Below are 144,179 nucleotides of genomic sequence, written 5' to 3'. Positions count from 1 at the left end.
TATGTTTTATTTACCTAATAATATATATTTACACACCTTATACCATTTGATATTAATGAATTAAAGAACACAATTTATCATTTAGTATTAATTTATTAAAGAATACAATATAATACCAAAATTATGGTAAAAGGTAGAGAAAGGTATTCAGTTACAGAGCTTCTGCGATAATAGTTTGTCTATACACATATAGATAGTCTATATAACATTACATATACAAATAAAAAATATAAAAAATAAAGTACTTTAAAGTAGGTACTTCATTCACATAGAAGAGCATAAATATTTCTTATTAAATTTGTTCGTACTCTGCTTATTATTCCTCTACTCGTAGTACTCTACGCTACATGGATTTATATGGATTCATTTTCTGGATGAAATTGAAATGAAATTAATATTCAGACATAAATAAAAACATATAATTTCAATTACACCGTATTACACCTATCTTTTCGATATATCTCTTACAATGTTATTAGTAAATATAAGGACGAGTACTGCGATAAGTTATATAATAACTGATTAGGTATTTTGAGATTTTAATAGAATATACTACAATTAATATATCAATTCAAAAAATAAGGACAAGTTTAAAATACAAAAGTATATGGCAATATTTCCGCACTATCATTCTAGGGCTGTCAAGAAAACATTCTGAATTCAAGATTGGGGACCACCTTCCTCAATTTATTCGTTCCGACATTTTATCGAACGAACCTACATTATACATAGATACTTTCACATTGAGAGTGATCAGAAAAACCTCCGTAGGTAATCGAAGGCAGCCGGGCAAAAATCGCGACGCTCGCCCCCCGTTGCCATAGCAACGCAGAAAATTCGCCCACTCAGTACAAATTCAAATAGTAACTGTAACTCTTCAAAAATAAAGTTCAATTTGGAATAAAAGGTTTTGGAGTGATTCTGTGGCATCGTCCACGAATGTGGCTTGTAGTTATAAATGTAAAACACCGTTTCACCGTTCCATGTTAGAAAGAGATGGGATGGCGGGAGGAAGAGGGCTGTATTCTTGAGGGATGGGGCATGGGGTGGTATTCTTTCATTTGTTGTGGCTCTGGAAGCGATAAGGTGCGGCTCCTACCTACCTTTTATTTATGGCTCAATTTTAAAGTAGGGGTAAGTATGTTATGCAATTTGGTGGAGTGTGATTTCTTGCCAACGTGTTTGGGATTGTATTCGTCGTGATTTAAGGTGGTACACCGGTGGTGTAACATGACACTGGTTTATAAAGGATTTATTTACCACACATCATGTGTGGGAGTTTTTAAATATCGTTAGTTTCTACCAAATATATACTGATTTATTTTTAATAACAATTGTCAAGTTTCTTGCTCATTCGTCTCTTCTGAAACTACATTTCAGAAGAGTTCCTAGTAGCTTAAATTATTATAAAATTTAAAATTGACTTCCAACTCAAATAAATTGTAGCTATAGCCTTAAAGCATATCGAGCAATTTTCAAACAAATAAACCTGATCATACGCGGTCTACTTGTCTAGACCTACGATGCCACATAGAAACGCAGACACATGTCACTCTAATATCATGATTATACCTATGTATACTACGTGTATTAGTATGTTTTTGTGTCACAGTCTACATATGTAGAAGTATGTATTATGTAGCTCGTACAAAACATTGTATAGAAGACTCTTCTCTGCGGTTTTTCCTATATAATATATCCTACATGACTATTATCTTTGATGGAGTAATTAAAAGGTATTGTCCATAATCAACAATCAATATTATGTTTTGATAATTAATATTTATAAAAGGTATACGATAAAAAGTGGTTTGCATCAGTTCCTTGGTCTCAACTATTTCAAACGCTAAGCAGATTGCTCTGTAAGTGTGTTTCAGTTATAGGATGCGATTACAAAGTGAAATCACAGTATGAAATGCTTGACGTCACAGTTCTCTGAAATGGCAATAAGTCACTTGATATCTGTAGTGCTGTTTATGTAGATATATATGTATATAGGCGTCGGAAATTACTGGAGGCATAATAGTCATGAGTCATAGTTCTCTGGGATGGCAACGCATATTAATAACCCTATAATAACCCTGGACAATTAACACAGGGCCATCTAGTCCCGCTATAACAGAGCTTGTGTTATGGGTGCAAGACAACTGATATAAATATCTATATATACATATAAATTTATATTTTGTAAGTACATACCTAATATACTCGTACATAGAAAACACCCAGACTGATATAAACAATCATGCACATGAATATAAATGTTTGTACCGCCCGAGGACTCACCTTGCTGGAGGCCTTCCCCCGCTGCGTCTTCCGGTCTGCGGTCACCACTCGAGGACTTTACTGCCCCTACGGCCATCTGCCCTAAGAGCTATCACTCTAGGTCTTCTGCGGATCTCCTCATTTCTGATTCGATCACGCAGAAAAACTACCTATAAATATGAGAACAGTTAGTATACGACCAATATAATTGTATAGAATCACAACAGATTTTTATTGCTGTATCTTATGTAGGTAATCCTTAAAAAAATTGCTATTACAATTACTTAAAAATAAATGAAGATCAGTGATTCTAGAAGTTAGTGCAGTCAATAGGTATCTCTCAGCAGGTATATATCGAATCGTCATTGTGGGTCCTGGTTAATCTTATTAGTATTATAAATGAGAAAGTTTGTGACTATGGATGGATGTTTGTTACTCTTTCACGCAAAAACTACTGAACGGATTTTGATTAAACCTTACAGTAACATAGCTTATACATCAGAATAACATGCTATAATTTAAAAAGATACGTGAATTAAGCGAAAGTTATAAATGTCAAGTAAGTATGATGCAGGCGAAATTGCGCGGGTCAGCTAGTATTGAATATATCGGTAGAAATCATAATTTAAATTAATAACTAAATTAACAACACTTTCAAAGTACCTACACTATACTATATTTACAGAAAGTGTACAATTTCGAGGCAGTTGTTGTCTCGACCGTCACTCGCAGCTCACTAAGACTATGTAATATTATCTTATCTGAGATAAAAAGACAACTTTCTGTTAGTCACTCGGACTCCTTACAGCGCCACCTAGTGGCACTATTATTTTATAGTAGTTTCTACTATAGAGGGCACTGTCATATCAAGAAAGTTGCGATATATCTATTTGTTATGTACTAGCTGAGCCTACAGCTTGTACTTATGACACAGCTTACAAATTGCAAGAAGACGGCGGCTGAAATAGTTAACAGGTGAAATACGTATCTTATTTATTTACTTATTCATCCGAAATAATATAAATTATGTAACATAACATACAAGGTCTAAAATATAATAATGATTTAAATAGTAAATTTTGTTATGTCAGCAAGAAGAGTGCAATAAATCATATGAAGTTTTTATGGTCATCATTATAATCACCATCTAATAACAAGCTATGTAGAGTCCGTGATATAGGTATTAGATAACTGCTATAATACTATTTTTGTACATACATACATTATTATGTACATAGAAAACATCCAGACCAATACAATCAATGATACTCATGAATAAAAATGTTTGCAACGTGGGAGCAATCGAACCCACGATGATCAGAAGCAAGGCAATGTACTAAACCACTAAACCATCGACACTTGGCCATTCATGAATTGCGGGCTACCGAATCAGAATCTCGGACAGGAACCATAGTATTTCTAGAATATTCTATTGTTAGAATAGAATAGAAAATTCTTTATTCAAATAAAATTAAATTGAAGCACTTTTGAATAGTCATACTTATGTTTTTTAATCTACCGCTCATTCACATTAACGTGTAAGAAACTTGCGTGTTGCTCCTTTAAACAATTGTTGTAACTTTACATTTTTATATATATTTTATCGAATTAGGTTTTATTTTGCGGAAGTTTATTTCACTACTTAATGGATTTATATTATTTCGCTTAATTCCGCTACAATTAGCATTTGTGAGATCACAAAGATTCAATGCGGAAACTTGACTACCGTTACCTGCGACCTTCTCTAATGATAATCAAATTCCGACTATTATTGAGACAGAAACGCCATCTAGGCGGCTCAGTACCCTCTACTGCCAATAATTTCTCTTGTCGAGCCTGTGGTAGACCACGCCGCTCTCGTATTGGTTTATACAGCCACGAAAAGAGCTGTTCACGGACCATCACGCCATAAATCGTCTATATCAAACATATATATTGAGTCTATACCCATATTGCAATATGGGTGCAATACTTTACATTTTAAAGTTCAAATATGTGAATACAAACTGCCACTATTCCATACAAACTCATCAAAGCCTTTAATCATGATGAAACAAAAGAATCTAATTGGAGCGACGGCGGCCGAAGTCACAAAAAAAATACAGATATAAAAATATCATAAAAACGTGCCTACGCGGCGTTAGCTCACATATAAAAATCTGAGTAATACACTATTGGTATTTACTATTCGACAGACACAGTTCTATGGCCACACACTAAGATTAGAAGGCGTATTCTGGATATAGCGATAAAGCTGCGATAACGCGAGACTGATGAGAAATGATGGGTATAGGTATTAGATTTAACCTTTATAAAATTGTATTAATACGTTTTTGTTGAAACGTGAAATTGTAATTGAAATTGTAAAATCTATTTACAATAAAAGCCATACGTGTAACAAAGTTCTTAGCAGTTGCTGTATAACATAAATAACATTGTAAGTTTACAATGTTATTTATGTTATCATATTATTGAAATTGCTTTGAAAGACTATTTTATATATTTTACAAGTATATAGTACATATCTAAATAGAAAGGAAAGAGAAGAAGAAACTCAATTTTTTTTTATTATATATGGTATTATTTTCATATAGTATTTTTTCTAATAATTATTTTCCAATGTGTAAGTAACACACATAACACGGAAAAAACCATTTTTATTACTAATTTGTAAGTATTATATATTACAGCATATTTAGACCAATAAAATTGACATGCAGGTTTGCTCATAAAGCTGTATGTGTATACTACAGCAATACAAAATGCCTCATATATCATTATGAAAAATCACTCAAGAAGTAAATCTGATGTTCAGTTATAAACGCGAAAGTGAATGAATGAATAATTAAAAAATCTGATTCATAAGAATGAAAAATAAGAAAATAAAGATGAAACATGAAATTATATATTAAATACATATATTACACTAGCTGTTCCCGCGCTTCGACCCCGTGTTATAGTGACCTTGACCAAATAATGAAAAAATATTCAATAATCTAACATAAAAAAGTTTCATCTTCGTAACTTTATTAATGACTATTTTCCATATAATTCTTTTATCGCATTAAAAAGCAGCCTATGTCCTTCCTTAGGGTCTATCTGTGTACTAAATTTCATTTAAATCGGTCCAGTAGTTTCGGCGTGTAAGCAAGACAGACAGACAGAGATACTTTCGCATTTATAATTTTAGTAAGGATTAAATATATTTTGTCAACAGTACAGAATACGCCCGTAGAGTTGGTTGTGAAACAAGTCGATACATTTACACCGGCCGGTGAGTGATTCACGTCCGTTTAGATTTACTGCGTCCGTCCGTCTGTCTGTCCGTCCGTTGATTTATATATTCACCCACATCGCCCACAGATATCTAATTAATTTCGTATTCTTTATTGTCATGCGAGTGTCGCTTTCGAAACGGATTATGAGAATCTATATGACAAATGTAGAATATTGTTGATTTTATTATTATTTTACTAAATATACCTTTACCGATTTCAAAAAGAAATGCGTTGATAGTTCAATTAGGTAGATAAGACAAATCTCTTTATAAATAGATCTTTTATTCTGTTGTAATTATTCTTTTTTATCTATCTTGACTTGAGATTTTATGTCTGCCTTTCCTGTAAGAGATCTGCTCTCGTACGAGTTGACTGAGATAATGCTATATCTAAAATGTCACAATTTGTAATATGTTTCACATCGCCTTACTTCTGATAGTCGCGGATTCGATTCCTCGTAAATTGCAAACATTTGTATGATCATGATTGTTTGTATTTGTGTAAGTGTTTTCTACGTATATTATGTATGTATATATACATGAAATGTGTTTAAGTATTTGTATCAGTTGTATCAGTTGTCTAATACCCATAAAACAAGCTCTGCTTAGCTTGGGACTAAATGGATGAATTGTCCTATATGTCCTATGATATTATTATTATGTAACAAACAATTTATTTGTTGCAACACAACAAACAAATAAACAGTCAAAACTGCAATAAACGTTTAGAATAGCGCAATAAAGACATAGAGTAGAATACTTTCTAACGATTGTGGAGATACCAAAAACAAATAAAACAAATCACAAGAACAAACGCCGTCCACACTTAGTTCTAATGCGTGTTATCTATTTATTGATATACTCGTAAGTATGAAAACGATTATTAATTCTACTCACATGTAAAATTGGAAACTTAAAATTGAAATGGCAAAAAGCTGACAGATCACGTGATAACTAATAACAATCGCCTGTACAAGAACAGTACCATGGACTCACGTGATCATAAGATAACCATGGTAAAACTCCACTTTACCAGTGCCTTAACAAGCAAATATAATTTCCATAAAGGATTTTTACAATTTTTTATTTCTGTATTTAGATGCATATCTCTGACATGAAATTTTCGTATTTTAATAATTAATTACCATTATTACATTATGGAAATCGTAATTTAATTATTTATTCTTTAAGATTATTTTGCTGGATTCACCTTTAAGCAATTTTAAATTCTAAACGAATTGATACGATATAGAATCATTTAAGAAAAGAGCGTAATCTTTCTTAAAAGGCCGGCAATGTATCTGCAATTCCCCTGGTGTTGCGGGTGTTTATGGGCAGTGGTAATCGTTTATAATCAGGTAAGACGCAAGATCGTTTGGCCCCTATGCTATAAAAAAATAGCCCAGTTGATTAACAAATAATTGTCAACTGTCGAATTCTTACTAATAATATTAATGTCAAAATATGTGTGCTTGTGTGTTGTTTCTGGCACTTTAATGACTCTACAATTTTAGAAAATTTGATAACTATTGTATTTATTTCAGGCTATTAGTGGCCTATATTATAAATACCTTATAGACTGACATACATATGTAATAATAATATAAATAAATACAAATCGACCCTGTGGACAAAAGAGCTCATTTAAAAATATTTATATATTTATTTTTCAGTTATAAACTTGTTACTTGTTACTAATAGATATAATCAAACAAGTAACAATAAAGAGCAGATAGGGTTGTCAGCGGAATTATCGATTACCGACATTTACAATCATCGTAACCTTATTGATGTGATGATATGTACCACAGCAGTATATTTGAATCCGAGACGGATTCGAATATATTATTATTAATTGGATTAGGTCTGTGGTTTGCTATGTGTATTTTTTTTAACTATAACGTCGGCAAACAAGCATACTTTTCCTATTGTTTACTTGTAGCCTATGGACGCCTGACACATCAGGGGTGTCACGTGCGCATTGCCGACCTTTAAGAAACATTAATATATGCATCTTGAAAAACCCCCTTCTGATAAAATAATTGATTTCCATTCCATTAACAGCCAGAAGTATAAATTGACGCACAGTTTTGTGTGTGTACCAAATTCAAACTCCATATCACCTTTTAGCATAAATCAAGAAAGCCAACCACTACGTAACAACAATCTTATATAAAAAGAATAAAAGGAAGGAAAGAATAAAAATGTAGGTATCCTTGTGCATTAAATCAAAATAAAAGCAGACATTCAAATACTAAACGATTTATGGTGACAATAAACCAAAGGCATCAACTATCACATTCACTTGATATTCAGTTCATTTAATTAGTGTCCAGTTTTTTTTTATTTCAATCTCCTCATTTACCAACAACACAAAAGAGGTTAATTTAACTCACGTAGTACGAATTAAATTCTCTTTTGTGATGTCATCTGAGTTTTTATTATTTTTTCTAAATTAGATAATATTACATATACAGAAAACTATATATTTATATATTTTGTTTAAAATTTTACGACCACGAAATAAGAGACCATATTATTAGCATGCTACTGAAACTTGGGATTTCGTCTCTTTTTAATATAAAGAAGTTCAATTTAGCTATAAATTTTATGTCACCAAAACATATCGCAGTAAATGAATAAAATTAATTAAAAACTATAATTTAAATAACAAAATATGATAATTCCTTACAACGTTAACGAATAACACATTTGAATAAAAGTCTAATTGTTTAGAAATTTTTGACTCAAATAGGATTCCTAGACAACATAGTAATCAATCAGTTTTATCAAAAAAACATAACAGAGTATTTAGATTAAAACTTATCAGGTATATAAATTTATTGCTATGCAAAATTCCCTAACAATTCCACAATAAAAATATCTCGCTACCTCTAAATTATCGGATCATTAAAAAAACTTGTTTCCCATTTCGCTCGTCAATCAATAAACTGGTATGGTGTTAAGGGCTTTTATTACAGTTATTATTGTAGTTTTATAACAATACAGATTCTCGCTTGACGGGTCATATCTACAAGGTAAATTTTAATGTAATTCTTTTTAGGAAATCTTATTGAAGGTCCTACATAATAAATGGTAGCTGCCATCTATATACATGGATATTAAACAGTTATCACGTAACGCACAGTACACCATTTGTGATGAAGGACTGTGTTTATCTAGTTAATAAATAGACACGTTTTTGTCATATTCATCAGGCGGGAGTTGTCTTCAGTCACTCCCTAAGGCCTTCTGCGGGTTTGGAGTGCCATCAGCACTCGCTTTACCCCTATCGTTCGGTGAATCTGTGAAGGCCAGCTACGGCCTATTTTTTTCAGACTACTCTAATGCTGTTGCATAAGAGTAGTCTGAAAAAACAATTGGTAAGGTACATATATTATGATCACCTTCAAGTGAATGCTTCAATATAAAAAAACGTAATAAGAAAATAACCACTTTTTAAGCAATATAATATTTATAGTGAACATGAAAATATAAAATATAATAAAAATTATATAATATATGAAAAACCTATCAAAAATGCCAATAATGCCTCCATATTGTGTAATTTTAAATGAATTGAAATATTGTATATATTTATATTCATGAATACAATTGTTTGTGTCGATCTGGGTGTTTTCTATTTATATTATTTATGTATGGACAAAACAAAATATCTATGTCACTTGTTTAGTACCCGTAACAAAGTCTCTACTTAGATTGTGGTGACTAGATGGCGCTCCGTGAATTGTACTGACATATAATCATTATTAAAAAAGAATTCAAGATATCTATATTCATGTAGGTCCATTACAGACTCTTATGATATGTCAAATCTATCGTCAGTGGCTTCGAGCTGAGTATTAATACTCAGCTCGAAGCCACTGACGATGTATATAAATATATTACTAATAATACTGAGTATGTATTTGATTTTAATTTCATTTATTCACAAGAAAATATTCAATGCTCTGAATATTCATCGACCACCCTATTTGCTGTAGTCCAGGTCATTACTCGATTAATAAATTAAAAAGATTAAATATATATTGAAATATGGTACATAAAGAAAGCATTAAAGTGTTAAATATTAATTTTAACAGCGTTCATTCTTGAATATCTAGACGGACGGACAGACATTTATATCTTTACCACGCCATAAATGAGAACACGAGTCGTAGCCATTTACTGCTTTTTACAGCGATCGTTATTAATTTTAATATAAATCCCAATATATATATTTATATATAATATACATAATGCTAAATGCACGTTGTTGATATCATAAAGATATGGAATATATGGAATATTAACGTCAATTTAATATCTTATGACAATTCTTACTTATATATGCTTGTCTTATCCTTACTAGACAACTCATATAAATATACATAGATATTGTTTGGTTTTTTTTAATATTATTATACACAGAAAACACCTAAACCGATACAATCACACTCATGATTCTTACAAACATACAAATGTTTGTACCACGCGAGAAATTGAACCTCCGACCATCGAAGGCGGTATGCTGAACCGCTAGACCACCGACGCCATCAACTTATGTTCACTACTATTTCTATATGCATAAGGTCTCTTATCGAGTTAATATTTAAAACATATTTTTAACTAACAATGATTTTAGTAAACAGATTTTTAATTATTTACATTATTTTTATATCCTTTACATTGTAATTTGTATGAGTCCGTGTATCCCAACTGAAAATCTGCGTTGGAAACTATGTTCCCAGCATTACGCTGAATTATAATTCACATTTTTTGTTATGTGTGTAAATTGTTGTTGTTGTTTTTTTATTATTATCAATCAAATTATTGTCAATAAAATTTTATTCTATTCAATTCAAAAGTCATTGTCGTCAAATGACGACAATTAGGTACTAATTTATCTAATACACTCCGGGAATTTCTCGTATGTGTAAAACCGGGCGCTTGGTCTATTTATATTAACGACTGTCATAAAACCAGAGGTAGCTAACTAATATTATAACTAATACTACTTTTACAATTAGCTAGTGCAATTTGAAGTTATCAGCGAATATTCTCTCATAACACTTTTAACTGACTATAGAAAGTAGCTCTACGTAGTCGTTAATATTTGTATATATATATAAGGCATTCATTGATTGACATACTAGACATATATATTCACGACTGTTATCTCAGATGGGGTAGCAACAGACATTTTCAATTACCAACTACGTGGTGACAAATGACAAAAGCTTATATTTCTGATTGTACTGATACAGTGTTTAATGATAAAAAATGAACTCTCAAATGAAATTTTCGTTGTTGAGCCACGTTCCTTGGTAAGGTAAACGTATATATTTACCTTCTTTTATAAATAGTTTTTTATACACATTTATTATGTTTTTTCTCTAGAAAAAAATGTAGTAAGAAGAATAATATTACAAAAACAATCGCTTGGTTGGCGTCGAAAACAATTGTTATATGTATAAATGAGTGGGACTGTGTGTATGGGTCGGTGCAGCCAACGATGGTGATAATTACGCAATAGAAGAATAACAGTATATTACAAAAATATATGTCGTAACAAACTATATATATTGTAGCAGAAGGCAAGAGTACAGTCCGGTCGCTCAGAATTTGCGTTTCATACAAGTCGGAATCGAATGGACTATGTAACTTTGAACTGACGTACAATTTACTGCAAAATTTTAAATATATTTTATTTGTGTTATTAACAAGTGATAACATTAAAAACGTAATAATTATTCCAACTTACAATAAACGTATTAATTTTGGGCTAAAAATGAAAAACACCATGGGGTGTTTTTCATTAAAAGTAAGTTGGAATAATTATTACATTTTTAATGTCATGTTTAGCATTTTTTTTTTATTTTTAATTTCATGTTTAGCATTTTTAATTTCATGTTTAGCATTTTTTTTTAATGGAAACAACAAAATATTCAATGAAAAATATTTAAAAATACGGAATATTAGCGGTCCAAATATAAAGAGTCCTGTACAAAGAAAACAAATTTCCAAAAACAGTGACTTATTTATCTCTATCAAATCAAATATCAGAGAGATATCTCATTGTCTGTACATCGACGTTAATAAAAATATACTTTACGGATCACAATTCAAGTTTTAAATGCGTGTGGACGATAAAGCACCGTTGGTACGCATTAAAACATTTTAAAATGTAATAAATAACAGCGGTTAACGACGGCGACATGAGCTGCCATTAATCACGAATTCACTTTAATACTACTTTTTATTACATGTAAATGAGCGCAGTATGTACTTTACTTGGATCTTTTGAGCGTTTGCGGTTTATATGTTCCGACACGATTTTCATTATTTTTGTAAAAAGTCGTCAGTGTACCTCATTCTCACCTATTTCAGCCACTAAGCTTGCTATGATTTAGTAAAAATATTCTCCTTGATCGTGTCCTTACTGCTGAGAATCGCGACTATACACGATCTTGTCGACCAGCTGTCGCCATCAGTGGCGCTCTGACACCTAGGATAGTGCGCGCTGACAGTTCAGAGGTTGACAGAATAAGAGGCATGATATCTCAATCCTCCGAAATAGTATTACATAAGCAACGTAGTGTAGTAAAATTACTTATCACCAAGTGCCAAGTGGGCCTTCGGCTTGAATGCCTTATGAATTACAAAAAAATGTAACTGAAATGACAATACTTATTAATTTCAGTAAATTGTGAATGATAATGAATTTATTGATCGAACTCGAATAGTATCTAATAATAATTTGTCAATAATCATTGGATTTTTTTACATTTCTTCGATGTAACGTGTTCCAATAACTATAGTTAAGTGTAATGTTTTTTCGCTCTTTGCAAATTTAATAGTTATCGACTGTTTCAATAAAATATAAACTTTTTATTAAAATATAAGTTTGTTGTTGATTTATTTATTAGACTCAAATGGCGTATAATTTTCTTAAGTCCATTAATTAATAATTAAGTGTTATGCTTATTCGCTCTTTGCAAATTTATTTATTATCGATTGTTTCATTTTTTAATATAAACTTTTTATATTAGTTTGTTGTTGTAATCAGACTTAAATGGCGTATAAGACAGTCTATCAATGGATGGAAATTGACGCATACACACAGAAATAATACCACGAATGTTAATGTACATACATGCAAATATTTGCCATTCTGTGGTATATTTTATTACTTAATTATGGAGACAAACAAGTCTCTAATATAATAATTGTTCACAATTTAATCATTTAGTTGTCATTTTTGTCAAATCATATATTTTCTGTTTTTATGTCATTTTTTTAAATAGTTTAAAAATGTTTCGCTATTATAAAAAGGAGCAAATGATAATTCAAATTAATTGGTAAAGTCAAATAAAATAATTAAAAATGAAATCTGTAAATAAAATGAAGTCCTGGAAAAATATATATAAATATACCTATATGGAAAGTTCTATCGGCAGTTTTGAGATCGGAACGTGTAAATTCATAACTTTAAACCCGTCTGTACCGATAGTTGCGTATGAAGTACAGCACGACAAATAATGTGAACACTTGATGGTAAATAAGGCTACATTTTGACCATGTCCTACTTTAGGTATACACTAAAATACTAAGAATGTACCTCCTACCAAGAATCGTATAGGTTCAAATTAACAATTACTTAAATAAATGAATATCGCTGGACAAAACACACAGCGCCATCTGGACCCAAGTTAAGCTAGCTAAAGCTTGTATTATGGGCACTAAATAACTGACACAAGATTTTTTCTCGTAAATACATACATATTACACATAGAAAACATCCAAACCGATACAAATAACCATACTCATGAATACAAATGTTCGTGCCGTGCGAGGAATCGACTCGTGACCATCGGAAGAAAAGGGGTGTCCTTTACCGCTAAATCACCGAAGCCGTCAAGACAATAGACTCTATATATCTGTAAATGATAATAATGATTTGTGTGCTTGTGGTGTCACCGTAAGAATAGCACCACCCCATCTCTTCACGTGGGTGTCGTAAAAGGCAACTGAGGAATTCATAGACCAGAGGACCGGCAGCATCGTTCTACTGAGTAACTACCATCACACTGCAATCCCAACCCAGATGTCAAGCGTGGCGATTATGGCAATATACCCAAATTAATTTACACCCAAGGACCGATCGTTGTGGAGATCTGTGGGAGAGGCCTTTGCGACGGTTATCGTTTACCATCAGGTGGGCTGTCAGCTTATTTATTAGAATTTTTATTAATTTAATTGTTTATCATTCCAATTAAACCATAAAAAAACGAACAAACAAGATTATAACAATGATGACTACACCTAGACCATCGTGACTCAATCTGTATACATAAAAAAACCATAAAGCAAAGTACAGACGGACGAGCAATAAATAAATGAAACATATAAATAAATAAATACACGAATAAATCCCTCGTTATTTATGTCATAGTGTGTGATGGCGATTTAATGATGCTATTCGACGGACGGATGGATTGTTAGTGATATTAGTAATAAAATTTGGGCCGAGCCGTGTACACCGGGGTTTAGAATATGGTTATAATTTTAAGAGACATAAAATTAAAGGATGCATTTCTTTTTTTTTAATAGAAAAGCATAGTTAAACTAATATGACTGGAGCGGAAACACAACAACTTTAATTTAAAAAAAACTGAATAATTGTATAGTTGTGTACAATTAATTCCCAAGAGAGCTCGCAAACAAAGTCAAAAGTGAGATATATAAAACAGATATCAAAATAATACAATATTTATAAAAGGACTGGTGAGCAAGCTGCCAGCAACATCCTTAAGACTATATAAAATGACATTGTATATCATTATTTTTTGTAATCACTAATTAATAATTACCCTCTCTAAGTCTAATCACTTCTCTTCAAGAGAAGAGATCGCTATTTAACGATAAAGTCACTTCTGTGTCTTATTGTAATTATATGTTTTATTTTAGTTTAGTAGTAGTTGTTTTTTTCTGTGAGAGGAAGTTTTTATTCATTAATTCTTCATCTGGTGCTTCAACATTGCCTTAAGATCAGGCAAGGTCATCACTCCGTCATCGTATACTAAAATCTCTATGGATAGAAGAGGAGTATGTATGAGTTTGTCACAGAAAGTAAAACAAATAGTTCCGTTCACACAAGTGTCCCGGTTCAGTAAAAAAGCTCAGAGGAAACCAAACTAATAGAGCTGTCGAGAACCGAAGTATTTTTCTTGATACGGTTTATATTCGAACCTTTTAGACAGTTAGAATGTCAACAGAAATAAAGTACTTGTCGCAGCCTATCAAAACAAAATATTACTTTTTATATATTTATTGATATTTTTTTATTTATTAGTAAACTATGTTCTTTCACTTCTGAGATTATTTATTTGTCGATATTTAGATACTTTTATTATTTTTTCCTTAATTCTTATTCAGTTATACATTTAACTGAAAATCAGCGCACCTTCTTCTCCAGTTCAAGTGCAAATAAATGTTGCTAAGACTTTAGTACATCAATGAAGCTGGGTTGTGGTGCACATTGACTGTGTTTTGTAATGTGTGTAAATTGTTGTTTGTATTCTTTATGTCATTAGGTACTATTGTGTCAAGAAGTCAATAAAATTCAATTTATTCTATTCTATTTACCTATTTAATTTATGAGCTACATTTGTAAGACGTTTTACAATTTTATGGTTGCAGAAAGGTATAGAGATATATGGTAAATACCATATACATACCTCTATAGTTATATGGTATTTGAATAGAGAGATGTGTCGCTGAAAATAAGGCATATAGGATAATAGGAGGCACAACTGCTTATGTAAATACATGATTTCTATTTTCCATTAGATGGATCATATTTAGTACTTTAATTTAAAAAAAAATCAAAATAATGTAGAATAAAAGTTAGTCACTTACATTTATATTTTTAGAAAATATAAATATTTGAGATCGTGAAAATGGGGTATGTTTCATGATACTACAGATTTTTTTGTCTACATTTTGAATCCCTACTATACAGTTGGAATTCTAATTTTTTTTATCTACGAAGATTCAAGATAAAAAATTCTTTATCCACGAAGGCGTGAACATAGATTGTTTGGTATAAAACCTGACCAATATAACAATCCCATATTATTCATACACTAACAACATACAATAATTTCTCAAAAAGATCATTAAGGACTGCGCATCCGGTCACTGCACTATACAAAAAAAAACTTCACACCAATAATAATTTAAGCGACTTGGAAAGACCAATAAATCCTATATTAATAACTCCATTCGTAGAACCTCCATTTGAGAATACCAAATATAATTGTACTATAAACTTGATACTTATTGATATGAGCGTAAAGTTTATATTGTTAGTGTTTAGAACGTATTTTTACATTGGATGCTATAATCTCCCGTAATAAAAAGTCCGGTGTTTATAAACCGGTAGCCGAAAAGGATTACCTATAGGTTTTGTAGTAATGCAGCGTTGACGAGTTGATAGTAGAGATGGACACTTGTAGAAAAATTCATCGATAAATAATAATAATAAATAATAACTAAACTAACTAGATATTAACACAGTAACATCTAATCAACCTACGCAGAGTCGCTACAATCGGAAGTGAGCCGATGGGCTAAATCGCTAGACCACTGACGCCGTCAACATTAAAAATTACCACTTTAGAATAAGTATCCGTATACAGAGAAAATCGTAAATGGTCATTAATACTGAATACTATATACCGAAATCTAGAGATAGAAATACATCTATTTAAATACATACAACTTTCCCTAGGAGGCATAGTGGGAATATGATTTTTTTTTAAATCTTCTTTCTTATTGAGCGATCACTTGATGAAGATGATATATATGTTTTTTGTGTGCTCTGCCTGAATTTTCGCGTGGTATATCGTTTACGAAAATCCCGGTACACTACGCATAAATATTTGCTGTTAATTCATAGAAAACTGAACTTAAAATATATCATATGTACATATACTGAAGCTACTTTAAGATCAGTATATTCTAAAAACAACCTACTCTTGAATACCATGATGAAATAAAATACGGGCGGTATTTTATTTCATCGTAAATAATGAAATTGAATTTGTAGGACATTTTAATTTTTATGAATATAGGAAATATTAAAAGTTTATGATAATACAATAAATACATTTTTAAAAAAGTGTTCAAGCTCATCATTTAAGCCTTCAGTAATAAAACTGCTACGTATCATGGTATCAGATACCTACTGTTAATATTATCATCTTAAATATAAAAATGTATATATTTTAAATATATTTATTTCTATATAATGTATTATATACATTATATAGAATATACAACACAATACATACCCACATGCATGTGTGTTTTGCTTTGCATCCGTGCATTGCTAATAAGACAATTAATAAATAAATATTATCGATAAAAAATATCGATATAATAACTCAAATCCGGTATCCGTAATAATTATAAATGATGCTCGCATCATTAGCGGCTCAGAATGGCCGAGGGTGAGACGGACTGCATAATTTTGTCTCATTCGAATAGCTGTGTTCTTGTCCATTACTATTTGCGTGAGACATTCGATATTGTTGTTGTAACTTGAGAGAGCTAAACGATTTCTAGACAATTTTAGTTCTTGTTATATACAGTGTGTTAACGTTTTATATAACTGAGTTTATATGTTCCTCTTATGGATGATAACGGAATGGAGCACCCGCCTGCGCTAACGCTTTACGCGGGCACCAGTGAAGAATGATAAGATGAGCACGAGGTCAGATCAGTTAGCACATCGTAGTAAAATCATTAGGAATTTATCACGATAATTTCCAGAGGCAAACACATGGAGATCAAACTGATATGGTACATTGTTAGCAATGGGGTTATTAGCCCACATTATTAACAACCCTCTTTCCGAATTATATATTTTGAAGCGTAGGTGCTTGTGTAGACATAAAATGTACATAAAAAAATAGATGACTGTCTTTGTATAATTGAAATAATTAATTGTATAAATTAAAGATATTGTGGTTCGTCCCACATATGTATAGTATAAGTATTCGTAATAATATATTAACTACTAACAAGTCTTCTATCTGGGCACCTCAGTCTCGCTTGTTTCAGCCACCGAACAATGTGTGTTGCAATTTAAGGGTGAGAAATGCTGTGAAATTACTAGATGTGGAGGCATGATAATTTAGTCCTAGGGTATATAATAATAATACCTGTAAAACCACATTGAAACAATAAATTTCATATCATTTCATTTCTCTTCATTTCATTTCATTTCAATGACAATTTACACAGCGCCATCTAGTCTCAGGTTAAGCAGAGCTTTTGTTATGAGTAATAGACTTACTGACTTCATTATTTTTTTACATACATACATAATAAATACACCCAGGCCAATACAATCATACTCATAAATACAAATGTTTGTAACGTGCGAGAAATTGAACTCGTGACTATTGGAAGTGAAGCAATGTGCTTAACCGCTAGACTATCGTGGTCGTCTAAATGCCAACGTATGTAAGATATCACAAGCTTTGTTTGATAACGTGACTTCCAGGATGCTGATTATGTGTATAAGACCGTTCCCACCTATTATCAGGAATGCCCTCAGCTTCGCCATTTCAACTACAAAAATAACCTTAAATAAAAAAAATGTACCTTAATATAAGAAGTAAGTACAGTGAAAACTACATTGTGAGTATTACATAAATTAGCGTATTATTCAATTGTAAAATTTTATAGATTTACGTATATCAGCTTAGTTTGACTTCGTAAATACATAGAAACCAATTACGAACAATAATAAAGCACTACAGAATAAATTATGGTCACCACAAAAACCTCCCGCTATAAAGGGGCTGCGCGCGCGCATTCAATGTATTTTTTCTGCGTATACCTGCCGACTTCCTTCCTACAACGATCCATAATCATGAATGACATTCCTGGGATTTGACAGTTAAATGGATACCATAACACCTCTGCCAAGTTACATTTCAAAACTGCACCACCAATTTGAACTTTCTGCTTTGTAGTTTAAAGTTGAAAGTTATTTGGAAATGTCATTGATAAACGAATGGTTGGTAGAACTTTCGCAACGATGCTGTTGCGCCTCTAATATACGAGTCTGTGTCTTATATGTATAACAATAAGATAGAATGTCACATAAATATTTTATTTTTATAATGTAAACGATATTATTTTTGTAAAGAGTGAGTAAACTTGACGGTGACGTGCGCAGGCGCATTGTGATCGGTGCCACGCTGTCTGCGACAGACAGTTTTTTTTTGCTGTCACCTACGAGTCGGAGTGGATAGTATTCTTAATGATACAACTTCTTAATGACGAACCCATAATGAAAGTGATGACAAACTTATTGAGAATAATATTGGATAATATTTTATATAGTAAATATTTCGTTTTCAGAGTTAGTAATGTGTGATGAAAATGCACACATTAGACACTATATTTAATACTAGCAGTTGGAGAAAGGGGATTTTTAGTAATGTGGACTAATGATCCTATTGCTATCAATGTACCATGTCAGGTTGACCTCTACGCGGTTCCGTCTGGAATATTCGTGATAATGTTTCTTTTTTATTAAAATAAATATAAAATCTACAATAAAAGGAGTCTACGTTGCTCTTTATAACATTAGGTGCTTAGTGAAAGTTTCATTATAATCAGTCCGGCCGTTTCAGAGATTAGCAAGAACATACGAACAGACAAAATGTTATACCTTTTTTTTAATATAAATGCCACATGCTAATTTATAAACAGACACTTCAGTTTTATTTATTAGTGTATAAATACATTACATATTATTGGAAGGCAACAAGAGGAAAATATAATAAATAGAGAAAATATAATATAGGTTTTTTTATAGCATTTAAATGTATAATGTGACGTTTTTAATACTGGGTTGATATAACGGCTTTTGCTATTTCTAAAATAAATTATGAAGTATGTACTTATAATATCAATAGTTTCTACACACTATTTACTACAAAACTTGCAAAAAAATGTACAATAATTTTTCGGGACATTAAAGTTTTTTTTATTAAAGTACTTATTCAAGACCATCAATGGACTGTGTGTATTGTAACTGAGCTGAGTAGAGAAAAAAAATGACTCTTTGATCCATTCACGTTTCATACACCCATATTTCCGGTTCATTGCTTTGTAAACTTTGTATAAAATTAGAGGAAATAGCCATTGTTAATGTCAACTGATACGATGTGTAGGTTCTATTCCCGATATTGGCACTTTGATCTTATTGTAACAATATATTTGTTATTGGATTTTAAGATTAATCTGTGCGCAGCTTGCGTGCTGTAAGTGACTTTCTATGGTCCATTTGTAATGTTAAATGGTTTTATTGGATATTTAAATGGGGAAACTGTACTTTCATACTTAAGGTCTGTTGGTATCAGAAATATATAGGTACGGCTTACATCATCAGACGCTTTCAGTGGTTGATGCTGGTCGCGAGTTCGATTCCTCGTACGCATAAACAATTATTTTCATGAGATTGTTGGTATTGGTCTCAGTGTTTTAATCTTTATTATGATTAAAAAAAATGTATCTAAGTATATCTATTAGTTGACCTATAACACGAGCTCTGCTTAACTTGGGACTAGATGGCGTTATGTGAATTGTCCAAAGATACTATTATTTGCAAGTGTCTTTTGTTGTGCTTCGGTTGAGACAAGGCAGTGAGTTACAAGGTATCTATAATAAATATTGATTAATGCCTAAAAGTTTTTGTGAAATCACCAATTCCGTTTGCAGTTATGTCAAAACTGTTATGCGATACTTGAGAGCAGTATAAAACAAACACGTCACGTCAACTGTCATCAGCTCAGTGTTGTGTTAGGGCGAGGGACCAGCACATCGGATGTTGTTTCTGCATCACTATGTTTCCTTAATGCCCCCACTAATTGACGGTTGCGTATGATATGTTTGTTTTCAAATCATTCACTGTGATATACGAAGTATTAGTTAATTAGCTAAATTATACCTTTAAGCGACGCTCTACATATTTATATTTTATTTATTTATTTAACCTAAATGCACACAATAAAAAATTTTGCGAACTTAATACCTTATATATATTTTCTACCAGTCAACCATAGGTAGTGCAGAGAATAGTTGTTGGCGGTGTAAATATAATAAGTGATAAAAAAAAAGCAACAAAATGTAAACAGAACGACAACTTCAATATTAAAATACATAAATATATACAAATATTATATTATACATATATACAAAGAAATATATACATACATATACATAAAATAACCTTAAATTTATACTAAATAAAATAATATATATGTTGTAATGCGATATTATATTTGTAGATATATATACTTGTGTTTACTACGTGTGCAGGTGGTACATGTAGTAAACACAAATATATATAGAGCTTGACCACTTAACTCTAATATATCTATTTTCCTTTTTTACCTTCTTTCTTTTCATAAAATAAGTTTTAAAACTTATACAATACACTTATTATAGCGTGATACGTACCTAAATATATTTTCTATTCATTAAACTTACTTGAAAGTACGTATCAATTAAAATATAAGATTAAGTACTGGTCCATCATTCATCCGTACATATTCCCGCTTGTCTAATGAGGTGGTAAAAAACTCAACATTGTGCCCGGATGTCAATAAACTCGCTCACCTTCTAACATAATACACCGCCGCACAAAAGGTCCAACACTCTTTTATTTTCAAAGCTTTAGGGTCCAGTTAACTTTGTAAACGATCCTCTAAACCTATAATATATTCAAGATAACCATATTGTTATTTTTAAACGTTTATTTAACAGGTTAGAGCTGTTGCTTAAAGAACGTTTAAATAACAGTGACAAAAATATCATTGTAAATACATATATGTATTTTTTCTATATTATTTTAAATATTTCTTTGTAGAAAATAAAAAAAAATAGATAAGTGACAATCTTGACCTGACCTTCTTAAATTATTATGAGCCATAGACTATATTGTAGAACCTTCGTTAATAAAAACCCTTAAATGATTGTTTAACCCATTTGATAATTATCATGTTCTTGGTCATACTTACTATATATAATATATAATATATCTATATATACTACTTATTACAATTAAGACACCAGTTTCTCACAGCAGTTAATTGTCACTGTAATGTTTGGCTTGTTATCCAAAATTACTACATGTAAGTATTTGTTGCCATATTTGTGTGTAAAAATATAAAAAATAAATTATAATATATTTTACTGTTCAACCGAAATTCAATTAACAAAGACTCATTGGCGGCAGAAATAGATGAGAGAGGTGCCCACGCAAATTACTTTGTACAAAGTTTGAGGAGAGCGGACTGTTAGTAATGCGGAGTAGAGTTACCATTGCTACCCATGTACTACATCTAGTTTACCTCCTAACTATAGGTACTTCATGTTCATCTTCCACTAGTGCCCTGCCAGTGTCTACCGTTGGTGCAGACGGATGCACTATGCCCTTTTAATAAAACGAAAAATACCAAAATTACTTATTATTATTAGACACACACTTATAAATCGTCCGTTCCGTTCATCGGATGCTCGTATAATGCCTTTTTGCCCAAGTCTCTGATCATAGGCCGCCATCTTGCAACAACTCTCGAAAAACCGGAAGTGATAACATTATCATTTTTTAAATTGTACAGGTAATATACGGAACACTCGATATGTATCATATTGATGTAACTTTTGGAGGTAAGACCGGTAGCAACAATGGTTGCTCATTTATCAGACTCGCCTTTGCTTTTTCACTCTCTTTGGGCCGGCACCGAACGCGCTACCTGTTCGTTAGTCGCCTCAATTTAGTCAGTTAATTAATGACAGTTTATATGAATTATGAGTGAGGTTAATATTTTTATATTTGTGGCATTGTGTAGTTTGAACTAGATATATTGCTAATTCTAAATACTAGTATGCGATATTTCCCTAAATGTAATAATATATTTTAATTTGTCATCTATATATTAATACCTGAAGAAAAAACTTTATTCCCTTTTTAAGAAAATTACACGGACGGACAAGTATGAAATTTCGCACACTTATACATACAGATCTGGATTGCACATTCTAATGTATTTTTAATTATATATAAGAGAGATGGACAAAACATTTATTACATAATAAATACATTAAATCAATAAATAAAAAAATATCACTGACTATTACAGTATTTGACATACAAACACATATGTTTTTGTTAAAATTTGTGGTCAAATTGAGAATGGATTAATATTGTTTGTTTGTCTTTAATATTATTTGTCATATATATTAGTTAGTAGTTAAATACAGCACGCTCAATATAAAATATTAATATAAAAAGAAAGTTGTATATATGTATGTGAGGCAATCTGAATTAAAAATATCATATAAGTAAAACAAATATATATATTTGTTATTGTTGGTTCAAAGATCTTTTTGTATTTTCTATTATTGCGGTGGCTACTGAAATATTTTCTCTTCACGATTTCAGTAATTACATGAAAGTTTTTTCTACTTTATTATGCCTCGACATAGAACATTAACGAGTCAGTGCGAAAGACGTATCCAAGTCCATCCATTCATCCGCATACATAACAATCGTAGTAGTAATAATAGTAAAAATAGAATATACATATCTATGTAGTAACATTTACTCTGTGGATTAATCAGAATTAGACTTTCGGCAGTTCGTTAACTGTATTCTTTATAATGCAATTCTTAAGAAAATTTATAATTTTCAAACAAATGTCAGACAAAACCACAGGCAAGGATTAGTAGGTACAATTTTAAAGTTATAAAATAAGCAATAAGTATGTTATAAGTAAGTAAGCGGTGGCGCGTGAGGTGAGTGAGACGCGGGAGGCGAGCTTAACTATATTCTTGGACGATTTTAATCTCTACGGTAGGCTTACATGGATCTAATTTTTATAAAAATATTTTACTTAGTACGAATACAAAGACTGACCATAATAAAAATTGTACGATGAAAGGCCAAGACAAGAAACAGGTCAAGAAAAAACATACTTCAGTCATTATTAATTATCATAATTGAAAATGGAACGGTGGAATAATTAGAAATGAATACATCTTTTTTCTTATGGATGATAATGGAATGGTGCACCCGCCTGCGCTAACGGTTTACGCTGGCTGGGCACCAGTGGAGGATAATAAGATGAGCATGAGATCAGGTCATAATAATCAGAGTTCCGGTATCTACCTTCCGGTTGTTGATTTGGAACTATTAAATGTGTATTTATATTAAGTATGTTTAAGTTATGTTGATTTAAATTCTTACTAAATTAATAACTCTATAAAAATATTCGTCCGATTGAATAATAAATTTCCGAATCAGTTTATAACGTTTTTTATAGGATTTTATAGGATATAAAGAAGATTAAAAAATTACCACCCAATTGATAACGATCAAAAATCGTAATTTCCATATTTCCATTATAATATACAATTATATTCGCATTAGTAGATTTAAAAAGAATATATAATAAGAACAAGAATACGTCATTTATATAGTATGCTTACAGTATACAAATATAAAGAGGAAATGAGTTCATATTTGGCGAACAACAAATAAAAATCGATAAAATTATTTTTTGTGTATAAATTATAAATGAACAACTACAAACAAACACCATGTAACACCCCCTGAACAGTGGCATACAGTTGCCATCACGCCGCGGCGTAAACAAATATATTTATTTAATAACTTTTTATTACTATAATCTGAACATAATTTACGTTGATAAGAAGATCAACATGCGCTAATATATTATCATTTAATATTCTCCGTGTGCATTTTGTTTTCTTTGATTTCTACCTTTATAATCCTGTACTCTGATGGATTGTTTTTTTTATTGTAATTGGAACGGCAAACAAGCTGATGGTCTTACTGAACAGTATTTAAAGTCAAAAATATCAAGATTGCTATTTTTTTTTTAATGGCTGCATTAAAATCAGCGCTACAGTGACATGCTGTAGCACCAGCTGAGTGGAGGCCCTTTTCAGCTCGCGTGTCAGCTTTTAAGTTTTTCTAAATTTTTACTCTTTATTATGCTATGCTGAATAAATTATTATTATTATTTTCTCTTTTTCAATGCGAAACTGGTGATTAGTACCAAGGACGGGACATGACAAGTCTCACGTTACATATTATTATTATTTATTATTTCATACATTTTATATTCTCAAATTGTTTTTTTAGTTAAAGTTTTCACCGGTATTTTTCCTATATACGGGTCTAAGCCTTATTATTATTATTACGGACATTACGTTGTGATGTGACACCCGTGATATCCACTCATGCGTTGCCATTCTCGAGGTCTAAGATATCATGCCTCTTATAACAAAGCTTATAAAGCTGCTTTGCAGTTGAAATAGGTGAGACTGAGGTACTCACGCAGAAGTCTACCACAGAAATAACCCTACATATGAATGAAAACCACATGAAAATCTGTTCAGTACTTTTTGACATTATCGTGAACATACAAACTGACTGCGAATGGCGGTGATTTTGTTTTTATATGTATTGATTATACTAATATGAGCAAAATTTTGAAAATACACACATGCATTATCTTCTTCCATATGGCTATATCCTCAAAAAAATGACATATTGTCCCATTACCGAACTGTCATTCACCGACACGTTACATTAGAAAATGTCAATCTCGCTGTATTTACTAGAAATCGGTTTACTTATATCAATAGCAATTGTGTGGATATTTTACATTATCAATAACAAACTTATACATTCTGGAAACATTTGAAACTAAGCTTTATTGCACAGAAGATTAGGGTCGATATACTGTAAATTTGTAACGTTGTCAGCCCTCGAATATTGAATATTTGGGGACAAATGGTGTGAAAACTGAAGCCGATCTATTACAAATAAGCGGATTAACTATACGTGTCGTATGAATAGGATTAATACAGCCCATGGCCTTAGTTACACGTAAAACTGGCAAAATATAATAGCATCCACGTTACAAATAAAACATATTGTTAATATTACGACAACTTTTAATTATATAACTGAACGAATATCGCTACATAAAAAACATTACAGATACGTATCTGTTGCTGATTATATCATTTTTTTATTTATTTGGATTGGCAAACAATCTGAAGGCACACCTGACGGTACATGGTAACCGTCGCCTATATACATGAACAGCAACTACGAACGTCACGTTATATTGTGACACACGTGACAATCATGCGTTGCCATACCAGCGGACTGAGATATCATACCGCTTCTTCTGTTATTTCAGCACTTTATCCATTCAACACAGCTTATAAAACAAGCTGCTTGGCAGCTGAAATGGCTGATACTGAGGTACGCAGACGACTTTAAAGCGAGCGACGAGCAATCTACTGTATGAAGAGTCGTGACTCATTAAGAGAGAAATTTAAAGAGGCAAATATTCTCACCGTTGGTTCTCAATTTATATATTCAAATATTCTATATGTACATAAAAATCTTGACTTGTTTCCAAAAAACAACAATATTCATAATATTAATACTAGATTTAAAGACAGCTGAAATGCCTAAATTATTTTTAAATTTGAATTTGAAAGGCCTACATCTCCGGTCTAGATTTGTTGTACTTTAAAAAAATGTTAGCATTCTCTAATCTGCATCTCTAATCACTAAATAGTAGATAATAATCTAAAAGAAATGTCTTTGTTTTCTAGTCTGTTTCTACATTTATACGTTCTAAATGGCGCAACGGTTTTTGATACTGTTTTCACTATCATTTGAAGAGTTTTCGTTCAATTTGTATTTTCAATATAATTAGTAATTTCAGATATACAATACTTGTTACCCTAGAAAAAAATATGTTTATTATTATTATTATTATTTTATTATCTTTCTCCAATCCTTTCAACAGGTATTTTTGCTATATATGAGCCTAAACCAAATATTACACATAGCAATTTTATATCAATATCTATCAATATCTTTGAATATCGATCTGATCAGTTTGAAGGAATTTTCTAAGCACGTACTGTTGTTATTCTTTATATATGTATTTTATATCTCCTTTTGATTGCGTGATAGACTTTTATTTGCAGGTGTGAATCACCAAACAACCACAACTACAAAAGGAATGACGTTGATGAAGATTTTTAAACGAAAGACATACATTTTTGTTATTCGTATTATTATTACAATAATTTAACTTTTTTATTTAAACACATTACTTTTTCTAAAATATTACTTCGTAAAAAACATTCTAGGGCATGGCAAAACATAAAAAAAAAAGCACAACACGTAAATTGTTTTATAATATAATTATTAGTAATCAACTTCATTTGATTTTAACCATATAGGTACTATATTATTGTATATCCATTTGAAATAATGTAGTCAAACCTCACCTTTCAGATCTAATGACTAAATAAAGGTAATAAACAAAAGTAACTAAGTACATAATTACCGTTATTTATTATCACTGCATTTATTATTTTAATTGCACATCAAATATGTTATACCTACTTAATGCTAAATCATTGCTATAAACTGTCCTTACGAAAACGAAATCTATTGAACATACAACAATTAACTTAAAATGTCATAAAGTCAACAAGCGTAAATGTTAATACGGTTAGGGAATCAATTTGTCAATGCTCATTTTCACATCTGCCGAGCCACCAGTTCGATTCTCGTATTATGACCGTACCTACGCTACAAATTTGCACCGAATATTAAATGTATCAAATGACACGTGTGATTTAGATACGGCATTAGTTTGTAACGATAACGTTTTGTTGTACCTAATAACGGTTACAGTAACGGTTATCGAGGCAATACCTATGTGCGTTTTAACTAAATAACCGATAAAATTTTGTTGTATTATATCTATACTTACGTAAAAAATAATAGTTGCGGTTAGCTATACTGAAACATAGTTAGTAATTAGCGTATATTTTCAAAAATATAAATTAATATGTATTAGTTATAATATAGTAATTAGTAATAATAAAAAAAAATAGTATATATCTATAGTCCCTCTATACTGTACTTTTCCTGTATTTCTGATGTTTACTTTCCTCATAATAAACTCCGATCTCTCTCTCTCTGTCTTTATAAAATTAATATAGATATAGATTTATAGCTTATCATTTTTACACTAATAAAATGGGCTGTTAGGATCTTATCGAGGTAGGCTATTTTTTATCACGAAAACAAAGTTTTGTAAATAGCTACTTTAAATATAAAGACAAAATATTACGTGTTTAATAAAACATATATAATAATATATTATTTAAATTAATATATTTTGTCTATTCGAAACTAGTATTTCAATAATGTTTTCTGTTATCGTGCTAAACGAGTATTGTGTTATTTAGATACGTTACTTTTCACATTTCTATTTTACTATTATATTGAACATCTGTGATTTGTCGATAGTTTACGATATCGCTATGAATAGCAACTCGATTATTAGGTCAGAAGTAATTAATTCTATTGCTATAGAAGTGAATTATAGCAATAATAAATAGGTAGATCTAATTATTACTACAGCTACTATATGGCAACACTTGTTTGGTGCCGGCATCAGACGCATTATGTCTATGGTGCTTTTCATGTGTATAGGCGACGGTTACAACTTGCCATAAGGTCAGTTAGTTTGGCATTCCAGTTACAATAAAAGAACAACTTACATAAATTATATGTAGGTATACTAAGTATTTAAACAATAAGTTATGTTCGTCTTTGTAATGCTTACATCTTAATATTAAATTTCATTTAAATCCATTCAGCCATTTTGTGTCTTTACCAAACACTACTTTCTCTCTATACGAATGTATATATTTATATATGTATATATACAAAATAATAAACAATGATCCTGGACAATTAAAAAAGCGCCATTTCTCCCCACTTAGACTATTTCTAAGATAAACAATTAGTTATGTTCGTCTTTGTAATGCTTTACTTCTTTCTTAATATTAAACTTCTTAAGAAAAACTTTAAATCTATAGCACTGACAATATTATCTGATTACATTAATAATGAGTGCGTAGCGACTTCTATGTTGATTATCGCATGCCTCTTACTTGTTATACTGTAATTATTTATATAAAAAAAACATCTATTAAAAAGAGCAACACACAAGTTTCTTGCTCATTCTTGTGATGAATCTGCATTCCGAATGAGTGGTAGAATCAAAATATGACTATTCAAAAGTGCTTGTAATGAGTTTATTTGAATAAATATTATTTCTATTTCCATTTCTATTTCTATTTCATTTAAATCCATTCAGCCATTTTGTGTCTTTACCAAACACTACTTTCTCTCTATACGAATGTATATATTTATATATATAAACAAAATAATAAACAATGATCCTGGACAATTAAAAAAGCGCCAGAACTCATTGGATCATATTTGCGCGATAGAATTCATTTATCCAAGGGGTCATTTAAAAAATGGGTGTACCCCAGGGTTCTATACTTGGCCCATTTCTTTTTCTTGTTTATATAAATGACTCACTTATTTTCAAAGTGAAAAGAAATACAAAGGATTTTAATAATATAAATATTGCTCTTGAGTTCTAAACTGGTTTACATCAAATAATCTAGCGCTTAATTCAATGAAAACAAAATGTGTTAAATTCTCTTTACCAAATGTAAAACAAGTAACGACAACTGTTAGTATGAATTACACGGTAAGAAGAGCTTGTGTTATGGGTATCTAGTACCCACCAACTAATATAAATACTTAGATATTTTTGTAAATACATACATAATATACATAGAAAACACCTAGACCGATACAAACAAGCATACTCATGAATACAAATGTTTACACGGAAATATTAACAAACGCAAAATTAAAGCGATGTGCTAAAAGCGTAGCCGCCAAATATATATTTTACCATTTACTATCAGGTGAACTGTCAGTTTGTTTGCCATTCAAATTACATTAAAAATGTATTATTATAAATTCGACAAGATTGCAACACTTGCAATCATGTAACTCCGGGGTTTCAGCGGGCTAGAGACAAAAACGTCAACAGGTAAAAACACTGATTCAAATTTTCGCTGACTATTACATTACTCAAATTATACACACAATTGCAATAATTGGAACATTGCCTAAAGAAACTCCTTTAATAATATATTTTAGTTATCATATTAAGGTTTTTAGTTTTAGTTTCAGTGATCTAGTACGTTTTTTTTTATTTCTGTATAAATAAAGCCTCGATCATAAAAGAAAATAATATTGTCAACTTTTTACTTGATTATACATGTTATAAAATTGTAATAAATGAAATTAATTAGGAATGTATCCAGGAATGTTCGATTTTTATTATCTCAAGTCTACATCTCACAAATAAGCGCAAACACCTAGGTCAAAATCGACAATGCTAAGATTTACAGCGTCCGTGGACACTACAAATTAGTGGCCCGACCTCCGACACCGCCCCCGCTGTTTGTTACCGACTAATCGACGTTTAGGGAGGACAGACGAATATACTGCTGACCGTAGGAGCTATTCGGAAAACAATCGCTCCCAATCAGAATGTGGACGCGATAAATCAGCGATTGGGAAAAACACGTGCGAGTAAAAAGTTATTGAGTTCGAATTTCAAATCGATCATAATATTATAAAAGCGAAAGTGTATCTGTATGTCAGTCTAGTTGTAATCTTCTCCTGCTTAAACTACTAAACAAATTTTGATGAATATTGATATAGAAAAAAATTGGACTTTGATAAAAGTTATGAGATTGTTTTTGCCGCGAAATTAAATCTTGAACTTAGAACTAATAACTAACTAACTAAAGAGATCAGACCACTAATTTGATATCCACAAAGGCTCTAAATCTTACTTCATCAATATTAGATAACCATTTTACCTAACATTATAAAAATGACATGAACAATTTAGTTTTAAACCTACAAAAAACGTAATACAGAAAAAACAAACAGAATAAAAAACAAATCAAATAAATATATAAATATATAGGCTATTATTTAAAAAAAAATATTCAGAACAAAGATTTTTTTTTTATTTTTGATAATAAAACCTAATTTTAATTTAGAATTGTCTTGTCTTTGATAAGACGAACGTCGAGCTATTATCATTTTCTAATTTTAAAAAGATATATTTACAACAATTGCTCTTAAAATCCTTTAAATGTTTATACTTACATACACCTACCTATTATGTATATAATTATGATGATAAATGAGTTTACTATAGCTGCTCAGAAAATGTCGGTACGGGAATAAAAAGAACAGAACTTTTTCGAGTATATACCGACAGCAACATTTTTAAATAACAAAGTTAATTTCGAATTGTGATATATGTACTATACTATATTACACGTTTCTTACATAATAATAATATCTCACAGGATAATTCACACAGCGCCATCTATTCTAAGGCTAATTAGAACTTGTATTATAGGTACTGATATAAATACATAGATACATTTTTTCACAGCTAGCTATTCAAAGACGGAACGCTGCCAGTATCTTCGGAACTTTGCCTAAAGGGACCCCTTTTTTCACATGATGTCGTGATGTCCGTGGCCTTCAGCTCGACGTGTTGAGTAGTCAGCTTCTTTGTGACTCCAGTTACATAAATATTTAAGAGCTTTATTAACACTTTCTGATATAAGTGTTAATATATATGTTTAAAGGATGATAATAGAATGGTGCACCCGACTGCACTAACGGTTTACGCTGGCGGGGTACCAGCGGATAAGATGAGGTCAGGTCAGTTAGCACATGATTACAAATCCAGCAGAAATTAATCATGATGGTTTCCAGGGGGAACCGCTTGGAGGTCAAGCGGACGTGGTACATTCCTAGCAATGGGGTCATCAATCCACATTACTAATAATCCCCTGTTCCCCTGATAGCAATAATAAAAAATTACGTAGGTACGTATATTGCGCTAAAAAAATATACAATTTGCACATGCGAACGGTACAGAAACAGGGACAGATTTTTAAAAATTTAACAGCCTGTCATTCGCGAAGATCCGCCAAGTTGTGCACCACCCCCTCACCCCCAGCCCCTTGCCCCCTCACAGGACGAGAGCACCGGAAACTTGTTAGGGGCAGGTTGTGAAAGTAATCAACAATTTAAAATTGGGGCTAATCTCGCGCCCGTCGTAATCGCGGACGATCACTCTTCAACTCACAATTTTGTAAGGACATCTGTCCACCACAAAATATACTATAGAAACGGACTTCTTAGCATTTCATGGATTCACCGTGCGGGTGCCGGACCATCTTGTAGCAGAGAGGGAAACCAGAGTAGTCAAGAGTGTAAGGTCTAAGTATTCACCGCGTAGCTTGTTTCTCACCCTGCCCAGCCAAATCTGGTAAGAGTTTGCTAGTGCTGATTTATATACAGGTTCTAATATAGAACTTACTGCAGTTCTAGATGGCCCAAGATATTTTAGTAGATTTATGACATGGCACAGAGCCTGTAATCAATGACAAAATGAATTTATCATTTTGGGCGTTTATTATCAACAACTCAGAACTGCGCTAGTTATATGATTTATAAAAATAATTGTTTTTTTTTTGTAATTTTATTAAATTAAAAAAGATTATGTATAAAAGGACGCATACAATTTAGAAAATAAATGGATAAAATGGCGGACTTATCCCAAAAGATCATCAATTGTTAGATGACTAAAATAATATTTAAGGAAAACCACTAAGATGCTTCTTTTGGCTGGCTCTGGGAGAGATTTACATTATTATTGAAATGTGATAAATATTTTATAGTAGTTATTTAAAAATTATATATATTCAACAGATATAACAAATAGGTGTCTTATTTATATTTTAACCGCAAAACGTGCTCGATTTTGAGGATGGATGGATGGATTATTGGATGGATGTTTGTTACTTTTTCACATAAAAACTACTGAATGGATTTCAATGAAAGTTTACAATAAAGTAGCTTACAAATGTACCTAACATCAGAATAACACACAAACTATAAATTTAAATCTAACGCAGATGAAACCTCGGACACAGCAAGTAACAAATATTTTGTAAAGATTAACTAATTAACTACACTATGTATATTTTACTAGTAAGATATATCTAGAATATAAAAGATATTTATCGCTCATTCTTGGACCACTGACCTAAGGTGTTTGTTTTTCCCTGAAACTGTACGACAAATTGACGCGTCAGTCAACTTACGTCCTTGTTGCACACGTGGACGCCGCCGTATAATTTGTATTTCCATTTCACTCAAATAAATAACGAATAACAAACGTAATCCACGGTTAATGGCAATCCCGGCTTTGTATCGCGAATCATTTGTTGCCTCTTCTACGACGCTGTTTGTTTTAATTCTGTTAATTGATAGAAGACGCTACGAGTTTGTTAAAGATATTTTTTTTAATTGTCAAGAAATTAAATGTAATAATTTATAACCCCGGACAATTTAAACATGTCTTCTAGTTACAAGTCAAGTAGAGCTTTTGTATTAGATACTAGACACTGATAAGTATATCGTTTTTTTTTTCTAAATAAATACAAAATATACGTAGTACACACCCAGACCAATACTGTTTATGCAACCAGAGACCATCAGTAGTAAAGGGATGTAATACCAGTAGTCCATCATTATTAATTACTTTATGGTGAATAGATAGCTTCTGGGTAAGCGCGCTACATCCTAGGTCTTGCCATCATTTACCATTAGTAGAGGTAAGACCAAGCGCAATCTCATTATTAATAAAAAAAAACAAAAAAAATTGTAAATATTTGAACGATAAGGATTATCCAAAGCCGTAAAGCTACTTAATAAAAAAAATATTTCTCTTTGCCAAAGAACGTAATGCATACATTCAAATATTATATAGGAATCTATGTATTATATTATGTAGGTAGATCATGGATAGTGAGTTAGATATATTGACAACGGTATGCCATTAGCCATTGCAGCTTGTTTTCTTTCATGTATAGGTACCGGTTACATCTTTACACTTAGGTCAGTTCCATTTCTTTTAGTTTGTGATATAATAAAGCCTGAAAACTATTCTTAATAGTTGTATTTATTATTTAATAAATTATTCCTTATATTTCACGCGGATAATAAATGACTTTTAGTTAGGTAGTTGGATAATTACAAGTTATTACAATTAATATTACAATTAACAATCGCTAAATATCTACCTACTAGAAAATCCTATGTTATTATAAAACCAGTGAAAATTTAAATTCTCTTGTTAAAACCAATAATTAGTAGGCAGTAGATATATTCCTTAGTATACATAAGAAAGAGAAGGAATGAGGCATGATTCCTTAACCTTAGGGCGTAATTTCAATATCGTAGGTTAAGATTTTGATTTCGTAAGTTAAGATTTCCAATCATAATTTTTCATCAAAAGAGTTTTTCTGTCAAATTTTTTGTTAATTATAAGGATATTAAACTAATCAGAATTTCATTTAGTTACTCTCCTAATTATTTGAGAACTTTCTGGAACTTTCCTATGGAGTAACCTTGAACCGTCGTAGTCAAGAGCAACCATCTGAGCTCTGTCAGTCGGATGATTGATCAATCAATTATATTTGAATCAAACTGAGTTTTCAATAAACTCGACTTTTCAAGGACAATGCCGCCGCAATAGGGAATTGTAATTTATATCAACTGTTTAATATTTAAAACTTTGAATTTGTAACTAAACTGAACAAATGTCTGAATACAGTTCTTACAGATAACTCCGACGAGTTTCAAGATCCATTGGCGTTTTAAATGATAATTTAAGAATTTATATCGAATTCCTTTATTGAATTAATATATTAGTAGGGGCAGTATTTATACTCGGATTGATGTGTACCTATGTAGTACAGATAAGATAATATGATATATATAGATAGTATATTAAATTAAAAGTTAATTACAGAGATAAAAGTATATATAGGTAATAGAGTAAAATATGAACAATATAGAACACAACAAATCAGTAAGTCTGCAGAAGAAATGTTTTTTTAGTTTTTTTATCATTTTCCCGCGCAAATCGATTCGATCGATCGCCACAGATACACAATAGATATTGCAAGGCTGCAGTAGAATGACTTGCTCTTTGAATTGAACTTGTTTCGAACCTGATGTTGATTTCTTTGACAAACTGATCTTAATTTTATTTTAGTATAAAATATAACTTAAATTGTTGCTTAGGCAATAAAGCCCTAAAGTGAGCACACATTTCGAAATGAAATTGAAATAAGAAACACGCTAATGGCGCTCCTGATAGTAGGCGGTAACTGTGGCCTATACCTATGCATAAACAGAACTATGGACATCATGTTATCATGTGGCTGCAGAAATAGGTAAGGCTCAAGTAACAACACAGATGATTTTTTACAATTATCTCTTGAAACTATCCCGTACGTAAGTATGTATATGACAGGGGATCAAATATTAATTTGTTATTATACAATTAATAATAATAACTTATAAACAATAGTCAAATTGCTTAATAAATAATTAAATTAAATTAAATTAAGTAAATGTATAAAGAATTTCAAAATCGCGGTGGCGCTATGGAAACTACTTTTTAGTTACTAGTAGCGCCATCTGTCATACAACTTAATCACTAATTATGCAATAAGCAAGCATAGTTTTGTCCCTTAACTGTTTTAAATGTCAGTGCTATGTGGGGTCCTGTATTAATTCGTAGTACATTCGTAACAAGACAGATGGCGCTTTTAGATATAATAAAATAAGTTGTGAATTTCATATTTTTTATATATATTTTTTGACTTTAACAATTGTTTTCTACAATTTAATTTACAATAATATGTTTTGAAATAATAACAACTATGGGGTAGACCTGTCAGTAGATTTTTTTATGTATATGATCTTAACTTCGCAAACGTAGCGACTCGTGGGCAAGATAAGAATGACTTCAGATTAATTGTCCTTTTGGTACTTCATTATGAATTAACCACGTTTTCAGTGTCATATGTGGATACACCTGTCATTGTACATTGTTAATAGCGAGGCAATTACTTCCCATTACTAACGATCCCCTCGACCCTCGGTCCGTCGGCCCGTCGACCGTTGGTGACAGTCGGATCCTCCACGAATTATATCAATCGTAAAAGAGGAGTCTCAAAAAGCGTGAGTAAATCATGAAGTTGTGAAAACTAGGAAATAAAAGGGCACCTTCCTCTCATCCATTCACTTTGGAAGGGTCTTACACATTTCTATTTACACATTAAAAATTAAATTTTAATTATTAATAATCTACTGTAATGGTCTGCTGTATTATTTTTGTAATTGGTGTGAAGAAATTTGTGTACAGATAGCTCTTAATATAAATAAATGTTTACAAATATATATCTTCGAGAAGCGACACTGCACCTACGTAAAACCTCTGGATTCTTTGAAATTATATAGGGATATCTGGAAACTGGAATGGCAACCAATTTAACAGTCCTGATGGAGCACTAACCATCGTAATATAAACAGCACCGCGAACATCACGTCATCATGTAACGACTGTGATACTCATGGTAATCGTGGTATTAAATACTTATTATGTACCTACCCTAAGAACCCTAGTAATGTTATTGCCATATCTCACCCTCGAAACGAAAACACGACTTTCAAATCAAGCTGCGGTAATAATAGGTTAGATTTGATATAATTATCTACATCTATTATTATTGTCTGTCTGTCTACTATGTTGTCAAATAATCATGACTAAATGCCTTAATTGATCATAATGAAATTTGACGTTAATTGTTATAAGTTATTTGGCGTCAACAGTACCTAGGTACTGTTATTTCAGAGTCTCGTCTTGCTATTTAATACAGGTGACAAGACACTAATATTTGTGAAAGAGTAGATATATCTGAAATATTAGAAGAAAGAAAGAAAGGTAATAAGTACAGAAGAGAAGGCGCAGTCGGAGACTGTAAAGAATCGGTCGTATGCCGAATATGCAGTCCCATTCACCTTCCGGTTGCACATTCAAGGGGTAGTTATATGATATGATTAAACAAACTTCTTTCTAAAAAAGCAAGCGGCCAAATCCGCTTGCTTCTATACCAGGTTGTAGAAAATAATAGAAATTTTAATGGAAAACTATTTATTTCTTGTCCAGAACTCACTATTATGCCTAATCTACATCATACAATACACAATGCTCTCCCAAAAACGTCTAAAAACTAATTTTGTAGTTCATTATTACAAATAATAATTTACAATTTGTTTCGACTTTTATATTTTGAAGCGATTATTCTGTTGCGATATTTCTATATTATTTTGTTAATATGCTTTTATAGTTATCATATATTTCAACTGACTATGTAGATAATTATTATTAATTAGGTAGGTACGTCAATATAAGTTCTTATGATGTGATACATTATTGATAATTATTGAATTGGTAAATAAATATAATAAATTGCCTCCATGACAGAGTCAATGATAAAAATGCAACTTAATAAATAATAAATAAATAACTCTGGACAGTTCACACAATACGATTCAATTCAGGACATTCATCTAATACCAAACTAATAGTCCGCGAGCCAGTGGCTTGATTCCTCAATTATTTCCTCCCAGTCGCATTACCATCTTAGAAGTTTTGGACCGGGAGAGTTTTGGTCACATTGACCCGTTCCTCGCTCGCGGGTCATAAGAAACTTGTGTACTAGACAAGTGACAGACTTCACAGACAGTCATCACATTATCATGCCATGCCAATTGTATTACTAACGTGTTATCCTTCCGAAGAACAAATCATGCCTCTGTACCATGTAATTTTAATTATCTCGTAGTTCAACCAAAATAGCTTCCAAAGCAAGCTGCGTGGTGACTTATGTACCCACGCAGACGTCTCTTTACAAGGTCTACTCCGGTAATTTAAATTTGGAAAACAAATAACGGCTTAAATCACATGTTATTGTAGTGTCATGGAATATGATGGTAGGTAGGTACAGGTTGTGTGGCTCAATGCTTGTTCACATGACGCAAACTAAATAAGCAAGTAAATTTCTTAGTATCGCGTGTGAACATCGTATGTAACACGATATACGTTATTATAATGAAGTGATTAATAAACTGAACTATATTAATGCTAATATGCAGGTATTATTTCGACATGATTTAAATCACATTTCAGAACATAATGGTCTAGTGGTTTGCTACCCTGAATTACATCCAAGAGATACTGAGTTCAAATCTGGGTCAACACCCAAAAATATTGTGTAATTTTTTTTCTAAAGGATTCCTCAATTACAAAAATACCGGTCTAATACGAAAAAATAATCCGAGAGACGGCGGTAGGGTCGGCTCCTGCCATGTTGGATTCCAAATATACCCAGCGAAATGTAGGCACATCAAAAGCTGCATTCACCAGTCGACAATGACTGACTATCCCTTCTGGGGAAGTAGTTATGATCTCGTCAACATCATACCTTCACGGCTATAATCACAATTTCGGTTATTAGAGGCAAAGCCTTATTATAATTATAAATGTTTTTATATTGTTTATATCTATTCATTACTTTATGTTACATATAAAGTATATCCTATCTATTTGTCAGTGTCAATATGAACATAACATATAACAGTAATTATAGGCATGATTCTGTATATTTTTACTGATTTTTTTCAATCCAAGGTGGCAAGGCTTTGAACCTACTACAGTTTTTCATACTAAAATTATTGATGTGTCCATGAACTGAATGTTTCCGCTTTAACACCAAATTCCGTAAGTAAAATCTAATCTAAAAACTATATATATGAAACGATAGTATATATATACTTATGTACCTACCCAATTACATTGATAATTATTTAAAAAAGACAAATACAATAATGATATGTGTATAACGAAAGTGTATAACAATTTATTTCTTCATCAAAATGTTTATTTCCAAACAGAATTTCTCGAAAATATTAACACAAGTTTTTTATTTATAATCTTACAACAGATACAATAAAAGAGATTTTCCTGTACTAATTCATAGTAAATATCCACTAAAGCGTATACATGTACCTGTAACGTTTAAAAACACATGCAATATAAATTAAAATACTTACAAGTCACTTATTTTAAATTAATTACGCAGGACTATTTCTTAGGTGTATTTATGAAAATAATATATTTACTGCAGATTACGTTACAATATTATTTTGAGATTATTTATACATCATTCAAATGTACCTATATAATTTATATTTTTATACACGTTGAATATAAATACATATAGCCTAACTTAACTTCGTCTGGGAGAGGTCCAATTCAACCAACAAATATATTGCTTTCTGAGTTTTATATACAACGAAAGGAATAACAAAACTCACAAAGTTTGTAACGTAATGAAAAATACCTACATTCTTCAAGACTGATTTAGACTATAATAATATACTATAATCTAATATTCTAAATTAATTAAATCAGATCAAATTAGACAATATACTATAGTCTAAATTAATCTGATTTAAATTATATATCTTCGAAATGCTACCAATTTTTCAAATCGATGCAGTAGTTCCAAAGCTTACTTTTCCCATAAAAAAAATCTCTCTTTATAATATTGTAACATAATCTACATAATGTAGTACTATTAAGTTTTAAACAGGGAATTAAAATAAGTACTTATGACATATTGTATAAGGTCGATTATTGCACAATTTGTAATACAACACTAACTTAAAACGTTATCATTGCAACACTAGCTTTAAATTTTGACATTTAATTCAATACAGTTAAACAATAATAATATTCGATCTCTTTCTTTAATATTTTTTGTATTAACCTGGGAAAAACTGATCACAAATGGGAAGCCACACATCCTTACTAATATTATAAACTTTAACATAGGTTTTTTGTTGGTTTGTATCAATTTTTATTCCTATTTCTCAAACAAGAAGGAGTTCTCTGGCTCAAATATACTCATACATTGAGAACATGGATTTAACGAATAAGATTGCCTACTTCTTACATCGACCTTCATGAAATTTAGCTTGTTTTAGGTATTACAGTGTTTTTCAAACTTTAGTGGGTCATATGAAACTGAAAGAAATTGTCTTTCGGTTATTAAACCGAGCTTTGACTTTAGTTGGTCATATTATATGACCAACTAAAGTCAAAGCTACTGCTGCAAAACAATTTAGTTGGATAAATGAGTGAATTTAATTGGATAAACAATATGGTAACAATAGAATATAATGAGAATTTTGGTTAATATTTTTATTACAGAAAATAAAATAAAATTTAAATATATTAATATTAAAATAGTTTCTCAACATACATAACCTATAACTCTGTAATACACTTTTCAACAGAAAATATTTTCTTAAGTTGCTGCAGTAGTTCCGAAGTTTTTTCCTCATAATAAAAAACACTCCTACTATTTTATAATATTAGCACAGACGCCCATACGTTAAAAAAAGGTATAGGATTTCTAAATTATACAATTTAGAAATCCTATATAAATCAATCTATATAAGTGAAACAAAGTAAAAAATATTAACGAAGATCAAATGCAATATAACTGTTCTATTACACTATAATGATAACCAAAAGCGTACAAAACATACACACGACTTTACCTTCTATTCTGTATGTACAAAGAGCCTATTACACCATCTTAAACAATTGTACCAAACTGAGTTCTACGATAAGCATACAATATCTATTTTCAGGGTTGATCTATAATTATTTTAGATAATGTAGAAACAAATAAACACAATAACACTGAATGAATTATATAAAAAAAATGTACTTGTCTATTTAGTAGTTCTAGCCGAACAGTACAGTAGGGATAGTGGCTAAATATAAATAAATATATTCTATATTTCTCAAATGAAATTATTTTGGATGAACTAGAACATTTTATATATGATATTTGAAGTATTAAAAAAATGAAAAGAACTTCTTAAAGCACCTATGCATGATAAGGTTTGGCAATCTAGTTGGACGACATGTTGAGTTGATTTTGCTCAGTACACAAAATCAATTACGCGCTAATTTGTAAGAAATATGATACCAAATCTTGCATATACGCATTTAAACGACTAACAAACCTATCCTTCGATATGACTTCTTATTAACTTTTGAGATAAAGAAAAATGTGCTTTATTATATTAAGACAAGGTATAATATTGTTGTCGTTAAATAGCAAGCCATAACATACATTATGAATGTCACTATAATGCCAATATTTAGCTCTTGAGATAGGACGTTGGACTTGTAATGGTATAAAAAAATCGATATTGCCAACCTAAAATCTCTCTCTAATTGTAATTCTAAAATCACGTCACAAGTAACAAAAAGTAAACACTTTAGCACTTTGTCACAGTTAAATTATTTACAGCTCCAAATATTTTAAAACATTACCAATAAGTTGTTATTATGACAAGGTACAAAAATTCTTACATAATTTCATGAACCTACGAGTAATGTTAATAGCTCTGTCTATTGTTTACACATGATATCAAGTTATGTTCTATAGATAATTTAAATAAACCATTTATCATTTAAATTTCTCAGTCAAATCTAAATTAATGTTTATTAACTATTATTATTGCATCTAGACAATGTTTTAGTAATTGCAAAATGGGCTCAAACACTCCTACTTAATCTAAAATAATTTACATTTCAACATCTCTACTGAGACTGTCAAATTTGAGTTCCTTGACTTCTTCAGGACTGAAGCTTTTCACTGATACCTTTCCTACTTCACCTGATAGATCCGTACTTGATAATTTATTAGTTATTTTAGTTATTGAAATCCTACTCTCTATATCGTTAGCATCGCATATTGTTTCTAAAACTACACCTTTTTCGACTTTCCTGGGTTTTGGCGATACATTTTGAGCTACTATTTGTTTTGTATTTCTCAATTTCTCACTTAAAATTTTATTGCAATTCTTCTTAGACATATCTATAGCTAGCGGATCTTCTTTGTTTACTGGCTCTTCAACTTTCTTCTCTTCTGTAACTGGTTTGGTTTGCTGTTTGAATTCAGCTACTTCTGCATTGCTAATGTTATCTTTCTTCTTCCATTTCGTTCTTCTATTCTGGAACCATATTTTTACCTGTAAATGAGAAATTACACTATAAGTGACTTAGTTAAATTAACGTTTAATCTATGGAACATTAATCTAACTCTTTGCGTTTTTACAAGTTCTTTAATCAATATAATTTTTTGACAGAGCGACTGTTTCAAATCACACAGCGCGATTCCGAAACTAAGTAGAGTGAATAGTATGGATACTGGGCTACTGATAGAAATACTTCAATATTTTTTAAATAAAACATCCATACTAATAATAAAACGCAAACAGAACCTGTGTTATACATTTTTTGAAAATACATATGTAAATGAACATAGAAATTAACCAATACAAACTATCATATAATACAAATGTGTGTAAACTGTGAGGAATCAAACCTATTACCATTGGAAGTAAGGCGGTATGCTAAATCGCTACACTACCGAGGCCGTAAATATATATATATAACTACAATTGTTTGAATCAAACTGACAACCATCGGCAGTGTGATAAACCGTTAAAATAAAGTCGAATTTCAAAGTCCAATATATGAATGGATATATAGGAATCCCATGTTAAATGGAGTTCAGATTTAATTATATTAGGGCAAGTAAGGATATCGCGTTACGAGATAGGCTGTTTGTACACGAGTGGGTATAGAGCGAGTCGAACGGTTAACAAACAGTTAATTACTGGCTGATCGATGCCGGCTCGGGGGAGATGAGTAGGGATGGGCGCTCTTTGATAGTTTGTCGATGTATTTGTCAATTTAATGATAACGTTTCCAAAATAAAAGGATTCTTTTTTTAACTATAACAGTTTGATCTAATTTTGAATTTCGAGTCATTGGTAAATGTACTATAACCAATCGGGGGAGATGACTAGGAATGGGCGCCCTTTGATAGTTTATCGATGTATTAGTCAATTTATTGATGATGTTTCCAAAATACACAATTTTTTTTAAACTACAACAGTTTGATCAACAGTTAAAATAATAATAATCTCAGGACAATTCACTCAGCGCCATCTAGATCCAAGTTAAGCTAGCTAAAGCTTGTATTATGGGTACTAGTTAACTGATACAAATACATAGATTTTTTTATTCGTACACACATACATAATATATATTGGAAATACCCAGACCAATACAAACAATCATACTCATGAATACAAATGTTTGTACCTACCTATTGTGCAAGGTATCGAACCCGCGACCATAGGACGTAAGTATGCTAAATGGACCACGGAGGACGTATAATTATCCAGTAAAATTCACATTTAAAATTACAAAACACGATCGATAAATATCGAACAGCTAGCAAGACTATGGACTAGTTTTTGTTTATTTGCGCCTATGATGAGGCGGATATATCTAACGATGCGATCATTAATGTAACTGCCTCGACTAGTGAACGCATTAGAGTTACTATTCGAGATCGTATAATGTAGCTAGCTTCTCTACTGTAAAATGTGTCAATACAGCTTCGCTATTTTTTTATTTTTAATAACAATAATAACCCCTGGATAATTCACACCTCATAGATAAGTGGAGCTTATGTTATGGGTACTAAACGACTGTTATAAATACTTTGATTTTTTGTAAATGTATACATATTATACATAGAAAACACCCAGACCGATGCAAGCAATCATAATTGTGAATACAAATGTTTGCACCGTGCAAGGAATCGTACCCGAGACCATCGGAAGCAAAGTGGTGTGCTAAACCACTAGACCAGCGAGGCCTCTAATTTGTAATAAACGTAATCTGGCTTCGATGAACTGAGTGTATCACGAGTGTGACATAACGTGATATCAATGGAGCTGTTTCTGTAACCTATATAGCCTACCACTTACCATGGGCAGTAAGATCGTTTGCCATTCGAATTACATATAAAAAAACATAAATTTGCTATTTTATATGTAATTCGAATGTTAATCACTGATAATGCAGTAGACAATACGGGTGAATAATATTTTATAAAACCAATATATAAATCTATATCTATGTCCGCATAGTTAATTGAGTAACGTAGGCTGAATTTTATATCCATAAACTTTGTAAATCTCTACAATAACTTCATTAGTACACTTTGAAGGTGCTATTCAATACTCGCCTTATCTTTAGATAGTACAAAATAAAGTCGCCTGCGCTATCTGTTCACTTAGATCTTTTAAACAGGTAGTTTAAAAGATTTTCATGCATTTTTAGCAGTAGAAAGAGTAATTCAAGAGGAAGGTTTATATGTATTATACATGTACACCCGTGCAAAACCGGGGCAGGTAGCTAGTTAATATTATAAATGGAAAATATGTCTGTCTATTGTATCATTCTCGACTATCAAGCTGTCTTTTTTTTTAATTGTATGAAGGTAAATTGTAACACGAAGACGGATAAATAATATATTCTATAAGAATTCCTATGGACAGCGCCGCAGGATGTAACTATCCATAAATGCAAGTAAAAATTAAGTGTATTATATTACGAAATCACCACTTTCCACGTCTCTTAAGTGACGCAATAAAACAAATGTGAGTGCACACAAGCTGAACAGCGGCTAAATGAAGTGCAAGCTATAAAATAAAAGTGGGAGTGACTCGCTTCATCAAACACGAGGGGCTATAAAAAAACAATAAAGTTATGCCGCAGCGAGGGAATTGATACTGTGTGTAATAAGCTTTATATTAATGAAAATATACCGAATATACACGTCACATTTATTTTATTATCGTAACGAGGTTCCTATATGATACAAAAATTGATACACACACACTCATAAAAAAATATTTTTTTATTGCACGTGCATGCGGCTTACTGATGGTAAGTGATTACCGCCCATGAGCACCCGGAACACCAGGAGAATTGCAAGTGCATTGTCAGCCTTTTAAGAAGGAATAAGCTCTTTTCTTATAGGTTTCAATATCGTATCGCTTGGAAATAACATTGCTGGTAGGTGACTCCACATATATTATTGTCTATTATGTACAGTACAGGTTTATTGAATTATATATTAATTACACGTAATGCGATAATGTTAATGATGAAATGAAACAAAGGAGGTAAAATGAATAGTTTCTGTTGGAATTATTCGATGAATATAACATTCATAGTACAACCACAGATAATATAATATTACATAGTACAACTGACCGCCGGCTATCTAATGTTACCGGCCAATACGAAATGAACTAAAATGCTGAATATTGCCCCGATTAATGGTTTGTTTCTGGTCAAAATGATTTGTGTATATTCTAAATATAATGGTAATATATATTCATAATATTCATCTGTAAATCAGTGGATATTTAGCACATATATACAAATAAATAAACTAAAGTGTCAATAATATTTTTTTTCGATTTAATTAACTTCATTACATTGTGTCGAAATTAATACAATTTTTTAAATATAATACATAACTTATTATCACAATTTAAGAACTTGTTCTCAAATGTCACTAGCCCATTATTATGGTTTATCAGTCGAGTGTAAACATCATGTCGTTTGTAATTTCAAATTAGTAGCTTTTCATTAAATGCATATATATGCAAATATATACTACCCTAATTTAAAAAATTTATTAAAAAAAAATGGACTGTTTGTCTGTTTGTTCTTACTAATCTCTGAAACTGCTGGATTTGACGGGATTTTCACTCGCATGTAGCTAATGTTATTAATACTTAGGCTATTTTGATTTTAAAAAATATTCATCTTAATATAATAGTGTTTAAGTTTATTTATTTATGCTTATAAAATGTATGTTTATCTATAAGTGTATAGTAAGTAGGTATAGGATTATAGTGCCTTTCCTCTTTATGTAAAAACTCTCTCTACCAGGTTGTCTGTAAGAAACTGTTCATAGCAATAAGACTGCCTTTTGTACAATACTTTTAATGTAAATTGATGTTCTCGGTATGTCTGTGCTCAATAAAGAGTTATTATTATTATTTCTGTGCCTTTAAAACGTAAATATAGAGTATTGTACATAAATCTATTATAAAAATATGTAATAATATCCAATAGGTTTCCTGTCGTTAGGATATGGGATTCTCTATCGGCTGCATCTAATGGGTTATAATTAAACACAAGCAGAGACTTTAATCCAAGATACAAGCTCATTAAATACCTACTCATACATCATTCGGCACAATGCCGTCACATGGCACTTCCGTGTAATTGCCTCGCAAATTAATCCCAGTAACATGTGACATTTGACCCGACAGTGTACACAGAGCCTATAACTACATTTCATACAAAACATTCCCGCACACCGTGCAACTATTGAGCAATTATTAGTTTTTAATTTGGCAACTTTTGTGTGTTGGTTCGCAATTGTTATCTCTAGTACGATTTACGTTAAGATTACTTCCGTTATCTCTAGTACCTAACTAGAGATAACGGAAGATCACAAAGATAATAAGTTTGTTGACAGGCTGGAATTATCCAAGACTAAGGACTGTGGTGGACAGTGAAGCAATATATAGCATACTTCTAGATACAGAATGTATTATATGGCTGGATAAAACAGTATTGATTGATAAAAAATGGAAAACACACTATCCTATTACTTAACGTTTGACTAATTAGCTATTATATTATAAACTTTGTGTGTTGTGTATATATTATAAATTAAAAACTGTCTTCAAGATTGAGTAAATAAGTAGATCTAAGTCTAATACTGATCCCCAATATTAATAGTAGATAAGTGAGATTACAATTATATATTAGAGCAAGTATATAAGAACATGTTTACAGTTAATGCCTGGGAACCAAGTGAAGTTTAATAGATATGAGCTACTTATAATGTTAATTGTTAGTTGTTATTTAATATAGATATTATAACGTAACAACTATTAACAAAGTAACAGATGGGAGTATAAATACTACGCTAATGATATTGAATTATTATTTATACAATTCCTACCATACATAAACTAACAGTATTTGAGCAATTACTGTTATTATTAAAATAATAAAAAATACAATATAATTATTTACAAACAAACTCTGAGCAACTTTTACAAGCAGCGTAATGTGTGAATAGCCTGTTTATACAATGCAATCCACTTGCTTGCAAACATGAAGATAATTATTATTGATTGCGCATTAGTTCCATGCGGAAACAGGATGGATTATATGTTTGTACAGATTGTGTGATAAAGAGAGATACTGCAGAGATGGTTTGATACGATGCTGTGTATGTGTAACATGTGAAAGCCGCCGCTAATTGCGCGTCCGTATGTCAAATGCTGGCTATAATACTGTCGAATGTTGTTACTATTACGAGTTCTGCGTCGTTGAATATTATGTATGGCGGCAACATTACTTTGATTATCAGTTTCGATCGAATTATAGATCGAATAGATCAATAGAATAATAATAATAATGCACATACACACGTACACCACACCTAAAAAGCGTATACCATACCAGAAACCAGCAAAGGCTGAGAAAATGTAGTGTAAATAATAATAATAATAAAACGATAGCTGAGCTACATTCGAATATATTCGGCAATTAATAATAATAATTCTTTCATTCATATAGTCACCTTTTTCATTTACAAATAAGTTTAACATATGTTTAATATGCGTGGATTGTTTATGTATATTAGAGTAGCAGACTTGAAAATCTGACTTTACCAAAAATTGGTGTAATATTGTCACTAATTTGAATCCATTTTGATGTTAATAGAAAGGGCGGGAAAATTATATATGATACTTTTAATCATAACTAATGTAGGGAAAGTCACTGAATGAGTCAGGCAGACTGGGGCGAGTGCCGTTATTAATTAAAAATAAAGTAAGTTGACTTTTTAAATTTCATAATTAAACGCAAACTTCTCATGATACAATGTAGCAGTGCAGTTGTAGACGTTATACCAGTCATAAGCATCTTCTTTTAAAATCCACGTAATTTTTGTTCACCTAACTAGGTAACCAAAAAAGTCTAGTACTAAACGACATAAACTTTTTCAATAAATAATTTTATTAGAATATAAAAAATTTAAATGCAGAGTTATGTATAAAATATTTACAGATTGATGAATTGTTTGCCACTTCGACCACAATTATCTGTCTCTCTCTTGACAAATGTAGTAGATATGCAAAAAAAGGGATGGGTAATTTTGATCGAGCGGCGGCACCCGCACTCTATAAATCCGGTGAAATAATGATCTATCTAGTATTTCATGTTTCGTGAAAACAATGAATGCCTGGAGCAACGTCATAATAAACAAAAGAATATCAAATTTGTGCAATCCGATATTAGAGTTCGAATTACAATGGATGACTGCACAATATAATTTATTTTCAATGTTCTAAGAATTATCCCTTTTTTAAAGTATGGACAGAATTTATGTATTCATTTAATTATTTCGGATTAATAATTGACAGTATAAATTAGCTGCTTAAATCCATTAGTCTCTCATGTCTAACTGTAATCAAAATGACTGAAATAATAATGTATAGTAGAATTGGTGGTTGGCAGCTGTAAGTAAATACGATTAAACAAACCATCTTTATTTAAAAAAAAAAAATGTGATAGAAATAGCAAAGGATGAAAAATAAAACAAAAACGTTGAATAAATATTTTTGCTGCATTCTCTATACTTAGTCCTTGTAACCACAGTAACAAGTCATTAAGGGTTAACTCGCTCACTTCTTCAACATACAACAATAACGGGAGATTATTATTTGTTTTTAACTACTAAAATCTACATGTGCTTATTTTTTTAAGTAACTAAAATAGCAAAGATGCTGACGACCCACCTGATGGTCTACACCATCAGATGACTTCCCACCTTGGATGCCGTAATGTTACCATGTAATTTAACTGCGGTATTTCCCCCCTTCAACCATCCACAGGCGTCCATAGGCTACGGTAACCATTTACCATCAGATGGACCGTATGCTTGTTTGCCACCATAGTAGTAAAAAAAAACTACAGTTTACAAACTAAGTTGCTTGGAAGTTGAAGTACGTTTTTTCGAGGCAGATGACCGTACTAAATCTAACATAGTAAAGTTACACTTAAAAAATATTATTGTTAAAGATAAAATTTAGAAAATGCTGCACTAATTTTGTCCGCACGTGTACTGTGTAGTGTAGTAGTACATTATTCAGCAGTGTACGCTAACACAACGCTACGTATAAGGCGCATTATAGTCAGTAGTGGAGGCAATCAATATTAGCGCCGTGCGTCGCTTTGTTCACGAGATCAGTGTACACGACCCTATTAGTGCCGGCTTTTTGATAGTGATGTGACACTTGGTATGTCGATGTTTATTTATTCGTCTAGAGCAGGAAAATATGTATCGATGTGTTAATATAATTTAATTAATATTAACACTTTGCAATGAAAAAGATTATATTCAACTAAAGTGGAGCAAAATGTTTATCGATGATATTGATAACATCGATAAACATTTTGCTCGATTTGCATCAAGAAAGGATGATGTAATTAAAACCAAAACTCTGAAGTCAAAAACACTATATATACATCTGATCAGTTGATTGTTTTTATTACTGATTACAATTGTTTTTATAAGTCTGAGAGTTCATTACCGCTGTATTTATTTCGTACTATAATCAAGTATTCAGCCTACATTACTTTGACAATTACGATTATCTCACGATAATAGGAATAGGATCTCACGACGTCCTACTAAAAGCTAGCAAGTTATTTACCTAAAATATTATGTTGAAATTCTGGACGTAAATATAAATCTAACGGATACATAAAATTCTGTCAATATATTAAAAAAGTTTAGCACATTTATAATTAATTGGCATATTTGGTATACGAGTCATCTGTCTATAAGACTCTTATATTCTCTACTATCATCGGGGCTAGAACTTAGAAAATAATGATTACCTTAATTATCCTCATGTTCCGTAAATTCAAATACCAAGTATATTGGTATTCACCAATTTATGTGCTTATAAAATAAGCATATCGATAAATTTATCGACATTTACACATTTCCACACTAGGCTTATCTAAGTTGCCGGCGATCGAGGCCGATGACTAAGCTTCGTTAATCTAACAATTATTCATTGAACTACGAGTACGATTCTCCCTCTGAAACGGTCGAAATGTAGCTACTGTCCCTTTCATCCTTTACTACATGTCCAAAGAAAGAAAAAGATGATAGGTTAGCCACAGGATTTTATGGAATTACCAAACCATTTCTTACTTAATCTTTGTTATTTTTAACAATTTTTTAATGTTAGAGAAGTTTATAAAGATTAAATATAAATGCTTTTTGTTTCGTTCTTATTTATATGCAAATAGTATACAAGTTTCAAAATATAAATGAACTTGTAATGAAAGATACATAATTTTACATGCACTAGAAACTTTTTTTATTTAACCTGCTTATTAGAAAAGCTTAGAAATTTACTTGATTCAAGTAATAAGATAAATAGTTAGTCAAATAAGAAGATAAGTAATGAGTCAAATACTAGATATATTAATTATACTATATATGTTATTATTATAAGGTTTAGTACACAGCTTTACTTCCTATAGTTGCGGGTTTGATTCATCGCACGATACAAACATTTACATATATTCATGATGTTTATATTGTTTTCTATGTATGTGTTTACAAAAAACTATATAAGTATTTTTATATTTTTAATTTATTTGTTCAGTAACAATTTATACTGTTTAAATTATACAAATTTTGCTGTTAACAAAATCCTCAACACTGTAAAAATACTGTTCCAACAGAAAAGAACGCAACTGTACATATCAGTTGGTTAGTACCTATATGTAATATTATGTTATCTGTGTATATATACATATATGTGTATCTGTACCTATAATACAAGCTCAGCTTAGCTTGGGACTACAAAGAAGGCGTTGTGGGAAATGTCCAAGGTTGTCATTTATTATTCTTAACAATTATTTTAAACAATTAAATAAAACATAAATTTCACTTGAAATAATAATAAGAGTGTTTTAAATATACTAGAATACTATAATGTGGAGGAAAGGGGATTGTTAGTAATGTGGATTGTTCATCTTATTGGTAGCAATATACCATGTCAGGTTGACCTCCAAGCGGTTCCACCTGGAAATCATCGTTATAAATTCTTGGTGAATTTGTCACAGTGGGCTAACTGACCTGACCTCATGCTCATGTTATCGTCCTCCACCGGTGCCCCACCAGCGTAAACCGTTAGCGCAGGCGGGTGCACCATTCCATTGTCATCCATAACAAAAATACTATAATGTGATTTGTTAAGTGACGTCACAGAAAATCTATTAAATTAATTGGTGTCAAGAGGTTTAGAGGTTCAAATGACGAATTTAACCTTTCCGACCGCACCGTAATTGCTGAAGCATCCGCTCTTTGCGAAAGTGCAGTGTTGCGTATAACTGTCTTAAGTATTAACAGGATGATAGTCTTTTAATATACTTGTAACCTGAGTATCAACAGGATGATGTTTTTTCAATATATAACTGGAATTGCATATTAAAGTTACAACAATTATTTAAAAAAGCAACACGCATGTTTCTGCTCGTTCTTCTTGTTATGAGACAGGTCTCCGAATGAGCGGTAGATTAAAAAACATATGTAGGACTATTCAAAAGTGCTTAAATGTAAGTTTATTTGAATAAAGAATTTTCTATTTTATTCGAACAATAGGATGGTGGTGCCGGCAAAACACTTTGGGTTCCATTCCGAAATTCTTGTTCGAGAGAGCCCGCAAGTCATAACCTAATGGTAAAATGGTTTTACCATCATACAACACAGCAACAATGCAACATAACATAGGTCGAAAATACATAGACTATATAAGTGTGGTTATCGATAAATTACATGACTCGAATTTAATTATTTTTACCCCTCCTATCCTTGTCATAACTGGTCACATTTCTAAGACTTCCGTTCCATAGTTTGAGATCACGTATGTGAACGAAGGACTGTATATATATTGGGCTGGTAAATATAATTATGCAAACACGGGTTTTAGGAAGCAATAATATAATTTTATGTACATACAAAAGTAAAGTAGTTACCAGAACAAGAATGACAATGACATAATAAAATAATAGACCAAAACATAAATAATTATACAAAGAGGTGCGTCGTGCACAACATATTTTGCAGTACACTGGTCAACAAACAAACATTTTTTTTCTTTATCGAGGATTATTATCTTGCGTGTTGGGTTTTTGCACGGTGGCACGATCTCTTGTTTCGTGTCGCAGCATTTATTTCATCATGTTCTATGTCATTAATATCGAGTTACTATTTAAAGTACCTTAAATTATACTTAAACATCTGAATAACAGACGAGGCAATAATAATGACGATGATCAATAATTATGAAATTAACCGAGCAAAAATTTAAAAAATACTTACTAAGCCGTAACCTACAACAAGTTTAAATAAGTGTAAAAAACAGGAATGTTTATAATTACATATAATTTCTACTAACACTTTCACTTAACCTCCCATTAAAGGTTATATTATATCAATAAGGACTCGAACCGTGATGCGGCAAATATTAGACACATCAGTGAAAGTGCATTAACCAATGTCGACGGCCTTAATTGTTTTAATTTTAGGGATCCGTAAGACAATTGTGGAATTAATTTACAAACAAAATTTATTTTGTATGTTTTCCTTTATAATTGGAACGACAAACAATGATCGCCCACCTAATGGATAAATATCGCCTATATAAGTGCATGAAAAGCACTACGGACGTTACATTATCGACTTCAGATTACTAGGATGTCATGGCCCTTATACTATAATTTCATTGCCTTAACTTACTCTTCAACCGCCACACAGTTTACAAAACAAGTTGCTTGACGGCTAAAATAGTTGAGACTGAAGCAGATGAAGGCACTCAGACGACATTTTACAAAATGCACCTTGGTTTCGTTACGGGATCAATTGCATATGAAAAGTTCAAACATCAATTTTTTCGTAGTAACATCGGATACAAACGAACTTGCTCATCTGATGGTAAGTGTAATCACTTACCATGGGCAGCGGTAATCCGCTGCCCATGAGTACCCGCAACACTAAAGGAAATGCAAGAGCGTTGCCGATCTTTTAAGAAGTATGCAATTTTTTAAAGGTTTCATTGTCGTTATTTGTTGCTGAAAATTCAGTAGAAATTGTGTGTGTAATGAATATAAAATTCTATTGAGTTTCCAAAATAACGTTCAATGTTTTACAAAATCCTCGATTTGTATTTGCTTATTCTTTTGTAATCAGAATCGTTTTTATAACCACGACATGTCGTGATGGAGGGTAAACGTGAACATCGGATCGATTGATCAATTTAATCGATCGTCTATCAAGGTCCGATCAATTACGGCCGACCGACTTGTTTGTCAGCCCGGCAAGGTTCCTATGCCATTGCAGTGAAAATGGACGTGACGACATGAATTCATAGCAAATATGTAAATTGCCTACCTCCTACATCAAACCTAATTAATAATTATGAAATAGGTAGTTTTCTTAGTGATCTCAAGATTTTGTAGGTTATGAAAATTAGTAATTTACCAACATGAAACTAACTCTATTAATTGGAAAAATGGGTGAGATTGCAAAGAAAAGCATTATTGAAACCGCAGAAATGAAAACAAATGATGGAACGAAACAATTTTCAGTTGAATTGACATAGTCAAGGTCACTAGTTACGAGAAGATACCATTATGTCCTGATCATCTTTATTATCTTTTTGACTTCACATATCTTTGTCGCCAAATGTAATAAAATCGTAATATCGCTACGAGACAAAAACTATTTGCATGTTAAGGTTTTATTTCAAAACAACTGGAGTAATTTGGATGAAATTTCGAATACGTATAGTGCTAAATGTGGATCAACATATGGGATAAACAAAGCCGTGAATAAAGGATGAATATAATTATCTTTGTCAATATTTTCCAATACGCCATCTACAATTTTATTAATGGAATCTTTACGTACTACAAAACAAACTACGAAATGGATATTAATGCCATTTTTAGGAATAGATAGAGTTCTTCAAAAGGAAGGGTTATATACAAGTAGGACGAGCAACTGGATAAATATAGTTATATATATATATATATATTTATTACTAGCTGCTCGCCCCGGCTTCGTCGGGGTGTACATGTATTATATATATAAACATTCCTCTTGAATCACTCTATCTATTAAAAAAATCGTTTCAAAATCCGTTGCGTAGTTTTAAAGATTTAAGCTTACATAGGAACGGTGTCAGTCCGTCCCGACAGCGACTTTGTTTTATACTATATATGTAGTGATTGTCATTTTATTATCATGAATAGATGAAACCTACAAATGTATACATGCACGTCGCATAGCTAGTTTAGAATATGATACATCTCAGTGCCATCTATTACAAAGATGAAAAACATAAACATTAATCTCTTAGATGCACTCGACCACCCCATAAAGGACATGACGTAAAGATACGTCGATACTAATCAATATATCTTATTGCAACCTATAAAATGTTGTTACAATATAGCTGCCTCTCAAATAATGCAAGTTGCAGATCGAACGGAGATCAAAGTGGACCGCCGGAGTGCAACACTCAGGAATTGCAGCCGAGTGATACGAATGCACTCCGGATGCACAAGACAAGTGAACGAGATCTCTGTTTCATCTGGATGTGGCACTATATTTTGTTAATGAGAGATTAAATATCACAAATAGAATAGAATCAATCTTAATTGCTATTTTCTTTATTGACTTGTTTGGGCTATTGTCAGGTGCTTGGACCTGTAGCACTGCGACCTACACAAATCTATTGTGCTCGCCTTTTTCAGAGTTCGCTACCTAGACCTATCAGGGACAAGAATTGGATATTCTTAGAAGCGAGGGATCTTTATTGCTAACTGTGTGGGTACATTAATTTGTAGTTGATATAACAGTATATGTATCAACCTATCGGGCATGCATAAAGTAAGGTCACGTAAAGAAAAAATAATATAAAGATGAATAACAACTGCATACATTTATAGCCAATTCACAGTTGGATAACCTGTATCAGCTCATGTTATCCTAGTAATTGGAATATAACCAGATAAATTTTTTTGACTACTTCGCTTGTGTAAGACATTTTTTGAATTTATGGAATCGTAGTAGCACAAACCCAATCTACAGTAAAATATGAATAAACGCTGACATTTCGTTCTTTTTATCATAAAGAAAGGTAGCTTAAAAAGGAACAAAGTCATATTGGTTTATAATTTTATAGTTGGATGACCTTTATCAGTTTATGTTATCCTAGTAATTGGAATATAAACACCAAATGAATATTTTCACAATTATTTTTATGGGATAGGTGAGAAACGATTCTTACGGCTCGCCTGATTGTAAGTGCAACATCAGGGAAATTGCAAGTGCGTTGCCAACCTTTTAAGAAGGAACAGGATCAGGATCAGGTTCCAATATCGTGTCAGTTTGGAAGTACTATTGCTGGAAGGTGATTTCACAATAGGGCTGTGCACAGCAAAAAGTTTCTGGAAAAATGCACGGCAGGCGGAGGCAAAACCAACCTCTAGTATTGGGATTTTAATGGATAACAAACAATAATGAAAGAATTGGTCAAGACTTATCTATTCATTGTATTACTATAGTTAGATTACATTATGGTTGACTAATCCTACAAATTAATTATAATGATGATAATCAACAAATGATTTTCCTTAAGATTTATCAATGAATAATGATGAATGGTGATTGATAAATTTATTCAATGAAATATTAAACTAGAGTAACACATCCGTATTAACTTTATATTTATCACGATATTATTAATTAATTTAAAAATAATGTTATAAGTAATTATAGATTTAATTAAGAGACAAATGGTAAGATAGGTACTAAATAAATAAAACAAAATTATGTGTTCCTCGTGACAGCATTAAGACTAATTTCTACATCTACCTAATTACAATATTTCAGTGGAACTAGCCATGGGAGATATTCTGTTTCTGGATGCACCCGGTTGAATTTATTTATTTCTTGCCTGTAAGTGCTAAATTATAACAGCATTAAAGAAATTATGATAAATGTCCAATATTTAAAAATCATTACAAAATGAAGAGTTACATTGACTTGTCATAAGTATCTGTAATAGATTATTATATAACCGATACTAATAAAGATATTTTGTTTCTTTTATTTATTGTCACAACCGTCATGTTTATAAATACGTGAAACAAAAATTACGAAAATTGCGCGAACGAAGGAGTATGAAAAGTATTTATAGTTTATATAGAGAAAGAGCGCATAATAGCTTTATATGAATATTATTATATATATCGTTAAAATTATGCATAAAAATACATTAATACAATAAAAAAACATTACACCCACCATCATGTATTTGACATTAACACACATATACCTATATTCTTTTATTTATTGTTAGTTTGCGCTCAAATTCAGTATAGATTAATATTGTTTGTTTCTAATATTATTACTATAGTCTTACTGAACGTGAAACATAACAATAATGAATTATCGCTCGCTGAATATACAAATATAAGTTTAATATAAAATCTTATTATGAAAATAATTGGAATTAGAACCTTAATAATTCAAACTTACAATTTAAATTAATATTCGTCGAATTTTGGGCGACAACTACTTAACATAAAATTTTAATATTATAGGTAAGTTATCATAGAAAAATTATATATATAATCGAACATCGAACTAAGAACTTGTTTCTTTTTAAAATGTGAACTTATCTCAAGTCACATCTAGAGATCTTAGAATCTATTCGCTGTACCCATGCTATCGTAATATCTGCAACTATATGCAAGCCAGTGCAGTTTTTGGCACTGCACCGTCTCACGAGTGGCGAACACTTGGCACTACACCAATTTATATGGACTCTATTAAATAAAACGCCACTTTGCTATATTGTCGGCAAATTATTTTGAGTAGTCCGATTAAAACGGCTTCTTCGGAAATTTTACAATTCTAATATTTATTACTAGCTGTGGCTGCAGTTTCACACGAGTAAATTTTATAGCCTATGTGTTAACCTGATATATAAGCTATATTATTGTAAAGTTTTATTAAAATCCATTCAGTTGTTTTTGAATGAAAAAGTAACATACATACATTCAATAATTTAATATGAGAAGTTTCAAGCCATTGACAAATTAAAAAATACTTAAGCAACTTTAAAATGTTTCCTTTATAGAAAATCAGCAAGTATTATTAAACTTAAGAACCTTTTCCATAACTGCATCTGTGTACAATTAATTATGTAACCTTAAAGAGTAGAAACTTCGTTTTTGTTGATTGTTTATAGGCGGAATTATTTTAAGTTAGATAATTAGGGAACGTATCTTTTTAGGAAAAATTAATGTCATAATCCACAGAAAATTAGGCAGATAAATTCCGTATCATGAATGAATCCCACTTGACAAGTTCCAAGCAATGCCAAACCAAATAGCAATTAGTGAGCTCATTGAATTGCAAAGCATATTATTGTGCGCGTGGGCAACTCGCCCCTCCCCCCTGATTGGCCTGTGCTATTTAGGCCGCCAGAATACTGCGCCGTGATTGGTGGACTTAATCTAGGCCGCCACGGTTCTGTTTTCTGATTGGTCAATGATTAATATAAGTAGCAATTTGGCAAAGTTTCAAGCGGGCGTGGTTTAAATGGTGTATATTTTGGAATGAACGAGCTGTCATCTAGGTTTGTGATGACAGCTGTTATTGACAATGTATTTATGGTCAACATGCAACATAGAAGTCAGCGATGTGTAACCCACATGGCCCAGTTATAGTTAGAAACAGCTGGGATATTCATGCTCGTCCTTACTTTGTTTTATTAGAATATATATATTACTAAACCAAAGTAATTGGCATAAAAAAACATAGCCAAACTACCCAAAAATTAAGTAAAGTATAACCAAGAAATATAACTATGCTAAAAAATTTACCAAAGTATTTAGATACTGTTTATTCAAAGTCTCTGTGTCACCTTTATCTCATCTATTTCAGCCGCCAAGCAGCTTGCTGTGTAAGCGCTTTTAATTTCGGGCGAAATTCAGTTTGTTTGCCAAACCAGTTAAAATTAAAAAAAATAGAATCGTGCCTGACAAATCTGATATAATTGGAAATACATTCTATTCGAAAACACGAAAAATTTGTACTCTGCTTAGCTTGAGACTTGATGGCGTCGTGTGAATTATACAGGGCTAATCACTATATTATATTTTTATATTATTATTGTGAAACCTATTATTAGCTGTTACTATTGGATAGTACGATATGTTTACAAAGAAGTTGTAACCGTTACTTAAAAGAGTAACACAAGTCTCTTTCTCGTTCTGCTTGTAGATAATGCTTAGTTTTCCGAATCAGCGGTAAATTAAAAAATATGTGTGACTATTCAAATATACTTCAATTTAAGTTTATTTGAATAAAGAACTTTCTATTCTATTGTTTTTATATATTGTTTTGTACTGTTCGTTTCTAAATAAATAATTATGTCTAACTAAACAGAAGAGGAAAAACTATGTGGTTGTAGCCTACTCATATCTAAATGAAATATCTCCTTTGGAAAGTATACACTATATCCTATATCATGAGAAAAAGTATCGCTCCTAAAAATATCTATAAATTCTTGTCCCTGACGGGTCTAGGTAGAGTATTTTGAAAAAGGGCGATGACAATAGATCTATGCTGGTCGTAGTACTACGGGTCTATGCATGACAATAGCCCAAAATTGAAAAAAAAATATATTTTTCAAAATTCACTAGCGGGTCTAGGGCGAGCACAATAGATCTATATCTACAGGTCGTAGTGCTACAGCTCTTACCATCTGACAATAGCTCAAAACCCTCAATAAAAAAAAAGTGTAACCGAACTGACCTATGCAAGTTCGATTTTAAACTCGATTACAAAGCTCTCTAAACCTACGTCTATAGATATGTAGATATCTCTTCAAATTCTCAAGTCCATATAAGAGTCCGTACACGATGTTTCTGGCGCGATAATTGCGGCACATTCCCATTACTATCCCTAAACGAGAAATAAAAGGTGAGGCGACAATCGACCAGATTTTCGCATTAATCGATGCTTAAAATAACTCGAGATAATCGAACGAGCCGCTAATTAAATCTGAACCGAACCTAATCGGGTATGCGCGGCGGTAGTATACGCTTTGGGTTAGAATCTATTTTTTTTATATGTAATTGAAAAGACAAACTCGAGGTTGTTTGCCGTTTAAGTCGGTGAATCTATTTACTAGTTGAAACCCCCGACTTCATCTGCTCTTTTAGAGCTCATCTTCTTTTCTCTCTTTAGATAAAAGATAGCCTATGTCTGTCTTCATTATATAATCTATCGAATTGTTATTGTAAAGTGCAAAGATTAGATTTTTTGTTTCTAATGAAATAATGCAGATTTAAAAAGTCTTTTACTTAAAGTTATATGAACTTGGAATTTATTTATTAAACAATAATTCTTTCACATAAATACATCATATTCGCTATTCCTACTATAAAGTCGCTGATATTGAATGTCTGTATGTGTCTCTATCTACATTTTCAGTCATATCAGTCTTTCAGTTCATTCAACTCCTACACTAAATGATATATGATTTTTTTTTGTTTTGTTGGTCAAAAACTATGCATGTGGTCATTTGTGACAGTAGCTGTCAAAGCACAGTAGTGTAATTTTATATAGTAGGTACTATTGTAATTTTATAAATGTATGTTATTGGTTGACAATAAAATCATTTTTCATCCTTTCTGTATACTTTACTGCCTATATTTAAAAAATACGAAGTTTTGAATTTTTTTGAAATGTAACATTCGATTTTCCAAAATTTTAAGTTCAGTTAATTTAACATTTTTGTATATAGCAAGTAAAGTATTGCCATACGTATATATATATAATGATGATTGAATGATTGAATGAAATGATTTTCTTTGATTTTTAAAATTTTTCAGTAATATATTCTTTATTGTACACACACAAGGAAAAAGACAGTGTTATGATAAATGGGTTGAATGAAAACGGAAAATAGGATAAATAGGTGATATGACATACAAGGGCGAGCTTATATCTAAAAATAGATTTAATTATATGATACCTCAATCGTGAAGATATAAAAAAAATAGATAGGGACGCTAAAAAAATATATACACATTACATATGTGAAAGAAACTTACTAATTAACCCATCAAATTAAAATGGTTTCAACCCAACAATCGGCCGATACAAAGACTGAATTTCAAATATGTACAGATAAAAAAAACTCGTAGATAAGGTTCAATCGACAATGCACGGAACCCGGGGACCACCGGCGGTGGGCGCTCCGCAGGGTTGCCAACAGTATGAGGATACACGTACAAATACGGCATTTTATCGCCATCATCATCATTTCAACCCGGAAGACGTCCACTGCTGAACAAAGGCCTCCCCCAAAAAAATCTCCATGATGATCGGTTCTGCGCTGCTCGCAATCAACGCTTTCCAGCGATCTTGACCAGATCGTCGGTCCACCTTGTCGGAGGCTGTCCCACGCTGCGTCTTCCGGTCCGCGGTCGCCACTCCAGGACTTTACTCTTTTATATTATGTATTTATAAAACAAATAAAATATTTCAATCTAGTTGATTAATACTCACAACACAAGGCCTGCTAGTTTAGGAGATGGCGCTGTGTAATATATCTTTACAAGGACAGCTAGGCTTTTTACTAGATGGCGCTAGATATTAATATGGTTGCTGTTATTATTATTTAGTTAGGTTTTTGATAGTTATTTTTAAACCTTAATCAACAAAGTTAGAACGTCGAGTTAACGATATAAATAGGTTTTTTATTTCTTCGTACTTCGTACTTCGTAGTGTTTAAGAGTGGCAGCCCTGCAATGCATCATTTGCATAAAAATGCACCGACACGCGCCTTAATTGATTGTAGCCACTCGACGTGTACATTCGCGTACACAATCAGTTTGCGTATGTGTTTCTAATTAAAATTGTTTAATATTCATTTTAGGAAGTGCCTACCATCTTTCGCATGTACCTATTGCCATATTGCACTATGGCCTAAAAGAGATTTTATGTTATAGCTGATTTTAGTTCAAATTTCTCACTCACATTTTAGTATTATGTTTGTTTAATTTAAATAAAACTACATCTCATCATCATTGCCTTGCCTTCGTCATATCAGAGCATACACTCTTATTACTCTCAAATTAAAATTACAAAAAAAAAACAACGAATGTTTTCTACAAAATCTGTATAAGTATTTAGTAAAAGTGCATTTCAATATTGCTTTCAGATATTTAATAATAGGCTAAAAGGTTCTTCATAAATTTTAACGTCACGAAATTATTATATAACAAGGAATTGAGAGAGTCGAATTTCTTAGCATTGGATCACCATAGATTCATCGTGCGTGTGCCGGGTGCATCGTATTGCAGAGAGGGAAACTCAGAGCAGTTCTCGGGACTTGTGACCCGGGTGTAGGTTTAAGGGGCTCCTTCGCCGACATACATCAACAGTCAACACTCATCTTCACCGCTCATGTTTTACTCCGTGTTCAGCAGAATCTGGTAGGACCTGCTAATGTAGCATTAGATACACGTTCTAATACAGAACCCAAGGTAGTTCTATCGCTAAGATATTTTATTTCTGTTCAAGCCAACCGAGACGACCAGACGTGGAATACAGTGGTGCATTTTATGTGAAGTTTAATTCGAAAGAGAAATAAAAATCAAGCATCGACGTATCATCTCCGAAACTTCCCAATAGGAAATAATCATTAGAAGGATGTAGGCTAGGCTATCTTTTGTGGTAAAGAAAAGCAGGCGATATCGCGGGTTTATCTAGTATCTTAAATGTCACATGAGTTGGTGATTACAGAAATGTAGATTATTACAAGGAAGACAATTGGCATCCTGACAAATACTAATATAACTTAGATGCGGTACAAAGAACCTTGATATTAAAGAGCATGAACCCGCTTCGAATCATTAATATTAAACCGTTTAATATCTGTGCCAAGAAACTGCGAACTGTATAGGTATTAGGTATATATAATAGGTACATATCTATATGTATATTCCACGCTTAAATACGTAAAAACTTTAAGAATATAAATTTTAAGTTGATTTCACAAAGTTTTATAGTATTTGAGCTAATAGCAGTTTATCGAATAATACCGCTCAAAAAGTCTAGTTTCATCATATTACATCTAATTTGTAATATTATATTTAAACCTAACGCAATGTTGTACTTTTTTTTTAATTTATGATATGAATGGTGCGACTGCCAATATTGTAACGTTTTACACTGGCGGGGCACCAGTGGAGGACGATAACATGAGCGTGAAGGCTGAACTTAGAACATCTTGCCGAATGGCAATCTACCACGACGGTGTCTAAGGGGACCGCGTGGAGGTCAATCTGCCATGGTACATTGTCATGGGATCATTACTCCACATTATTGACAATTGCAGTATTTATTGGCGACCGACTAAAAACTCTTTTGATATTTTTATTATTTATAAATTTATATTTTTTAGAACAGTCCTTTTATATGTCATATATTTATATAATATCATTTATATTATTGTTACATTGTCTTTACTTTGTTCGCTGCTGCGAATATATTTTATTATTACGATCTACGTGTTTTCATCATTTAGATATCCGTATACGCCACGGATCCGTTACTTTAATAAAAATTGTATTAAGCGTGTTAAATCAATATAGATATCTATTTCCACAGTAAGAATTACATAACATTTAATCTTAGATTATAGTAGAATAGGGTCAATCAATAAAATCCTTTACAGATTCAGATTTGTATATTTTGATCTAATTCCATAAAGGACAAAGAAATAAAAAAGAAATGTTATTAATCATCTTCAACGTCGTGATCCGGTCAATCTCACTGATACGGCAATATTAATTGTAGGCAGTCAACCGACGCGAAGTCTTTTTGTATTATCTGGTACAACATCTAGTACTTTATGTAACGCTGCTCATGTAAAAAACACACTATATCACTCGCTAATTTAATAAAATATCTTTTACTTATTTAGGACATTTAGCCGTTTATAAACTTCAACTTTTTTCTCATTTTCGTCGTCACCGAAAAACGTCAAAAATCTTATCTAAAAAAATTCATCATTTTGCACTTATTCTCTATATAAACTATAAGTGTGCGAAATTTCTCCTTCGCGCTATTTTCTCAAAAAGGGTTACAAATTTCCTTCCCGTATTAATGATTCTGTTAACTGTTTTGATGGCGGATGTACCCAGTTTCAAAGTTTTTGCTCCACGTATTAATATAATGATTTTGTTAAGTCTTTTGAAGGCGGATATACCCAGTACTGGCGGTGTTGTGCAGCTTGGCGACTCTGACAATAGACTCTCGCACTTAATGCTATGCGGTTTAATTGTCGACCATTGCATCTAAGTCTGTTCTGTTTTTTTTTTAATTACAGGATATAACCTCTTCTCTGCAGTGGCAACGCATGAGTGGTATCATGAATGAGTGGTAATAAAAAAATACAATTTAATAATGCTCATATTAAGTTTATATCTATTGAGAGAATGTAAAGTTTGAAATAGATGTGAAATAATTATAATAGAAATTATTATGAATAATAATAAATTTCGCTAAAGCACAATTCTGCAAAATAATATGTATATGACAATTCAGGGAATGTAAACATTTTTATAAGCGAAATTGTTAAAAAAATCTACCCAAACCGAGACAGAAATAAAAGACGTCAATAATCATAAATGTCACAAGAGAAATGCAGTACGAATGCGATTCAGAGAATGTAAACATTGAGACGGAAGGGTTGGGTTGAGTGGAATTGTTGTCTTAGGGGGACTCGTTATGTCCCTTTGTCAGCTTATTTGATTATTTTAATTAATGGCGAATTTCATTGTGTGAGTTATTGACAAGCGGTAGTTTTTTTAATAAATTCATTAAGATATATTATATTAACATATGAATTGGTAGTTGGTTTAATTCGACACTTTATCAGAGGGATACATTGTACAGAGTCAATGGTGTGACTATTATGTAATACAGAACTCGTGTCTTTCTCTCATCTATATGGGCATGTAGAGTTTTCATACTCACTCCCTGACAAGTAAACATACATTTTTTTATACAACCCGCTACATCGTCTGCGTGGAATTAAACAAACAATATTTCTTAAATAAATTTAGCTTAATTTACTCCTTATTACATTGGCTATCTGCGAGTGATAATACAGTCCAGGTCCAGCCGTTTCAGATATTAGCAAGAACAAATAGACAATTTTTTTTGTGCAAGTACCGAATATGCATTTAGTGAAAAACTGTTAATTTGAAATTACAACAAACGCTGAAGCGTTTTTCGCAGTATTTTGTATCATATGTACAACAACAATGTTACAGTATCCGTAATACAAGCTTATCTTAGGACTAGATGGCGCTGTGTAAATTGTTTTAGTTTATTATAGTACCTACATTGCTAATAACAATGTGGTTACTATATGTTGCAGTTTTGTCATGTGTATGTTGATTACAAGAAGATATGTTGAGAAACTCTTTTAATATTATTATATTTAAAGTTTATTTCTTTATAATCAAAATTATATATATACATATACATATGTCACCACACTGTCCCAATAACTACCATTAAAATATTTATTTCATTATAATTTGTTTTCCTACATATTTCAACACTATATCCCATTACTAACAATTCCGTCCCCCCACCATATAGATTACGAGATCAATGAAATATGTGCATAGTTAGCTCAGTGGAGCAATGTAATTATATAATTGGTGCACCAACAAACCGCAAGCATGCTATTGACGTGCAATCTACATGTATGTATATATGAAATCGGTCGATGTTTGTATGTATTCGTCGTGTTTGATGACCCCGGTGGTCTAGTGGTTAAGCACACCGTCTTACTTTGATCGTCGCAGGTTCGATTCCTCGCACAGCACAAATTTGTATTCATGAGTATGATTGATTGTGTCTGTCTGGGTGTTTTCTATATATAATATGTATGTATTTACGAAATAAAATAAATGTATGTATTTGTATCAGTAATCTAGTACCCATAACACAAGCTTAACTTGGGTCTAGATGGCGCTGTGTGAATTGTGTTGAGATTATTATAGGCAATCATGCTAATGTTATAGGTAAAGGGTGCAGCGGAAATGGATATAACTATCCAAGGTATAGAAAGGCAATACTGTAATGGAAAGTGAGGAAGTAAGGAATTATTTAAAATAAAACGAAAAAATGGGCATGGATATGTCTATGGAAAGCAAAAGCGTAAGTAAAAAAATATTTATGCTTTTGCCTTCCATTTACCATTTTTTTTTTTGTTCACAACAAAGAGATATTGTAATTTTTTTTTACATGTTTTATAGATACAAGCTCAACAGAGCTTGTGTTATGGGTACCAAGCAACTGATATAAATATATAGATTTTTTAAACTCCCAAATAATATAAACGTATATACATCTATATCATCACCTACATATAAACATCCAGACCTTTACAAACTATGATACTCATCAATACAGAAGTTTGTACCGTGCGAGGAAACGAAACCGCAACCACTGGGGCAAAGGAGTCAGTTGACCTCCACGCGGTTCCTCCTGGAAACCAGCGTGATAAAATCTTGGTGAATTTGTCACGATGAGCTAACTGATCTGGGCACGATTTCGGAATGAACGTTTTTCATGGTACGAATCACACGAAATATCGAATTGCACCGAAATTTCGGAATTGCACTTCGTGGTAGACCTACTGACCTCATGTTCATCTTATCATCTACTGGTGCCCCGCCAGCATAAACCGTTAGCGCCATTATTACTTACTATCAGGTGGGCCGAAAGCTTGCTATTTTAATTCCTTAAAAGTAGTAAAGCAAAATAATAATTCAAATACAGTAAAAGAAAACGCAGCAATCGAACACAAAGTCATGATTTTGCGAAACTGTACATTTAACGAGCATCAGTCACCCTCGGGCGTGCGTTATCACCGCGCCATCGCGTCGGGGGAGGGCCAGGATCAATTGCATCATTACGATTTAGGGGAGCGCAGTATGAATGAGGGCCATTAAATTTTTAACAGTCCTTGTACGTGGTGAAGGATTCAATTGAATGAATTAAGCTATTCTCCTTTGTTTAGTATTGAATGCTATTAATATTTTATACTAGTTGTGCCTACGGATTCGTGCGCGTGAAGTCGTCTAAGAAGTGTGAAGAACACACTTCTTAGACGACTTTTATTAATAATGTAACATCAATGGACAATTCATCTCCATCTAGTCACAAGCTAAGCAGAGTATGTAATGGGTACTAGACAACTGATATAAATACTTAGATATATATATATATATATAATATACGAAGAAAACCCAGACCGATACTAATAATCATACTCGTACAAACAAATGCTTGTACCGTGCGAGGAACCGAATCCATGAGCATTGGAAGTAAGACTAATAAATGCTAAACCACTAAACCACCAAAGCCGTCATATTAGTAGGATTTACGCATTTGCTTAATTTTTTAAAGCATAAATTAATAATTAGCATACCTATTAACCTATACTTAATTTAAAAAGCAAAAGAGTGTTTGTTTGATTGAAAGCGCTAATCTCAGAAACTACTGCTTCTAATTGAAAAATTCTTTCAGTGTTTGATAGCTCATTTATCGAGGAAGGCTATAATACAGATTACATATATAACAAAACGCTACGCTATAAATAAAAGCAGAGCATCAAATAAAGGCCCAGACAAAGTAGAGCGGGTTAGCTAGGGCAGTACAAAATAAATACCAACAAGAAAAAAAATCTAAATTAACGGGTAATAATCACACTAAATGAACAGGCAATAGCAAACTAATCGTAGCATGGAATATCTGACAATTTATGCGCTATTTAAGTTCGCCGACATAAATATTTCATGTGACACGTTGCAGACCGACATAACTTAATTTTAGCATCATATCAAACGGAATATGTCACACAAATCATGTAAAAAAAAATTAAATGTAATCGTTTAATCGTCTACGACACAAGACATTATATTAATGAAGAAATAATCTTTTTGAAACTAGATGATCTTGCGACTTCGTTCGCTTAAGCCTTCGAAATTATATTAATACGAGAAGAAAACACTTTGTACCCCTTTGTACCGCTTTTTTTATTTCTACGTATCGGACTAAATGTTTTAAAGCTGACAACCCTGTATATGGACGTTTTAGGAAAAGAAAAAACTAATATATAAAAGTTGAACAGTAAAAAAAATTTTATTTTCTGCATATGACCCAAGAAACAACAAATATGTTTTTTAAAAACTGATATAGAAAAAGAAATCTGCATATGAATACGTAAAGCAAAATTTTTGTATAAAAATGGCGCGGACGGTGGAATATGGAATTTAGAACACTTATAGTTTATATAAAGAAGGAGTGCAGAAAGCAACTTTTTTTAAAAATTATGCATAAATAATACATTAAATCAATAAAAAGAACACACAGTGTGTACGATGTACCATGTATACGACGCAATAGAATAGAATTATAGTTTTTGACAATAAAACCTTAACAATGTTTAAACTTATAATTTAAATTAATTTGGCGATTACTAGTATTTATTTATTTATTGATATATTTAGTATTTTTTCTGCTTATTATTTATTTATTGCACTCATAATTATTAACAGCTATGCCAATTTTTTAGGTGTAATGGAAAATAACTCTTCTAGGAATATTTCCAGCGCTGCCCACAATACCTCTAAATTATTTTATTACTGTATTTTCTCAACACAATAAAGAATATAAATAAGAATTAGAATTATAATATTCTGTAAATCAATTGGAATAATTGTTTAGTCCTAATCAGTATGCAAAAAAAAAAAGATTCGAAACGCTACATTTCAATAATTCATTAGTGAAAACCTCACCTAAACCGGTTAATTTGCTTCTGAGAGCGCAAGTATAGACACAGAAACAAACAGATAAAAATTCTAAAAATCATTATCTTGGATGCTGTTACATTGCTAACGAAATAATAATAGTTTTTATCATATATCTTCCATGTACAGACGGCGAACAGTTACATTTTTGTTATATATATGTAGATGAAAGTGTCGGGTGTTGAAAGTAGAGACAAATCCCCTACAAACGTTCGGACATTTCATTAGAAAAACATTTGGTTGATATTACGCGGAAAGTCATCTATTAGTGCATGCTGTGTGTCAAATAAACTGCTGATAGAATTTAGATGGAGACAGTTCTGTGGGCCAATTCACAAGCGGTAGCGACTACAAATTATTATTTTTGATTGTTCATTTACTAACTAAATAAACTTAATATTTATTGTAATATAAGTATAAGTTTATGTAATTCTATTTGTCTGTGAGAGTTTGCTTTTCATTATTACTCTTTAAATCTTTTAATTATTTACAATTTTCTAAAATTGAGAGAAACACTTATTTAATTTGATATTAAAACTATTTGCTATATATAATTTAAAACAATATTATCAATTCTTAGAAGTTTTTAGTTATTTATCATTTAACTATTATACGAAATAATTGTACTTTTCGTCTTTGATACATTTTATATAACCTCATAATTAAATTATAGTTAATGGATATTAGGAAAGTAGTTTAAGCAAGAGTTTAAATAATGTGCTTATAGACCACAAAGTTTTATGCAGATTAATGAATTTTATATTACATAAAAATTTAAATTGATAAATAAATATTAAGTTATAAAATGTATCTCCAAATCCTGATATTGACTCCATAATATACAAATTTTGTCATGTTTTAAGTTAAGGCTCTACGGATAAATCTACTCGTATGAATTTTGTGAATTATCATAATATATCCGCTTACATCTCCACTGCAGCTTATATCTTGGGCCATACACATATATATGTCAAATAATGTCTGCTCGGGGTGCCGTGGAAATTCTTGTAAAGTTATTTTTCAGCGTGTAACATCGACAGATAGCCGAGTGTCATCGTGAGCTCAATTAAGAAGAGTTCATCGAATTCAGATGTTTTGATCTCCGTCAGTATTAGAGATCATTAATTTTATTTATTCATGTTTTGTATCTATTTTGATCTGTCGCCTTAACATAAGTCGTTTTCAGTAATTTTATAAATATTTTAGAAGTTTAAGAGGATGACAGGACATAGAATTAATTAGCTACAGTTTTAATACTATATTTGTTTTGGAATTTGTTTCGTGTTTTTGCTAAATAGTATATTTTAAGCGTAAGCTCAGATATGACATCTGATAGTGACCAGAGGAAGAAGAGGACATAAAGCATCGACAAGTAAACAATGTAAAAAAGCTGTTTTTTTTTTAAATAAGGAATTCAACGTGAATTGAAAGGAGGTTTTTGCCAGTTCTACTTAATTGAACTATATGAACTGCCAGTTCTTCTCAATTGAACTGTATACTGAACTGGATGGAAGGGAAAAATTATAATGCAAAAAAAATACATTCATAAGCGGCTAAAATGTCCTAAAATAAATTATTTTTGAATTTGAATTTGACGACATATAATTTCTAATTTTGATGATGATAATGGAATGGTGAACCCGCCTGCGCTAACGGTTTACGCTGGCGGGGCACCATAAGATGAGCATGAGATCAGGTCAGTTAGCCCATTGTGACAAATTCACCAGGAATTTAACACGATGGTTTCCAGGGAGAACCGCATGGAGGTCGACCTGACATGGTACAGTGCTAGATATGGGGTTATCAATCCACATTACTAACAATTCCCTTCCCCCCGCCATATAATTAGAAATGGCAAGGCGTGATGAGCATATTTCAGGTGGACTATACGGTGATTTTCGAGAACTAGATCTTTATTTTGTATACGGAATTAACAAATAAGCTGAAGGCCCATCTGATGGTAAGTGGTAACCATCTCCTATATACGAGTACATAAACATTATCACTTACATCATATTACATTGTATAAACGCATATCTGTATTGTATTATTTTGTTGACGGACCAATGTAATTTTATATCTACTTTTTTATTTTTGCTGTCAATATTACAATGCCTTGTGTGTACGCCTTTAGTGTAAATAAAATTTTTATCTATCTACACAATCTTTCTTAGTATATAAAATGTAAGTACTTAATTATAAATACTATGATCTCATTATGTTACTGGAGATTACCTTGAAAATCTTCATGAATTATATGAACAAATAGCATACAAATGGTCATGCACACATAGGGTTGTCAACCTTAAAAAATTTAGCCAAACAGTATATTTTGAAGTCAACGTGGGAAGACGCGCGTTAGGTACCTACCTAACCTCCAGGATTTATTGTTTTGATACCGGTGTTTCATTGACCGGAGAGTAAGAACATAAGTGGAGACGCAGTTTTTTTTTGCTCCATCCATCCATACTCAAAAATTTTCGCGTTTATACTATATATACATACATATATACTACCTGTGCCTGTGATTTCACCCCTGTCATATTTATAACCCATGTATTATTAGAATGTATAAGTTTTATTGTAAAATTTCATTAAAATCCATTAAGTAGATTTTGCGTGAAAGAGTAACTAACAAACATTCCTCCAGCGGAAGTTTGTGAGTATCATAAACTTCCGCGTTTATAACATTAGTGAAATACATTATAAATATAAATAAACTAAAATAATGTACAATTAAAAAAAAATCATCAAACTGAAGTTTTTTTTTGGACTACTCTAACGGTTTCATCCGTTACAACTTCACCGGAAGATAAGCGGTGAGTGCAGATGGCACTCCAAACTCGCGGAAGGATTCATAGAGCGGCTGACGGCCAACTCCCGCCTTACGAATACGACTATAGTACGACTTTTAGTAGTAGGCACGTCTAGAGGTTCGAACCTTGGCTCAGGCTCGTAATTTCGAATCCCTGTTTGAGTTGTACGGGGACTGATCGTTCCCCGTCCAATTCAAACAGGGACCTCTAGCCGTATACCAAAAATCTCGTACTTTTTTTTTCTTTAATTTATATGAGGATCTTCGTTTGGTTGGCATCCCTGTGCGAACATTAATTGCTGCTTTCCTGGGATCGTGTTACAACGATTGATCTGCGCGCGCGCCGCATACGTCACGTGGCGTTGATGTTGCACATTTGGACATGTCTAGATCAGCAAGGTTAAAATAGTCACTTTATATACAACATATTATGATTCATTTTATATAGCTGGTAGAATTTGATAGCAAAACGTGGGCATCTGTACAGAAAATTTTTAAGAGATATAGGCTAAAATTTAACGGAAGAAGTCGTTTGCGTACTTCAGTGTCTCCTATTTTAGCCGATGAACAGTATTGCGTTTGTAAATCTTGTTTTGATTGAAAATTGAAATTCTACCTACTCTTAGATGGGCATTTACTCTCAGGTGGACCGTCAGCTTGTTTGCAATTCCACTTACAAAAAAATATGGATTAATACTAATTTGACAGCTTCGGTGGTCTAACGGTACCTATAGCACACCGCTTTACTTCCAATGGTCGCGAATTTGATTCCTAGCACGGTGCAAACATTCATATTCATGAATATGACTGTTTATATAGGTCTAGGTATTTTCTATGTATATTCACAGGCTCATAAAAAAAATTAGTCTTAGACACTTTAATCAAAAGTAATTTTGGCAATTTGAGGTTTGGATATCTTAAAAACCTGACGTGATAGGCAAAATCGGACAACGGATTCTTTTTTTGCGGCCAAAATCTATAGGATCCACTACTTCCGATTAAAGTGATCTCCCAACAATATTATTGTGGTACTGTGTTATGTATTTACAAAAAAATGTGTATAAGTATTTGTGTATTTTTCTAGTTGTCTAGTACCCATAACACAAACTCTACTTAACTTGGGATTTTATGGCGCTGTGTGATTGTTCTAGAACCTTATTATTAATACTTAATTAGAATATTATTACATTAATATCCTTTAATTATATTATTCAAGTTTACACAATTGTACACTAATTCGCCATTACAATGACTGTTTCCACTGGAGACATGTGTAGTGTTACCATAATGTTGTACATTATAGGACTAATCCCATGTCATTTATATGTTTTGGAATGGCAAACTAGCAGGCTCACCTTAATAATGAAGATTGATAATTACTATTTCCAGCTCTGCCCGCGACTTCGTCGCGTGTTATACTTTGACCAACTAATGAAAAATATTCAATAATCCAAATAACATAAGAAAAATATTATATAGTTCTGGCTTCAAAAATGACGATTTTCTATACCAACTTTCTTTCTCTATTTTTTTTTACTGCCTTAAGGCATTGTTTTTACAAGCTTTGAATGTCATATTTATTCATATCTCTTGTACTATAAAACGTTATCAGCAAGAATGTTCTAATAAATAATTTAAAATTATAAGGATTTTTGTTATATATTTTTACAAAAATAATAGTAAAAATGCATGCTGGTGATAATACAACAATATTTAATGAACAAGCTAAAAAATAAGTAAGCACCTAGCATTAAAGAAAACGATACTTTCAAATAAACTTGCATTCCTCTTTCAATTCCATAATAAAAGTAGCCCTTCTCAGCTAGACTATCTGTGTACCAAATATCATTTAAATCGGTCCAGTAGTTTGATAAAATTATGAAATAAGCATGAAGTGAGGTCAGTTAGCCCCTCTTGATGACTCTTGGCCCAAATGACAATTTACCACGATGATTTCTAGGAGGAACCGCGTGGACGTCATCAGTTCACGTTACTAAAACTCCCCTGTCCCTCCTGTAAGTATTGTTAGGTCATAGAATAGTGTAATGTTCATGATGCCTGTGATATATATAGACAATGACTATCTCGGTGATCTAGCAGCATAGCACTTTTTTTTTTGCTTTTTGCTAAATGATGGTTCGCTTCCTTGAACGATGCAAACATTATTCATGATGTATAATTATATATGTATATACTTACAAACAATTACACCTAGTCTAGTACCCATAACAGAAAAGTTCTGCTTAGCTTGAGACTTACCTGAGAAAAAATATTGACTATATTATAATATATTATCTTATATGTATGTATTTACATTAAAATATCTTAATATTTATATCAGTTGTCTAGTACCCATCATAAGCTCTACTTACCGTGGAATAGATGACGCTGTGTTAATTGTTCAAGGTTATTGATTGATTTATTTGATTTGACAATATGAAGAACAAATTTTAAAATACAGATATTACGTAGTATATATGTATATATTTACAATATAAAGCGCATTGACTTTTACAACGGATGCACGTGTTAAGACAGGCAGGTTTCCGTACTTACGGGTCTGTAAGCTTTACATAAAAATATAAGAGATAGCCTTTGACTTTATAATAATTTACGCCGCGTTGCCCCGATGACAACCTTATATACCCAAATAGGTGAACCCTAAGTAATGTACCCTAAATATATTGTCGTATATAACTTTTAATGTTATACCAAGACGGTACGGAATAAACAACAACGGGGTTCCGTGTGTAATTTTCAGTTTTCACTGTACATATGAATATGTTTTTGATACAAATTTAATTAAAAATGATATTATTTACTGATAAGTAAAAGAAAGAAAAATATATCTTCTACCACTATGAGATATGCAACACTATGTAATAAAGGATTTGAGTTTTCACTGTTTATATATTGATTAAGTTTTTAATACAAAGTGGAAAGAATTTTTTTTCAAATGTGATATTATTTACTGATAAGTAAATGAATGAAAAATATATCTTATGCCTATTACGTATGCATGAGGGATCGGGTATGATCACTATGTAATAACGGGTTTAAGTTTTCACTGTTAATATATTGATTAAGTTTTTGATACAAAGTGGAAGAAATTTTATTAAAAATTATATTATTTTACTTATCAGTATATAAGTAAAAGAAAGAAAAAAATTTTCTTATAACAATATTAGATATGCTTATTATATATTTTGCGTTTTTATTGTATAGTTCAAAAACTTGAATATCCATGTCTATGAAGAGTATTCTATGTATTTATTACGTATCTTTTAATTACGTGATCAAAACAGAACGATATATGTATGTTTTAAGTTTAATGCGGTCGTTATATATACGTATAATTAAGAAAAATCACGGGATCTTATTTACCAATAAAACGTGGTAACTCCCGTGATTTTTCCAGAAGCATATACAATTGATTCCTTAAAGAGCTAGTATCTCATATATTTTTTTTTATTATAAAAAGAAGAGAAAACGAAAAAATTGCAATAACAATCACTGTAACATATAATTGTTCCTTGCTATTAAAGTGAATAAGTACTTAATACATTCACAAATAGTACATTAGATAAACATTCCTCTCTATTTTTAATTCAAATTATTCAAATAAAGAACTAAAAATATATATTTATTTAAATAATTTGATACAACACTACATCCACAAACATTTTATGCAATAATCATAAAATGTTTCCCCACTGAAACTTGAGCACTGATTTAAAAACAGATCGCACAAGTTACAAAGGGTAAACGACCTTTCGTATCGGGACGTCCCGCAAATTTCGGTACACCTGGTAACATTAGGGCGAGGGTCGGACTAATTAACCTTTGTCGGCAGTATTACATCTCAATACGCCTACACAACGAAGTACATTACAGATTACATGTTATCGAGAATGATCTAGTTAATTTCCACTATCAATAATAATATTAATATCTATAAAATAAATAAACTCGATTCTAACTACATCTAAATCGAGTCTATACTTAAATAAGAACTCGATTCAAATAGATGTTCACGACCTACAGTCTATTCCAAATATAAAATTCCATTTGATATTGAAGCTCCACTTAATGGGATTGATAAATGTTCCAAGTTCAAACGTCAACACATTTATTGGCAACACATTTAAATATCGAGCTCTGCGAATTTTGTGTCCTGTCCTATTGAATTTTAAACGACAAATCTTTGTATTTGGAATACATCTATACCTATAATAATTAATATTTTACTATAGAGACTAAGAATTCAGAGCTGATTTAAGAAAATAATCACTTAAAAATTTAAGAACAAATAGCGGTCCCTAATAAGAAGATTCAAAAAGATCTTCATAAGTCATTGTTTTTAAACACCATAAACACTAAAATGGTCAAGCATTAAAAGACCGACACCATAATTAAATTTACTACAAATTGATAAACTCAAAAAATAGCTTTGACTACTCCATTATAAATTACAGTCGTAAGCATACAACTGTACGATATCGCTAACTCGGCAATAAATATCCGCATATCTAACAATGAATAACACGATCAACAAAATCATTAATTTGCCAAGACAGAGAGTGAGCAATGAATCACAGATTTCAAAGCCCCCCGATTCAAATGCTAGGCAAAGGCAAAGTACGTAGAGCTATAAAACGATACTGTCGCTTCCTCTATAGCTGGCCAAATTGCTCACTCCATAATACGGCGTTAAATGTTTGGCGGTAAATCGTAGCTCGCTGATCGTAACGCGTTTAAGGAGACATTTGGCATTATTTGATTCAATACTAACTTTAACACTTAGCCCCACATCTTTCTATAGTTGCAAAATTTAACCTGAACATATATAACGGTAAGAGGTAGAAAAGCTTATTTATCTGAAAGCGTTGATCACTGAAGGTACTGTAACAGAAAAATGTTTAGTAACTAAGTTTTATATCCCAATGCAAAGAAAAGTGTATAGACAGAAAAAAGGATTGATATGCAAATTATAAAACTAACATGGGAAATAAATAAATCTAATAACAGGTTGAATAAGATTAAGAAAAAAATTCAATTATTTCTATTGCACACAATTAAGTTCGATTATAGAAATGATGCGCAAATATAAAATTCAGGAAAATATAATCACCTGTAAAGCTTATGTCTGTCTCCAAAAGGAAAAGAAAGTACAAAAAAATGAATACCATATCATAGACAAAAATAAAACAACTTCCCCTTAAGCGCCATTTTCGAACATCGCTGTATTATTGTGGCGTACGTCATACAACGACGTGAACAGAGCACTTTGATCTCACCATTCAAGATAATCGCAACCGATGTCCCTTAATATACAGTTCACATTCGTTTAGCAAACATTTACAACCTGGTCTATTTCATTTCCATTTCTGTAATACACCCGCTACGCTATTTTCAGCTCTAGCGTTACGCGTCAAAGAGTAATTTGGCCTGTGAATGATAGACTGACGGGTTAGTACCGGGTGCGTTTGACACAAGGTATAATTGGCGCGAAATGGACCGCTCCCTCTCTATAAACTGTTGCCGTGTTATTTGGTATTTTATGGAATATCTTAGGAACATTGTACTGTTGACAAAGGAAGTGATTCGCTAATTATTGCGATTAATTACCATCTATTCGGTGACAGGTGGAGTTTCTATATATAATATAGGTACAAATAAAGCAAAGTAAGGCACTACGGGTGCTAAGCAACTATTGGGGAAGGGGTTGTTAACAAATGGGAGAGGATTAGTAATGATATAAGCCTCCAAAATTTACATTTCCGTTAAAGAAATTTGCCAGTTTTAGTATAGATAACCTATCATTGATTTTATTAATATTTTGCTGTATGTCAGTAAATGTTATTTGTTATACTTGATAGAGTTATTTTAACAAGTCAAATTTAATAGTGAAATTGTAGTCTATGAAAATTATACATACAAAAGTCAAATTAATTACAAAGTATAAATGTTCAATTAAGTGTTAAAGGATAAATAAATTAGAACCAAAATTGTACAAAGAAATATAAAAAAAAATATTTGCTTAATAAATTTTAACAAAAAATATTATAATGTTTTTTTTAAATATATACATAATATAAAAAACATCCAGACCGATATAAACAATCATACACGTGAATACAAAGGTTATCTGTACGAGGAATCAAACCCGCGATCATCGGGGGTAAGGCAGTGTACTAAATACTAGACCACAGAGGTTATCGATTAAAATAAATAATTCTCAATAATGCCAATTTAGAAAGCCAACTTTTCTATCATGTATTATTATTAAAGAAAATAAAGAAATACTCTATATTATTAATGGTTACGTCTGTATGTATTCTATTTGTCATTCCGAACACTCATCGAGGGTATAATTACGAGTGAACGAGACAGACCGACAGATTTCAAATGAGGCGAACCGACGAAAACGAGGGGCGAAAGATTACAAACGATGTTAGAGGACAGATAATGGATTTTCTTTCCTCGCTACTGATTAATTCACGGAATTCGTGAACGGTTAATACCCATCAAATGCAAGCTCAAAGACACGCTACGCAAGTAGTCTCTTTTTCTATAAGTAGCACATTTAGGTTACCGTCTTGATTGAATATTATGTTACCGTCAACGGCAACCGTTCGCCAGCGTGCCCCGGTAAAGCATATTTGAGTGACTACACCGCCATGTAGTTTGATTGTGATAACCACCACAATATATTATCAATTAATGAATATGATTTATGCTTATTTACTTGAAATAAATATATAAATAGTAAAGATTAAATCCAATTATAATTATAATATAAAATGTATGTTCTAGAAGTTGGATATAATAATGTTTATTTTGACTACAATATATAAGTTCTGATTTGACCATAACAGTTCTACCCACCTATGACTTTAAAAATAGAACTATCATATTTTGTGGACAGTCCAGTTCGATTTCAGCGCTCGAAGTGTACTTACATATAAGTAAAAGAAAAATTTATTGTCTTAGTGTATTTTTGCTCTGCCGCTCCGTAATAGTGTATATCCTCTTATTAAATTAACCATGGCAGACTCCATGCAGACTCGTTTCATGTTTTTTATTTCGAACTACTCTAATGCTGTTGACAGTATCTGGCCTTTACAGCTTCACCGGACGATAGGAGGCGACTGCAGATGACAATCCCAACTCGGGGAAGAACTTTTGGGGCGGCTGAACGGCTGACCTTTGCCTCAATCAATCAATCGGATGAGAGACTTACCTCTATCTTATCTAGTTCTGCCGCACAGCGGTTTTTTACGATGTGTTTCAGATGAAGTGTGAGTTTTGACTTTGAATTTGAATCGTATGACACACATAGCTCTCTCTTATCTAGTTCTGCTGCCAAGCGGTTTTGTAAGCTGTGTTTCAGATAAAGTGTATCGTGTATATATCGCAGTGAAATTATAGAGTATGGAGATATATCATTTTAGTCCTCTGTAATGACAATACATAAAGGGGGCTTTTATTATTCACACTATGTGAATAATAAAAGATATCAATATCAATCACTTACTATCAGGTGGGTGGTTAACTTCTTTACCTAGAAAATTAATATAAATTTGCTTTAGACATACTGTTTTTTTAATTATCTATATGTGAAGATAATAAAGATTACCACCATTTATTTCTAAAAAATAAATACGATTTCGTACGAATCTAATGAGTTCAAAAGATCAAGTTATGTTGGTCGTTTTAATATTCTGGTTCTGAATAACGTTAGCCGTAAACAATTGCGTCTCGAGCTGACAGTTTTATTCCTGACACTTTATGACATCGACCGATGCTTATTAAAGGACCAATTTAAGCCATTATAGTGTTCATAAAAGCGTACATCATCCTGTTTTGTTTTTGTCCCGTTCTTGCGTACGTGCCTCGTGTACAGATGTCTCTTTTCGCAAGATGAGAGAATACGCTGAATATGGTTTATGAGATTCCCAAGTGAAGGGGAGGTGTATTTTCGAAATTGTTAGCGATTTAGAGATGGGAATATTTGTTTAATATTAGTTATCGATTTTTTAATGTTAACCCAATAGACAGCTGGATTAGCAAGTGACATAGATAAAAAAATACGTTTAATTAATATTGTATCTTATCAGGTGTTCAACGTCCACTGATTTATGTAGACCACTTAGGGTTTAATCGATTATTTATATGTCATTTAAGAAGGTCACTATATAATTTCAATAATATTTTTAGTATAAATTAATATTTAGTTACAAAGAAGAAAACCGAATTCTATAAAGTTATGATTAATTTATTTAAAATCATCAATTTTAAAGATCCATTCATTCATCAAAAATACATTCATTTAAGAGACCATTTCAAAGTCTATTATACGATTCATCAAACAATAATACAACAAACATATAAACGCATGAAATAAATTATAAGATAATAGATAAGCAATGATGTAAGATTTCTTGAATCATTAAATGTGAAATTAATTTTCGTTGAAAGTCAACACAATAAAGCTATTACAGAAACAATATATCGATAACAATCACCGTATCTGTCACATCACTAGCCGGAATGTGTGCTTAGTCGGCCACATTAAATTTGTAACTGTCTGCATAATTATCAATCTACTTTGAACTTTATGTGCATTGTATAAGCACTGGGATAAATTTGAGTGACGGTGTTGTTATGTTTGCGAAAGTATAAGTGCCCGATGAGTGCTTCTCCTGATTTTATTTGATTGTTTATTTGTGTGATTTGTATTTCAGTTCAAGTATAGGAAATTAAAGCTTATATGGGTTTATAAAGTCGAGTGACGCAGTTGAAATATACGCTTAAATTGTAAACTGTCGGAGTTTATTTAATGAACGCAATACTGTAGATTGATTGTATGTTATAATTAGCTATAATAAGCCTAAGGCAGGATGCGAAGAGATCTGTTATGGAGTTTTAAAATAATATTTATATTTATTTATAAACTCTTTATTACACCAAACATCCAATACAACAATTATGATGATATATATATATATAGGTATATGATAAAGATAAACCTACTTACTTCAAGGATTTTATTACACGAAAATATATTTATATTTTAAAACTGTCAATAATTTTCTATCTATTGATATATTGATATTATATAGTGATAACTTTTTTATGAAATCATTTGTGACTTTTTAAAAGCTGAAATAAAACGAAAGAACAAGTAGACAGACATATTTGTATAATAGACAGACTTAGATGTATGTAAACATACTAAGATATACGTAGATTATTTTAGATAAACTAGAATATATAAGTCATAAAATGATACTTTGTCGATTAGAGAATAGATCCCAAGACCTCATTCACACATAGCATGGATTACAATGATGAAACCGGTTTATTACCGAGTGAACCCGCGTGGTAGAGTATGGTGACATAATAATTATAACATTTGAGACGGGAGGCCGGCCGGGCGTGACTTATCACATTAAAGCCCCTTTGGTGACATTTAAAATGCTATTAAAATCCCTTACTCCGCTCATCCATTGTTTTTGGACGAAACGTATATTTAACGATGTACTTTAATTTTTCAAGTGGAGCATTAAAGTAAAAAAATTGACTATAGTGAATAAAAAACGTTTTCAATCATTTGTCTTTGATAGTATGAACAAGGGGAACGGGGATGAATGGAAGAGAAAAACATATTATGCCGACCCCAAATAAATGGGATAAGGAAGAAGCAGATGACAATGATGATGAGTATGGAAAAGAAACTAAAATAAGCCCAAAATATTTATTTAAAGTAATTAAAATCATTTGAAAAACTCCATGATGAAATGTTATTTATAATTGTTTGAGTATGTAAAATAGATTATGTGGTTCATATAGAATAGAAAAGACGCAAATAGTGTCTATCTTAATTATCTAAGAACGCAGTTATAGAAGCGACCTATTGAGGACCTTAATTGATAGCAAGAAGAATCAAAATGGTAAATTGCAATTAGAAAAGCCTAACAGAAAGCGGTCAGATACTGCAGCTCATTATGTTTACCATAACTGAAATCGTTTTTTATGTATCCTTCACTAGTCATTAGTAGACAATGACTCTGAATATCCTACATCGGTTTACAGTCGTGAATATATTTTATTATACACAGTTATGTCTGAAGACCTGGGTGTTCTAGCAGTTTAGCACACCGCTCTATTTCTGATGATTGCGAGTTCGATACCTCGTACTTTACAAACATTTGTATTAATGGTTGTTTGTATTAGTCTGTATGTTTTCTATGTGTATTATGTATGTGTAATGTGTATCTATCAGTTGTCTAGTATCTATAACACCAGCTCTATTTCGCTTGGAACTAGATGAAGCTGTGTGAATTGTTTAAGGATATTAAATTGTTATCATTACATAGTCAAAAATGGTAGTAGTAGTAGTACAAAGTCGCAGTCGCTGTCTGTCCCTATATATGCTTAAATCTTTAAAACTACGGAACGGATTTTCAAGCGTTTTTTTTTTAATAGATAGAGTGATTCAAGAGGAAGGTTTATATGTATAATACATGTACACCCGGGCAAAGCTGGGGCGAGTAGCTAGTTATTAATATTAAAAACAAGCCTAATAATAATTTATAATATAAGAAAATATCATCGCACTTTTGCTACAAATCGAACAACTGACAAATTTTAGTCTCATCTCCGTTCGGTACTCAATCCTAAACCCTCGCTGTAAATCAACCGAAATATATTTTACTGGTTTAGGGTTCCGCATCGTAAATCTATCATAAAATTGAGTTACGTAGAGCTATTATTACTATTTATTGTTCTCCGTGTGATGAGCCGTGATGCAGTTACAATACAAAGTGCCAACACTCGTTTCCTCTCCTACAAAGAGACAGATGTAAGAGAGGAAATATGTGTAGTAAAAATAAAGAGTTATGATTACCAAGAGTTGACTGTGTACAAAGTTATCTGCGTGGGTACCTATGTCTCGCATATTTCAGCCACTAAATATCTTGTAAGATATGTTTCGGATGAAAGGTGAGAAGGCATATTACAAAGTATGAGATCTTAGTCTTTCGGAGTAGTCCCACAGGCATCAAATGATGTGATGTTTTCATAATGTATATAGGCGACGTTTACCATTTACCATCATGTTGATCGTCATCTTGTTAGCTACTTTTATAAATTCATCGTACCGTATCACATATTCCAATATTCCCATATTTGCAGTTCATTTCAGTTACATAAAATAATCCTAAAATGATGTACCACTAATGTAATAATTTTATATACCACCCATGAATACCCACCAATTGCATGCAATGAAAGTTCAATGGTATAAGATCAATAAGTCCTAGTACTACCTAGTTTTTAATTTCTCTGAAGAATATAATAATATAATTAGTATCAATCAGTTGAACTCTACCACTCTACTAACATAAAACAATAACAATATATATACCTAATTACATATGCTTTAATACCAATATATTTAAACCTACTAATAATAAATTAACCCATAATTACAGTATAATGAACCAGATATCTTTATAACCAAGTTCTTAAGCATTAAAACAACAATTCCAAAGACAAACCATAAATAAAGACGTGAGTTTAATCTTTCAAACAAATCACAAGATACATCTAACAAAAGGATCACAGAGCGACCACTAAAATAATAGATGCTAAATCAAAAAGAATTTATGAAGGCAAGCGGGATAGCTTCCCAAAATTAAAACGACCGTTGCTTTTTTTTTCATCTGTGGCTCTTTTTTAGTCTGTGAGATGATAATTTAAATTAATTATGTTTGGTTAATAGACGGCGCTCGGGCGGGCCGTTCCCAATGCGGATACAGTCGGTTGGGAACTTGAAACTTTGTAAACAGAAAAGATTTAGGGCCTGTTTTATTATTTCCTCTTTAAGTGTGTATACCATATATTTATATTCGATAAATTTTATTTGGTTATGTTTTTTTTGGTAAGTAAAAACTAAAGACATACAAGTACTTGCAATTTTCCAGCTTCTGAAGTAAATAATAGTAAAAAGCTATACTTTCTTTTTTTTTAATTTTGAGTGTACTACACTCCAAAATAAAAAAAAATGTGCACTAAATTTAATAATAGCTGGCGTCATCAATAAAACATACTTAATAAAAGCCGAACCCGCGAAATCGTACTCGTATAACTTTCTCTTTATATAACGATTGAAATACAACAAACACTACCTTACACGAATGAAAATCACATTCAAAACAGTAAAGTCGTTTCTGTGATTGGCGTGCACAAACGCATAAACAAACAGACTCCAATTCTAAATTGTTTTGGGTTCTATTACGTTGAAAATGTCCCACAGTAATAGTTGTACTCATATATCTTTCACATTTGTACATACAGCGATTATAATTTTTTTTATTATACACACAAATTTATTCTCTCTAATTAATCAACATTTATCAATTAGGTAATTCGACAAAATATGATAAGTAATTTCGCTAATTAAATCTACATCGTCCAAATACTGTCAATTCAAATGGGGAACAGACCGTATGGTTGTTTTTGTGGGCTAATGAGGCGGCCGCCCGTTTGATGCGAGCAGGGCTGTCACGCCGCGATTAATGTGCCATCCATCAAACTTTAATAGAAGACTGGTTTGACCCACGTTGTTACAATCGCCGATTTTATATATCGATTGGAAGCTATTAACGATTATGTGAGATGGATGTTTTTGTTCCAGTTCTTACTGGTTTTAAGAAATATACGCTGTTACAATAGTAATCGTTTTAATTCGATTATTTTAAAAAAATTAGTACATAAGTATGATTCGTAGTCCTTCGGAATAGCAACGCATTAGTAGTGCTATTCATGTATACACTTAATAGGTTTTTAAATGATGATATGATACTGTTTATGTACCTACATAGACGACTTTTTTATAGATGATATTGGAATGGCGCACCCGACAGATAGCATATACCGTTAACGGTATATGCTATCGGGGCACCAATGGATGGACTGAGGATGAGGTTACGTCAGTACGATGATTTTTAAGAGGGATCGCGTCGAAATCGACGTGAGAGGATACTCTCTGTTATTGTTTAGTGTATTGTCACTAGACTCAATTACTAAGAATGATATATGATTATATTAGTAATCCCCATTCATGAAAGTGTACTTACCTAATCTTGAAATTTGGGACATCAGTTTTAAGACTTGACATGTCAAATTAATTGAAAAAGGACAACACACTGTTTCGGAAGGCAAGGGGATAGTTAGTAATGTGGTCTACCGCCATAGCTAGTAATGTACCATGTTAGTTTGACCTCCACGCGGATCACCCTGGAAACCATCGTGATAAATTCCTAATGAATTTGCCACGATGGGCTAACTGACCTGACCTTATGCTCATCTTATCATCCTCCACTAGTACCCCGCTAGCGTATACCGTTAGCGCAGACGTCATGCCATTATCATCCATTAAAAACACACTGTATCGTACATATAGATATTACTAGGTACAGGTTGTTCCACTTAGTATCTAATAATTTACTCCCAGATATATTTTTCAAACTGAGCCCTTGCGAATGACAACCCATAAGGGGTGCCACAACTGTCACAGTATACTTTATGATATTATTAATAGCGTATTGTGTTAAACTAGCTGGCCCGCGCATCTTCGTCTGCATCACACTTACTTGATATGTATTACTATATTACTCCCGACTCTCATAATATCTCTTTAAATTATAGCCTATGTGTTATTCTGATGTCTAAGCTATATTATTGTAAAGTTTCGTCAAAATCCGTTAAATAGTTTCTATGTGAAAGAGTAACAAACATCCATCCATACATATAAACTTTCGCGTGTATAATATAATAAGCTTACAATTATTACCATATATTAAAATCCAAGACATATTACGCATGTCGATTCAATTTTAATTTCAAACTAAATATTAAAGAGTATTAATTTCTTCAAAGTATGAATTTGACGTCTCAACGATAATACTAGGTTTAACAAATCAATTTTGACAAAGGATCATTTCATAGTTGGACGAATTCTTTCCTAAAAGTATTTGATGTCAATATAATTTGTCAAATAAAGATAAAATTAAGAATATATGAATGTATGACTATTCATACACAGTCAATTATTAAATTTAGAATATAAATATTTTGAAGACTTGTTTATTTTGATAGTTTCCATAAATTTACGCTACTTGTGTTAATTCACGGACAGTATAGTCATATATAACATAAGGCAAGTAATGTAACAATTTATACTAATATAATAAGTTTAGGATGTGATATATTAAGATCTTAGATAGTGATAGATAAATTATAATGTAGAAAGACTAATGGGATTTACATCTATACGAAAGGCTCTTTAGTTTGTGTGGTCTTTGCTTGCGACTAGAAATTTAAAAATGTTCATTTATAATACTTGCTTGTTCTGGCATTTTCGAAGAAATCAAGATTTTTTGTTAGTAATGAATGAAAGGGAATATTATATTAAATTATTATTTATTTTCAAACCATTTTCAATTGAGATAAATCATATTATGTTTTATAATACACAATGTCTTTTCACCAATTATGAAGCGATCTTTATGATTCTGATTATTCGAAAGTGCTTTGTCTGATCACGTGTGGTTTTCAATGATTAATTTGATTAATAACTTTATGAGATAAATACTAACACAAGTACATTAAAAGTTTTTTCTAAGTCACGTATTACATCAAGTGAAATATTTACAAAACGACTTTCATCAAACTAGTTTTATAAAATCTAAAGTACTTACCATAAATAACATTTCGTTCTACTTGTCGTCAATATTACCATAATTTCAATAGTTTAAAGTGAAATAAACTGTATTACATTGCAATAGGGTAGAAAATCCAATAACAGTCGGTCGTAGTATTCGCGTATCAAGTTTATTTTCCACGCGACAACTTAGAAGGGCAATTTTCCGTAACTTGGCAACCCTGAACGGGGTTGGGTTGTGCCCATTCGGTCATATTACGAATCCATTTCAATATTCAGTAACACATCGGCGATGTAAATATATGCTCTACTGTTATGCTAATAGGGTTGTTTTTTAACAATTATTGATATGGGTAATGGGTATTATTTTCTAAAGTGAATCGCTCAAAGCGTGTATCTATTTGTGTTGGAGGATTATGAACTCATGCCTATTATTATTGTGTTTTGATGTAACGTTTGCTGAAAGGGTTGAACAAATATTTCTCATCCCTGTACGGATACAGTATACGATTTGCCACCGATTTTATTTAGGAGATAAACATACGTAAAATTAAATGGAATTTCTTGATAATATTTTTAAATAAATACATAACTTTCTGCTAACTTTAATACATAATAGTAACGTTATTTGAATACTTAAGTTTTTTATACAAAAACAAATATGAGAGTAATAAGGTGAAATGTTTAAAATAAAAAAAAACAATACAATTGGCTTTTATTATCTTTGCTCAGATGACAGATAAGTGTGATTATATATATGTGTGTGAAGAAGTAATCCAGTATCTACCCAAGTACCTAAACATTAAAAAAATAATAAATATGTCTGTTTGTTACCGTTTTACGACTAAACAGCTGAACAGATCTTCATGAAATTTGACGTAACGGTAGATTGTGTCATGAAGAGAGCCATAGGCTGCCTTGTGTAACGGCTAGTGTACCTATATAATAATAATAATGCTACACAATTCATACCGCGCCATCTAGTCCCACAGCAAAACTTAAGAGAGCTTGTTTTACGGGTAATTATTTTAGAATATTTATACTTAATATTTTTTGTAATATATATTACATAATACATAATCTATATATAGACAACAACCAGAGCACTACAAGCAATCATACTTATAAATACAAATCTTAGCTTCGTGCTAGGAATCAAAGCCGCGACCATAAACATTAAGGCGGTATGCTAAACCGCTAGGACACTAGGACGAATATAATTATAAATTATAAAAAAAATATATCTCAGGATGTAGTGCTTCAAAATGTAATCATATTTATATTTTGTAACATACGTTGTTATTATAATAAATACTCGTATGAGATTTACAAGGTTGTTGGTAACGATGTTTTCATAAGCATCCCCCTGTCTCAACCTAATTAGGGGGTGAAGATTTACTGGTTTCGGTGATATTATAAAACATCTATATGTAGGTATTATATTACTTCATAGAATTTGTATTGCTACAATAACAGTTTCATGCCTTAGTGGTTTAAGGTTACGTTTAAGGTCGTAAGTTCGAATTTGGTGGACACAAAAAAAAAGTTTGTATATTCAATTCTATTCTGACTAATACTTTGGTAATGGGAATACTGGTAACAAACCAAATTAATTGGACACGTTGGATTGAAATATACCGAGCGAAAAGTGGGTATGTCAAGTGTTACTGGGATAATAATCGTGAACATGTTAACATGACACGGTAAATGTTTACCATCAGATGCGCCGTATGCTGTTTACCACTTACGTAAAATAAAAATCATATTATTCATATTCCTACACTGATAGCGATATGGCTTAGTAGTTAGCCCTAATCATTAGTATTAATTAAATTTGTTGTTTGGTGGACTAACTTCAACTTAGTTACTATAGTCACTAGGGTAAGTAAGTTGAGGTTATTCCAAAGTTTATTATTCCATGTTGTGTTTATATAATATACAGAAATCACAAAGTTGGGAGCACCCGGGCGAAGCTTGGACGGGCCACTAGTAAAATTATAATAGCACTTCCTATTATCTCCCACATAGAAAAAAACCACATAACACTCACAGTGCACACTGCACCCGCAGATGTAAAAACATAAACTCCAAACATAGACAGTTCTGCGTAAAATCATTTAACTGCCACAGAATATAAAATAACGTAGATAAATAACAGTAACTTTAGAACCTACAGATAGCTAAGGACGTTTAGATGGCCGGTTTCCAGGGTTGTCATCTCAATTTTTAGGGTAAAAAAATAAAAAATGTTATAATAATAATAATCTCAGGACATGTGTTATGAGTACTAGATAACTGAACATACATAGATTTTTTTTTGTAAATAGATACTTATTATACATAGAAAACACTCAGACCGATACAAACAATCATATACAAATGTTTGTGGCGTGCGTGGAATCGAACCCGCGATCATCGGAAGTGAAGTGATGTGCTAGACCGCTAGACCACCGCTATAAGATTAATTTAGTTTTTTTTATGGTTGATATTGGAATAGTGCACACGCCTGCGCTAACGGTTTACATCAGCGAGTCACCAACGGAGGATGATAAGATGAGCATGAGGTCAGGTTAGTTAGCTCATCGTGGTAAATTGACCAGTAATTTATCACGGTTGTTTCCAGGAGGAACCGCGTGGAGGTCAACCTGACATCATACATTACTAGCTATGGAGGTAGTCCACATTACTAGCAATTCCTTTTTCCCAACTGAATTTGGTTCTCTAATAGTATTTTGGAACTCAATCAAAATCTCGTACAACCTTGTATGATGTTGAGAATTGAAATATGACCTTGTACTAAGGGTCTAAAATTCAGTACAGTTAGCATCCCTGCCAGTTACTTACAAATACGTATGGTCAGTTAAATAGTAATTAAACAGTAATCTTTAGACACCCGTTAAGTGACTGGATATAAATATTAAAGGTTATTTAACAATGCGTTTATATTACAGTGTTATAACTTATAGATATTAAATATATCGGAAAAAACATTTGGGTCAAGAGGTAAGTCTGCTTTAATATTAATAATTTTAAGGTCAACTTCACAATGATTTTTTTTTAGTAAATGCACTTTATTCCGCTAGCGATATACCATCCTATCTACTTAAACGATGGAAGTTTTAATGAATTGATTGATGATAATCATGTTAATTATTGTTGTTTTAATTAATTGTAAAAAAATAACAAACAATCTAATTTTATCCTTATTAAATTTATAGCACAGGATTGGATTGTCAGGCTATGTTATTAAAAAATAATCTTTTAAAATCGATTTACAAGTTCCAAATAATTATAGCAATTTTAAAGTTTTATAATAAAAAAAACTAAAAATAAATAGTCATTTCAATATGCGCTAAAACAGAGAAGAAACTCTCAAATCAAAACTATTGCCGAAGAAACCACGCATAGACAATAAAATTACCTCATTGATACCTCACGTCTCTACCTTTTTAGAAACTACAATTATTGTATATTTTTATATAGCAACACCAACTGCACACACATCGTCACATCCATAATGACACTAATACAAGCTGTTACCCGACTACATCGGAATTTTTGAGACAAAACATAGCGTGTGTCCATAAATTGATTGTGCTCGCCCTTTTTCGAAGTTCGTTCATAGCCCATTCTCGTGTTACAATATAACCACATTCACATTAAATGAAGATACGTTCTTTAGCTCTTCAGTCGTGAAAAGATAACAAATAGACAGATAGATACACATTTGTATTGATAAATTAATCATATGCCTATTATGGGTATTAACAGAATTCTTAATTATACAAATAGTGGCGAGTCTGTGACCAACAATTCTATGTGCGCGGGAGTTGACAGTAATATTGGAGCATCGTAACAGCGGGGGACTACAAAAAAAGCTGCGCCGCACTTAACAAATGACATATGGTGTGAATGAGCTGATACAGGATGATTCCGTTCACGCGCCAATTACGAAATTGTAAGTAAAAATTAAACAAACAAATCTATTACACATACAAAAAAGAGACTTATATAAATACAAATAATAACAGATACATAGCATACAAAAAAATAATAATGATATTCATCACAGTGCAGATCAATAAATAAAATAAGAATAAATTACCATGAATAAAAAAACGGTGAATTGAATGGTAACTAGAATGGCAAACAAGCTAACGGCCCATCTAGTGAAAATATCAACCGTAACCTATAGATATCAGCACTAGGAACAATATCACTATCATGTGATGGCACACTACCATATTTCACAATACAACCAAACATACAACAACAAAGCAAATCACTTGGCGGCTAATAATATTAAAACTGGGTAAAAAAAATATAAGTTAAGTTCTTCTCAACTGAATTAGCTAACCGAACTGGATGGCAGAGATAATGATAAAAACATTGACGTGGCAGGAGATACCCTAAAGGAATAATTTGCTTTGACTTTCGCGATGGCGATATAGAGATAGATACCCACGCAAACGCCTTTGTCTAAAGTTTACCTTGTTAGAATTTATAATATTTGTTTGTATCATATACACTAGTAAATTACTAAATTTAAAACTAGGAACAAAATATTGTATATTAACAAACTAGATCCTATATGTGGCCAACTAATTACAGAGCAAAATTGTTCTGTCACTTTAAAATCTGACCGTATAACACAATCCCTGCGGAGTGCATCATAATACACGCGATAACTACATTTAAAATTACACGAATAAGGTTTAAAATCGTATTTAAGTAACAAAAGCCATTATAGTTGAGAGAAACGGATCCTCAATTAGTATCGTGTTTTAGAATCGTGAGATGAAATAAGCGGCGAGTTTAGAATAGATCAATATTTGTTTGAAACGAAGAAAGAGTGAATTCAGCGAATTGTTATTTAAACGTAATGGCTTATAAGTATAGGTTTTTCTTTGTTCTTGTATCAAGTTTATTTGTAGTATCCAAGGCAAACCAGCTAGGTGGAGTTGATGAGGACTTGATAAGAAAATTGTTTCCAATTATTGTTTACTCTCACTCAGATTTATGTCATACATGAGTCACATTTTATACAATGTTCTAACTTTTAATTGCTATATGAAATATATAAACAAATGCGAGACCTTCTATCATCATCTGCTTTTTCCTTGTCCTATTTATTAGGGTCGGCGTAATATATTTTTCTCTTTCATTCATCCCTGTTCGCAGACATCTCGTTATTTACTCCCTTTCTTACCATATCATCTTACATAGTCCATCCATCTCTTTTTCGGCCTTCCTATACCCTTATAACCTCCATCCACATTTATATCCTTACCCATGCCCATGCCACGATAGACAATTATTCTTCAACCTCTCCGACACCGGCGCCACTTTCATACTTCCTCTATGTGAAACCTTTTATAAAATTGATATTACCCACTGCAATTTAGAATAAGATATGGTTATTACCTACATATTTACATTTGTAAAACGTAAATTTCATGTATTCTGAAAAGAACTTAAAATAGTAGATATTCCTAGTCGGACAGGGAAGAGGTAAGAACTCAATGGCAATTTACTTTCCTCGTTTAATTAATATCATTAAATTTTTTTTTAACGTCAGTTCCAAATTTTATCTCACTTTTTTCGCCCACTTTTTTTGCACCAGCAGTTTTTGTATGACACGTTTTTGGGACTCACACTTTTTGTGACAATGTCATTAATGAGTTTCACAGGGGATAATTGACTTCCTACATGGAGATTCTCGGGACACGTGGCAAGTCATTACAGTGCCGGGGGTTAGTTAGCGACAAATTAATTACTTTTCAATATGGACGTAAAATTAGGCGCTGGTATTTTTGGAGTTTTAAAATATTTTCCATCGCTGCATCAATATAAATGTGTTTAAGATAATGTGCATAAGTTTAGTGTACAGTTTTACATTTATTAAATTGTTATAAATACAAAAATGTACTAACTAACTAAACGGATCAATGGATCTTAATTAAATTTGACAAAGAAATCAGACGATATCAATTAGTAATAACATAATAAGCGTAAGCGTACCTCTTTTTCACCAATCTATGCTGTGATACAACTCGTTTTATAATCCGTATTCTAATGTGAAGCGTAAAATATAGCGTGTAATTACAGGGTTATGATACATGTCACATAGTTCTCAGGAATAGCAAACTTGAGGGTCATCGAAACCAGGACACATTTTATACAGCATAGGAGATCAAAGAGCTTACGACAAACCTAATGATAAGTAATTACAGCTGGCTCTGAAAATATGCATTGTACCTCTTACTAATTGCCAGTCCGCAGGAGTAAAGTATCTCTGTACTTGGTAATTTTACTGCCATGTTTCACCCTTCAATCCAAATCAGTTACAAAGCAAGCCTCCCAAACCTTACCCAAATCAGTTGCAGTACAGTGTAATGAATTAACAATTCGCAATTTCAAAATAAACAAGAAGCTCTTTTACCATAGACAAGAGCTGAGTCGTTGTAATTTAACAGGCAACATGGTACCATAGTTTTAATTAGTGACGCCATGTGCGACCGCTCACGTCGCGGGGGACAGCTCGGTCCCCTCCCAGCCACCTTGGTGATAGTATAATTATCTCGCTATACGACATTTAAAATTGGCCTGTGGTATAAGAAACGAGCGACACGCGGATATTACAGCATACACAAAAACGGTGAATACAACTAAAACTTCGATGAATTTTTTATATCGTTCGGAAAATACAAGAGTACCTAAAGTACATGTAGATGATTTATATATAGTCAAAGCTACATTACAATATATGTTACATACAACAATAATAATATACCCGGACAGTACCCATGGTAATCCATCGAGTCCCAAGGTAAACAGAGCTTGTGTTATAGGTTCTAGACATCTGATTTAAATACTTAAACACTGAATTAATTATTCCTCGCAGGGTACAGGTGTATGTAATGTTTGTACCCTGCGAGGAATAGAGCTTACAAGAAAGCGGTGTGCTAAACCGCTAGATCAACCGTCGATAATAATCAAAACAATAAATAAATAAGATTCTGCTAGTAATAGCACCGTTTCAAAACCTATCTTGAGGATTGTTTTAATACTACAATGATAAATAATACAAATTAAGAACTTTTCAATAGAATGACAACTACAACCAGACAGGTACTTTCCAGCAATATAAAGTCATGCCCGCTTAAGCTTATAATTTAACCCACTACTAACTACTGAACTAAATGAAGAATAACAAGCTCATCGTATGAGTGTTACAGTTTAAAACGTTTTGTTCGCGTTTCTAATAACCAACTGTAGAGAGATTGTTAGTAATATGGACTAATAACCCCATTGCTAAAAATGTACCAAATTAGGTCGACCTCCACCCGGTTTCCACTAGAAACCTTAAATATATAATATAACCATAAAAACTCAAACTTAAGACACAGTCCCAAACTAAGGTCATCTTAACTTGAGACTTGTCGCAGTAAAAGTTGTTCAAGATTTCGTGTTTATTTAATTGCAAAATAAAACAGATTTCACAGAAAAACTATTCTATTTCTTATTTGCCGCCTATACAATATCATAAATATAATATACTATATATATATAAAATATGATATACATATGTCAAATATTTTTATGAGACACTTTATGAATGTAATAGACCCAATAACAATAATTGTTCCAGGTTTTGCATGTTCTAGCCATTTTTGAAAATAACGCTTACAAACGTACACACATACGTTTTTAAACGTTAATCTGAAAAACGGCTCAACAGATTTGGGTGCAGTTTTCACTCAACATATTATGGTAAACTTTACTCAATATTTAGTACATTTTTAGTCAGTTTACAAAACAAAACAGTTATACAGATACAAAGTCGCAGTTTCAGCTAGTATAAGATAATAATTATAATAAACTTACCTCTTTTCTTTCTCTAAATAAAAGACTTCTTGGAAAAATATATATTATTTTATATTGAAGTAATATAAAGAAAAGACGACACGATAAAACAGGACGTCAACAAAGTCTAGCCAGTATGTTTGTGTAACAATTATTGTTGTAAACGTATTATACGGGATTAATTTGTGGCAATCTTGTTTTTTTTAATTACCTACTTGTGCAGATATATAATATATAGTACTTATTCAGTAGGCTTTTTTAATGATAAGAAAGTACGATGTATCTAAATTTGTTTGAATTACATATTTCAAAAGTTATGTCATTTTTTCATCAAACGATTTATGAAATAAAATTACGTTATATCTGAACTTCTTTTTTTTACTCTGTTGGCATTAGTTTTGTTATTCCGTTTACTAGTTTTTACTTTAAATAGTTACTTATACTACGTAATAATTATATTACAGTGTTACATTACTTTAGAAAATAGCTGTTTTACTTTATTAAATTGAAATGGCAAAAGCTGACGTCCCAACTGATGGTAAGTGGTAACCGTTGTCTGTATGTCGTCATATACATGAAGACCACCAAAGATATCACGTTATCCTGTGACGTTAATTAAGACTAAGTCGTTATGATTCTTATTTTGTAATTTACTACCTAATCTCACCATATAACCGAAACACAGCTTACAAAGAAAGCTGCTTGACGACTAATATAGGTAGATAGACTCAGTTACCTACACAAACGACTCTATTATGTATTGTGATAATTATTAATTGAAACAATATTCACTTACCTGAGTTTCAGTTACATTCAGCAGTTTAGCCATATCAGCTCTTTCTCCAGAAGATAAATACTTCTTCACTTCAAATAACTTCTCCAGTTCGAAAATCTGCCTGCCCGTGAACGTTGTCCTGGCTTTCTTTCGTCTGCCAACTCCTGGCTCTTCACCTTCTTCACTAGTCATAGAGCCTTCTCCGCCAAGTGGAGAACGTACATCATCCGTCGACTTCTTTCTTTTGATTAGTTTTGAGGGATCTGTAACAACGTTTTATTTATAGTTATTTATATTTTCAACGGCATTGAATATTTAAATACTGATTTTACTACACCAAAAAAACAACAACAAAAATTCCCAGCGGAGCCCGCAGACTAAATTCGTATCCGTCAGGCGGGAGTTGGCCTTCAGCCGCTCTATAAGTCCTCCTGCGGGTTTGGAGTGCCATCCGCACTCGCCCCTTATCGTCCGATGAAGCTGTAAAGGCCCGCTGCGGCCAACATCATTAGAGTAGTCCGAAAAAAAACTAAACACGATAGTAATAAAATTTGTCTAAGTATTTCTTTTCAAAGTAAAGTCCTACAGACAATATATTATAGATATAGAAATAAGTAGATATAAATCTTTCTTTAAAAATATAGAACGTCTTTGTACGAAAATGTAGATGTCTTTTAAGATCGCCACGTGTGTAGTAAAATCAGGGCCAATTTCAGCATCATATATTGCCCCTAACTTTGGTGTCATATTAAAATGTACTCGATATATTTGCTCCTTTTTTTTCGTTTGTTGTTTATATTGTATTTTTTACATTGCACTGAATAAAATATTTTTCTTTCTTTCTTTCTTTCTTTCTCTTTCTCTCTCTCTCTCTCTGTTTCTTTCCTTCTTTCTTTCTTTCTTTTTATATAAACGAGATATTGACCGTGATAATATTATTTAATGGTGTAGTGCGGTGGTAATCACCTCGTCATTCGTTATATATGGTGTGAGGAGGTGTCGCTACATAATATATTTGTTTATTGTAGTATCTAGCTAGTGAGTCTACCGGTGAAATAATTGTACATTAGTAAGTTTATTTGGTAGTGTGCTACATGGCTTATTAGTAACGCGTACATTCGACGCAGAGTTGGGACGTACACTGACTTTATCCTAAACTTAAATCTATGTTATGTGGAGAGCTACTAATGGAAGGGTCTCAAGTGTTGACAGAAATATTACAAGTGTAGGCACAAATAGGACCCGATATTTGGACGTTGTTACAAACGCCCGGTCACAGGTCGGCTGGAGATGGCGGTAGATGTAATAAAAAAACAATTACTATTAGACCAATCTGGCTATCCGCTTTCTTAGTCTTTTTCTACGTACATCATCACACCATTACTACTGGAAAACACTTGGCAGTCGCGACAAAACACACTCACGGTAACACTTCGACTTTTTAAAGCATACCAAGTTTTCCCCTCATTTTTAAGTATATCTAACACTGGATTTAAAATGTTGCCTACTTTAATGAAATCACACTGTCTATTAAAATTTTGATATTAAATAATATACATTTTATTAGCTTCTTTCATCATTCTAGGGAGATAATATTTTTACCTCTTTTATATAATGTGTGCACATACTAAACAACAATGAAAAATCATAAAATCATAAATTATACATAATTTGCAACATTTTGATAAATCATGGTCGCCCTACATTGTTTTGTTACGCACGTCGTATCGGTGTTTCAGTCTGATTATCTGATATATTAATATTCATCATTCCGTTTAAGCCTTACGTTATGTTAAAGATCTCTGAGATATTAATTTACCTACATATACTAACATGCATAATTACAAAGAAATATATAGGCGAGAGTCATAATCCTCCTTTTTTACAGTTGGATAACTAGCGGTCATCCGAAAAAGTATCAAATGATCGCAATCCCAAGTTAAAAATAAAAGATTGTTCCAAGAACATTCATAAAAAAAATAACAGAGGACAAAAACAAAATACAATCTTTTAAAACAATAACAGATTTCGCATAACACACCGCAAAAAATTGTAAGATTTAAAAAAATCTGATAATCAAATTTAGAACGGCCTATCTTTTTTAATTCACCAAAGGGATCAGATCAGAACAATAAAGTCCCCTTCAGGCAATAATTGGAACGCTACCTCCCCGATTGTCAAATGTCGCAACATTTAATAGGAGACGGAAACTCAAGAAAAAGGTTTGTACTCATAAAAATCTCTCCATTAAATCAAACAACTCAATTCAATTTGAAATTGTAGACTTAACAAGTATTCGATTACTAAAATGGGTCAATGACTCATTAAGTGAAAAAATATTAATTTGCAATCGTCTACTATTTTTTACACAACTTGAAATTACCTTTGTCTTTTATAATTACTTTTAATATTGAATACTAGCGACAAGTCCGGATTAATAATAAAACGATTATGATTAGTCTATACTACAGGCTACCTACATGTAAATCTTGCTTTTAAATTCATCTATCTATAGCCGAAAAATCCGTTGCATACTTTAAAAAATCTTAGCGTATAAACAGCCAAAGCTACTTTTTTTACACTCTGTAAAGATGTTACTCGTAATAATATGCTCTCTGTAAATATAAGTGTAAAAAAATTCTAAATAAAGAAACATATAATGTTAATATACCCAGAATGGGTATTTCTTGCCAGTTGTTTTCAACTGTAGCAATAATAGTCATGGACAGTAGGAAGAAAAATAGTGATAAAAAAATTACATAAGTATAGCATATGCCTAAGTAGCAAGAAATGTCCTCTAAGTATAAATCATTTTGAATTTATATATACATATATTTAAAATGACAAATATGGTAAGGATCTACTACTGGCAGGAAGGTGGGACAAAAATACTTACTAACATTATAAATGAGAAAGTTCGTTTATTTGTTATTCTTTATTGCTATGATGGCTTAACAAATCTTGATAAAATGTGGCTTATATAGCATTGGAAATAGAGAATAATATAATAGGTTAATTATACCACGGTCAATACTAGATAGATGAGATTAGAAGCTAGTTTTAAGTAAGTAAATACGGTCACGTTATTTATGCATTTTTTGAAATAATGAAATAACGGTGTTGCGAAATAAATGAAGAAATATAACACTAACTAAGACAAGCTGAGTGTGGATTAATTAGCTAATTTGTTTGGATAAGAACCAGTTTTGCGACGAAAATACTGAAATCGTATTTTAGCCGTACCTACCCTGATGAATTACGGGGATTAGACTCGCACAAATTTACCTTTTAGGGACAATTACAGTTTTTTTTTTTAGAAAATGTAGACGTTAAAATTGTATGATACTGTTAGACCTACAATGAGAATGACTGGCAGTTTTATATTATCCATATTCAAAATATGTTCTTTATATACATTCTGATTTATTTACTTATGTCAAAGCGCTCTGTTATAATAAACGGCTTATAGACGTTTATTACATCTCTCTTATTTTCATTTATAATAACTATTTATATGTGCTACGTCAGCGTGACCTCCACGCGGTTCCCCCTGGAAATCATCATGTTAAATTCGTGTTGAATTTGTCGTGATAGGCTAACTGACCTGATCAGATCAGTTAGCCTATCAAGATGATGATTATCATCCTCCACAGGTGTCCCGCCAGCGTATACCCTTAGCGTAGGTGTAGGCACCATTCGATTATCATCTCTCAAAAAAAACATACTAGATGGTGCTGACATGTTAAGATAATAATTATATTTACTAACTTATTTATCATTATTTTATATTTAAATCTACTACTACTAGATAGTGGTAGAGCTATATAATAAGGAATTTAACAATAACGGAGATGTCACATTATCTTCGTTTTTGTAAAATTCCTGCCGACGATATCGCGCGGTCGACTTGTAAAATAAAAGGAATCTCCTATCTGCTTGTGTAAGGTCTCTGATCCAGTCATCTCTTATGATTTCATTATCGTTGTACTAGGTATAGATTTTAGTATATTGATGTAATTTACAGTTTTAGCATTTTAAAGGTACGTAACGGATTAAATATTTTCTACGTTTTGTGCGTGATCACGACGTCGAATCGGTAAACGGCAGGAAGCGATCAACGGTCACCCATCCCCGCTTCTTCATCATTTACATGTACCCGCGAAGATCCGATTTATTACAATTGACGCCGTAGGATAACCAATAAAATATTAAGAAATCATTTTATACATGATTACGGCGTCGAATCGGGAAGCGAAATGAAGCGGTCAATGGTCACCCATCCTCTTATCGCTGCTTCTTCCTTCATTTGCAATCGAAGATCCGATTTATTACAGTTGACGCCGTAAGTAGTACATCATCTCACACTAACCATTCAGGCCATCCATTAGCAAAGTATCAATTAAATAGTATCGATTTTAAGTCGTTTAATGAACAAGTTACCAAATAGAACTGCCGAATTATTAAAACGTTTTCCAACATCAAAGCAATCTAAACTCTAATCTGTGTTCAACAAGATTCATTTAAGATAGTTATGATTTCTCTAATTCGGTGGAGCTGTCTCAAACTGTGATATCCAATTAAACGTTATAATAACTGCTATTATATCGCCAGTCTATAATCCAGATGAAGTGAGATATATTTGTGGATATCGCGTGTTTATCTGAACTTCCATAGGCAGTATTAGTTCATTAATGCTAGTCATAATACGGGTTATAAGGATCTAGCGAATTATTTGTAATGGGAACTATAAACCCCATACACAACACCGTGCGAGTACCTTTTTTGTTGTACGGGGCTGCGGTATTATAATAATAAAAATAATATTTATTTCGGATATACATACATATTATGTTAAATAACAATTTATAAACTATGTTAGTAAATTACAATATATATATCCCTATTATTTCAATTTATATCTATATGTATCTATAATAACGCAGGACAATTTACACAGTGCCATCTAGTCCTAAGCTAAGGAGAGCTTGTATTATGTGTATTAGACAAGTGATAGATTCTTAAATCCATTTTTAATGAATTCATACGTAATATTATACAAAACACCCAGAACAATACAATCAATCATACTCATGAATACAAATATACAATTATATTCTATTTGTAGAATAATAAGAACTAAACTTAGTTAGGTGACCACTACATCAAACTGACGGACAGACCGATTTAATAGTATATTTAAAATTTATCGAGCGATCATTGTTGTCTTAAAGTCATTTATTTCAAACTAGTTTTCGCCCGCGACTTCATTCTCGTATACACTTGTAGAACCATAAATTGAAGATCAAACGCCAACTATAAATAAAGCATATATACTATGCTATCAGTTGTTTAATGTATTGTTTAATATTGGATCGATATGAAATATTTAATTGATTACATTAAATAACTGAATATTTATTTTTTTGAGAATATTTCAAGGCTCTTAAGGGTCGCAAGTGACACCCCTGGTGTCTCAGGCGTCCAGATCTGATGGTAAATGGTTGCCACGGCACCCATTTACCATCAGATGGGACGATGTTAGTTCGCCACCGTCATCAAAAAAAAAATTTTTTTAATTAATATTTCCCCTTTTTTACCTATAACTGTGAGACAGGGTTCAGTAGATTTCCGTAGGTCTAAGCGCCGAAAATGTAATAACCCAAACACTCAAATTAAAAATATATCACTTATATTTCGAACTAGCTACTCGCCCCGGTTTCGCACGGGTGTACATGTATTATATATATATACCTTCCGCTTGAATCACTCTATCTAATAAAAAAACCGCTTCAAAATCCGTTGCGTCGTTTCAAAGATTTAAGCACACATAGCGATGGACAGACAGCGACAGCGAGTTTGTTTTATACTATGTAATGATGATGATGTATAAATAATTCTGAAGTACATATAACATATATTCGACACCAATACAAATGATATACAGTAATGGTCACAAGCCAAGTTTCGTACCGACGTTGACGACGCACTAAGTACCAAATTAATTACAATCACTACCTATAATTATACTAAGCGAGTGATATATTATCTATTTGCTAAGATACTAAACGTTGTATACGGTTATTTTAGGATATAATGATCAGACGATTATTGTAACTCATCCTTACTAATGGGTTAGATACCCATTAGTGAGAATGAGTTATTAATATTGACAACCTTGATAGTGTATGAATGAATAAATGAATGAATCGTTTTATTGGTGATAACGTAAATTAAAATCAAAATATTATTATTCATGTAGGTCAATTATTAAGCTGTTGGAGTCGGGGTAGAATGTACACGCGAAACCCCTGGCTCTGGCATAGGCGCCAGTAGATAAAAATCCCATATTACGTCCTTCCTCCGGCGGTTTGATGATCTTTTGAAGATTTTCCACACGTTAAAAAAACGATCTATGTCAAAAACTACCATCAGGGGAGCATTCGAGCACATGTACATGTTTAAAAAAATACGGTCAATTTAAATTCATAATTAGTGAGAATAGAGTGACTACCAGCATATGCTGTTGCAATATTGACAAAAAGAAATATGGATGAATAAATAAATGACTCGTTTTATTGGTGCAAATATAAAATTAAAATCAAAATATATCTATTCATGTAGGTCTATTATAAGACTCTTATGATATGTTAAAAACTACCGTCAGTTCGGGGAGCATTCGAGCTAGGAACTTACAAGAAACTCAGCTCTTATCCTTTCCAAATGTGCTTGTACAAGTTAAAAAAAAACAGTAATTTTAAATTCATAATTAGGGAGAATAGAGTGACTACCAGCCTATGCTATTGCAATTATGTCAAAAGGAAATAGTTTAATCAGTGGCCATAACTATAACAAACCATGGCAATACAGTAATGTACATAAACAAAATCATCGCTCTTTACAGTAGGTGTTCAACGACCACTATAGTATTTATACAAATGTCGGTACCTATATCTTACATATATCAGCCAGTCACAAGTCAGTATGTTTCTAATCTGTGTTTATTAGAGGGTGAGGTATGATGAAATTAAAGAGTACCTATATATGCATACCATCTTGGTCGTTCAGAAAATCAACATATGTGGGGTATTACTGGTATAATTTAATGACTTAAAAGTCAGTTGTAACTTACCACAAGGTGCTGTTAGAATGTTTCGGATCCCAGTTACGTTTTTTTATACTCTAAAATATAATAAATCTCAGGACAATTCACATACCGCCACCCTAACCCAAGTTAAACTAGTTAAAGTTTGTGTTATGGGTACTAGATAACTTATACAAATACATAGATATATATTTTTTTTCTTAAATACATACATATTACACACAGAAAACACCCAGACAAATAATCATACTCATGTATACAAATGTTTGTGCCGTGCGAGTAATCGAACCAGCGACCATCTAAAGTAAGGCGTTATGCTAAACCGCTAGACCACCGAGCCCATAAGGCTATGTATCTCTGAATCTTATAACGATTTCAGAAATCGTATAAAACACTTCCTCAGGCATTTTTAGTCTGTGGCAGTAAGCTTTATTGTTGTTACAAACACACCATTTCCGTCGTATAACCGTTATATAACCGAACCCCATGGTGTTTACAGGTGTCTCCCATCCTAAGTCCCATAATCTTCGAGCTCGTCTGAAGATTTATTCTTTCCTCAGCTTGTTTATTTAACCGACATTAGCTGTAATATACTGTAGTGTTTTATTTTGCGGTTCTTTCGAATGCTTATCGGTTTTTTGCGGTGTTTTATGGCGGCATAAAGCATTGCATCAGTTGAGACGTTTAGCTTAATTATATCATCCTAATGATGTTATGACAATCTGTTTTATACATTATGAAATAGGATATATAAACTATTTTTAATGTAAAACTCTTGAGAAGTATGTATATAATTCAACAGATCAAAGTGAAAATAAATAAAATTAAAGTGTCTGTGTGTAATTTCAAATTAACAGTTTTTCACAAAATGTATATGAAAGTGTATACGGTGTTTACATAAAAAAAATTCTGGCTGTTTGTTCTTGTTAATCCCTGAAACGGCCTAATTGATTTTTACGGGGCTTGACTTGCCGATAGATCATGTCATAAGAAGTAGCTGTGGCTAAACTTCTTTCAGTAATTTTTATTAAAAAAAAAAAAAAATTTGACGACGAAGTCGCGTGTACCTGCTAGTATAGAATAATTTAATTACATATCTTAACAATATGTATGTATTTACAAAAAAATATTCCAGTATATTTATTTTCTTCGAATTAATTATTGTTTTCATTTGTGATTAGAGTAGCAAATAAAATGATAAAGTACCTGATAGAAAATATTAACCATATCTTATATACATGGAGAGCACTATAAACATTATGAGGTCAGATCACACGGCCATGTTATCCTGCAATGGCAATAGTACTATTCATGTATATAGATGACACCTTTTTTAATGACGATAATGGAATTTACCCGCCTGCGTTAATGAATTACGCTGGCGGGGCACCAGTAGAGGATGATAAGAGCATGAGGTCAGGTCAGTGCCCTACGTGGCAAATGCACCAGGAACTTATCATGACGGTTCCAGCACCCATACGAAGGTCAACCAAAGATGGTTCATTGCTAACAATGGGTTTAGTCCGCATTACTAACAATCAACTTCTCCCCGTACAATATTCATTTCCCTCCTATAGACGACAGTTACTGCTTTCTGGACGGCCGTGAGTTTCTTTGCAATTCCAATTATATAAAAAAGCAGCGTACTTTTAATTTTTATAAGATTAATTGATTGAATGCTGATTGATCAATTACAATTATATATTAAAATTTATATAATCAAACACAGCCTTAAAAGACGTAATATTTAAGATTATTTTTAATTGCATTAAAATGTTACTTACCCAGATATCTCCAGAATATCTACGTAAACGTTGATGTTATATCAAAATACACAACTTCTTATTAAATATGAAAATTAAATTATAAATTTACAAGTCCCGAGATTAAATTATGAATTTACAAGTCCCCAACAAGAATTATTAAGTAATGTTTATTGGAATACCTGCAGTAACTTATGAGTCTAATAAACTTCAAATTACTGAAGTGATTAACATGAAATACCAACAAAGTTAATATAATATATATATATACCGTTACACATTTTAATAAAGTCATCTAAAAATTAAAAAAGCAGGATGTGCGTCAAGTTATACTAATACTAGCAAGCGAATTCGTCCGCGTGGAACAATGACCTAGGAGGCTAGGATATCAGTTTTAACTTTTGAATAATGACGGTACTTCCATATAACCTTTCATCTCCCCTTTCAACCATTACAGCCTACGTCCTTTCTCTGGGTCTAGGCTATATGTGTACCAAATTTAATATATAGAACAAAGTTAATATAATATATATATATACAAAATAAAGTCGACAGAGTCAAGTACTTTCAAGCGATTTATAATATTAGTAAGAATTATAAAGAGGTAAAGTATCTGTGTTTGGATATTGGGAGGAATATCCGGTACTACTGATCCGATTTTGAAAATTCTCTTAGTGTTGCATAGCCCATTTATCAAGGAAGGCTATACATAACATCTCGCTACGATCGATAGAAGAGGAGTTGCAATGAAAAATGCAAAACTGGGAACATTTGCTGCAGACAATGTATTTGGATATTGGGAGGAATATCCGGTACTACGATCCGATTTTGAAAATTCTCTTAGTGTTGCATCCCATTTACAAAACTAAACCTATTTTGAGAAAAATGCAAAACTGTTGCAATCGTTTCATAACACAAAAGGGTTTTATTCGAAATTGTCTGATAGTGAAAAGATAACCTAAAAAATTTATTACAAAAAAATATACTAGAATTTCGAGCACACATACAAATATATATTTGTGTTGTTGCCTGTCAAAATTCTTCGAACACCTAGTACAGGCACCAGTTCTCCACAAATCGGTATTTTAGATGGAATTTTACATGCGTCAAAGACTCTGCTTCACTTGATATCATGTGTATGTTTTTGTGGGGAAAAATAAATATATCATTATTATTATTATTTATTAGACTGTCATGTTCTGCATATAAAAATATTATAAAATTCTTAATAATAAAATTTACAATATGAACTATATAAGTGTGTGGCCAGTACATCTGCAACAGCTTCTTTGTTATTTTTTCACGACTAAACAAATTTTAATGAATTCTTTGAAAAGTAAATGACGGACGCTCGCGCTCGTTACCGTAGTACGTATCAAATAATCTGACAAGCGATCTGTTGGAAAACACCAAATAAATCCGGATTATCAATCTAATGAATGTAATCTATGACATCAATTCTAATATTCCAATAAAACTAACGATTTATGGGGAAAACGCAATTTTTTGTCTTTGTTGCGTCTGTTATAATCTATATTTTACATTTTCTATATAAAAATACTATCAAATCAAATCAAAAATAATTTTAGGCTCTTATGTACGTAAATTTTTTTGATATTCTTCCCTTAACTTCCAGATTATTATACAGATTCAATTGAGAAGAACCGGCAAGAAACTCAACTTTTTTTTTAAAGCCAGCTTATTTATATTCTCTAAAGAAGCTGCTAACAGTAAGTGCAAATGCCGTGCATGAACCATTGTTGCCATGATATGGGTAAGAAAAAAATACAATAATATCCTGAAGGATATACTGGAATTACCTTTATCTAATAAGTTCAAAATATCTGTTAAATCATATTTATTGAGCAAAGCCTATTGCACACTAAATGCCATGCACTTTTGTCATTCAAGTCGATTACTTGAATAACAAAACTGCATATCCTTCAGGATATTATTGTATTTTTTTCTTACCCGTCCTATAAAATACAATATTAACAAAATGTAATATACCTATATATTACAGTTTGTCGGTGTATTCTTAATAAGAATCAATATTAAACATCTTTACGTATATTATGTAGTTGATTAATTACAACTTATATCTAATTTCAACGTATCTAATTTTATCGTTCGAGAGCAAAATACATTGTATAACATACACCAATGTCGATCGACCTGAATGAATTCCAACAAAAATGCATTGGGTGAATGGAAAGTATAAAAAAACCGCACGAAATGAAAACAGATCTAAATCTACTTACGAACAATGAAATCGTTAGCGAGTTGTCATAACATCTCGCTATCGACAACAACAACAAAAACAACAATGTGCCATTCTGGCGGCCGTAAAACGGCCACAACCGTCGTGTCAGTACGGTAAATATCGCGACCAACTTCAAAGATCGCTTCCTAGTTTATAGCTGTGAGCACGCAGGCCGCCGACACGATTTATTGGCCTATTAACAACTGCGTTTTGGAGGGGAAAAAATAAGAGGGGAGTTGTTTTGTCGTCGTAATTTTGATTGAAGACAGCCCTATGAATTGTGTTATAATTTAGCCGCAATGTTGCAGACTTGGCAATCAAACACTACGACTTATACTTTGTACTTTTGTAACAACAATTATTACATTTGACGGCCTCGCTGGCGTAGCGGTAACATACCACCTAGCTTCCGATGGTTAAGGATTCGATTCCTCGCACGGTACAAACATTTTTCATGAGTATGATGATTGTTTTATCGGTTTGAGGGTTTATTATGTTAGCGTAGTGTGTTTATACTCCACGCAGTTTCTTCTGGAAACCATCATTATAAATTCCTGGTGAATTCATCATGATGGGGTAACTGACCTGACTGACTTCATGTTGATCTTCTACTGGTGCCCCGCCAGTATAAACCGTTAGCACCATTCCATTAATATCCATTAAAAAAAATATGCTATTCCTAATTTTGTATCCCTGTTCTGAACACTAAACTGTTTTCAAAATCATCTGATAATAAAAACAAAGAAATATACTCAATCCAACCAGTCCATATTAAGATATTCTGGTAACTAAATATACAACCGAAAGAGCAAAGGAACTGAACGTTTCAATGTCTAATCCCGAAGTGAATATTGTGATTTATTGCTATATCTGCCGCCACCGCAGACGGCCGGTCGTGAAGATTAAAGCGGAGCTTTTGCTCGAAAACCCACGGGACACTTAAGCACTGCAAGTATTAAATTTAGATTACCACGCAGATACTTATTGGTATTTTTAACGTTAATTACTCTGTGGTATAAAATAAGGAAGAGTATTAACTTAGATTAATAAATAATATCGAGTTCAGGTCGAGAAAAAACTTTGATCGTGATCGATCATTAAAGTCAACTCAAAGATTAAAAAATATTTGTTTAAGTCTAATTATATGCACGTAACACTTTGTAGACCGGGAATTTTACATAGAAACTATGTAATGTCACTATTATTTTGAAATTGAATATGCAAGTAAAAATTCTAAATAGGCTACATATTTAAATAGATAATGTAAGTGCAATATAACTAACTCGTCACCGGTCAGCAACGTTTCAATATGAAAACACATGACCATAAAAAACGCAATAAATTTAAAATAAAAAAAGATAAATTAAAATCGAGTTAAAAGTTCAAAGATATTAATAATAATAAATAAATAATTATTCAATCTATACATATAAATAAAATTGGAGTGTCTGTTTGTAATATTGAAATAATCCTTTTTTATCATGCATATGAATACGGTACACACACCAAAATACCATTTTTTACCATTTTTGTCTGCCTGTTTGTTCTGGCGTATCCCTGTAATGGCTCGACTGATTTTGACGGCACTTTTATTGGCATGCAGCTGATGTAATAATGAGTAACTTAGGAAATAGAAATAGAAATTTTAGAAAAATAAAGTTAAATTCCACACGGACGAAGTTGCGGGAACAGCTAGTAGTTAATAAACCACTAAACCACGATGTACACAAAAGAGTAAAAAACAATCTCACAAATGAGTAAAAAAGCTACCTTGCTACATATAAAGCTGTAAACACGCAGACACCATCGATAAAATCATTTATATCAATTTGTTGTGTACTATAAAGGAGTAAGATCTAAATAAAGCTATAATAGCCCAATCAAACAAAGTCGATGCATTTTATTTGTCACTTTACGATCGTCGGTAACGACGTAAAAAGAGAATCGTGTAAATCGACGCATCAAGTTGTCTGAAAATGTAATTATCGATAAACTCGATAATGTTAAGAGCGTACTCGTTATTACACTATCATATATCTTTTCATCTTCGTTACATATAAAAAAATCGTAAAATCGTGACGAGGCGGAAACTGTCTCTTTGTTTGTTAATGTATCACGTAAACGACTGAAGGAAATCGGATGTATTTTTCACATATTAGTCAACAATAGGCTAAAGACTATTATTAAAATGACCAATAATTAATTATGTCCTAGTTTCTATATCCTAAAAATGCCTCTTACAATTTAATTTATTAATTCCGTAATCAAATAATAAAGGAGTTGGTTATTGAGGCTTTGCTTATTGTAATCGCTTGTTCACCAAATCGTGGGTACTATTATAGTAATTTGTATATTATTGGAAACAAAAATTATGTTATTCTACGTGAGGCGCGCTGGTATAATACTGGCACAGGAAAGCATACATAATAACGTTTTTCTTTTGTTCCCTTTATCGTTTCGGAAAGGCAAAGAGAACTAAGCTCATACAGCCAAGTCTGTTTATGTTTTTCATATCCTTAGAAGTTCATTTTATGTCTTGAATTTTCGAATAATATAATCATATTTTATATTTCATAATAGCACCTCATATAGACCAGTATACTACGAAACCACTGTGAAAAATTAAATTAAGTTAAGTTTATTAAATTATTTTACGGTCCTAGATGCAAGTTCGTTTCGGGTCAATATTTGCCAAGTGCAATAAACCATATCTTGTGTTATCAGAAAACAGTTTAGTTATTACCTGAAATAACTAAGAAAAAAATGATTAATTTAAAATATTTCATAACAATATAATTGCTTGCTCTATTTCATTTACATTGATGAATAATAACTCGACGTCATCAGATATTCTATCATATCTCTATGACTATTTCTCTGTCCACACAATATATTTAAAAAAAGAACACTGACTTCACTTGTGCTATAATCGCGTCACTAAGTGCAAAATAAATTTTGTATGATCTGTGACACCAATGGGCATATATGTAAATAATTTTTTGCATACATTAATTTCAACGATTTGTCCGCATGATTAAGCCTGTTTTACTTAAAACCAAACGATTTTAGTATTAAAACTATGCAAGCTGTTATTTTTTAAAACCTTTATAAATTGGTTCAATTCCCATAGAGGTAATAGTACAAATGTAGTTAGTAATTGGTCTGTGGTACATATATAGAGCTCCATCTTTACTTTTTTTTTCTAGAATAGAAATATAAGGACTAAGGACACAAATGGATGAATGTGTTAATTGGTCTGTTGTATACATTCCACCATGTTTACTTTTTTTCTATATACAAATATAAGGACTAAGGACACAAATGGAAAATAAAAATCGAATATGAAAGCACGTCCTAAATCCAGTAACAGATATAAAGCCTAGACTAAACATGGTGCAGCAGACAGCGTGCAACAAATTAAACCATCGCTATATCGTGGATCGTAGACAGATGATGTGGCGCGAACACAATCACGCTGGCAAGGGTTGCCACTCGAGAAATTAAAATTTATACACACTGTGCCAAATTGACTGTTCCAAAATAGAAAATAATTATTGATAAATATTATTAATACTTTAGCTATTATTAGTATTTTGATATGTAAATGATCATTTTAAATATTTTTTAGTATGATGAGAATATATAATATCTTTGTATCATAATATGTCTAATATGCCGTTATACTTTACGAACTTAAGAAGTATAAAACTTTTAGAAAAATTATAATGTTACAATGATAAGTACTTTTACCAAAGTAGACTTTGTGCAAAGTCGTCTCTGTGACTACATCAGTCTTACCTCTTTCAGCCGTCATGCAGCATTGTAAGATATGAGGTGTTGTTTAAATGTATAGGCGACGACCACTTACCATTGCCTTTGACCGAAAGCGTGTTTCCTATTACAACTACATACAAAAAACTTGTATATCACAGATTCAAACATATTCGAGTTAATAACAGTAGATAATAACAATATCGTCTTACAATATATATCTGTTTTATATACAGTTAGAATTATAAATCTACCTTATCTATGTGAATTGAAATAACAAATATCTATTTCTGATTTTTAATTACATTACAATTGATCATTTTATCTTGTCTTTCTACATGTAGGTGTATCACATAAATTAAACGATCTATTAAAAAACATAACACATTAATCTCTGATAAGCCACTAGATATACTTACACTGAACAATGTCATTAAAATAATATTGAAATGATTGGAACAGGCTGTGACGTGACAACTCATATGTCACGTATTAGAGAACTTTCGCATTAATAACCTTACTATGGATATTTATAATTTCTGTCTGTCTGCCACCATTTCACTGCTAAACGGCTGAATTGATTTCAATGAAATTTGACTTGAAGATAGATCGTATAACGGAGACGGACATAGGCTAGCTTTCATTTCTAATAAAAATCTGCAATTTGAGAAATAGAGGCTGCAATTTTGCGCACGAAGTTGTGGGTAAAATATAGTTATATTGTCAAATTGTATAAAATATATAAACTCTGTTCTTTTCAGCTTTCATTATTTTAATAGTGAAAACTATACTTTTTTCTTATGACAAAATGTAATACCTAGCTTTGCCTATGACTATTGAGATAAAAAACATAATTTATTCTACTTTAACGTAACTATAGGTCATACGGTATTCTAAAGTTCTATAATTTGTAGGAAGAAAGGAGACATCATATAAAAATAAGAACATTATTGCAAGACGTACAACGTTCCTATAACTATACATAATGAAGTATTTAAACAGTCTCATTGAATTGTTCTAAACATATACCGGTAATATAGTACATTGATTTATTTACAATTGGCGCAATAAAACCGCATTCACATTACATCCAATAATCCATATAAATTAATTCTAAATATACGCTGGCAACCCTGAGCTCGATGGACGCCACAGCTGCAACGACCAATAGCTTATTGCTTGGACGTTCCACGTTCAAATTACATCTTGCAAACTTACATTTACCTTACATAAAATTTCTTATAGTCCTTAAACGTATAAACAATAGAGTTTAATTTCGTATTTTAATATTTATAACGCAGGCAATAATAGTAGATAAATATTTGTATATATTGGTCTCGATTAAAACGTTCTAATATACGCAAGTGCAATATTAATTTAGAATAGAGTGGCCATTTTGTTAGTAATATTATGTAGAGTAGATTATTGTACCGTTGAGAGACAAATCGTTAGCAAACGGCCGGTGGTGATAGGATAGATTGCGTTATAAGTTTATTTTGATATGGACTTTAGTTTGTAAGTCATTAAGTTTATTAATAAATGGTAGACTTAACAAACTCAGTACTGCAATAGCATCTTTGCTTGCCTTAGACTTAAACGGTTTACACACGGGCCTTTCTCGATAAATACGTCATTTAAAAACCAAAATAATTTTGAAACTCGAATCAGTAGTCCCGGATATTACACTGAACATACAAAATCACAAACTTTATCTCTTTATAATACTGGTATTGATAATCTTAATCAATAGTAATATTATATATGCGAAAGTTTGTAAGTATTGATGTTTGTTACTCTTTCACGCAAAAACTACTGAACGGATTTTGATGAAACTTTACAGTAATGTAGCTTATGCATCAGAATAACATATAGGATATATTTTTTATTGAAATTTAATGCGGGTGAAACCGCGGGCACAACTAGTAACTTTATGTTTTACAGTCATAGACAATAATATCAATTATTTTGCGTGTACGTAGTCCATTTGCGTTCATCGACGTACACTAAAATTATTATTACAGTAACTCAAACGCGAGCACTTTGAGTGGAACTCTTTCGACTAATTGACTCTGATTTACAACACAGCCAGTTTATAGCCTATACCGACCTCAGTACGTTCGTGGAATAATCCATTTGTTTGTTGAGCCACGTGTGTGGGACTGTTACTGTATGAGTTGTCATTTTGAAACCGAAACTTTTTTATTACAGAATCTAAATTACATAATTAATACCTGGACATGGGGAAAAGGAATTGTTAGTGATGTGGACTGATGGTCTTATTGCTAGCAATGTACCATGTCAGGTTGACATCCACACGGTTCCTCCTGGAAACCATCGTGATAAATTCTTAGCAAATTTGTCATGATGATCTAACTGACCTGACTGACCTGAATTGTCCAGAGGTATTGGGACTAGACGTCTGTGTAAATACACAGACATCTAGTCCCAAGGTAAGAACTTGCTTTGTGGCTGTAACAGGTGAGACAAAAGTACCCTCCCACGCCTTTGTATTTTTTAAATCTAACCTTAAATCTACGCGTGATGATAGTATTACTGTTTAGAACTCACCTTTCACAATTTTATCCTCTTCATTAACACTCCACTCCTTAGACTTTGGCACAGACAAATTCAACGGCTGATCATCGCACTTGTAATATTGCACTTTCTCCTCACTTTCACTAGTCCTCACACCCCTCTGCAACAACTGTTCCTGCAGTTTATTCTTATGTACACTTAAATTAAATTTTCTATCAGTCAAATCGGTTTGTACTTGTATATTCTTGTCAAAACAAAAAGATTTCTTAGCTTCGAAATTTCTCTTAACGTTCATCAACTGACTAACGCTGGATCTCTTGGGTTCCTCTTTATTCCTTTCAACGTTCGATATACCTAATATGTACTCTATTGTATGAGGTGTTGGCTTTTTGGGTGGCTTCCCATAAACGTGTGGATGCCACGACGGTTCCGAGGATTCATCTTTTCTGAACTCTTCATTCCTGACATCAATACTTTCCACATTCTCAGGGTTGCTGTCATCTGCGCTTTTACTGTTATGAGATTCTTGTCCGGATTCATCTACATCGTCGGCTATTACTAATTCTTCCTCTCTGTCTTCTTCGTCGACATTTATTTTCTCTTCTGGAGTCAGTCTATCTAGTTCCTCAGCATATTGATAATCTATAGAATAAGAGCTATCATTATTAAATCCATTGTGTATATCTATCAGTCTACTATCAGCTTGTTCTATTAAATTAGGTGCTACGTAATTTGAGACCACAGTTTGCATGTCGTCTGTCTCTTTCTTATCTTCCTGTCCCGTTTCCGCGCTCATGTGTTAAAATTCACCCGCGATTTGTACGGAAATAGCATGTCATGTTTGTTTTTATGATTGAATTAGCATTTAATAGCCACTTGGGATTGATGTAGAGTTGTTTGATGTATGCGGTCTTTGAAGTCCGTTTCAGATGCTTCCTGTAACAAACACACGGACGATTTGAATCTTATTGAGTGAGTAAGTGCTCTAGAAAGCAGGTACTTGTTAATTAATATGTGTTTGGGTGAATTCTCTGTGACCCATTTAGTAGAAATTATTTTAGATTTTGATTTTACATATTGAACATTAGGTAGACTTTTAAGAACGATAAAGTAAAAGTTATTCATTAATTGAATCGGAATTAATAAATAATACCTGCGATTTCATACGCGTGGAATTTATCTTTTTTTTATTATAATAAATAAATTTCCTAAAATTTTATTTAATTATTCCTTATAACATTAGCAGTCTGTGAGTGAAAGTCCCATCAAAATTGGTCAAGCCGTTTCAGAGATTAACAAGAACAAACTGTAAGGTGTTACTGTGAAATTATAAACAGACACTTAAATTTTATTTATTTATAGATAATAATTAATATATTATAAATAATAATATTTAATAAATGTATACCCCGCCAGCGAAAACGAGTGCAAAATTCCATTATCATTGTTAAAAAAAAACTATAATTAAAACACAAACTTAATATAAAACCATAAATTTATCCAAGATACGGAAGTAGATTGCTTGTAAGTAAACATGTAAGTACGTATGTATATTTAGCTTAGGCGTAGACTTGTTTTGTTTTAATAAGTGACTTGTAACATGACAGTGCAAAATAAAGATAATAGCTATAACCTGCCAAAGGCTATGAAATATTTTATTCTCCGTTTGTGTTGTATAATGTATAAGATAAAATAACTTATAATTTCGTGTAATTTTTACTTAATACGTAAATCTCGATATATTTTCTTAGTAAGATAACCGCAATGAAATTAATAATCAGTTCGTAAAACAAATCGACTCCAACAATTGAATTTTATACTTCGTCACGCCTTCTATTATAAATAAGCGGCTAAATGTATAAACAATTTTTCGTTATCTATACTTATTTAAAATATGTATATTATCACAATCAGATAGTATATATTCGATATATGTATATTAGAATCGTTATGATGAATATAGTTGACAATTTCATATTATACACAATCGTGCTTTATCATACATTGTGCGTTTCCAAACCTCCCCTGAGTTTGCTTTTAGTGATGTAATGAAAATATCGATATAAACGAGTTAGTTTTTATTTATATATACTTATGTTGTTACTTTTATATTATTACGACATTGTTCTTCTTTTATTATTATTTAACATTTAAATTTAATCATTTTTGTAGCATTTTAATATTTTGTAAGCCCTCTAAACTGAACATGTCCGACATGTTTATATTATAATTCACGTTAATTAATTAATGCTTTCAAATCGAGTTGGCAGTTAAATATATCTTTCAAGATTCAAAATTCTTTAATTAATTCTAAATTTCCAATGTATTAATTTTATACTTATCTATATACTTATATATATAATATATATACTATAATAATATTATAAAGCTGAAGAGTTTGTTTGTTTGAACGCGCTAATCACAGGAACTACTGGTTCGAATTGAAAAATTCTTTTTGTACTGGAAAGTCCATTTGTAGAGGAATGCTTTAAGCTATATAACATTACGCTACGACCAATCAGAGATCCAGAAACGCAAAGCATCAAAAAATTGCAAAATGTTACAAAAACGGAGAAAATTATTCATATAATAATAAATATCAAGTGTGTGTGATGCAGACGAAGTTGCGTGGGTCAGCTAGTATTACATGTATGTTGATTTGATAGGCATATAAATTAGAAAGTTGACAAGACTGATACAAAGTCCGTCAAGCACTATTCATATCTGCCACTTCCATTTTATACTACCTATAGATATATATAATAGAGACGTCTTAACAAATATATTCTAATATTTAATTATCGCCCTCAGTGGTCTAGCGATTAGACGCCGCCTTAGTTCAGATGGTCGTGGGTTTGATTCTTTGCACAGTACAAACGTTAATTCATGACTATTATTGTTTATTGGTATGATTGTGAGTGTTTTCTATGTATAATATGTATGTATTTACAAAATATTATCTAGTAGCTATAACACAAGCTCTGCTTAGCTTGGGACTTGATAGTGAACTGTCCTGGTTTATTATTATTATACAATGTAAATGGCGTATGAAAAATAATTGTCAAAAATAATTATATCACTTCAATAGAGGGTATTCAATTCTATTTAGCCTATAATTGACGACACATTCTGCGAAAATTTCATAACAATTTCTCTAGCCTTTTTTATGTGAAGCCTTATCTATGATCCTTTTTAGTCACGATTTTACGATTTCATTATATAGAAAGGCTGTCAGTACACGCGACTTCGTCCGCGAGGAATTTAACTTAATTTTTCTAAAATAAAAGTAGCCTAAGTTACTCCTTATTACATGAGTTACCTGCAAAAAAAAAGTCCCGTCAAAATCGGCCCAGCCATTTCAGAGATTAGCCGAACAAACAGACAGCCAAATATTGTTAAAAATTTATTTTGGTGTATGTACCGTTTATATTCATATTCATGTAGTAAAAAACGGTTATTTCAATATTACAAACAGACACTCCAATTTTATTTATATGTATAGATGTATAGATTACTGTATTGATATTTCTATTATAAAATTATGGTTCACCCATTATTTTATAGGACTTAAGAGATCTTAATTTATTTTATAAGTGACAATTATATTAGGAATATTTTGAACTTAACAAAGTAACCAAACAATTCACTACAATTATCATATTTATCACTTGCTTCACTAAAAATAATTTGCTCATTGTTATCTTATTCCAGTTAAAAATAATCTCTTTATAATACCTACTAAATTTTATGGACGGCAATTATTTATATTTCTATACATATATGATACAGAGAAGACATGTGAGTACATCGATAACGATAAATAACCGAAGAAATAAATATCATATGAATCATATTATATACACTAATGGGAATGCCAAACGTCAATTCTTTTATATAAGAAATACCATTTTCATATGTAAATAAATAAAAAGAAATGTAAATGCAGGGGAATCCGATTTTGAGTTATGTGTACTAGACTGATACAAATATATACATATATCCTTTTTTTACAAATACATACAATACATACATATGTCTGTAGAAAACACCCAGACTGATACAATCAATACTCTTAAATAAAAGTGTTTGTATCGTGCGAGGAATCGAACCCGCAACCATCGGAAGTAAAGCAGAGTGCTATTCAGTTAGACCACTGAGACCACCATATTGACCTAGCTACTTCCAATGTTTCCAAACTTGCTATTATACATTTTAAATACTAACTAACAATTAGTGTAATTAGACACTAGTGTTATGTTCATTGCAATGTATTATTAATAATTTTATTGCCTACGCTATCAAGCTTGCATTTTATATACTATACATATATATACTAGCAGATCCGGCCACGCGTTGTTCTCGCTAATAATAGACAAATAATTTGCAATAAAATAATATTGTGACTATAAATTGAGATATAAGCTATCCTATCTTTCAAGTTGGATCAAATTGCACACAATGCGCAAATCAAATTTGCAATAGGTTCAGTAGTTTAGGAGTCCATCTCGGACAAACAATGGGACACGTAATTTTTATATATAAAGATATATATGTTACTAAATAAAATTTGAAGTATCCAATTTATGTGTGATATCGATTACACCGTGGCGCTCGTAATATTCAATTTAGGCCTATATAGATTATTATTAAAGATTATATTGCTATTTCATCGTTATCAAACAATAAAATAAACTAAATTATTATCGAACTATAGCCTATAGACATGTAGATTAAAATCAATACGTAAAATATATTTAATCTATGCTAGAACCATTATGCTGAATTAAGGATCACCACACAATGAATCAAGTCATTGAATTTATTTTTTTAAACAAAAGATATAGTACTTGCACTTCAAACTGATATTATGAATATTAATTATTTTTTCCTTTTTGTATTCGTTTTCTTTATAATGGCTAAACTCAGAAAAGGCTTGACTGAGTTTGCTTGATATTAGGAACTGAAATAACAATAATTGAACGATACGTGGCACAACGTTTTTTTTTATCTCCTATATCCTGACGAGATAAAAACCATCGTTTCTTCAATTCTTGTCCCTCACGGGTCTAGGTAGCGAACTTTGAATAAGGGCGAGTACAATAGATCTATACAGGTCTTAGCACCTGACAGTAGCTCAAACGCCCCAATAAAAAAAATACGTGGCACATACTCAAGCATGTCTCAGAAAATTAATATTCCATAATTTATCGATACGTATAATTACCGTAGTAAGTGCAGCACTAACGAGTGTACATCCCTATTGCCCGGGGTAAGGTTGGCCCTCGACACAATCTCCCTGTGAGCGCACGCACACCAAAAACAACGTTTATACACTCGTCGGTGAACGTTGATTGATTTTTATTGGAAACAAAAACTAGGGCTGTGCCAAATTGTATTTTGAAACAACCTGAATTCAATTATAAAGAATACTACGTCGTATGAATAATAATAAATAACTCTGAACAATTCACACAGCGCCATCTAGTCCCAAACTAAGCTTGTGTTATGGGTACTAGACAACTGAAATATATAATATAAATAGAACTTTACACTAATGGCTTATACATAAGAATACCACATATACTATAAAATTAATGAGGGTGAAACCGCGGGCACAGCTATTATATAATAATATATATACAAGCTTATTATAAAATATAGTAAACGCGAGCTCTTACCAGGGTCCTATCTATTTTTATTAAGATCCCCACATTTCGTTCATAGTGATCATGGCGGATCTTTAAACACTGCTGAATTCAAACACGGGTAGTTTACCCGTGATTTTTGTATATTTATTTCAACATTTTGTCATCTTTTACAACAATATCAAGTAACTAGTTTACTAAAACTCGTTAGTTGATAGTGCCAACCCTCAAATTGATTGAAACAAAGTACGACATCGGCGGGAGCATGTTACACCACAAATATACCGTTTATACAGTTTATCCTACTCTATAAATAATACACTCATGTATCCTGTACATTACATACACACAGGTATCGCTAAAAACATTACTACCTACATACTACTACACTGAAGCGGAGGCATCTGATGTACCTGATGAGTGAGAGGTATTGAGGGTTTTATTAGGAAAAATACAGAGATAAAAGAAAACGCTACTAATATGACAGAGATATATAATAGATTGTTAGAAAAATAATATGTAAAAAAAATAAAAGTTAAAATATAACCGTGATAATGGCGGTTGAAACACTGCTGAAATATCGGGAACTCGATAAAAACAATTAAAAAACCTATCAAGTAATTCGCTACAATAATAAAGGGCTGCTATTCAATTAATGAGTGATATCGCTGATGGCTGGTGAATAATAACTATCGAAAGAAAAGCATCGACACCTTCTTAGTCGGTACACTCTTGTCAGAGTGGTCGTGGTCAACATTTTGAATGACGATGAGTGAGGTATTTGGTAATACGGCGCCATTTGTCGCGGACTGTAGCTTTCCGGGTACATTCGTAAACTGAGCAGTTAGTTGCGGCCTTGATCTGGTCCATCTCATTGGTGATCTGCCACGTGGCCTGGTGCCTTCCCTTTTCCCTGCACTACGAGACACTCTATGGAGTCATTACCACGGGGAGATACATGGCCGAAGAAGGTCAGAATGCGTGCATCGACACCTACACATATTGATATTTCTCCATATTCTTACTAATATTATAAACGCAAATGTTTGTGAGTATGGATGGATGTTTGTCACTCTTTCGCGCAAAAACTACTGAACGGATTTTGATGAAACTTTACCGTAATATAACTTATATATCAGAATAACCTATAGGCTATAATTTAAAAAAATATCGTGTAAATTAGGCGAAATATAACAATAAATGTCAAGTAAGTGTTATGCAGACGAAATTGCACGGGTCAACTAGTATATCATAATTTATTTACAAAATTACGGCAATAATATTAATTAGAAATAGAAATAATATTGAAATAAACTTAATATAAGTCATAACTGCGAATAATCAAGTTTCATTCGCCACTCATTCTGATCGCAGTTTGATCACAAGATAATGAACATTGATTGCCTTACAAAAATAAAATAACATATTAATCCCAATATTACATAATAAATATTTATATTATTATTACATAGTATAAAACAAAGTCGCTGTCTGTCCGTCCCTATATATTCTCAAATCTTTAAACTACGCAACGGATTTTGAAGCGTATTTTTTAGTAAATAAAGTGACATCCGTACGAAGCCGGAGCGAGTAGCTAGTATATGTATATGTTAAATGAGACTATGTAACACCCAATTTATATTTGGTTTCGTTTGGGATTATCCAAATAAATTATACCTACTATACATATATCGATAAAAGTTTATAAAAACAGTATTACAGACATTTTAGTGTTGGAATTAGTGTATCGATAAATAGATTTTATAATATCAAGGTAAGTTTTTAGTGGACGATACTCTCACTTTCATATAGAGTACTTACTCTACTTATTTTCTATCTTTATTTTAAGTATTTTATATATAACCTGACTGGCAAATAAGCTGACAGCCTACCTGGTGGTAAGTGGCAACAGTCGCCTATGTATATAAAGAGAGCCAACATCACGTCATCATGTGCTGCTCGTAGGGCCGCTTAAGGGTTGCAATTCCAGAGGACTAAGGTTAAAACTCCTCCGTACCCTGTAAATTCTCTGCCATATCTCAAACATACCTCCATATAACTTACGAAGTATCTGCTAGCGGCTGGCGGAAATGAGTCGAGAGACAGTTCTTATTGTATTATCGTATACACAATACATTCAAATCACAAGCGTGCACAATAATTAAAATAATACAAATAAACGATACATTGCATAATTAATTTAATAACAGCAATAAAACAATTTTTCCATTGTTAGTCGCGATAAACTGCCGATTATCTGTAACGATAGACTTTATGGACATATAAATAAGTAGCAAAATATGTGATAAAATTAGACGTATATATATATATATATAATATATAGATATTGTATTTATATAGGACATAATGAATTGACGTCAATAATTAAACATTGGTAAGCATAATTGATGTATGTGTACTGATTGTGCACTCACGTATCACCGAATATAGTATAATGCTGATCTCTTATTATCTTTAATCGATATTAAGTTAATATCGGGGCTTAAGTATAATATTTTTCTTTTATTCAGGTTACATGGCCCATATTATAAATACCTTATAGACTAACATACATAAGAAATAATCTATACATATAAATAAAATTGGAGTGTCTGTTTGTAATATTGAAATAACAGTTTTTTACTATATGCACATGAATATTAATTCCGGTACATACACCAAAATAACATTATTTTACAATTTTTGTCTGTCTGTCTGTTTGTTGCGGCTAATCTCTGAAATGGCTGATGAAATAAGGAGTAACTTTGGCTACCTTTAATTTAGAAAAAAAATATAAAAGAAAATTATTTCATTCGGACCAAGTCGCGTGTACAGCTAGTAATAAAATATAAATTCAAGTTGTCTCTATGATCACGGCACTGATGACGGCAATCTACCACGGTAACGCCAATACACCACCCTCTTCGGCCCGTAGTCCTGTTTAATGAAGTTGGGCAGCATGTTGGTGGAGACCCGGGTCACGAACGCTTTGAAACTCGCGTTGTGCCTCGATTAATAATAAAATAGACATTTATTCAGCATCATAAGCATTCTTATCCCCAATAATATTTACTATACAACTTAAAAGCTAAAACATACTGGTAACGCTGAATGTGACTCCCACTCAGAATTTATACAGTGGTATAACTGAAGGGGATTGTTAGTAATGTGATGTAATCATGACTCCATTACTAGCAATGTACCATGTCAGGTTGACCTCCACGCGGCTCCCTCTGGAAACCATTGTGATAAATTCCTAGTGAATATGTCACGATTCGCTAACTGACCTGACCTCATGTTCATCTTATCATACTCCACTGGTGCCCGCCAGCATAAACCGTTAGCGCAGGCGGGTGCACCATTCTATTATCATCCATAAAAAAAAACTAAGTTGTAATTCATCGCTGATTTTCAGTAGGGCCAACAGATACGAGACAGCGTAGATACGTACAAATAACAAAAGAAATTAAAATTAATTTATAAATGAGTAAGGTAATTAATGTATAGATAATTTTCATTAATGTATGTAGTATATTTTTGTTTATTATTTAAGTAGGTAGATTGTTATGTAATGATATATATATATATATTATAATGTATTCAATAAATATATAATGTACATAAAGGGTGTGGATAATACATATTTAAGATGCTTATTATATTGAATTGCCAGCTACAATATTTTTTTTAAGAAGGTGAGTGAATAATTTATATTTGAAAGAAGCAACTGCTACTGGTCAAGATCGCAGGAAGGCATTGGATGCGAGCAGCGCAGAACCGATCGTCCTGGAGATTTTTGGGGGAGGCCTATGTCCAAGAGTGGACGTCTTCCGGGTTGCGATGATGAACTGCTACTGAATTCAAGATAGGAGGAGCAGATTATTCTAGCATTACCTACTAGTACCTACTAGAATACACCTTTACGATATCCCAAAAGGTTAAAAGTATTGTTAAAAAATAACTGTCGATGTCGTGGTGAACAATACGTTTCACCTTTACTGGGATAATCTTACGATTTAATGATAATTAATAATAATAATAATAAGAACAATTCAACAAAGGTTTAATATGTTTTTCTCTTCCATTCATCTCTGTTCGCAGTCATCTTGTTATTCACTCCCTTTCTTGCCATATCATCGTTCACAGAGTCCATCCATCTCTTTCTCGCCTTCCTCTGTCGTTATAACCATCCACATTCATATGTAATATCAACCAAGTATATAAATATGTAGCATCAATTAAAAGGTACAATCTATCAAAATACAACATAATACATAAATAAAATAATAATCTCACAAAAGATTATATTTATTCGACTTCATGATTAATTAGTTTTATAGTATTACACTGTCGCCTTAATAAATACTTAATCAGCTTATATGTAGATGAGCCTTATGCTATGTCCGCTGCGCCAACCATTGACAAACAAATAAGCAAGACACAGCCTCGGTGGTCTAGCGGTTTAGCACACTGCCTTTCTTCCGATGGTCGCGGGTTCGATTCTTCGCACGGCCCAACATTTGTATTCATGAGTACGATTGTTCGTATCAGTCTTGTTGTATTTTATGTATAATAAGTATGTAATTACGAAAAAAAATGTTTGTATTTGTATCAGTTGTCTAGTACCCATAACACAAGCTCTAACTGGCTTAACTTGGGTCTAGATAACGCTGTGTGAATTGTACTGAGATTATTATTATTGTATTATTCTGTCGCCTTAATAAATACTTAATCAGCTTATAGAAGAGTCTAAAGCTATGTCCGCTGCGCCAATATTTGACAGACAAAATAAGTTTTATTTATACTACTTTTAGAGTTCCCGACTTAAATGTAGACGAAACCATTTTGTAGTCACTTTTTATATTATATAATAATCATTATCATTATTAATATATTATAACACTATTAATAATAATAATCATTATCATCTGCTTCTTCGTCATCCCATTCACTTGTGGTCGGCATTTGTGTGCGCGAACAGGGATGAGAAAAACATAATATGTTTTTCTGTTCCATTCACTCTATTTCGCAGTCATCTCGTTATTTACTCCCTTTCTTAACATATCATCTTTCACACAGTCCATCCATCTCTTTTTCAGCCTTCCTCTGCCCTTATAAAGAAAAAGTAATAAATAGTAAGAATAACGCTTGACAATTCACACAGCGCTGCCAAAAACAACCAGCTAAGTAGAGCTTAGTATATATTTTTTTTATTTATTTGATTCGCTATTTTTTATTTTATTCTATATATATGGATTTATAAATTCTTAGATATCTGATACGAATTTTTTGATACAGCGAAAGGTACTTACAGTTGAAAAGGGCATATATGTAAATAATAGATAAGATAATATACATAATGTAAATATTAAAGCTAAAATATATTTTAAAAAAACATGAATTAACACTCCACAGTTATATATTTAGTTCAAGTCTTGAAAATTCTAATCTCACCTTATATAATTTGCCACTTAATAATTAATAAAACCATCGGCCAACAATTTATTAATACAACTAACATATTTGTATTAAATAAAATTACCGACGGTTTTAAACATCTGTGTATTATTAGATATACCTACTCTACCTACCTACCCATGAGGAATGATCTAAAAGATACTAAACTCATAAAATAGAATTTATTTTTACAGTCGTAATAATCGCTAGACTATCTATATCTACAATAATTATGTCTGTACAACAAGTAAAGTAATATATCAATAAATATATTACTTGTTATTTATTTAAAGGTAAAAAGATGGATTATTTCATAAACAGTTTCTGTCCTAATAGCGAATATTCCCTTAACATTCTTATAGAAAGTCAAATATAGCTAACTAGATGTTGGCTGTACACCAAAAATGTTACAAAAGAAAAGGAAACAATAGTATTTTTGCGAAACAAAAGGAATAACGACATGGCCGTGTAGACTTATTTCCTTTGCCTTTTCCTCAGGGGTCGACATTAAAGTAGTACAGGTTAACTGAATAATTATTCTTCCTCAAAGACGCTATAATACACTGTCATCATAAAAAAATTAAAAATACAAAGATCAAAACAAAATTAATTAAGGAAGCGTGCCTATTAACACCAACATTAATTTAAAAAATCGGTCTGTCAAATCTGAAACGGCCATATTTGATTCGCGACAAACTACAAGCCATTTCCTACGTCGTCTATTAAAAATTACCATTCCATTTTCAAATGATTTTGTTTTTAATTCTTGTAGAGATGGGAATAAGGCTTAGAATCGGATTGATATCGATTAATAGAACTAGTTGGCGAGTGCTCGGTGAAATCAAAGGGCCCACACACGCTGCTGTCGGAACTTCCGCGACTTTGTACGTGGACGGTCCTCTGCTCACATCGTTATCGATTAATGTCATAATCTGTAGGCCAAATTGGTTGTAATGGCAATTCCGTTAATTTTCTACTTCCAGGATGAGTCTATTATGATTAATGTTTAGAATATTTATGAGATAAAATGTATATAAATTAATATTTTTCAAAATCAGATTCAGTTTAATAAAATGGACACTGTAACTTACAGCTATATTCTACTTTACTAATTAGTAAGCGAGTAGATTGTACTTTAACGCTACATATCTGTGATATATTGTATGATATTTTTTTTATTGTTGATAAAATAATGATAAGTTGAGTATGTAGTCAGGTCAGTTAGCTCATCGTGGCAAATTCACCAGCCATTTAACATGATAATTTTCAGGTAGAGATCAACTAGAAATGGGGTTATTAATCCACATTACTGACAATCCCCTTCCCCCTATTGTATTGTTCAAGGGTCATTGGATAGTTATTGATTACTGCTTATAATATTCAATATTGTATGAATCTTCGCTTGCAACATTTATTGGGTTAATTCAGGTCAAATACTAACTACCTACACAATGACACGTTACTTACCGACAATTTTAAAAATGGAATATAGATAGACATTCTATTTTTAAAAGTTTAGGAATTCCATATTCAAATTATTGATTGAAAATAGCTTAGTATAAATATTAGTCGCAAGGCCAAATGTAAATAAGTATAAAACATTTGACAATTTAGGAACCATGTAATGGAATGGTATGATTTTATTTGGTTCGGTTTTTTCCGTTTCAGGGAATTGCAAAAGAACTCAGCCCATACAGCCATATTTAAATGATTACCTACAGGATTAGTTAAGTTTTATTCGACGCGCCGTCCATAAAAATTAGGCTAAGGAAATCGACAATCAAATTTTCATAATTAAATATTATGGTCGCCTTATTTAGCATGCATACGGACGTTAATTCTACCGGTTTGACAAGTTATCGTAACATTAAGGTATAACCACAAAATAGATCAACTACTGTTTTTAATGGGTGATAATGGAATGGTGCATGTGCCTGTGATAACGGAATGTGTTGACTTCAGTGGAGGTTGACAGTATGAGTATGTCAGGCCAGTTGGTCCATGGTAGCAGAATTACCAAGAATTAAAAACAATGGATTCCGAGAGGATTGCGTGGATGTCGACCTAACATGGTAACATAGTTTATTACTAATAATAACCAAATCAAAATGCATAGGCCAAAATGTACACAACCGTGCAATATAATGCGAATTATCTATAATAATAATAATAATAATATATTTATTTTTGTCCACAAAATCATACATATTATAGAGTGCTGCAGAGCCTTTGAGGCAAAATTCTATGCAAAAATCTATAGTTATTATCTTACTTAATATTACAAACGCGAAAGTTTATGAGTATGGACGGACGTTACTCTTTCACGCAAAAACTACTGAACGGATTTTTATGAAACTTTACAGTAATATAGCTTATACATTAGAAAAACACATAGGCAATAATTTATGTAAATTAGGCGAAATATAATGGTAAATGTCAAGTAATGAAGATGAAGTTGCGCGGGTCAGATAGTATAACATATTACAATAACCCTGGATAATACGGTGAGCGTCATTTAGTCCCTATTACAAAGCATCCCCACTTCTTCCTAATGATATCTATAAAATAACTGTTATATGTCCAGTTTCGTGATAAATTCCGTCCAATTTGTTTTGTACCTCATGTTCATCTTACATCCTCCACTGGTAAAGAGCGCAGGCGGGTTCATATACAGATTACATGTAAAGAAATCATTTGTAATCATTTTGTGTACCAATAAATAAAGAAATATCTACATATGTTGAATATAATAATAAGAATATCTTAAGAACAACTCTCAAAGCTCCATCCAGCCCCAAACTAAGCAGGGCTTGTGTTATAGGTACTAGACAGCTGATATAAATAGATATTTTTTTATAAATACATTCATAGTATACATAGAAAACACGGAACACACTAAAAACCAGACTGACAAACAATCATACTCAAATATACAAATTAGAAATGTTAGTATCTTGAGAAATCGAACCCTCGACCGTCGGAAGTAAAGCGGTGTTCTAAAACGCTATTCCACCGAGGCCGTCGATAATATTTCGAGGTTTTTAGAATCCATACATATAAATAAAATTGGAATGTCTGTTTGTAATATTGAAATAACCGTTTTTTACTATATACATATGAATACACGAAAATAACATTTTTTTCAATTTTTGTCTGTATGTCTGTCTGTTCCGGTTAATTTCTGAAATGGCTGGACTGATTTTGACGGAACTGTTTTTGGCAGGTAGCTGATGTAATAACTAGGCACTTAGGCTACTTTTATTTTAGAAAAATAAAGTTAATTTCCACGCGGACGAAGTCGCAGGTACAGCTAGTAATGAATATAATACAGTTACTGTACAGGATCTAATAAACATAAATAGCATTATCAATCTATTTCAGCGCAATATCTAATAATCAAGCTACGGCAATCAATTCAATATTACATTATCCGAAGTAATTACACGTAATTAGATACCTATATACCATTATCTATATTATTAGTGAAATCGCGTTTAAAATCAGACACTTTTGTAATTGTTGTTCTAGGTATCATATTCATTTGTACATTTTATTGATCATTGTACTTTTTGTTGAAAATTTCATAATTATTTTTTTTAAATTTGTGATATTTTTAAATTATATATATATGTGTAATAATGCGGTAAACACTTTTCTACTTCAGATTTTTTAATTTTTGCGTTTTGTTTTTAAATTGCGTCATTTTTAATGGGTAGACTTTTTCTATAACTGATTAGAAATCTAATACAAAAAACTAATACTGGCTTCTGACATTTTTCATTTATAATGCCTAATTGTACTAGACTAAATATATAAAATTCTCGTGTCGCGATGTTTGTGAAATTTTCTGTGCATACCGGCTAATTGTAAGAATCAGCCAGCATCTCCCTTGACTTTTTGCAGCCGAACAAAAGATACAAGAGTCAAAATGAACGCTAAAATATAATCGAGCTGGCGGCTGATGATATGCAATGCGGCAATATGTGATATGCAATCAAGGGAAGACGTTGATTTTTTTTTAATTACAAGTATTAAACAGCTTTTGAAGCACGGTTACATCTAACTTGATATTGGTACAGATTATTTGCTTAATCAGTTATACAGAGACAGAATGAAGAAATAATTATTCTTGTTATTATCATTATTAAAAACTACACATTAAAACTTAGCCGCAAAAGTGTATCTTTGCACTTCGCTAAGGTTGAGTAGTAAATAATGTTATTATAGCATTAAATCCATAATTAGAACAATAATTTGATGCTCAATAAAACAAATAAATTATGATATTTCTAAAAATTCAATCATACATGCCAAATAAGAATAGATTTTGATCATTTTTTATAGAAAAGTATCTATTACCCTTTTTATATCAAACTGCTACTAATACCACTTACACCAGCTTTGTCGAAATAAACAAAACTTTACATATAATTTCATACCTATATTGTTAGATATTAGTATTATGTTATTAGTAACAAATAAACTTTCTATTACAATTAGGATGTCAATAATTATCAGACAAGGTGTGTGCTTGTTTAACGACATTGTAGTAACAATTTAAAAGTATAATTATAACTAATTCGAATGACCATACAAAAATTTAAACGAGCGATTAATTAGAGCGCTTAAAAATTGATCAACTTTATTAGTCGGTGATATTACACAAATGCCTACTGGTTTTGCATAATCACTTGATCTAATCTCTAGACGCTCCAATAAAACGTTACTCATTCATTAAACTTAATTAACAACTCAAATTATTTTTGCTTTTCACTCACCTGAATAACAAGTCCGATATCCGTTTAGTGAGTAATCACATCACTAAATCGTTCATTCAATCGAAAAATTAAAGTCACTACAAAAAGAACAGATTAAAAAATTAAAAACTCAAATTCTAATTTTGAAATAAATCGCACTTCCGAACTGTCAACGCATTATGGCGCGAATAGTCGAACGTTTCGATAAAACAGCGATTGCGAGAAACGGAACGTGCCTGTGAGGAGTAACGTTGTACTGGCGCCTTGCAATCGGCTGTGTGGGTGCAAGCGACAATGTGCGACGAGGACAGCTAGCGAGCTGTTAACGCGGCGATCCTCACAGTTAGACTAACTCACATCCAAATCGCTTAATTTTATGAGTTGTTGCCTTCTCCACCCCCTCACCGGGTAGAGACGATGTAACTTTTGCAAGACGTGGTATAAAACATTAAGTTTACCAATTTCACATACACTGCGTTAGATTTTTTTGTAATATTATGATAGACAAAGCTTTAAAACCACTAAGATTATTACAATAAAAGTAATACTAACAGATCACACGAAAACAATGTTAATCCGTTAATGTGTCACTGCAAGTCATATAAATATATAAATCAATAATAAGTACATATAGATGATAATATCAAAAAGCAATTATCATTTCGAATTACCTTTAGATAAAACTATAACACTTATCTATAATATAATTTTCAAACTGATACAACGAGGGCCCATTTTCGAGAACAAATAAATAAAGGTGATAAAATTTTATCAGATAATTATTGGCAATTGTTATTGCCAATTTAAAATATATATAGTCATGACTTGTTACTGTTGCAAGAATCATTAAAACTGGAATGAATAAATCATTAACAAAATATTTGGAACATTGCGGCAGAAGTAGGTGTTTATTTTACCTTATACTTAAACAAAGTAATGTATAAATAATTATTCAAAATATAAATTAAAATCGTCCTTTAATAAATTCTAAAACAACATTAAAAATTAAAGGAAACATTGTAATACTTATTATCTTAAAACGTTATAATTGCGCTAAAAGATAAGTTATAAATCATGATTAAGCTACTTATTCTGTTTTTAATAAATACTTATTACTCTAATTCAAACTTCCACAATAGGTACTTAAAATTATGTAATAAAAATATGTGATTCTTATAAATTATATGATATAAATAAAATTATAGAATTGTCTCATTTTCATTGAGTATATTTAATGATTAATTGCAATTTGAATTATATTATAATGATATAAAAGAATTATAATTTTTAAATAGTAACTCAATATTGTATTATTTATAGTACTATTATATAATAATTTGTGAACTAAAACTTTAGAAATCATTTACTACCTCAGTACAAGGTTACATCGGACGAAGCATTTAGCGCCGGTACAGTAGCAATAACTCAGCGCAGGAAATCACGTCATCGCTCTATTACAGCTCCAACACAGGCTTAAGTTTACACACATGCGCACTATTAGCGCCTGTTATATGCATTTAATATACTCTCTATAAAATACAGTGCAATATTTTTTAAAAATATATTATTCACAATTTTTATATGACTTAAATCCAATTAAAGTTCTTAACATTTTTAATTTAAATTGTAACCGTGTAAGTATTTGCCTAAATGAATTAGTAAATTAATCATATTTTCTATATTTAACTCAAGGACTCTAATTAGTCTGACGTATCTATTTATTGTTTTACTTGTATTATCTACTAATTAACTTCCGCCATTTGTTTCATATTTTTGTGACATTACCTTCCTTTTCATCACTTTCAATCATTTCTTTAGTTTTGTCGTCAATGTAGCTATCATACAATAGTATGCTCCTCTATGAAAAGCAAACCAATTGCGCTAAAGATCTAAGATTATGATCATAATTTTGCATAATGTATTTATTAGGTCTTATTTATATACATAATGATTATTATTTAAATAAATATAATCAAATGATAATATAATTATAATCAGATACAATCTGTAATGTACCGGTGGACTATAAGAGTCTCAAACTGATAAAAGCACGTAGATTTTATATATATTTTAGTATATGTATTTAGTATGTATAGCAATTTCCCCAATAGCTCGATCCCAATCAATTATATAAAAAAATATCTCACATAAGAGCTGTTCTAAAAATACAAATTTGAAAATGAAAGAATGTTGTGGCAGATGGACGCCCACACAGTCTGATGTCGTATAAAATTAAATTAGATTAAGAATTTATTATATAAAATAATAACGTTATATTTATATACAGACGTGGTTCAGGATAGCATATTCCATAGTATGTATCACATGATATAATTTAATGTCGTTGCCTGATCAGGTATACCAACTAAATTTCAATTTCAATACTTTTAAATATGAAAGTTAAACAGCGCACGTTGTTTGAGCGTGCGTAGTGTAACTCTAATTGTGTGCGTTCATCGCTTTATTATTGCTTGATGTATCCGTATGATATGGAATGCGAGAGATGAAAGCATAGAAGAATAACCTAAGCGCCGCACGGATAATTCTCCATTAAATTGAATAGCAATTAGTGATGACGTAATAAGGATCAGTAATTAATTAGTGATGGTACAGTATTGTACACTACAAGTGTCACTAAAAAGGTATGGCCTTTGACATTACCTTATATATATATATATATATATAAATATCCCCTTGGGCACTTTGTGGCTCAGACGTGCCGTATAGGTAGTTTTTTGTTGATCCTTTTTCACTTGTTGATCCGGAGGCCTTTTGTTGATCTAATGCCAGCTGACGATATATAAATGTTGATCCTTTTTGAGCCACAACTGTCACGACGAGTAATAATAATAATTACGCGACTTATACACGATTTTATACAAATCCACCTTTTTGGCATACGAGCAGTTCTTGATCCAATTCAAACGGGCCAATCAGGGTGCAGCATTTGCCAAGGGCTTCCTCATTGGCACGTTTGGGCTACTACATTATGGCTACAGTAACTTAATAATGTCTAGCTAGTATTTCAAGAATAATAGTCTATCTAATCTAAATATTTATAGAAATCTGTCTGGAGTAACGTGACTCCAGATCAAACCTCAATACTTGTTATTTTTTGGACGGGAATCTTTTCTTTTGTAACAACGTTACTGAGCGAATAAAGAGAAGACGCAACGGCGGATCCAGGGGGGCGCGTCATGGAGGTCATGGGAGTCATGGGGGCGTCATGACTCTCCCCCCCCTTAGCCCAGGACTTAGGTAGACCACTAATTGAACTAAAAAATAATGAAACAGCAAATTTTTTTGCACGATCGGAGTGTTGGTGCAGTAGTATTAATTATAATTAAACATTGTTACTTAAAACATAACAGTTAAAGTACTATAACCCTAAAAGCAAAATAGGTATTTTCAAAATACTTTTTCAAAATAAATTACCCTTTGAGTTTTTGTCCAAACCTCAGATATTTTATTTATTTTAGGTATATCAATCATTACATAGTATAGTATAGTATAAAACAAAGTCGCTGTCGCATCTAACAAGTACATAAATAAAGAAAGAAGACTTTTTGGCTCTGAATATATTTCAAAAATCAATTACTTGTGTTAATCAATTTATATACTCCTTCTTATTTCATAGTACTTGTTTTGATCCGAATATATACAGATACCGTAACGGTCTATTAATTATGAATTTATTATACCTAACCTAGATATTTTGTTTTGACGAAACTCCGTGTAGTAGTAGTATCCGATAAGGGTATGCGAACCCTAAGTATTATTACAAAATGACCAGTAATTTCGAAGAAATAAGCCTTTAAATTTCAAATCAACTTACCAAACGGACGCTCAAGGTTCGATTCCCGCCATAGAATTTTTTTTGTTTTGACTTTATGTTATATTTTAAATTAACTATTTTAATAATTAAATGAATTTAATCGAACAAAAAGTTGTCAAGTATTAAATTAATTTTAATTTACATTAACTATTATACTTTCTGAATTGTAAAGCAGCTAACAATTATAGTAAGATCTTATAAATAATTAACACAACAACATTTCAAATGTATTTTCTTTATTATTACAAAATATTTTTTGTGCATGCTATAATAGTTAATGTCACTTAAAATTTATTTAATATTAAACAACGTTTTTATCGATTAAATTCATTTAATTATTAAAATAGTTAATTTTAAATATTACTTTAAAAAAAAACAAAAAAAAAGTCAATGGTGGGAATCGAACCCGGGGTGTCTGTGTGGTAAGTTGGTACACAGGTACACTCCTAACTAGTAAAATTAATTTAATACTTAACTACGTTTTTCTCGTATAAATTAATGTAATTATTAAAATATTAAATTAAAAAAAAAACAAAAAGAAGTAAATAACAATAGTCAATGGTGGGAATCGAACCCGGGGTGTCTGTGTGGTAAATTGGTACACAGATACACTCCTAACTAGTAAAATTAATTTAATACTTAACTACGTTTTTCTCGTATAAATTAATGTAATTATTAAAATATTAAATTAAAAAAAAACAAAAAGAAGTAAATAACAATAGTCAATGGTGGGAATCGAACCCGGGGTGTCTGTGTGGTAAGTTGGTACACAGGTACACTCCTAACTAGTAAAATTAATTTAATACTTAACTACGTTTTTATTATAAATTCATAATCGTATATAATCATAAATTAATTATTAAAATACAAAATAAAAAAAAAACCAAAAAAATAAATAATAAAAAAAAAGTGTAGGATTCGAACTCGGAGTATTACATTATTATATATATTAGGCATACGACTAGCCTTATGACTGTTACTTTTTTTTTAATCTATACATCTATACATGTAAATAAAATTGGAGTGTCTGTTTGCAATATTGAAATAACCGTTTTTACTACTTGCATATGAATATAAATACGGTATACACCAAAATAACATATTTTACAAGTTTTGTCTGTCTGTCTGTCTGTTTGTTCCGGCTAATCTCTGAAATAGCTGGACCGATTTTGACGGGACTTTTTTTGGCAAGTAGCTGATGTAATAAGGGGTAACTTACGCTACTGTTATTTTAGAAAAATAAAATAAAATTTCACGCGGACGAAGTCGCTGGGGCCAGCTTGTCTATAGATATACCGAGATTTAATATTTAAGTTGCTATTATGTTGTTGACAAAATTTTACTATAATGTTACTATTACGTTATCCTACACAATTTGTATTATTTTGGATGAATAAATAAATAAATAAATAATAATCTACACATCTATACATATAAATAAAATTGGAGTGTCTGTTTGTAATATTGAAATAACCGTATTTTACTACATGCATATGAATATATATAAGGTACATGTACCAAAATAACTATTTTTATAATTTTAGTCTGTCTGTCTGTCTGTTTGTTCCGGCTAATCTCTGAAATGGCTGGACCGATTTTGACGGTACTTTTTTTTGGCAGGTAGCTGATTTATAAGGAGTAACTTAGGTTACTTTTATTTTAGAAAAATAAAGTTAAATTCCACGCGGACGAAGTCGCGGGAACAGCTTGTTTTTAATAAAAACATCTTTTTTGTGGTACTTGAGAATGTTGAAGCCTGTTGTTTGTAATATTGAAATAACCGTTTTTTACTACTTGCATATGAATATAAATACGGTACATACACCAAAATAACATATTTTACAATTTTTGTCTGTCTGTCTGTTTGTTCCGGCTAATCTCTGAAATGGCTGGACTGATTTTGACGGGACTTTTTTTGGCAGGTAGCTGATGTAAAAAGGAGTAACTTAGGCTACTTTTATTTTAGAAAAATAAAGTTAAAAACCACTTGGACGAAGTCGCGGGAACAGCTAGTGTATAATATATTAGAGATACCTACGTGTTTTTTTATTGATGACTAGCTGTACACGGGATTTCGTCCGTGTGGAATTTAACTTTATTTTTCTAAAATATAAGAAGTTAAATTCCACGCGGACGAAGTCGCGTGTACAGCTAGTTGTCGGTAGTCTAGCGACTTAGCTAGCACACTGCTTTGATTCCTGCTTGGTGGTCGAGGGTTCGATTCCTCGCACGCTGCAAACATTTGTATTCATGAGTAGGATTGTTTGTAACGGTCTGGGTGTTTTCTATGTATAGATAATATATATGTATTTACGAAAAAATATCTTTGTATTTATATCAGTACCCATAACATAATCTTCAGCTAGCTTAACTTGGGTCTAGATGAAGCTATGTGAATTGTCCTGAGATTACTATTATTACTATAATAAATCTTTTCAAATCAGCCGATGTTTATTTTTGCCATAATACGTGCTGTTACCATGTGATAATATTACGTACGTACTTATTAAACCATTAACTTATTATTAAATTATTAACTATTTATACTGTTTTAAATGTGATGCGTTCATTATTTATATTTCCTTTGAATTAAAGACAAATGTATATATATATATATATACATTTATATAAACTTGCACACTTAGTTGATCCAGCCACGATCCGTAGATATTGCTGATTCCACTGTCTCTCTCTTTCTGTCACTATCTTTGTATTCTAATATGCGATGTTGCCGTTCCGGCATGGTCTCGGCCGGAACGGCAACATCGCATATGTTGCGCGTTGTTGCCAAATGTATTCGTCGATAGTAGTAGATACGTATACGCGATATATATTTTTTCAACAATTTCCTGCAATAGTGAATCCGTATCGGCAATTTTTTTTAAATGCACAAAGATTTTTTGGCTCTGAATATATTTAAAAATCATTTACTTGTGTGTTGATGAATTTATATACTAGTACATGAAGTACCTAATACTTGTTTTGAATTGAATAGGTAGCGATATTATGAATTTATTATACGTAATCTAAAGATTTTGACGAAATAAAAGTAATTAGTTATCTGTTAACCTTGACTTCATGCTGGCAACAGTATTATCAGATGATGAACATACTCTTCGAAAACTTACAGCAGAAATATCGTGTTTGGACTCATTAGATAGGTCTCGATGAATAGAGTTTAAAAAACTTAAAATAAGTGGTAAATTAGAAATAATGTATAAATACCCCTTACGTAAAATTCAACCACTTTAAACTTAATAATAATAATAATTAGGAAAAGAGAAAAGCTATACATGTACTGAAAGTAATTGATGTCTTCCACACAATATTTTCACTATTAAACAACTCTGTTTGTTCAGTAAAGTGTAAATACACTGGTAACCTTTAATCATATTTTATATGCAAACATTACATATACAAACCCTAAAGTTTTATTTCAGAATAGCCAGTAGTTTTGAAGAAATAAGTCTTTGAAATTGTACGTGTAACTTATATATATACTAGTTTTTTCACCATAACAAACAACACCAATATGGCCTAGTTAGTAGTTTACCTGTGTACCAATTAATAATAATAGTAATCTCAGGACAATTCACACAGCTTCATCTAGACCCAAGTTAAGCTAGCTGAAGATTATGTTATGGGTACTAGACAACTGATATAAATACAAAGATTTTTTTCGTAAATACATATATATTATCTATACATAGAAAACACCCAGACCGTTACAAACAATTTAATAATAAGTTAATAGTTTAATAAGTACGTACGCAATATTATCACATGGTAACAGCACGTATTATGGCAAAAATAAACATCGGCTGATTTGAAAAGATTTATTATAGTAATAATAGTAATCTCAGGACAATTCACACAGCTTCATCTAGACCCAAGTTAAGCTAGCTGAAGATTATGTTATGGGTACTGATATAAATACAAGGATTTTTTTTCGTAAATACCTATATATTATCTATACATAGAAAACACCCAGACCGTTACAAACAATCATACTCATGAATACAAATGTTTGCAGCGTGCGAGGAATCGAACCCTCGACCACCAAGCAGGAATCAAAGCAGTGTGCTAGCTAAATCGCTAGACTACCGACAACTAGCTGTTCACGCGACTTCGTCCGCGTGGAATTTAACTTCTTATATTTTAGAAAAATAAAGTTAATTTCAACACGGACGAAATCCCGTGTACAGCTAGTCATCAATAAAAAAACACGTAGGTATCTCTAATATATTATACACTAGCTGTTCCCGCGACTTCGTCCACGTGGTTTTTAACTTTATTTTTCTAAAATAAAAGTAGCCTAAGTTACTCCTTATTACATCAGCTACCTGCCAAAAAAAGTCCCGTCAAAATCGGTCCAGCCATTTCAGAGATTAGCCGGAACAAACAGACAGACGGACAAAAATTGTAAAATATGTTATTTTGGTGTATGTACCGTATTTATATTCATATGCAAGTAGTAAAAAACGGTTATTTCAATATTACAAACAACAGGCTTCAACATTCTCAAGTACCACAAAAAAGATGTTTTTTCTATCAAATAAACCGTTTTTATTAAAAACAAGCTGTTCCCGCGACTTCGTCCGCGTGGAATTTAACTTTATTTTTCTAAAATAAAAGTAGCCTAAGTTACTCCTTATAAATCAGCTACCTGCCAAAAAAAGTACCGTCAAAATCGGTCCAGCCATTTCAGAGATTAGCCGGAACAAACAGACCGACAGACAGACAGACAAAAATTATAAAAATTGTTATTTTGGTATATGTACCTTATATAATATATATAAGGTACATATGCATGTAGTAAAAAACGGTTTTTTCAATATTACAAACAGACACTCCAATTTTTATTAAATGTATAGATGTAGAGATTATTATTTATTTATTTATTTATTTATTCATCACAAAATAATACAAATTGTGTAGGATAACGTAATAGTAACATTACAGTAAAATTTTGTCAACAACATAATAGCAACTTAAATATTAAATCTCGGTATATCTATAGACTAGCTGGCCCCAGCGACTTCGTCCGCGTGAAATTTTATTTTATTTTTCTAAAATAACAGTAGCGTAAGTTAATCCTTATTACATCAGCTACTTGCCAAAAAAAGTCCCGTCAAAATCGGTCCAGCTATTTCAGAGATTAGCCGGAACAAACAGACAGACAGACAGACAAAACTTGTAAAATATGTTATTTTGGTGTATGTACCGTATTTATATTCATATGCAAGTAGTAAAAAACGGTTATTTCAATATTACAAACAGACACTCCAATTTTATTTACATGTATAGATGTATAGATTAAAAAAAAGTAACAGTCATAAGGCTAGTCGTATGCCTAATATATATAATAATGTAATAAATTCATTTAAACAGAAATTGCGGGAACATTATTTAAATTTGTAACTTTTTTACTGTCCTTCTCCTTTTTTCACATCTTTCTGTTATATCCTTATAGTTCTCTCTATATTTTCTGTTTTTCTTACTTTCAATTTGAGACTGTACTTATAATTTGATTATCGGATCATTATGTATTTATTTATACATTTATGGGTTATATTTACATATATATTTATGTATGTACATTGTTATAGAAATGTATATTTTGCTTATCTTTATAAATCTTTTTTTGACATTTCTTATTTATATTAGTGCACCGCCAATAATCTTTCGCTGCACCACTCATGGTTGCCTGGTAAATAACGCGGCAAAATATTAAGTCCGCCACATGTACAAATTTTTTTGTGCATTAAAGTTAAATAAATAAAAAAAATACAATACTGTTTAATGAAAATGCGTATTGTCTAGTGCTTTGAGATGTCTTAAGGATAACCAACAATAACCATTTTTTATCTTTTACATTTTACGGGAATTTTTTTTATCGTATGTTTCCCTTAAAATCATGTAAACTATGTTATTATGTCATAATCTAAAGAAATAATAATATTTTATAGTGAAATATCCACTATAAAATACCAAAAAGTAGCAATGTAATTCGTTACGCGCGAATCAGGTGTTATAAGGTCAAAGGTCGGTGCACCCCGCGTATTTGATAAATAGTGCTTCTCTGGATGTCTTTAAGAGAAAATGGCAGTATGTACGTGTATATGTCACACACAAGTCCTTAAGTGTTAAGTTTTTCAAATGTACAATAAAGAATAAATATTTTTAAGTACAGTACTTACGTACATTAATATAATACCTACTTTTTACTTGTATCTATTGTTATCAAAATTAAATTATAAGTTCTTAACTTGACCACGACTATGTGACCCTCTCTTGGCGCCAAAACGAGTGAAAAAATGAACAGCATACGACGACGACGCAGTACCTATAGAGTGGAGCAACTGCTTATTCAGTTTTATTCAACTATTTAGTCCCTCCACCGTTACAATGAATGGAGGCGGATATTACAATGTACGTAGCATTGCGAATATAAAATATCTAGATTAGGTATAATAAATTCATAATTCATAGGCCGTTACGGTATCAGAGCCAAAGTCTTCTTTCTTTGTTTATGTACTGTTAGATGCGACAACGACTTTGTTTTTATATTACTATGTAATGATTGATATACCTAAAATAAATAAAATATCTGAGGTTTGGACAAAAATTCAAAAGGTACTTTATTTTGAAAAAGTATTTTGAAAATACCTATTTTGCATTTAGTATTTGAAATACAAAAACAAAACTATTATTGTTTTTAGAGTGACATTTCTATGAATTCACTGTCGATAGCGAGCGGTGGGATGGAAAAAGATAACCGTTTATAAATATATAATAAATAGCCCTGGACAATTAACACAGACTGATACTGAACTGATATAGATATTTTTATTTTGTAAATACACATATAATATACATATAAAACACCCAGACCGATGAAAACAATCGATGACCGATGAGTACAATTGTTTGCACCGTGCGAGAAATCGAACCCGCGACCATCGGATGTAAAGCGGTGTGACCACCGAGGCAGTCGAAATATATAAATAATCTTATGAATTTAATTTATTCTAATTTGTTTGTGTGCGCGGGGTGCGGTGTACGGTGCTCCCCCTGCCTCCACCGTTGCTGGAGCTTGCATGTATGGAGCATTGCGAATATAAAATATCTAGATTAGTAAATTCATAATTGATAGACCGTTACGGTATCTATATATATTCGGATTAAAATAAGTATCGCAGTAAGGACCAGTATATAAAGTGATCAACACAATTAATTGATTTTTGAAATATATATACAGAGCCAAAAAGTCTTTGTGTATTCAAAAAATATCTAATTTGTTTGTGTGCGCGGGGTGCGGTGTACGGTGCAGGGGGGACCCTGCCTCCACCGTTGCTGGAGCTTGCATGTATGGAGCATTGCGAATATAAAATATCTACATTAGTAAATTAATAAATTCATAATTGATAGACCGTTACGGTATCTATATATATTCGGATGTAAATAAGTATCGCAGTAAGGACGAGTATATAAAGTGATCAACATAATTAATTGATTTTTGGAATATATTCAGAGCCAAAAAGTCTTTGTGTATACCAAAAATTTAGCCGTTCGGAGCCATTCAGTCACGAATTATTAGTAAAAAAAGTGTCGAGTATATCGTACTATCGACGAATATATATGGCCACATCGCAAAATAGAATGCGACGTTGCCATACCGCCTGAGATATACGCGATAGGAGTCAAGTTATTCAGTGCAAAAGGTGGAATCGGCAAGTGTTTAGGTCGTGGCCTGATCAACAAAGTGCCCAAAGAGGTGTTTATATATATATATATATATATATATGTATATTATACCTATGTATATATATATAAAGTGTCTGTTTGTAATGTTAAAATAATTGCTTCTTACAAAAGGTCAGGTCAGGTCAGAATATACGGTACATACGAATAAGTACATCCAAACAATAAAAATGTTTGTCTGTCTGTTTGTTTGTTTGTTCATGCTAATTTCTGAAACGGCTGAACTGATTTTGTAAAGACTTACACTCGCACATAGCTAACGTTATAGAGAGTAACTTAAATTACTTTACATTATTAGATAGTTAAATTATAACAATCATAGATTTTAGGGTTATGATACTATTGGTGGCAGTTCCCTATAGCGTTTCTATCACTCCCTTGAGGCTGACTAGTGGAGTCAGCCTTCATGAAAGTGTATATAAGCGTATTAGTGAGGAACCGAACTACAAAAGCCTTAAAACATCCTCTATTGTATTGTATCCCCTTAAGGGTAGCATTTTTACAAACTTTGAATGTCACATTTATTTATAAGTAATCAATAGCCTAAAATAAAGTCCAGCTTCTAGCATTAAAAATTACGATATTTCCAAATTATTATTAGTGACAATTTTTTCTTATAATGCATACGGCCCATCTGATGGTAAACAATTGCTATTATTTCAGCCGCAAAACAGCCTGCTTTGTAAGCTGTGTTTTGATTGTAAACTGCAATAAGGGCATAATTTTTAAGACCTTTGGAATGGCAACGCAAGAAATGTATCACGGTCGTTGCTGTTCATTTATGTAGTCGATGGTTACCTTACTATTAGGTGAACCGTCAGCTTGTTTGCCATTCGAATTCCATAAAAAAAGGAGTTGGACATCCAACTTGTTTTTTTTAATTTTTATACGAAATGAAATCGGCGAATTATAATTAACTGTGCCCGTGGTTACGTGAAATTTATAGCACAGGCTATAAATTTCACGTGGGTGAATGTTGTTCTGATGTATAAGCTATATTATTGTTAAGTTTCTTTAAAATCCGTTTAGTAGTTTTTGCGTAAAAGAGTAACAAACATCCATCTATCTATCAATACATACTCATAAACTTTTGCGTTTATATTATTAGTAAGAAGTAAGATAACGCTTTATACTATTCAGAGATTCCTTCTACGGCGTAGCAAATGCTACGAAAACATGTTGTAATAACACTGCTACGTACTCCATGTGACCTCACACTATCTATACTAATATTGTAAATGAAAAACTGTCTTTCTGTATATCACGTTTTCACGTATTCATAAAATTTTATTCATCTCAATGAAATTTGACATGATGAAGGTTGTATCATGGAAATGAATGGACATATAACTCAGAACATAAACGAAGACGAAGAACATAATATGTTAGCTGTAACCTTAAGACTTAGTCTATATAACATTTCAAATAAATTTTTTCTTCAAAATCATTATATCCATTTGAAAATTCTTCAATTTTATAATAGGCTTTGTTACTAAGAAAGTGTTTCATAAGACATTTGAATCTTTTTCTATCAAATTTAGGCCTTACTCTGGCAATTTGTTGCAGAACCTTAAGCAATTCCCAGTAGTGATCAAATTGTTACCTTTATTTAAGCAATATATATAATAAGGTGTGTAGATCAAATAAGGATCGAAATTTGATCACTGAATACTTGTAGTAGCTGTTATCAGGTTTCCGCACTGATTATTTGTCTCACTCATGTCAATAGTAGTGGAAATAAACAAATTAATATGAATCCAATAAGTAATGAAATTGACTTCCGGAAAATAACACCTAATTAGAAATAGAAATAATCTTTACTCAAATAAACTCAATATAATAAACACTTTCGAATAGTCACATTTTTTATTCTACAATTCAACCGAAACGCAGACTCATCAAGAAGAATGAGAAAGAACCTCGCGTGTTGCGTTTTTAAATAAATAAAATGCTATAATATATCCTGATACGTACATAAACATAAATTCCAAACTGTTTTATTATAAGTAGGTGCGGATGATTATTGTTATTTCTTTATTCCGAAAGCTTTTAATAGTGCCACTTTACGAGTATTATCCCCAACTTACTCGTACATATTACCATACATTTGTGTGACCGTATCGAGTATAACACGTTTATGACCCGATTTATGAGCCTGTTAACTTTCTGTTGGCGCGTTTCTTAGAAACGGCCATGTATATTATGGAATATTATTTTCTTGAATAATTGACCGAGTGTGTCAGTCGAGTTATGTGACACTTTTGTTAAAAAAAAATTGTTCAATTATCAGTCAGTTCTTTCCGGCTGAATTATTTGAACTGCGCAAAAAAGAAAATGAATACAAAAGATTACTTAAAAACCAAATACGAGTATCTAATATCATCCTCGCCGACGCGGGGTCGGCTTTGCTAATCTTGAGGCGCCACGCATTCCGCCGGTAAGCATCGTCATTTGACAGTTCCAACTCCTTCATGTCCCTATGGATATTTTTTTTGTGTATGATAATGGAATGGTGCACCCGCCTGCGCTAACGGTTTACGCTGGCGGGTCACCAGTGGAGGATGATAAGATGAGCATGAGGTCAGGTCAGTTACCCCATCGTGACAAATTCACCAGGAATTTAACACGATGGTTTCCAGGGGGAACCGCGTGGAGGTCGACCTGACATGGTACAGTGCTAGCAGTGGGGTTATCAATCCACATTACTAACAATCCCCTTCCCCCTATGGACATTAGTCAACCAGATAGTCGGTGGCCTGGCTCGCCCTTCTTTAATGTAGCCATGGACAAGCACTTTTCACAACGTGGTTTTCGGATTTACGCAGAATATATCCATACCACCTAAGTCTTCAGTCTTTAAGCTTTTCGGTAATGGACATCACTAAGAAAACTGCCCTGTATCACACCGAAACTGCCGTGGAATAACCAAATACGGGATGTATATATATATTTTTTTAATTTCTCGTCTGTGTCGTTTCTTATGTAAAATATGATAATGCAATGGTGCAACCGCCTGCGCTAACGAGTTACGCTGGCGGGGCCCCAGTGGAGGATTTTAGGGTAAGCATGAGGTTAGGTCAGTTAACCCATCATGGCAATTTATCATGGTGGTTTACAGGGACAATCACGTGCAAGTCAACTTGACATGGTAACAATCCTCTTCCCCAAACATTGTCAGTTGATTTTAGTTGTTTCATACATTTAAAAAAAAAATATATTTTAATTGTCACTTCGATCCGATATAATTTTCCGAACTGGACAAAAAAGCTAATGGTTTAGCACACAGCCTTGTTTCCAATAGTTGCGGATCAAATAAAATTATATAATTTTATTTGATGCCTCGCACGCTGCAAACATTTCTATTCATGAGTATGATTATATCTGTCTGGGTGTTTTCTATGGACAAAGATAATATGTATGTTACGCCTGCATTAAAAATGTATCTCAGTATTTATATCAGTTATCAAGTATCAATAATCCAAGCTTTGTTTAGCTTGGGACTAGATGACGCTGTATGAATTGTCCTGAAATATTATTATTATTAGTTAATTAAATGAAAACCCTTAAAATAAAACTTACCAATAAGTTCAGTTTATTAATCAAATCACTTGATGAGACAGAAAACAAATCAAATATGTCTCAGGAGGTATTTAACATAGTTGGTCCAACAACAATACACTGGATGTCAATATAAGTAGGCACTTTATCTTTAAATAACCCGAGCTGCCAACCGTGCCATAAAAACTAATCCCTTTTTTTCAAACAATTAAGAGCGAGCAATTAAAACGGCCATTTGGTTAATCGTTCCATTCTCGTACTAAAAAAGTCAATAAAAAAATTATGTTCCTCAAGATGTCTTTATCATGTGTACCCCGCTTTAGTTTTTTGTGACACTCGCTTATGGATTTAAACTGCCGATGCGCTATAAATGTTAAGCATTGCTGTGTTGCCAGTATTGAGGAATGTTAAATATTAACTTATTAATATTATAAATGCGAAAGTTTGTTAGCATAGATGGATGTTTGTTACTCTTTCATGCAAAAGTGCTGAAAGTTGATGAAACTTTATAGTAATATAGCTTATACATCAGAATAACATATAGGTTAAATATACCAACCGGACGAAGCCGCGGGCACAGGTAGTTAAGATATTTATGTCGTCTGGAAGAAATCGCTATTTAGCGATAAGGCCGGTATTGGTAAGGTTGTAAATAATCTATCGGTTAATAAAAAAGCAGTAACATTGTACCAATAAGTAAGACATTGTATTAATTTTTAAATTGTATTAATTTTAGTTATACTGAAAACTTGTACCTAAGTCACGTCTGCAGTCACGTATTTCGTTTGAAGGGTTACCCATTTCAGGGTGCAAGATGTATTACAAATTTCATTGCCCACTTTACAACCTAAATACAGGTTTAAAGCAAGCTCGATCTTGCCTTTCTCTATTTGCTCTCAATAATAATTTTCATAAAATCATCGTGCCATATCAAGATAACAATCGATGATATGGAACATAACAGTTATCATACGAAAATTATATTAACATAACAATTATCATGGGAAAAATAAGTGAACCTAACAATTATTATGCAAAAATTATGAAAAAATATTATAAATAAATTTAATTTATTCAAATTATTGTGTAATATACTGACAACACTGAAATCCTATCAAACCTTTACGATAAAATCCACAAAATGTTCGACTAAGCACGTCTTATTGTCATTATATACGGTTCAAATTGGATTGTAAAATAACAACAGAAACTGCTATAAAGCCGTGCACACACCACGTGAATAATGAGAACATTAGAGAGAGAGAAAAAATGAGTTATCCTTTTATATAACATAATACGGTATGCTATTTCTATTCAATTTAAATAAAAAATACTTACAAATATTTTTTTATACATCTGCTTTTTGGTTAATTGTTTTATAGTATATTTGTAATTATCGGGACTAACTTATTGAAAATCGTACAAATAAAATAGAAACTTTAAATTAACAAAAATTAAATATTTAAATTGACATTCAGGGGGCGTACTATGAACTTTTTAAAACCCGGTCAGTTTCCAGGCAGTTCAGTTTAAGCCGTAAACTGCCTGGAAATAAGAGTTCATAATACGCCCGCAGTTCTACAGTTTCTTACATTGTTTTGGCTGTTACCGATTCAATCAGTAACTAAATGTTTTGTAGAAAGAAATAAAACAATGAACAATCCTACATTAGCAGAAAAATTGGTCTCATTTCTGCTAATGTAGGAGCAGAAAATGAGACCAATTTTTCTAACTGCACTGTCCAGATTGTATGACAGATGTACATCCGAGCGAATCTGAACCTTGCAGTTAGCAAAAAATTTAATTAACCATAACCTAAAGATAAATAAATTTGTCAAATTTTCCGATATATAAAGATAAAGTATTCCTGGTTACATTATCTCTTATCACACTACATTAAGTATCCAATACCGACAATAACATAAAAATCTAATAATAGGTAACAATTTAAT

At 31.8% G+C, this 144,179-nt stretch overlaps 1 protein-coding gene across 1 annotated transcript; it reads right to left on the bottom strand.

Annotated features, from left to right (window-relative positions):
• Positions 1 to 40,627: 40,627 nt before the first annotated feature.
• On the bottom strand, positions 40,628 to 127,397 carry LOC131852139 (homeobox protein DTH-1). Its single transcript, XM_059202779.1, has 4 exons — positions 127,092 to 127,397; positions 111,245 to 112,147; positions 93,799 to 94,040; positions 40,628 to 41,651 (listed from the first exon to the last, which is right to left on the bottom strand). Exons 2-4 carry the CDS (start codon positions 112,005 to 112,007, stop codon positions 41,205 to 41,207), a joined length of 1,452 nt encoding a protein of 483 aa, XP_059058762.1. The 5' UTR covers positions 112,008 to 112,147; positions 127,092 to 127,397; the 3' UTR covers positions 40,628 to 41,204.
• Positions 127,398 to 144,179: the final 16,782 nt, after the last annotated feature.

This window comes from Achroia grisella, unplaced genomic scaffold (assembly GCF_030625045.1).
Source record: "Achroia grisella isolate CSIRO2021 unplaced genomic scaffold, CSIRO_AGI_Agris_v1 utg840, whole genome shotgun sequence".
In the NCBI taxonomy this organism is placed as follows: Eukaryota; Metazoa; Arthropoda; class Insecta; order Lepidoptera; family Pyralidae; genus Achroia; species Achroia grisella.
This window is presented reverse-complemented; position numbering and strand designations above follow the sequence as displayed.

What these genes read in the sequence shown, in the direction of transcription:
- LOC131852139 (XM_059202779.1), bottom strand. Translation starts at nt 112,007, where the DNA reads ATGAGCGCGGAAACGGGACAGGAAGATAAGAAAGAGACAGACGACATG. An exon ending in AGAGGATAAAATTGTGAAAG is followed by an intron (nt 94,041 to 111,244) that starts GTGAGTTCTAAA and finishes ACGTTGTTACAG; the next exon opens with ATCCCTCAAAACTAATCAAA. An exon ending in TGAATGTAACTGAAACTCAG is followed by an intron (nt 41,652 to 93,798) that starts GTAAGTGAATAT and finishes TCTCATTTACAG; the next exon opens with GTAAAAATATGGTTCCAGAA.